The sequence below is a fragment of the Xenopus tropicalis genome, chromosome 8 (assembly GCF_000004195.4).
Source record: "Xenopus tropicalis strain Nigerian chromosome 8, UCB_Xtro_10.0, whole genome shotgun sequence".
NCBI classification, from domain to species: domain Eukaryota; kingdom Metazoa; phylum Chordata; class Amphibia; order Anura; family Pipidae; genus Xenopus; species Xenopus tropicalis.
The window spans coordinates 122,546,079-122,672,435 of NC_030684.2; the positions used below are offsets into that span (position 1 = coordinate 122,546,079).

At 40.5% G+C, this 126,357-nt stretch overlaps 2 protein-coding genes and 2 long non-coding RNA genes across 4 annotated transcripts; all 4 read left to right on the plus strand.

Moving 5' to 3' along the window:
• The first annotated feature begins 6,213 nt into the window (after positions 1-6,213).
• LOC101733357 (deleted in malignant brain tumors 1 protein) lies at positions 6,214-85,497 on the plus strand. The gene is made up of 28 exons (XM_031891743.1): positions 6,214-6,373; positions 10,010-10,324; positions 18,006-18,320; positions 18,625-18,939; positions 22,346-22,666; positions 24,884-25,195; positions 25,556-25,864; positions 30,450-30,518; positions 33,222-33,536; positions 34,242-34,286; positions 35,788-35,937; positions 37,101-37,205; positions 39,442-39,525; positions 40,169-40,258; positions 40,833-40,910; positions 43,597-43,680; positions 43,983-44,038; positions 56,881-57,100; positions 66,137-66,451; positions 67,049-67,363; positions 71,193-71,507; positions 73,437-73,751; positions 76,364-76,678; positions 76,962-77,278; positions 79,167-79,548; positions 82,754-83,071; positions 83,807-84,121; positions 85,160-85,497. Exons 1-28 carry the CDS (start codon positions 6,214-6,216, stop codon positions 85,495-85,497), a joined length of 6,588 nt encoding a protein of 2,195 aa, XP_031747603.1.
• Positions 85,498-86,424: 927 nt separating this feature from the next.
• On the plus strand, positions 86,425-100,909 carry LOC116406822 (antigen WC1.1-like; the record flags this gene model as incomplete). The annotated part of the gene is made up of 7 exons (XM_031891744.1): positions 86,425-86,743; positions 88,102-88,410; positions 96,183-96,251; positions 97,212-97,526; positions 98,260-98,304; positions 100,520-100,669; positions 100,893-100,909. Coding segments are annotated over 7 exons (1,224 nt in total), but the record flags the coding sequence as incomplete, so codon positions are not given.
• A 1,091-nt stretch (positions 100,910-102,000) lies between these two features.
• LOC116406597 lies at positions 102,001-104,901 on the plus strand. The gene is made up of 3 exons (XR_004219601.1): positions 102,001-102,100; positions 103,762-103,845; positions 104,815-104,901. It is a non-coding gene; the product is annotated as an uncharacterized LOC116406597 (long non-coding RNA).
• A 1,881-nt stretch (positions 104,902-106,782) lies between these two features.
• On the plus strand, positions 106,783-110,662 carry LOC116406598. Its single transcript, XR_004219602.1, has 3 exons — positions 106,783-106,863; positions 107,114-107,164; positions 110,579-110,662. It is a non-coding gene; the product is annotated as an uncharacterized LOC116406598 (long non-coding RNA).
• Positions 110,663-126,357: the final 15,695 nt, after the last annotated feature.

The window sequence follows — 126,357 nt, forward strand, 5'->3', positions numbered from 1 at the left end:
GATATCTTGGTGTTGATCACCCCCCTATAATAAATACCAAGGTAACCAACACAAAGGCACTTCAAAGCATTCCCAACTTAATTAACTTAATTAACATCTGACTGACTCATTGTTTAAATCTATACAGATATCTTGTGCACTATGTACATTCATACAATTAAATGATACTAATATCATACACTTGCAGATATGTATGCATAGTCTCCAAACATATTACTACACCTGTGTGTGCTTGATGAGTTAGCATAGGGAGAGAGCTGTGCAGGGGTTTGAGGGACAGTTTAGGTAGCTTTGCTGACTAGTAATCTACTTTCTACTGCTCTGTATGTAGCTGCTGGGGACAGCTGTCCTTCTGATCTCATCTGCTGTAATCCAATAGTCCTTGTAAGGACTGCTTTTATTTTCTGATTACTGATACTCTAGTCTTCTTTTCATTGTGTACTGCAGCTCCATCTGTGAGTGTTGGAGACAGGTGTGCTACTCATAGTAGTGCACTAAGCACCAACCACACATTGAACCTGCTGTAACCTTTACACGACTCGATTGGCATGTAGACGCCGGACGTTTTAAAGCAGTTTATTACACAAGTTTAGACATGTAGTGTGATTTCTGCCCTTTACAGCACAAAACACAACGCTGTGTCAACAACATATTTTTCAGAGAAATTTTTGCCCTTGATCCCCCTCCTGCATGTCACTGTCCAGGTTGTGGCACCCTTTAAACAACTTTAAAATCAGTTTTCTGGCCAGAAATGGCTTTTCTAGGTTTTAAAGTTCGCCTTCCCATAGAAGTCTATGGGGTTCGCAAAGTTCGCACTTTTTGGCGGAAGTTCGCGAACGGGTTCGCAAACTTTTTTTGTGAGGTTCGCTACATCTCTACAATTTGCTTGTAACAGATGGGTTCTGTGCTGAATGCCTATGAAATATAATATTTCTTTCTGTTGGCATTACTTTGTTTGTTCATTGTCTCAGTGCTGTCACATTTGCTTTTTATGAGTTATAAATAAAACAAAGCACTGATGATAAAAGATAATTAAGATATAAATAAAATGGAAATGTGTATAAAAGGAAAGGGGAGGAAGTGGGATAAATGCTATATTAGGCTTTTCATTAAATGGGGTACACCACATAGAGAAAGCTACGCAGTCATATTGGCCATGAACAGACGTCACTGATAGAGGCCCAACCTTCTGTAAGAAAACCAGCTGTGACACTGGTATGAGGCGAGTTCAGTGCTGTTCCTGTGAGAATCAATTGGCCCCCTCTGCTAGATGTAATAACAAAGAAATGGTATGGGAAGGATATTTTTATTTCATTGCCTTATTATTCACATTCACTGATGGCCAAGGTAAGTGACATTTAGCAAAATGCTTGCGCCCGGCTTAAAATTCATGCTCGTCTCCTTCTAAAAGTGTTTTTCCATCATATCCCAAATTCTATAATTTACAGAGGATTTCCCAGTGCAATGAATCTTATATATATAAGTAATATAGATTTCATTAGCATCCACGTCATTACTATCATGTTCCCCATTCACTGTGTTCTCTGCACAGTTTATATAATTATGCATTGGACCATATAAATCCTTATCAAAGTATAGGAATATATTATACACTGATATTTTATTTATTGTTGTCTTCCCTATGTTTAGCAGTATCTAAAATCTAAATTATCTATATATAGTAGGCTATGTCTGTAGCATCTAATGCGCATGGACAATATGTTTCTATTATTGCATTTCCATGCTGTTCCCATTTATGAAACAAAGTACAGGTATAGGACCCATTATCCAGAATGCTCGGGACCAAGGGTATTCCGGATAAGGGGTCTTTCCATAATTTGGAGCTCCATACCTTAAGTCTACTGAGGAGTTCCATGGTCATGGAACTCCTCTGTGACTTATAATATCCCTATATTTTACAATAGGGGGTACTTTATTCACTATATAATTATATTCCTTTGCATAGAAAATAGTCCAAAGGCATCTCACAAACTGAGCTAATAAGGAATATATTTAACTTACATTTTGATTACTCCAAAACAGACTCCTCCACTACAATAGCTACATTCCCTGAGCACATTTCTGCTGCTCCACCGGTCAAGGTTTTATTTGTAAAAGTGAAATTATCCCCCCCATAGCCCTTTGCACTGACAGATGATTTTTCATAAAATATTTACGCAAAAAGTACATTAAACTCCAAATTATGCATTAACAACTTTACTCTATTATTGCCAAATTTTCTTTAAATCCAGATCACAAATGTGACCATGTGTAAGGATTGCTGCAAGAAATCACCTACATGCTCTTGGGTGCAATGACGACATTTTATTTATTTATTTTATTTTTTATTTTATTTGATATCAACTGATATCAGTTCGCAGGCTATAATCTATTTCTGGAAAATTCTAGCATGTAAACACTGAAAATACATTTTTATCACTTACAGCTCCTACTATTTAGGAAACCTCAGTAAACCACATATTTTTGTAGAGATACAAATTCAGAAAGCTATAGTAAAGTTTATAAACTCATTCTGACAAAATAAACTTTCATTCACAATAATTACCCACTCACAAATATTTTCCTTCAAAATAATCTACTAAGCAATACCCATATCAAATTAAAGGGGTTGTTCACCTTTGGGTTAACTTTAAGTATGATGTAGTGAGTAATATTCTGAGCTAATTTGCAATTGGTATTCATTTTGTATTATTGGTAGTTTTTTTTAGTTATTTTGTTTTCAGTTTAGCAGCTCTCCAGTCTGGAGTTTCAGCAGTTATTTGGTTGCTAGGGCCCAAGTTAACTTAGTAACCAGGGAGTGGTTTGGATGAAAGAGTGGTATATGAATAGGAGAGTGACTGAACAGAAAAGAAATTTACACAAAGTAACAATAAAACTGCAGCCTTACAGAGCAATAGATGTTTGGTTGCTGGGGTCAGTGACCCCCATTTAAAAACTGCAAAGAGTTGAAAGAAGGCAAATAATTCAAAACCTATAACAAATAAATAATGAAGACCAACTAAAAAGTTGTTTAGAACTAGCCATTCTATATTTCTCACTCATGAGCCACAGTCACATGTGAAAAGACTTGGGAAGCAACACAAGCACCATAAAAGTTCATGGAGGTGCCAAATAAGGGCTAAGATTGGCTATTAGGCAGCCTCTATGCACACTATCAGCTTACAGGGGAAGGAAATCTTGTTTTTATTCAACCAAAACTTGCCATCAAGTCAGGAATTCAAAAATAACTCCCTGGTTTGGGGGCACTGAGAGCAACATCCAAGGGGTTGGGGAGCAACATGTTGCCCCTGAGCCACTGGTTGGGGATCACTGATCTATAACATACTAAAAGTTAGCTTAAAGGTAAACCACCCCTTTAATAAATTAGTCAACTAGTAGATGGCTAATGATCAAAAGCAAAAGACATAACAATAAATGAGTATATATAAAGTGCAAAATAAAGTGATATTTACAATAGATTGCTAAATACCAAGTAAACCTTCAAATAACAATGAACAATAACAGCAAATAATTAGTGATGAGTGAATCTGTCCTGTTTCGCTTGGCCGAAAAAATCACGCAGCAAACGAAAAAAATCGGCAAAAAATCCATGAAACGCGTTTGTTGCATGACTTTTTCGTGGGGCGCGTCGTTTGGTTGCCCATTTTTTTACGCAACCACACTCATTTTTGACATGCAATGAATTTTTTTGCGCCAAAACAATTCACCAATGCAGAAATTCGCTATGAATCCATGCCTGTCGAAAAAATTCACTCATTACAACAAATAATACTTATAGAGAACTAATAAGGATAACATAAGGATGTTATAAGCTAATGTTATACAGTTGCTACTAATTCCTATATGCAGAATGCCCTAGATTCATATGTAGCCAATATACACATAAAAACGCGAGACTTTGCATTCTCTCGCGTTTTCATGCATATATCGGCTATATGTGCCTGCACCCGAGCGTATCTCATTCATTCGGGTGCAGGCACAAGTTGCAGGCATAGGGCTGAATTTTCACCAAGCGTTTTTACGCTTGCCGAAAATATCAGCCCTACGCCTTGGGGCTGATTTACTAAGACACGATTTCGAATCTGAATTGGAAAAATTCCGATTGGAAACGAACATTTTGCGACTTTTTCGGTAATTTTGCGATTTTTTCGTATTTTTTGCGATTTTTTCGGCGTCTTTACGATTTTTGCGTAAAAACGCGAGTTTTTCGTAGCCATTACGAAAGTTGCACAAAGTCGCGATTTTTTTGTAGCGTTAACACTTAAAAGGCGCAAGTTTTAACGCTACGAAAAAATCGCGACTTTGCGCAACTTTCGTAATGGCTACGAAAAACTCGCGTTTTTACGCAAAAATCGTAAAGACGCCGAAAAAATCGCAAAAGATACGAAAAAATCGCAAAATTACCGATCATTACGAAAAAAACGCAATCGGACGCATTCGGCTCGTTCGTGGGTTAGTAAATGTGCCCCCAAGTGTGGCATCAGCCTTAGGTTCATCTCCTACTCTCTTATGTATAGCGGTGCTGAGTGGGTTAATTCCCCAAGGGAGTCTCACCTGGGGAATAATTATCAGGTTAGATCTGCTAGCAGCGAGAGAGTGAGTGGGTCCCCAGACTGACTAAGACCTGAGAGAGAGGGAAGGTAGAGTTGTACTTTTTGGGTTTAGCTGGAAATCCCAGTAGGGGAACAGTAATAGAGAAAGAGTATCCTGTGTAGTAGTTAGAGCCCAAGTGTGGCAAGGGTTTTGTTTTTTGTTTGTTTATGCTCCCGTTTGGCAAGCGGCTGGAACTGTATGTAATAAATGCAAAAGAACTTTCTGATCTCACTCATCTGGTAGTAGATCTGTTATACTTACTAAAGGAGAACTAAAACTTAGCAAAAATGTAGGTTGAAAATACTGTACATTATGGGGCCTATTTATCATGCTGTGTAAAAAAAAAAAATATCAAAAAAAGTGGCAGTTTTTCTGGCACTAATAATTTTGCCAGTATGATAAATAGGCCCCTATGTTTTAGTGTTCTGTACCAGCCCAGGGCCCCCACAGCCCTTTTCCAGTGAAGTTCTGTGCCCCAAGGATCCCCCAGTAGCTCCCCATCTTCTTTTCTGCTGTACATGCTCTTGGCTGCTTAGGGACTAATTCATAATATAATGTGGGGGTATAAAGTTTGTGCAGCTCGTATTTTTTTCACAAATGTTTGTGCTTGTTTTCACCTAAACTCTTACATTTTGCACAGCTGTGCCCGTCTTTCTTATAGCAATAAAATGTGAATTGCACACAAAATTCGCGAATGAGATTGCAATTCACATAAACCTGCCCTTTGTGCAAGTTTATTATGCGCCAATATAGTGCAGATTTTCTCTTTGCAAATATACATTTGCAATTCATGAAATCAATTCACTGAATATTTTTTCCGCCACTAAAGTTGTGGTGTAACTCGGATGCAGAACGTATGCATAAATATTCACAGTTGGCCAATATGCCTTATTTAAAAAGCTTTAAGAGCATTCGCACATTGAATTCAAATTTCACAATTAGGTTTGCACATTCATTTCACCAGTCTTGTCCAGTTTTATAAATATAAACACAGGCAGGGCAAATATGTTCACTGTGCAAATAATTCTGTGCTGTGTGAATTTTATAAATGACTCACTGTATATCTACAACAGTGGTCCCCAACCAGTGGCTCAGGAGGAACATGTTGCTCGCCAACCCCTTGGATGTTGCTTCCAGTGGCCTCAAAGCAGGTGCTTTCTGGTTGGGAGGCAAGGTTTGATTGCATAAAAACCCAATGTAATTGCCAAAAAGAGCCTTCTGTAGGCTTCCAGTCAACATAGTGGCTACCAAATAGCAAATTACAGCTCTCATTGGCACCTCCAGGAACTATTTTCACGCTTGTGTTGCTTTCTAAAACTTTTTCTATATAAATGTGGCTCATGGGTATAAAAGGCTGGGGATCCTTGATCTACAGCATAAAAGTAACAATAAAAAGTTGATTAATAATTCATTCAGATTTTTAACCCTTTAGCTGCCAACCACGTACAGCATACGTGCTTGCAGAAAAAAGGGTTTATCTGCCAAGCACGTACGCCGTACGTGCTTTGCAGATAAAGGATTCTCTCTGCAGAGGAGGCATGTGCAGAGAGTTCTGAGCGATGACAGCCCCCTGGGCAACGAGCCCAGGGGGCTCTCGGAATGGTCCTGCAATGGGTTAGTCGCAGGACCGACCTACAAGCAGCAGACGCATTGTCCTGCTCCTTCCCCCACCAGCGCCACCCACGCACTTCCTGTGCTGCAAGAACTCTGCAGAGAGGACCCTACGTGCGATCGCTGAGACCTTTTACTACCAGGCCAAGTAAGTGCCCTTTATTTGCACTAGTACACATACTTACAAACTTACACACATTTACACACAATTTAGCAGTTTTTTTTTCATTTTGCACACTTAAACACTGTCACAGAACTTTTAGATGTGTACACACATGTATACACAAACAATTTTTTTTTACTTTTTTTACCCCTTTGTCTTTAGTTTTTTTCTCTAAAAACTATATTTTGAGAGCATGACTACTGCTGTTGTGTGACTTATTTTGTTGTTTCTTTGATTTACACAATTTTTTGGTTTTATTGCATTTTTTTCCCTGTTTTAGTGTTCCTGATCTGTTTTTAGCATAGCTTTGCCATATGGTACTTTGGTGTAGAAAAATAACTTTACCTATTTTGAATTAATCAGAATGTGTACTTTCCAAAAATATATGGTTTTCTGGGGGTCTCTGTATAGTTAGGGGGGTTACTGCACATAATACGCTGACAGGGGGCTCTGTATGCAAAAGCTGAGCTGGCAGGCGAGAAATCCATATGCACTATTTTCATTTTGGGGTCAGTACATACCGCAGACTTTGGTATATCTATGCATATTGGGCATCAAACTGTTCAGTAGGCCACTGGTGTTCCTATTTGGGGTGATTTGCCTTTTTATGCAGGAAATTGTGTGAGATAAATGAGGCAAATTGAAACATTTTTAGGCAATTTTCTGAAATGTCATAGAAACCACCAGCTTTAGCAAAGCTTTGCAGATTGGTACGTTGGTGTAGAAAGGCTTCTTTACCAATGTTGGATTTACCAGAATATGTACTATTCAAAAATATATGGTTATCATGGGGTCACCCTACAGTTCTGCAGTTTCTATCCAACATAACACTGCCGTGTGTTTATGAATTAGGTAAAGGTAAGCCATGAAATTAATGTGAACAAAGTATATTTTGGGGTCTCTAAGTGCAATGTACTTTGATAAACCTATGTATAGTGGGCATCAAACTGTTCAGTAGACCTCTGGGGTTCATATTTAGGGTGTTTTATCTTGGTACCTAATGACCTATAGAAAAAAAGATGCTGCATATTGGAAGTTTTGTGGTGATTTTTGGAAATGTCATAAAAATTGGCAAACTTAGGAAAGCTTTGCGGCTTGGTACTTTGGATATATATGGCTTTCTGGGGTGAGCATACTTTTTACTAGCTTTATCCCACATATAATGATGTGAATGTGTTGGTTTTGCAGGAGCTGGAATGACAGAAATGACAGATCATATGGGGGTATGTTCACATTGGGGCCCCTACATGCCACATACTTAGGTAAACCTATACATATTGGGCATCACACTGTTCAGTGGACCCCTGGGGTTCATATTCAGGGTGGTTTATCTTGGTACCTAATGCTATGTGGGACATAAAATGCTGCCAACTGGAAGCTTTGAGAGGATTTTTGGAAATGTTATCAAAATCGCCATATTTAGGAAAGCTTTGCGGCTTGGTACTTTGGAGTAGAAAGACATGGGTACCCATTTTAGATTCGGGGGAATGTGTACTTTCCAAAAATATGACTTTCTGGGGTGAGTGTACTTTTTACTAGCTTTATCCCCCAGAAAATGATGTAAATGTGCTGATTTTGCATATATTTGGTGTCAAACTGTTCAGTGGACCCCTGGCGTTCAAGTTTAGGGTGTTTTATCTTGGTACCTAATGTTATGTGGGAGATAAGATGCTGCAAAGTGGAAGCTTTAACGGGGTGGGTTGGTAATTTGGGGAAGTAAGACATGGGTACCCATTTTAGATTCGGGGGAATGTGTACTTTCCAAAAATATATGACTTTCTGGGGTGAGCGTACTTTTTACTAGCTTTATCCCACATATAATGATGTAAATGTGTTGATTGTGCAAGAGCTGAAATGACAGAAATGATAGATCATATGGGGGTATGTTCACTTTGGGGCCCCTACATGCTACATACTTAGGTAAACCTATACATATTGGGCATCAAACTGTTCAGTGGACCCCTGGTGTTCATATTTAGGGTGTTTTATCTGGTTACTTTATGACCTGTAGGAGATAAGATACTATAGACTGGAAGCTTTGAAGCGATTTTTTTAAAAAATCACAAATATTCACAAATACACACTTTGGATATTTGGTAGTGTACTGCTGGGAGTTTTTGACCTATACAAGTGAGAAATCTCCATAAAACTATATATATTTGGTATTGGTGCATTTAGGAGACATGGGACTTTTCAAATCAGTTGTGTTTTCGTGCATAAAATAATTATTCTGGTATATGTGTTATATATTATATATATAATGTGTATATTAGTATGATTGAAAATATGATTTTTTTTTTTTCATTTTTTTAGACATTTAGTACAAGTTCTGTTTTGACCAAAACGGCTGGCAGTGAAAGGGTTAAAGAACACACACCAAATTCTACTAATTGCACGCTCCCAGTATTTTTACAGTACTCATCACTTTAACTAAAACGGGGGGGGGGGGGTGGCTGCATTAATAAACACTTTTGCATTAATATAACAAATTAAAAAGTCCAAGTAATTTGTTTGGAAAAGTAAATTGAATATACCTTGGAATGGTTGTCTTCTCTCTCCTCTTAATTTGTCATATTATAAATGTGACACACTGTGCACCTCCGCAAAGTGCAAATGGGAGAAATAGACAGGGAATAGGCAAATAATAGGCAAATGTGTCTGCTCCGCAAATAATTATTCCAACAGACATCTGAGTTTTGAGCCTGCTTGCTTTTCTTTCCACTACAGGAAGTCTGTAATCACTATATACAGTAGGTCTGTAATGGATAGCGGTAAAGAAGTTGTAACAGTTACTGTCTGCTCTGTTTAAAATTCTTAATTAGGGTTCTTATTTTAGCACTAAATAGGTGTATGACATTGAAATATTGTTAGAAGTGTTACTGCCTGACCTACTTTCCACTACACAAAAAAGAAATTGTTCCAGAGTGCTCGGGACCTGCTTCTGGGTTTTTCGAATAAGGGATCTTTTTGTAGTTTAGCTCCCCACACTTATGTCTGCTAAAAACATTTAAACATGAAATAAACCCAACAGTATTGTTTTGCCATCAATAAGGATCCATGCAGCTTACTTACTATAAGCTCCTGCTTTATTATTACAGAGAAAATGGAAAATCATTCAAACTAAAAATGGCTTTCCCATAATTCAGAGCATTCTGTCTGGCTAATGGATTTCTGGATGATGGAGCCCATACCTTTAAAATGAGATAATTGCATAATGTATAGGGTGAGAAAGAGAAGGAGAACATTGGTTAATTTGGTTTTAGTTCCCTCACAGAAACTGAGGCATTAGACAGGTGCCTTAATTAACTCTGAAAAAAATGATGTCCTGTTATCAGATTCTGCAGCTGGGTAGCACTCCCAGGTATAGGATGATGCTAAATTTAAAATATTAAAATATTAATTTGTTTTGATATATATATATCCATTATATATCTGTTATAAACATCTGTCCTTTAATGGAAACAACCATAAGGGTTAATTGTGAGCAGTAACAGCACATGCACATTATAATAAATTATTACAGAAGATTTGTTGGATGTCAAAGACATTCAGAGGAAGAAGCTGTACTGTTTGTCCCATGATATTGTTTTATATCTTGTATATTTTCCCTTGTATTTGCAGGATATAAAAGACTGCGACTACAGAATGGTGCCAGTCCCTGTGAGGGCAGAGTAGAGGTCTATCACCAGGGAGAGTGGGGCACAGTGTGTGATGATGACTGGGATACCAATGATGCTGATGTGGTTTGCAGACAGTTGGGATGTGGCCGTGCCGTCCGTGCTACTACTAACGCCCATCATGGTGCAGGTACTGGGAGGATTTGGTTGGATTATGTACGGTGCAGAGGAACTGAATCCTATCTATGGGAATGTAATTCCCGCCCATGGGGAGAACACAACTGTAATCATGGTGAAGATGCAGGAGTAATCTGCTCAGGTACAGTGTTTTCAACAATATTATAAAACATTTAGCAATTCCCCCATACTGCCAGGATATATACGTGTATCTTGAAGAATGTGTGTTCAAATTCCTTATTCAGCAGAAGCAAATTGATTCACAGAAAAGAAACACATTTTCATAATAATGTAACATTTTATGCTTAAATAAAAAGACAACGTCCCCTTGAAATGAAAGACATAAGAACACTTTCCACATTTAGTACAGTTTGCCTTTAATAAGAATCCCAGCAGTACTGATCTAACTGTTCCATCATGTCCCCCTGCCTCCCTGCAGCCCCCCACTACCAAACTGTGTGGCTCACTGACGCAGCTCCTGCCCCGCTGTCTCAGCAATTTAGCTTGACGTTGGAAGCTAACTCCTGATAGGCTGGGCAAAGTTTACATTTGCTCTAAGCCTGTCAAACCTTGCCCCACCTCCTATGGCCAAGACCAGCTTCCAACAGTGGGGGGCTGAGTGAGGGAATGTGACATTATCTTATTACAGGCAAGGGCCATGATCCTTTAACTTTTCAAGGAGAAGGAAAGTCATTTTGGCATTTTACTGCCAATAGATTTGCCACATTAGTGCCACCTAGAACACTATATTTATTCTGCAGAAACCATTACCAGACCTAAGTAACCAGTTTAGAAGCTTTCTCCATTTGCTTAAGACAGCAGCTGCCATTTTAAGTAGCTTCATGACTGCAGTCTAGCCATTATAGCTGAGATCACACAATCCTAAGGGATGGTGGAGGGAGTTCTTAGCATTCTGGTGGGAGGGGGAGCAGGAGAGGGACTGCACAGACTCTGGCCCCGAGAATTAAGGATGTTTCTGAGAGAGGAAGTCAGACAATGGAACATCATGTTTACAAAAAAAGAGACAAGAAATCCTGTGTTTCTTTTGATAGAGGACTCAGTGCAGCGTTTCTGTAAGTGCTTATGGCTGTATTTACATAGACCTTTCTGATAAAGCTTACTTAGTTTTTACCTTTCCTTCTCCTTTAAGGGGTTGTGTAATATAAGGAGCAACATTTGTTAATAGTCTAGTCAGTAACAGCAACCAACCAGCAGGTAGAGTTTACTTCTCACCTGTGTGAAAGCTAACATCTCTGTGTCACTACACCTGGGCAAAGTTTGTGTTTTTTTTTTTTATTTTATTTTTTTTTTACATAGAGGGGAACACAAAACAAAAAGACACAAATAATCTTACTGTAAGTCATTTTGCAGTTAGTAACCATTTTTAACTGCCAGAGACCTGTACAGCAGCATTAATATTTAATACATGTGGATCAACATTGGCTTGCTAAGAGCATTTTCTGCCCAATATAGTATTGTATACCCAGTTGGAGAGCAGACCCAATAAGCCCACACCTCTGGTGATTGAAACAATGTGGCTATGTGTACCCTTTAACTGTTACAGAGAACAATGGGGGAGCCAAATGGAGGGGCCACTGTAATATTCAAATTATATAGGGTGATCTTTTCCCATTAAAATTACTCTAAAAAAAGATTAACAAGAATAAAATTGTTGCAGTTCCAGGCAGGGCTGGAACTAGGGGTAGGCAGAAGAGGCAGCTGCCTAGGGCGCAACGATTGGGGGGCGCCAGGCAGGAACCCCTCCTGCCTACCCCTAGACTACAATCAGTTGTGCGTTGCGTCGCTATGCATCGCGCATCACCGCCCCACCCCCCCTCGAACTGCGCATGTGCATCAAACAACAGAGGGGGGATGGAGTTCGCGGTGCAGGGGCGAGGTGGCCGACCGGGTTGCCTATGGCGCCCGGTCGGCTCGGCCCGCCCCTGGTTCCAGGAAGCCACACCAGCTGATGCACTGAAGCATAGAGATGAGGAGAAAGAAGACTAGGATCAGTCTCTACTGTATATAGTATATATGTGTATCAGTACAGCTGCCAGGCAGTGGTAACCCATTGGATACTGAGGCAGCTTGCCAGCACATCCTCATCCCTTGGGGTAATTATGTTGGTTTGAAAAACCCACCTACTGTTCTTCCAATTCAGCTTATTCTTCCCAATTTTCCCATTGACTTTGGCAGCAGTTTGAAAATCGTCCCTGTCAATCTTACAACTTTGAAGCTACACCGCCCAAACTTGAATCACTTAGTCATGGGGTCAGCCTGAATGAAAATATGATGATTGTTGGATGCCCAAAAGGGGGCGGAGCTGTGAACAGCCAATCAGATTTTACCTATTGACTTGGCAGAAATCCAACCTGCTGCCATTCTCACAGTAATAACACCGGGGTCCCCAAGTTAGGCACCAGGTAACTGTGGTTCAAGGTTAGAAAAGTGGGTGGAGCCACCAACAGCCAATCAGAAGCAGCCCACTTTAGACGGTGCTGCTACTTGTGCCATCCAATGGCATGCTTTTGCCGCTACAGGAGCCCTGAGTCCCCGCTTACTAGGGGGGAACAGGTACAATATTACAGGCGTGCCTCCACTCAGGTTAGGTACAGGTAGAACTCCCCTCCCTGGGAAATTCTGTACTGTCCTCTTTGGACCGGGACTCCCTGCAACTCCCGGTACCTAGCCCCTCCCTTGGGGTAGCTGCTTACCAGGCAGTTGAGGATCCTCTTTGTAAGAAGAGACAAAACACTGGCTATTATGGTGAACCAGATGAACTTGTTTATTGACTGCAGGCAGAACTTCCCGGATAAGTTACATACACACTTCAGGTTATATTTCTCCTTTACTCTTTTCTTAGAGAACCTCTCTCAAAGGGTTACTCACGGTACTCCCGCCAAGTAATCCTATCTAGGAGCTCCCCCCGGTACTCCCGCTGGGAGACCCTCTCTTAGGGCTCTCCCCGGTACTCTCGCCAGGCTGACCCTCCAAAAGGACTCACCCCGGTACTCTCGCTTGCGTACCCTTTGATTAGGAATCTCCCTGGTGGTCACTTGAACCACCTAACTGGACACTACATCCCCTAAACTCCGGCGATGGATTGCTAGGGGGTTTTAACCCCTCTTACTCCTGGTGGGGCTATCTCTACCTGTTCTTACTCTCCCTGCCTATCACTCCTAGATCTATTACAATATCTCCTATACTAGAGCACGAGCCTGTTGATAACCTCTTTACAGAGGGAGGTCCCAGGACTAAAACCTAGTGAACATGGGAGTCATCCCCTTTTATATCCAAACACACCACCCAGTGGTTGCTGCCTGAACTGCAGGGAAACTCCCTCTTAGAATATAAACCTACAGGACCACCTTAGGTGTCCAAATCCCACAGGATCACCCTCTAGTGCCTGTCTAAATGGGAACCCACCTAAGGGGCCAAATTTGGGGATCCCTACACAGATATTACCTATTGAATTTCAATGGGGAAATTCAACCTGCTGCCACTCTCACAGTATTAACACCAGGGTCCCCATACTCTTCACAGTAGTTCATTAGGGGACTGCAGTTTTAATTTTGAAAAGTGGGCAAAGCCAACAACAGCCAATCAGATTTAACCTATTGAATTTTATTGGATTGATGCCAGGGTTCCCAAACTTTGCACAGTCAGTCACTGGGTGACTACTTACTCAAGGTTAGAAAAAGTGGGTGGGGCTGCCAAAAGCCAATCACATTTCTTTCATTGTTTTCAGTGGGAAAATTTGAACTGCTGCCTGTAATAAAATATTGCTTACCGGCATGGCGGGGACGCCCGCCGTCCTATCTCTGTGCTGGCTTCCTCCTAGTGCGCGCCGTGTGCGCATCACTGTAATTTATAGGCGCATGCGCGCTGGCGTGATGACGCAATGGCGCGAAATTTAAAGTATTTAAAGGGACTTTGTTTACTTTTCATTGCCCGTGATAGGAATTTGTTCCTGGTGCCTTTTCTGAGCTTTGTGCGTTTTGTTCCTGTATCCTGCTTGTGCTTTCCTGCGTTTTTGACCCGGCCTGTTCCTGACTATTCTGATATCCGTAACCTGACCCCGGCTTGTACTTTGACTCCGATTTTGTCTCATCCTGCTTGATTATCTGGTTTGACCCCTGCCTGTCTGACTATCCTTGATTACTGCCTGCCTCGACCCAGCCTGCCTGACTACGAACTTGCCTAATCCTTTTGTACCGTGATCTTCGGCCTAACTGACTCTTTATACAGTCGTGCCCCTTTGCTTGCCAGAACTCCTCGCCTTGTTCCTCTCGTTAAGTCCAGGTGGCATCTGAGTAGGTGAAGCCGAGCCGAGACCAGGGAACTTGGCATCAGTTCTGGTTTAGGGTGCCGACCGTGACACTGCCATTCTCTTAATGTCAGGGTCCCCAAACTTTGCACAGTTTGTCACTGGGTGACTACGCTCCAAGTTTGGAAAAGTGGGCGGGGCCAACAACAACCCCCTTTTTCTAACCTGGAACTGCAGTTACCCAGTGACTAACTCTGCAGAGTTTAGGGACCTTAGGATTAATAGTTACAGAACAGCAGCAGTTTAAATTTAAACAAAGAAAAGTCAATAGGTGAATTGGCCCCAAACTTTGCAAAGTTGGTCACTGGGGGGCTGCAGTTCAAAAATAGGAAAAGTGGGTTGGGCCACTAACAGCCAATCAGATTTCATCCATTGCATTTTATTGGTTTAAATATAAAATGCTGCCATTCTCACACTATTTATGCCAGGGTGCCCACTGTTTGTCACTGAGTGACTTCTACTCAAGGTTAGAAAAAGGGGGCACACCCACCAACCACCAATCACAATTCACCTATTGACTTTTCTTGCTTTAAATTAAAACTGCTGCCATTCTTTAACTATTAATTCTGAGGTCCCTAAACTTTGCAGAGTTAGTCACTGGGTAACTGCAGTTTCAGGTTAGAAAAAGTGGGCGTAACCACCAACAGCCAATCAGATGTCACTCATTGACTTTTAGTGGGGAAATTTAAATTGCTGCCATTCAGACACTATTAAAATCAGGATCCCCAAACTTTGCACAGTGGTTATTACTATATAACTGGGGTCCAAGGTTAGAAAAACTGGGTAGAGCCAACAACAGCCAATCAGATTTAATTCAGTGACTTCACTGTTTTTTTTTTTCTTTAACATTTTGCATTTATGGGGGAGGGATACACAAGGGAGGAAGGGGGGGGAAACATTGCAACTATAAATCTTTACATTGTACAACAATTTTCAGGCAAAAGCTGTCAACAAGTCATTCCTAATTCATCACGTTATAAGTCTAGAGGGAATATACTATGGAGAATATGTCTAATAAACTATCCTGAATAGCTGTCTTTGAAGTGAGAGCTATAATAATTTTATATAGTTTAACGAGGGGGTCCAAACTTTCCAATACAGTGGGCTATTGTTGTGAAGCATACAGGTTATATTTTCCATCTGCCTGATTTCTTCCGTATTGGCTAACGATACGTGACTTTGCAGATTGTCGTAGTGGTAGGGTAAGGGGGTCTGAAATGGTAACGTTTTTGTCCAGATAGATATTAAGTAAAATTGGATCTTCAGTCTTAATGTTGAATTTTGTGATTTGGTTTATAGTATCAATTACACCAGTCCAATATTGACGCTGGGCATGATAGCCAAATATGTATGTGAGTTCCTTTATGGCTATTACATCTCCAGCATGCATCAGAACTGTTGGTATATATTTTATTTAACTTTGCAGGTGTATAGTGCCACCTTGTGGCCAGTTTGTAGGTGGCTTGGACACTCTGGATGTTTTGTGCATAGTGCTGAAAATTCTATCCCATGCTTTATCGGATATATTGATATCAAGTTCCCTTTCCCATGCTAAACAAAATGGTCTGGGTGGTAAAGGTACGGCACTCAGTAAGAATCTTTATGCTTTGGAGAGTGGTTTATCTATCTCTCGTGATTCCGTCAGTGCTCCCACATGTTAGTGGTTTATTCCATTGTTTGAATTTATTGGCTTGGATGAAAATCACTAATTCTAGTCGGTCTGTTGTCCCATAATGCCATCTAGTAAAGGAGCCTTTTTCTGGGCCAGAGGTAAAATTTGGATTTGATGTGAGAGGCTGAAATATGTAGGGAGTGTTGAATTCATGTTTTTCAAACCAACATGAAGTTTGTTCTCTAACTTCCCTTTCTAGTTCACCTATATCATTGATAACAGTGCCCCTACACTAGAAGTACTGTGCACTAATGTATGCTGCTTAAAGAGGTATGTTTACCTGATAAGGAGGGTATATTAATGCTGCTCAATGACTCTGAACCAGCCAAGTAATATCAATTCAGACACGTATAACAACTGCCATATGGTTACAGGGTGGCACTAAAAGACAGCCTGACTAGCAACCCCAATGAGGGAGATGAGCAGTGATAACAAATAAAGATGCGAGGAATGGTGACTAAGCATGTGGCACCCCCACAGTGGATTACAGTCATGCATACGGAAGAGTGACCAGTTCCTACATACAAGCTCCATTAGTTGGCAGAGAGACAGAAAATGCCCAGGTAGCATGGGTCCAGGGTTCTTCTGTGCAAGTACATATTCAATAGAGCTTTTTCACTTTTCTGCACATGCGTCAGCCCCAGGATTTTGAAGGAAGAAAGAGCAGAAGAAGAGGATCACTCCGTGGTGCTTGCACAGATATACCCTGGGCCTGTGAAGTTTTCTGCTAACAGGAGCATTGGCCCAGGGTATCAGGTAAGTGATTGCACTCACTGGGGGTGCCTAAACATTGACAATCAGGAGCCAGAGGATTCAGACACACTACAATATGGATATGGAGCACATTTACTAGGGATGCACCAAATCCAGGTTTCAGTTTGGGATTTGGCCAAGATTCAACTTTTTTCAGCAGGATTTGGATTTCGTCAGATCCATGCCTCTGGAAGTTGAAAGATGTGCTGTTCTCTTTGACCCTTGCTTTTCCTAATTTGCATATGCAAATTACAATTTGGTTTCGATTTGGTATTCGGCCAAATTTTTCACCAAGGATTCTGGGATTTGGGCGAATCCCAAAATAGTGGATTTGATGCATCTACGCAGCTTTTATTTTTCATAATACATATTTTTTAACGCAAAAAAATTGTGGATTTTAATATTTTTTTCTAAACCATAAAATATGTATTTTTTAAACGAATTATTAAATGAAAAAAAAAAGCGTGTGCTTTTAGAAGTCTTTGTGGGGTTTATTTTGTTTGGAAGATCACGAAAATTCTTACAGAAAAGATTTTTTCTTGGACTTTTTGGTTTATGAGAATTTTTTTGGTGGGTTTTTCCATTCATGCTTTTTAAAAATAGCTGATTTAATAAATTAGTTGGCATTTGTCACTTTAGAGAAAATGAGTTTATTCGAGTTTTCAAAAAAACTCTAAAACCACTGAAATGAGAAGTTTAAATAATGGACCTCTACCCTGTTGTAAAACAGCAATCAGGAAGGCAAAGATAGAAATGATGAAAGATGACACCGCCCATGGCTGCCTTGTATGTCCTAAATGATTCTCAAGGGATTTCCTTGGGACACCATTGCGCCCCCCCCATAACTTTTAATGCTGCAAATATAATGTTTCATAATGTTGCACAACTCCTTAAATTCCATTTGGTACACATAAAAGGGTACTGCTGTAGAAGGCAGAAATGACACCCAGTGGTGTAAGGTACAAAGAATATAAACTATGGTAGGTCAAAGAACCTGTTGTTTTGAACTTTTGCAACTTTTCAAAACTATTCTGTAAATTGTATTCTAATAACTTTTTATTTATACAACAGGTCGTATAGCTCACACATGGGTAGAAGGACAAAGCATATGTTCAGGGCATCTAGAGGTGGCTGATAGTACCAGTTCAGGCCCAGTGTGTGAGTTGGATGCTGGGCTGAGAGCAGCCAATGTTATCTGCAGGCAATTGGATTGTGGGACTGCTGTAACACTGCCAGTAATAACAAATTCCTACAAGAGAATAGAGGAATTCTGGACTGGGGAAATTAAGTGTATTGGGAATGAGACCAACATAAAGAACTGTATCTGGATTAACAGTATTAAGAAAAACTGCACTAATCCAAATCCACCAACCATACATTGCATAGGTGAGTAATTTTATTAACTGCCCTTCATTAAAAATGTCTTAGTTGCTTTTACTTAAAAAACATGATCAAGCACAAAGAAGGGTATTAAAAAAGTCTGAGTATTTAAAAGTAAACGAGGCGTGGAAAGCTGCAGGCTTGAAGTCTGAATTGATGACATTCTGGATACTTCTGTTTTGAGAATGTGTGGTGTAAAGTATTTATTTTTCTCTGTAAAGATGTGTCACCATTTGGCTTTTGGATGGGAAATTATATTGCATGAGCATTTTTTACTGACATCTACAGGCTGTACAATTGTATTCTGCAGGTACATACAGTGACTACAGGATAGTGAATGGCAGTCAGAGCTGCTCAGGGAGAGTGGAACTGGAACGTGTAGGACAATGGAAGTCACTGTGCAACTCACACTGGGATTTACATGCTGCCAATGTCTTGTGTCGGCAGCTCAACTGCGGCACCGCTGTCTCAGTCCCACATGGAAACATGTTTGGCACAAGTAAACTTACATGGACTGATAGATTTCACTGCAAGGGCACCGAGTCACAGCTAGCAGAGTGCCCATACACTGCCCTGGGGAACAGTGATTGCCCACATGGTGAGACAGCCGCTGTTATATGTACTGGTAAGTTGTTCTCATAAAAGTGGAACCTTGTACTGTATGTGGGAAAGGCATCTACACTGTTGGGAGAGAACAAGGGGCAGATGGCTAAAAATGTTCTTGTTGCTATTTTCTAAAAACTCCAGAGATAAGGGCAAGGAGTTCCAAAAACAATTAGCCAAACCAATAAATCACAAATGTGACTCTTAATCTTAAAGGACAAGGAAAGGCAAAGTCACTTGGGGGTGCCAAAATGTTAGGCACCCCCAAGTGACTTTAATCGCTTAACTTGTACCCCGGGCTGGTGCCCCTGTTAGGAGAAAACAGCACCAGCCCGGGGTACCTGGAGTGATGCACTTCCTTCTTCCTGCTTCGTTAAGCTGTGACTATGCGGTGGGCACATGCGCAGTAGAGTGAAAAGCCGACTTCTCTGTTAAAGAAGGAAGTGCTGCAGGTACCCCGAGCTGGTGCTGTTCTCTCCGTACAGGGGCACCAGCCCGGTGTAAAATGTAGGCAATTAAAGTCACTTGGGGGTGCCTAACATTTTGGCACCCCCAAGTGGCTTTGCCTTTCCATGTCCTTTAAAGAGTAGGCCCTTCTGTAATGCTGAAGGACTCTAATTCTTAGGTGAAATCAATAAATGTGTGTAAAAAAAAATGCATAGGAGCATCAGGCTGCTCACTAAATAACCTGAACCTAGCTCTGACTCCTAGGGGCACATTTACTTATCCACAAACGTTCCGAGCGTTCGTTTGATTGGTCCAATTGTATTTTCCGTGACTTTTTCGTACCTTACTCAACTTTTTCGGCGATTTCGCAACTTTTTCGGTGCTTACACAACTTTTTCGTATTTTCGGTTTTGCCGCTGTTTACAATCGATTGGTATGAAAATGTTGTGACTTTCGGATCGCCAATACGATATTATTGTGACTAATACAATTTTTCTGTAAGCATTTTTGTGATTTTTGCGATCTTCAGAAATTTTCGTTTCCAATCCGAATTTTTCCCATTGGGGATTCAAACTCGTGTTTTGATAAATCTGCCCCCTAGAGTGATCTATAAAAGAGAATATCCTCACAACTAACTTCCATTACATCTGCCCAGGCTCCAATCTTCTTTCCCCTTCCCGCTCAGGTAGAATTCAAGAATAAAAAGCGTGAGCACTATCGGCTTCTCCATTAAACTCCATAGAACAATAACCCATCTTGGGCATTTATGGAATGGCCAATAGCATACTTTTACATGGGAAACCAGTTTCATTCCTATGTGCAATTTAGCAGTCAAAAAATCTATCAGTTATACAAAATGCAACTATATATGCTATAAAAAATACAGTAATAATATTTGCTGTATATTACGTGTATAGGATGTAGAAAAGCATTCTCAATGCTTGCCATATGGGGCTTATTTGAAAGCAAGACCATGTAGATATCCATCGTAGATGGGTTGCGTCATAGTAATTTTGAATAGATGGAGATCCCAGGCCTCCTTGTAATGAGTTGGCCAGTAAGGCGTAGATACTCTGGGTCTTTTGTTGCCCCAGATGAATTTATGCAATGTCCTTTGCACCTCTTTTAGCATCTTTGAGGGGGGGACATTTTGTTTAAACAAGGTACCATATGAAGGTTAGATGCAGACCCCTAGGTAAGCTAGGCATGCATTGTAACTTTGTTTTAAGCTAATAAGGAACCACCTAAATGTCCAACCACAAAATGGAAACATCTTAAAACATATTAATTGTTCAATAAATAAAAGTTCAAATCAGAATCGTAACAAATTATAGTATTGGAGCACAACAATCACAGATTAAGGAATATTGTTCTGTAATTGGCCAAAAATCCTGGTTCCAATGTTAAAGAAGCCAGAGAGGAAAATGTTTATATAGCTCAGGAATATACTGTGGGTGATCTGTTAACCAATTCACTTTTGAATATTGTTCGATGTAATATGGTTGCGTCATCGCAGTTGTACAGCAGGCACTCACAGATCCCACAGATAAAGTAAAGGAAATGGCAAGCTTTATTTTAAGCAAATATGAGATACATAATAGCCTTATGCATTTTGTGTATACAGTACTTAATCATAGGCTGAATAGACAGGTTAGCATGTACAAAATGTATACCATGTACCTGCCAATCACACTAACACACTCATTGAGATATAAGAGGGGAGGGGTATAACAAGAAAAGCAAGTTAAACCAAATACCAACAGGTATATAAATTACATATATACAAAAGGCTTAGAAAATTATTCTCAATTATAAATATTTTTTGTTTTATAATGGCAAAAAAGTCAAAATATATATTGTGTACACTATAACCTGTCTATTCAGCCTGTGAGTAAGTGCTCTATGGACAAAACACATAAAGCTATTATATATCTCATATTTGCTTAAAATAAAGTGTGGTGCCAAAACTGCCTATTTAAACCCTTTCTCTCTCCCTCTTTGCCCAAGCTGGCTCCTGGTTGTATCAATTCCTGCTCACTAGAGATGTAGCGAACTGTTCGCCGGCTAACTAATTCGCGCGAACATCGGGTGTTCGCGAACGCGCAAGTTCGCGAACTTTCCGCGTATGTTCGCAATTTGGGTTCGCGTGGCGTTTTTCCGCTGCGTTTTTTCTCGGTCTAAAAATGCCGCGCAAGCCATACATGGCGTTTTTCAGCAAATCCAGTTTCCATGGTGGTAATAGTGCGAAATAGCAAAAAACGCAGCGTATTTCCGCTAGGTCTGCCAGCTGCCTTTGCGATTTTACGCAACGATGTGTCAACAAAGTATTTTTCAGCGAAATTTTTGCCCTTGATCCCCCTCCTGCATGCCACTGTCCAGGTCGTGGCACCCTTTAAACAACTTTAAAATCAGTTTTCTGGCCAGAAATGGCTTTTCTAGGTTTTAAAGTTCGCCTTCCCATTGAAGTCTATGGGGTTCGCAAAGTTCGCGAATATTCGCGCTTTTTGGTGTAATTTGATTATCTGTTCTCTGGAGTTTGTAGGGCCCCAGCTAGGACTGCAGCAGAAAGTTCCCCAAAAGGGCATTGGTGAAAACTGGAACTAGCTGGGTGTCTCTGTTTACACAAGAAGTCAGATTTTAACCAGCGGAATCATTCATTGGCTCCTGCCTAACTAGTACGTTACAACATCGTTGGTGATGTTGCCCATAGCAACCAATCAGCACTTAGATTTGAACGGTCACCTACAAGTTAGAAAACAAAAGCAACGATCTGATTGGCTGCTATGGACAACACTGGTGATGTTTGTATATAATGTTAATAAATGCACCCCTAAATGTATTTTATGCTATATAGTAATATGGTTGCTTATCTGAGCTTTTAACCCCTGTGTCAGACACATACAGATACCTAGCTGATCGATTTGTTTGGTCTTCTTGCTCCATATCCATATCCATATAATATCCATCTCTGTCACTAACAGGGATAAAGGAAACCCTGCGCCTGATGGGAGGAGAGAACCACTGTGAAGGGAGAGTGGAAGTACAGAATGGCAGCTGGCACAGAGTTTATGGCAGTGAGTGGGGCATCAACGAGGCTCAGGTTGTATGTAGAGAGTTGCACTGTGGAAAAGCTGTAAGTGCCTTCACCTCTGAGGCACAACTACCTGACAGCAGCCATGGTATATGGGAGAGTATCAAGTGCAATGGAAATGAGAGCCAGTTACAGGATTGTGTTGGGACACTGGCATCCTCTGTAGCACAAGGCTGTGACCCAAAGAAAGAAGTTGGAGTATTCTGTTCAGGTACAGTGACCCCATGAAATTATCTACAACTCACAATCCCAGTACTTAAAAATGTATGTGATATAATGTAAATACGTAGAATAATTTGATTCATAGTCATAAAATAATAAGAGTTCTGCAGGTTCTGTTTGGGTTTAGCTGAATGTTTTTTACGAACTTTTTTGAGTATGTTGTGACAAAGCAACAAGTTAGGGTTAGCACAATGATACATACATTTTCAGGAAACTGCAACCAATTAGATCTTTGCAACAAGACTGCATTCAACTAATATATGCATATTTCTGATTGGTTATTATGGTCTACAGCAGGGGTGGCCAATACCTCGATCACGGTCTACCAGTCGACCCCCCGTGGATTTCTGGTGGACCGCGATGAAGCTGGGGAATGCGGAAGTGCGGCGTGAATGCGTACATACGCTCCACTTCCGCATTCCCCGGTCATCGGTCGTTCGCAAGCGAAAAAAGTCTGCCCACCCCTGGTCTACAGGCACATGACCAAGGCAGTTTGTGTTTATTATTACAGTTTCTTTTCTATTACCCTTAAAGAATATGTAAACATTAAAAAAGAACTTCATATAAAATTGCTTTGGATGCTTTTCTAAGCACCTTTGCAATTAGGTAAATTGTTTATTTTTGTTCAGTTTTAGAGTTATTTAAGTTTTTATTAACTGCCAATATAATGAATTTTGTGTCAATGGCGCCACCTGTGGATCAGTCCCTGTAACTGTATGGTCAAATAGATATATGTTTAGAAGGAAAACAGAGAAGTGTTCTGATGTTGCTCTGTTTAGGAAAGAGATCAGAAGCCTTGGATGCCTTTTCCCAGCCCCTTCTTCAAACACAGAGAAATGCCTGTGTGCACATAAATATTTGCATTTGTTATTATGTGAACAAAAGTCCACATCTACTGCCCTCCACTAACCCCCCTCCCTGCAAAGTCTATTACATTGAAAAATATTTAGTATAAATAAATTTAAAGCAACTGGACTTGTTTGGTAATCATTAAAGACGTTTCATTACTCATCCGAGCAGCTGGTATGGGAAGTCCTCAGCATATATACTCTTCCACTAATCCAATCACAATGGCACTATGTAACTCTTCAGAAAGGTGACATCTGAAACTCGCAGAGGTGTGAATGCTGTGGAGTTACTTTGAAAGGATTACCAAAGTATCATGTAACTCTTCAAACAGGTGTTACTTGTTAGAGTTGCATGAATGGATGTGTGAAGAGTTCTGAAACTGCCGGGGTACAGATGTTAGAACAGCATTGTATGTAGCAGACAGATGGTGTCGAAGTCCCCCACCATCTGTCTGCTACATACAATGCTGTTCTAACATCTGTATAGACATACATTGAAAAATGTTCCTGTTTGTAAACCTGCGGAGTTCACAGACACTATCTTCTGTATCTTTGAATTCTCTTCTATCATTTGGCTGGCAAACAAAGCCCAGTTGGATAAGTTGCAGCTGCACATGCCCCGTAAGGGTCAGCTGGTCAGCAAAGTAACAAAAGAGGTTTAGAAGGCACAGATGATGGTGTCTGTGAACTTACATATCTGTGTCAGGTTTACAAAGCTTTTCCATGTAATGGACTATGAGGGGAGGGAGCAGGGAGGGGTTCAATGGAGGGCACATGGATGGAGGCTTTGCCTGTGGGGGGAGGTTTTTTCTCCTTTACAGAAAATCACAGAGCTAATTTATACAATATAAATAGTAATAATAATTCCATGTATTTGGAGACAATATCACTTGTAATTGAAAAGCCCTATTAAAAATCTGAACTAAAACTGTAGTTGTCGCTAACAAAAAGCAGACTGATGTGACTTATTTACTAAATAGGTGCAATATACAAAGTGCAAAATTTGAATGCAAATCGCCTAAGTCCTAAGTTTGATTCCATCAGGGCACTATCTGAGTTTGTAGGTTTGGCTGTGTTTGCATGGGTTTCCTCTGGGTACTCCCAAAATTTTCTCCCAAACTTTAAAACATACAGGCAGGTTAATTGGTTGCTGAGATAAAACAGACCCCAGTGAGTGAACTTGATAGAATTGTAAGCAATACTGGGGTAGGGAATGGTGTATTATCTCTGTAAAGCATTACAGGATATTTCATTCCTGGTGCCATATAAACAAAAATAAATATTATGCTTGGGGATCATGGATGCTAATTTATTTTTGACCCAGTCCTGTTACTTTTTTATTTTGTATTTTGCTGCAGCTAGCAGGAGAGTACGGCTGGTAGACGGCACAGGTCGATGTGCTGGCAGAGTGGAGGTCTATCACCATGGAGAATGGGGGACAGTTTGTGATGATTCCTGGGATGTAGAAGATGCTAATGTGGTTTGCAGGCAGTTGAGGTGCGGACATGCCATCAGTACAACCAACGCATTTCATGGAAGTGGAACTGGGAAGATTTGGATGGATGATCTGAAGTGTTTAGGAAATGAAACTTCTCTGTGGGATTGTCCTTCCAGCGCTTGGGGCCTGCACAACTGTCAGCATAAGGAGGATGTTGGTGTCATATGTTCAGGTAAAATGACTTCTGGGAAAAGAAAATATCCATCTAAATACCCAGTTTTAGATTGTGTCATTACCATAAATATAGCTAGCAGAGGGTAGCAATCATAATTTAATTCAACATAAATAGACTAACATGCTGCATGAATCCATATTGGTGGCAAAACCATCTTAATGGGTTTATTTCATGTTAAATTCCTTTATTGGACTTAGGGGGCCATTTACTGACCATCAGATTTTTTTTCCCCTCTATTCGGATTTGTAGTGCTAAAAGTTGCAGAAAAGAAAAGTCACAATTTTTTTTAAAAAAAAAAATCACATTAGCAGTGTGACAATTAGAAAAAGTTTCAGTCATGTAATTTTTTCTGTTTAGAATCCACTGATCTCCGTTTGGTTGGAGGAACACATGAATGTGAAGGACGGGTTGAAGTCTATTACAATGGAGGCTGGACATCTGTTTGTGACAATGCAATGGGGGAGAATACTGTTTCTATTATTTGCAAGCAACTAAACTGTGGAGTGAGTGGAACAATTTCTTCTCTACATGAATATGGTGAAGCAGGAGGTCCCTTCCTATTGGACAACATTAAGTGTCGGAAAAATGATATAACTTTGTGGCAGTGTCCTTCAAAACCTTGGACCAGAGACATCTGCAGTAAAAGAGAAGCTGCAAAAATCAAGTGTAAGATATTTTCTTAAGGTCTTCTTCAATCCTTGGTAATTTAAAAATATTTATCATTATGTTGATTATTTTTCTCTAGTCTATGAATCTACTATGACACTTGGGGGCCTGATTTATCAGTGGTCGAGTGTGATTTTTTTTTTGCTCATTTCAAGTTTTTTTGTGCTTAATAAATTTGAATTTGAGTTATGGTTCGAAAAATCAAATGCCTGGTATTTATTAAGTGCAAAAACTCGAATGTAAAAATTTGCCATGTAAAAGCTTGCGAGCTTCTATAGAAGTCAATGGGAGCTGTCACAGGCAAAGTCAAGTCAAATTTTCCAAGTTTTTAAGCTTGTAAACTTGAATGAGATATTCAATTTTTTTTACTAAAACAAGTTTTCCATTCAATACACAACTTTTTTTAATTTACAAAAACAAACTCAAATTTACAAACTGGAAAACTGATAAATAAGCCCTTTGGTTTGTACATGTGAGGGGTCATTTATGATGTGGTAGGGTATGACCCAATTAATCAGGTTTCTGTACTTGGAACCTATATATTCACCACAAATCTCAGAATCACTTTAAGGCTGAGCTATTGGGTGTAACTAGCAAAAGCAAATGATTATTCTCCCCAAGTTTCACCCAAACTGAATTTCAGGCTGAACCCCACTGCTGCACCTCCAAGGAGAGGTAAACCCACTGTTTGGGAACCTAGTGACTTAGTGTAAAATAATCCAGTAGTGTCACCTCTGTATAGTATGTGCTGTAAAAATTAGTTTATCTATACTGGCCTTGTGTAAAGTAATCCAGCAGTGTTACCTCTACATAATATGTGCTGTAAAAATGAGTTAATCTATATGTATGAGTGAGTCTATATAGGTACAGGTATTGTACCCATTATCCAGAATGCTCTGGACATGGGGTTTTCTGGATAAGGGCTCTTTCCGTAATTTGGATCTCCATACCTAAAGTCTACTAAAAGATTATTTAAACATTAAATAAACTCAATAGGATTGTTTTGCCTCCAATAAGGATTAATTATATCTTAGTTGGAATCAAGTACAGGTACTGTTTTATTATTACAGAGAAAAGGGAATCATTTAACCATTAAATAAACCCAATAGGGCTGTTCTGCCCCCAATAAGGGGTAATTATATCTTAGTTGGGATCAAGTACAGGTACTGTTTTATTATTACAGAGAAAAGGGAATCATTTAACCATTAAATAAACCCAATAGGGCTGTTCTGCCCCCAATAAGGGGTAATTATATCTTAGTTGGGATCAAGTACAGGTACTGTTTTATTATTACTGAGAAAAGGGAATCATTTAACCATTAAATAAACCCAATAGGGCTGTTCTGCCCCCAATAAGGGGTAATTATATCTTAGTTGGGATCAAGTACAGGTACTGTTTTATTATTACAGGGAAAAGGGAATCATTTAACCATGAAATAAACCCAATAGGACTGTTCTGCCCCCAATAAGGGGTAATTATAGCTTAGTTGGGATCAAGTACAGGTACTGTTTTATTATTACAGAGAAAAGGGAATCATTTAACCATGAAATAAACCCAATAGGGCTGTTCTGCCCCCAATAAGGGGTAATTATATCTTAGTTGGGATCAAGTACAAGGTACTGTTTTATTATTACAGAGAAAAAGGAAATTTTAAATAATTAGAATTATTTGCTTATAATGGAGTCTATGGGGGACAGCCTTTCCGTAATTCGGAATTTCTGGATAATGGGTTTCCGGATAATGGATCTGATACCTGTACTACTTAAGTATATAATTTTCCATCTTTATTCTCAAAGATAAGTAAACAGTACTGCCACATCATAAATCACATAGGCAATGCAGTGGCTTGAAAGCATCTGAACCAAGTATTTCAGCTTCCACTCAAATGGTCTGGTGCGCTGTCCCATAAAGGTCTGTAAGAACAATTCTAAGCAAATTCAAAAAATATGTCATTGGGGTTAATTAGGATGTATTTTAAACATCTGTGCACCAAATGGCCTATTTCAATAAACCATTAAAGTCAGAAGTCCGTGGTCAGTCATGAGCAGTCAAAATCAAATTAAATATATACCCCCTATTGTAAAATATAGGGAGTTCCATGACCATATAAAAGGACGAGGCCGAAGGCTGAGTGTTTTTATATAGTTCATGGAACACTGAGATGACAACAGGGGGTACATTATTTATTATAATATACAAGTTTTAGTGAGTCATGTGACAGAAATTACATCACTAAGCTCCGATTATAACTGATGACATCACTAAGCACTGTTTATAAGGATATAATTTACAGTTTGGTCCCATGGGGAAATGACCAAACTGTATATTGTATAAAAATAAACCAAACAAAAGCAATCGGAAAAAGAAAGCTTCAAATAATGTAATGTCCTTATTAATCCCTGTGGTTCCTAAAGTTTTAAAGCTGAAATAATCACCAGCACTCTCTTCACAGATGGTGACCCCCATCATTGCTCCAATGAATGTCAAATAAATATTTTAAAATTGCATTTGTACAATGAACTTAACCCGGCCCCGGTTTGACATGTAAAATGATGTGAATTAGTATAAAGGAATAAAATTAGTAGTAGGAATAAAATTTCCTATCACTTTTTTTGACTGATTCCGGAAAGGTAAATAGCGCAGCATGGAATGACTCAGTGGAGGGACCAGTAACGCTAAAATGAAAATCATTCTTTTAAATTAACATAATGTGTTTCTATTGTGTATATGTAAACATCATGCTTTTTATTGCAGTGCATAAACTGTCGGCTCTGTTTTTATCAGCTGGCATCTTTTAACTGTTGTCTAACCATACCGCATACCTCCCAACTGTCCCAATCTTCGCGGGACAGTCCCGATTTTGACAGCTCAGCTCGTAATCCCGTATTCTTACTGTAAAGTCCCTCATTTCCCTTTGATCTCCTGCACTGAATGCTAAAAATGATACAATGTTCCGCAAACTTAATTAGATGAGTAGTTTTTGGCAGAGAGCCCAGAAAAGTTAACAGGCAACCCCTGCACTTAGATACAATTGTAACTAATAAGCTAAACAGGTCTCTTGGGGGAACTGAGACTTGCAGTTTAAAGAGCAATTTCAGCTTTTTTAACAAAACTGTAATAACACATAAAACAACAAAAGACCCCAAAACCCCCCAAAATCTGTTTAAACTTTATATAACCTGCCAAATATAAATGGGAGTGGTATTTAAGGGGTGTGGTCACAAAATGGGCGTGGTCAAAAATTTTCATTTCTTTTTGTCCTTCTTTATATGTTTCAAAAGTTGGGAGGTGTGATGCTGTATTCCTAGCCAGTTTTTTGTTGTTTAAAAGAACTTCAATCAACATAACATATTCAAGAACTGACTGCAAAAGCTCTGTAGGGGATCAGAGAACCCTGTCCCCTGTTTCTCAGTCTGTTTTCTCATCCAGCCTAGCTACAGCCTGGGGAGGGATGCGGTTGGCTGGCTGCCCCAGGACACGTCTGGGAGAGGTGTGCCTAAGTTTTGGAGCCAAAAATCTAGGGGCGGACCCAGCAGTTTATAAAGGGAGCCCCTGGTGTTGTTTGCCAATGTAGAGGGAGAGCCAGAGTGAGCAGTCAGCACAAACTGTGTGAGTTCAGACTTGAAAGGATAAAAGTCTGCTGGACTGCCAGGGAGTATAAAGTCCTCTGCGGAACTCTCAGATTGAGTCCCCTGAGTGAACAAGTATTGCCCAATTACCTGCTACGTGGGAGCAGCCACGATTAAGAGCTCTTGGGGAAGGGACTGAACTGATTAAAGGGTTGGGGGTCTATCCGGATCCAAGTTGGGGCTGGGCAAAGTACAGAGACTGTGCCAGCCATGGATAGCCCACACAAGTTCCTCAGGACAGAATTATCAGTCATCCCTAAAGCTGTTCTACTTTCTGTTTCAAAAGTTATATAAAGTTTAATACTGCTGCAACCCATGTGTGATTAATCCTAGTGGAAATCCCCTAGAGGTGTGTTCCTCAGTGTCCACTAGGTGGAGGCACTGCGCTGTTCCCAGTTCCCAGTATCAATATTACTCTGAGAACACACAGCTCCTGTATATACAGCCCAATATTAAGTTAATGTGCCAAGAAAGGGTTACAGCTCTTTATAACTAAACTACATCTGTTTTTAAAAATATATGAGAATTTATGGAATTCAACTTTAATTTGTCAAGAAGGGAATAGATTCCTTCATTAAAGCATAAATAATGACAGTAGCTCAATAGAGATTTACCCCCCATACCCCAAACTGCATTACTTTAAATAATATTACACATTGATTTCATGGAAATGTAAAACTGTCCATTCATTGTCACAGTGTCCCTCTAAAACAGAGAAATGGCTGAACCTTTACGTAAATGGTAATACTCTCCTCCAGCTCTTGGCCCCTCTTGGCCCCTCTACGCATAGTTGCCCAAATGAAATTAAATGGAAAGTGAATAAAAACTGTTAATAACATTATAAATACTGGATATAGTAAAACACAAAAACCTAGAGTGTTAAAATGGGATATTATAGTATCTTATTTGTGACAAAAACCCATTCCAAAATTACTTTTTTCCTCTGTTCTGTACAGGTTCTGGACATAAACCTTATAAAGCTGTAACAGAGGCCGATAGCTGCCCAACACTTCATAACTGTACAGGTAAGTTAAGATGGGAGAGTTTGTGTCTCTTTTCTATTTTCTAATATACTGTAGTTAAAGGACAAGGAAAGGCTAAGTCACTTGGGGGTGCCCAAATGTTAGGCACCACCAAGTGACTTTAATCACTTACCTTGTACCCCGGGCTGGTTTCCCTGTTAGGAGAAAACAGCACCAGCCCGGGGCAGCTGCAGCGATGTGCTTCCTCCTTCCTGATTTGTTTCGCTAAGACTAACACAATAGGCGCATGCGCAGTAGAGTGAAAAGCCGACTTCTCTGTTAAAGTTCCACTATTCACTCTACTGCGCATGTGCACGTGGCGATACAGGAAGGAGGAAGCGCTGCAGGTACCCCAGGCTGGTGCTGTTTTCTCCTAACAGGGGCACCAGCCTGGGGTAAAAGGTAAGCGATTAAAGTCACTTGGGGGTGCCCAACATTTTGGCACCCCCAAGTGACTTAGCCTTTCCATGTCCTTTAATTAGCCAAAAATGTAATCTATAAAGGCTGGAGTGGGCAGATGTCTAACATAATAGCCAGAACTCTACTTCCTCTTTTACAGCTCTCTAAGCTGTTAGCAGTCCGTAACCAATCAGTGACTTGAGGGGGGGGCACATGGGACATAACTGTTTGGTTAGTTTGCATTTGAATCTGACCTGCGTGCTCACAAACTAACTGAACAGTTATGTCCCCATGTGGCCCCCCCTACAGTCACTGACTAACTAAGAGGTTAGAGAGCTGTAAAGGAGAAAGTAGTGTTCTGGCCATTATGTTATACATCTGCTCACTTCAGCCTTTATAGATAACATTTTTGCCCGATTAACTATATTAGAAATATTTTTCAGTTTGCACAGTCTATCTATTTTACCCAGTTTATTTTTTACACCGAACTGTTCCTTTAAGGACATTTTTTTAAAAGACATGTCAGTGAAAATATAAGTCTCTTTAACTTCCCGACCCCCAGCTCATGGGCAGGTGTTACTGGCTCAGCTTGCATTTTAACCTTGTGTAAGCTGCCATTAATTATTTGGTTGGCTGTCATGTACTTCCTAATCACCTGCCATACAGAGCCATAACTACAACACTCTTCGAAAGAATCTTCAGAGGGGCCCACTACATGCAGCATCCTATACCTGGCCCCCACTGATACCCACCTGTAAGAGACCAAATGGGTATGTGGATTTCTAACAAATATAGAGAAAGCAGTCTGGTTCCTCTATAGTTAAGCCATTGTTGTCATAGCTTCCTAAAGCATTCCTGTAGTGTTATAATTCCCTTACAGGCAGCCCAACTGTTGCATGTACTAGCCTCCAGGGGGCATAGTGTGTCATCACAGGGCCATAATCAGTCCAACTGGGCCATAAGTGCCAAACGCCATTTCGGGAAATATTCATGGGTGTTTCCTTGTTCTAATAATATGATGACATATACATTCTTTGTACACAGCACCATTGTGCAGGGCAAGCTAAGCTTTTACTGGAGTATAGAATCTACTACAACAAATAGAAAAATAGAATTCTGTTTCATAATTCAACCAGGAATAACTCATACTATGACAAAGACTGTGGGAGTTCGGTAGGCAGGAGCAGTGCTGTAGAAATCTTTATCCCCTTTTCTCACAGCAGAGTGAACCCTAATACCTTCACCTAAAAAGATGCTTGATCATAGGCATACAGAATATACTCCCACAAGCCTTAATCACTGATTGATTCATCAGATACACCAAGCAATACAATTTAACAGAGAAAAAGAAAGTGGAATTTATAACTAAAATATATGTTAGCCTGCACAGGTTGTCTTCCATTGTCTATCTTCTGGAAGATTGATTGTTAGCTATAAGTAACTGCCAGGGTCGGACTGGGCCGCCGGGACACCGGGAAAAATCCCGGTGGGCCCCGGCCCTAGTGGGCCCCAGCGGCCCAGTCCGACCTTTGCCGGCGCTCCCCGCTACTGACTGTTCCTCCCCGACGCGTTCAATTTATACGCGCTCGGGGAGGACGTCAGGCGGGGGCCCTTCGGGGGGGGTTAGGGGGGCCCTTGGGGGGGTTAGGGGACGCGGCTGGGGCACCTGCAGGGCCCCTGGGGCGGGAGCCCCGGTGGGCCCTGCACCCCCCAGTCCGACCCTGGTAACTGCCAATAGTCAATTACTCAGAGGTGCTGATTAGTGGGGCAGGATGTGCGACAACCAAACTGTCCTGTTTAAAACTTTGTCTTCACTTGAAGATTCATTGTCAGGTAGTGATGAACGAATCTGTCCCATTTCCCCCCAAAAATTAACAAAACTGTGAAAAAAATAGCAAAACACTGCTTTGCAAATTTTTTTACAAATCTTTTTGACATGAATGACTATTTTGACATGAGACAATTTTTTTGAGCTGCTTGACTTTTTTTTTGCTCAAGCCAATTTTTTCCGTGGCAAGTTTTTCAGCCGGTTTATTTATATATATATTCACTGAAATAACTAATGGAAACATTATACACCTCCAATTAACGTAACATCACAGAAATGCCACTATTTTCCATATTCTTGTTTGCCTCCGTATTTACTTATCAATACCTGTGCTAATAAATATTAATTTGTCTCTCAGAATAACAACATAATCCAAAACAAAATTATTTGGTTATATTGTTACATCACTAATTCATTTTCTGCTCATTGTAAGACTTTTTTTTTTAACAAAACCAATTATTGTTCTGTACCCTCCTTAGATTCCGACAGGGTACGTCTCATTGGGGGGCAGGACAATTGCTCTGGCAGAGTAGAAGTATTTTTCCAGGGAGCCTGGGGAACGGTGTGTGATGACTCCTGGGACAGGAAGGATGCGGAAGTGGTGTGTGCACAGTTGGGCTGTGTCTCAGCTATCAATGCCACCGGGGAGGCCATGTTTGGGAGTGGGACTGGTCCCATCTGGTTAGATGAGGTGTCCTGCAAAGGCCATGAACAGGCGCTGCAAGATTGTTTCTCTGTGCGCTGGAATAGGAGCGACTGTCACCACAAAGAGGATGCTGGGGTCATATGCACTGGTAGGTGACTATTAACCTTCATATGAGTTGAGTAATGGGATAACTATTGTGACATCTTGCTGTGTGAATTCATATACTTATCTGTGTTTGGTGCCTGTAGTGCCGATTACACTATGGTATTCCAACTTACATTATTAATACATTTCTTTATTATCTCTGCACTGGTGAGTAAATAAACTACAGCTGATATATAGGATTTAATCCAAGGGATGTGACTTAGTACCTCTCCAATACAAGGTAAGAGTGGGATTTACATGGATGAGAAGAATGAATACTACATTACAAACTGTAGTCCATGTATCCACCCAATAATATACTTCTATCCACCATAGCAACAGAGAACTTATTTGGAGTCATATTGTCATCTAAACTTGCACTGCTTTAGAATGTTGTATGTACATAGCAGTAAATCATACTACTACTGGGTTACACACTCAAAGCATGCTCTTCTGTAGCACTGTCTGGAACCAATGTAAAGACTGCAGCCCAGTTTTAGGTCAGTCAGATGTGTATCTTTGTTCTCTCTCAATAACTTTATCCTTAGGTCATTAAAGTCTCCAAAATTATGTCCAGCTTTTGTCACTTTAATGGCAGCCACGTTGATAGACTGTGTCAATTGCACTCACAATTTCCTTTTACAATGGAATAAGTGTAATTTGAGCTTGTAAAAAAGGCTTTATTTCATTTCATACATTTTCTTTACAGGAAAAAAAGAAAGTTTGCCCACAACTGCCCTGTCTTTCACTACAGGTGAGTCTAAACCAGAGATTTTTGGTCTTTCTATTTCAACGTTCCTTTGGAGATATATCAATTATTAAGGTTCCGCTTAGCTCATAAGAAATACATATTATAGTATTTGCAATTTATTAGGGATGCACCAAATCCAGGATTCGGTTCAGGATTTGACCAAGATTTTGTCTTTTTCATCAGAATTTAGATTTGGCTAATTCCACATTACAAGCCAAACCGAATCTTTAAAAACACATGACTTTTCATCACATACCTTTTTTTCCCCATGCATAGCATACGGTTCTCTTTGACCCCTTCTTAGCCTAATTTGCACATCCAAAATAGGTTTTTGAATCAGTGCGGTATTCATGTTGTGTACAATTTGTTCATAACATCTCATGTTTCTAATTTTCTTTTTTTGTTTTTGGACTACATTCTGCCTCATTTATTTAGGTTTTTTCTGATAACGCTGCTGCAGTGACAGTATCGGTTATATGTTGCTATCTGGATTGCTACCAATGACAGCCTCCTATTCTTTAATCATATCTTTCACAAAAGACTTTTGCTGATACATAAAGGAAAAATCCTTCTCAGTATTCTGTATATTGTTAGTAACAAATCCACCAACATATCTTATTTTCCAAACTTTGCCCCAAGTTTGTTGGACTCTTTTCTATGATAGAAATGATAAACCCTGCAATGTTTCATCTTCTTCCAGACATTTTTATTCCTAATGTATTTAATATGTCTTGTCAAACAAGAAGCTTCTTGTTTTTCCCAGTAAGCAACCTCTTGCTTCTCTTATTATGGATGGTCAACATGAATTTGAAGTAAAAACATAACTTAATGCCAGTTTTGACATTTTAATTTCATCAACTAGGACTTGGCCCAAAATAATGTTTCTTGGTTCAGCACTTTAGTATCTATGATTCTATGCTTTTCATCTAAAGTTTTCTTATAAACTGGCAGTGTATGTCGTTGGTCCATCTTAAGTGTAGGTCTACTGTGATGCATTACAAAAATAACATCAACCAGATCCTCCTCCTTGTTGGCTTGAGGGATCAATGTGCCAGAAAGTTGTCATGTTGCACACACTGGACACTGGGACATGTATCTCTGGCATCAAATACATTTATATTATTGGACATACATAAAGTAGGTGCCCAGTTATAGATCCCTTCTCCCACTGAGTTGCTGGGTGCTATTACATTTGACTGAATTCTTGATTTCTGTTCCTGACTTTGTGTACTATTGACTATGTTTTTGTGTTTGTTAAGATTCTGAGACTAATCTTACATACACAACCTAGAAAATAAAACATTTTGTTGGATGAGGGCTAGGTTCTTATGCCTGGCTGTTGCCACCGCCCTAGTTTTGCTTAGCTGCTGTTGGAATACAATACAGTACATGAAATGTACCTGAGTGTTTGAACAGAGAAGCAGCTGTATACTACAAATCCATAGTTGTTATTTAGAGATAGATGCTATTATATAACAGTTTTTAAATCTGACTTTTATTTTAGGACCGCCTACCTCAGCAACTTCTCGCATCAGTACTGTGTATGTTTCTAGCAACATCCCCATCATCGCCTGTATTGTTTTGGCAATACTTTTGGGTTTGGGAATAATGGTTGTCTGGGCTCTAGCAAGAAACCTGCACTGGTACAGAATGGGTAAGTTACTTCTTGGTACATCTGTTTTCAAGAAATATTTTAAAAATTGCAGAACTAACAACTTAGACATTGAGGGATATAACTTTAGATAGCCATGATTGCCATGTGGTGCATTACAGAAACTCTGACCACACAACACAAAACTGGTCTCTTTTAGTCTTTAGGTTCTCTATAAGAATGAAGAGAATTGTCAAAGCAGACAAAAAGATATTGATCTATTTTTTTTGCATTCATTTTTGTTGCTTTGGGTGCAGAGTCTTTGGCTGAATGAACCCAGTTATTTAATGTGTTGCTGTAATATGTGAAATATGCTAAAATAGTAGTATTAGCACCCCTTTTAATAAATTTAAATCAACTACCAGATTTTGCATAAAGAAATAATTTGTTTTACATTAATGATCTTACAATATGTTTTACAGTTGATATGCCAGTTGCTGGGATTCTTTTTCTTGCTTTTACTCTTCTGGGCAACAACAGAAAACAAGATACTGGCAGTTTTTTCAGATATCACCTTCCAAATATATCTTGTTCATTATTAAATTACTGTGCCAAACCCACCTCCACCCATGTGCATACAGCAGTGGTCCCCAATCAGTGGTTCGTGAGCAACATGTTGCTCCCCAATCCCTTGGATGTTGCTCCCAGTGGCCTCAAAGCAAGTGCTCATTTTTTTATTTCTGGCTTGGGGGCAATTGTTGATTGCATAAAACCCAATGTAAAGCCAAACAGAGCCTTTTATAGGCTGCCAGTTCACATAGGGGCTACCAAATAGCCTATTATAGCTCTTATTTGCACCCCCAGAAACTTTTTCCATGTTTGTGTTGCTCCCCAACACTTTTTCCATTTGAATGTGGCTCATGGGTATAAAAGGTTGGGGATCCCTGGCATACAAAGTGCCCTGTGCAGCCTCTCTAACTTTTTTGCCCCTCTGCTCTTGCACTTCTGTCCAGGATCAGGGTAAATGACCCCAAATGATTTTGATTACATTACCAGCTGCCTTAAGATTAAATCATTATTTTTCATTCTACTTAATTCCCTTATTGCGTCACACTGCTGAGACGATGCTGTTGACATTCTCACCTATATTTCAAAGAGCATGTACAAATTTCCTTTTGATTTGTGTAGAAATAATTATCAGTATTATTTACATTTTTACATGTCAGTTCTTAAGACCAGAACCGATTCTTTACTGTCTCCTGCCTTCCCCATTTATGAGGAGATTAATTTTGCTATGGAAGGATTCGAGAAGGCTCTCTCTGAGGGATCAGGTATGTCCGTCTGCTATGTATTTTATTTACTATGAGTTTGAAAGAGTCAAATGTTTTAAAGGTTAACTTACCTGTAAAGAGTTGCTATATGATGTGATAAACAATTATAATTACATGTGTCATTCTATTCACTATTAAACATCTGTGTAGTAATGTCTTCATAATGTTACAATGTGACCATTTAACCCCGCCCCTGTTAGATCCTTCTACGGAAATTGTAACTCAGTGGGAGGGGCTATAGGCTGCGCTCTTGCCAATCAAGATCAAGATGATAAAAAGTAGGAGTTGTGAATGATGAGTGAAATATGTTTTCCACTATATACCACAGTCGGGTAAATTGAGACAATTGTGGTTCTTTTCCAGAGATAAAGTCCTTTTTTAAAATTTTCAGGCTCAAAGGCAAGTCTTTCAATATGTGCCCATAGGTTATATTGTATAGCAAAGAGTCTTCAGGAGACTTTTCCATATAGGTGGCCATACACAGGCCAAGTCTAGAGCTTAATGGCCTGTGTATGGGTCTGATATCCATAAGAAAGGTTTGATTCTCCTGTCCAATAAGGATCTTATGGGCTTATTAATGTGGTCCTCATCTGATGGGTAGGGATGTAGCGAACCTCAAAAAAAAAGTTCGCGAACCCGTTCGCGAACTTACGCCAAAAAGCGTGAATATTCGCGAACTTTGCGAACCCCCATAGACTTCAATGGGGAGGCGAACTTTAAAGGAGAAGGAAAGTGAAAAGATGATATCGGTATATTTTTTTAGACCATCAGCCCCCCTCCTGAACCGCCGCATTAAAAACTCACTCGCTGCTTCTGTATCAGCGCACCATCCAGCCGAAGAATGTCCGGTCTTCATACTTTGGCGCCGACATTTTAAAAATGTTTACATCACTTCCGCCCTTGCGTCTGCTTCCAATGCGCATGCGCGGCTTCGTGACCCCGGTGATGTAATCGGTATTGGCATGCTTCTGTCACTGCCCTTACTACCCTTAACGGAGCCATATTTGCTCAGCACGGTTACTATTAGATGTAAGTGGCTTATACAGTTGTTTTTATTATATGATATCTTTAATAAATAATCCTAATTCTGTTTGTTACTGGTTTTGTGTGGGATGGCTTTTGGATGTGGGACTGTGGCTGTGGGATAGTGGGACTGTGGCTGTGGGATGGCTGGGAATGTGGGATAGTGGCACTGTGGGATGGCTGGTGGATGTGGGATAGTGGGACTGTGGCTGTGGGATAGTGGGACTGTGGCAGGACTAGAAAAAACAGGAGCATTCCGATTGGACAATAGAGTGAAGTGGGTGGGGCTAACGGGGTCTAGCATTTCTTCAGGGACTGCAGATCTTCAAAGGAAAAAAAAAAAAAAGCGAGCTCTCTGCTCTGCACTGAGCATGTCTGTGTCCTGGACAATCTGTGTTCAGTGAGACAGGAAGCTGCACAGGCTTAGAGCAGGTACTGCATTTACTGACAAGACTTTTCCATGTCAGAGGCAGATTAAGCAACAGAAAGGTGAGTTCAGGAAATATGTTTATGACTGTAATAAGGCTAAGTTATTGAGCTCATGTTGTTTTTAGACTTTCCTTCTCCTTTAAAACCTAGAAAAGCCATTTCTGGCCAGAAAACTGATTTTAAAGTTGTTTAAAGGGTGCCACGACCTGGACAGTGGCATGCAGGAGGGGGATCAAGGGCAAAAATTTCTCTGAAAAATACTTTGTTGACACAGCGTTGCGTAAAAATGCAAAGGCAGCTGGCAGACCTAGCGGAAATACGCGGCGTTTTTTGCTATTTCGCACTATTAGCACCATGGAAATGGGATTTGCTTACACCAGTACTAGGCTGAAAAACGCCATGTGTGTTTTTAGGGCGAGAAAAAACGCAGCGGAAAAAAAAACGCGGCGAACCCAAATTACGAACATCGCAAAAAGTTTGTGAATTTCCGAACACCCGATGTTCGCGCGAATTAGGCCCCTTGGTATGATATGATCATTGACCCCTGGGCCAGTAATTGAACCAGCTCGATTTGGTCCAGCACATGGGTGGTCAAATCAATCCCAGATCCACTCGTTCTAATGAGAATTTTACATGTTATACAGATTTCTTCTCACTGACTAAACTAGGGAAGAGTTCTGATTGGCTGAGAGCAAGATAATCGAGTATCTAGTGATACTGCACAAAAATCATTTACATCACATTATCACTCTACAGTACGTTACTTACATTATCGTCTTTACAGATTCTCTTGTGGATACCAAAGATCAGAAGTTGGAATATTACACAAGTGCCAGTGAAGACAAAAAAAGTGTAATATCAGTTACAGGTAATCCCATTTAGTGTTTCTTTAATCTGACTTTAAGTTAATGTAGCAATAAGTTCAAGATTAGGCTCAGTTGCAGATCTACTATATGTCTCTAACATACCTGTCAATTTTAGTAGCACTTTTCTTTCGTATTGATAAAGGTCCGCATGCCATACATCATTAGACTCCTTTTTAAATTTCTTATTTTTCCTTTTCTCATTTATAGAAAAGCAAATCACTGCATTTTAGAGGATGAATTGGAAAGTTTAGATGCCCAATAACACCAGGGAGGGAAGTGGATAACATATACCATAACTGCTACTGATAACAACTAAAATTTCTGTAAACACACAGACGGAGTACATTCCTGATTTTCAAATGCTTGCATTAATAAAATGTGTCTCTGAATAACATATAAGTAATGTAAATAAGGAAACTACAGAAATTGTATAGATAAGCATAAACATCTGCAACCTGGTGCAAATTTAAACTCGGATCCTAACTAAGATATAGTTAATCCTTATTGGAGGCAGAATAATCCTGTTGGGCTTAATTAATGTTTAAATGATCTTTTAGTAGTATGGATATCCAATAATTATTGAGTATTAAGAACAGAATTAGGACATTGTCTATTAAATGCATTGATTCCCACATTGTTTAATAGACGCATCAACCAACAAATGTCCATTAAATGACTATGATGATATAGAAGAGACTGAGAAGAACAGAGGGTCATTGGTTCCTCGTAGCCAAGGTGAGGTCGATTCAATTCCCCTTTCTGCAATTTCTTGTGATATTAAAAAAATAAGGGATTTATATTTTTACAAGTTTGTATAGGGGACTGCATTGCAATGGCCACAGTTGCTTAAAAAACTACAACAAAAAATTATTTTTTCGTTTGTGTTTTTTTTTATTGACAGTTTTTTGCATATACAAGGTTGCAAGGTTAACAGTGAAGCTTTACATTATATCTAGATGTATCTCAAATATTGAATGTGTCTGTATGTGTTAAGACATACAGTCACAGGGAGAGAGAGCATAACGAGAGAAGGAAGTAAAGTAGGAAGAAATAAAAGGGAAGAGAACAGGGGAGAGGGAGAGGGGAAGGAAAAAAAAAATTATGGAAAGCAAATAATATACATTATTGGCTATTATTCCTGGATATCAACCTCAGTAAAGTTCTTCCATGAGTCCCATTTCTTATGGTGGTTACGTAGAGAGTTCTTAATCCTTGCATTGTGATATTCAAGCGTTCGTGATAGGTTGATAAAGTTTTTTAGTTCTAGCATTGAGGGAATAAGATCAGTTTTCCATTTTTGGGCTTAAAGAAGCCTTGCTGCTTCTAGTATGTGTACTACAAGGAGTTTGTCGGAGAATTTCAGAAAGTCCAAATCCAGATTTTGAAGGTGAGTGGTTCATCGGTTGCTTAATTACACTGCTTGTTAACTCCAATACTTCTTGCCAATACTTTTGTATTTTAGGGCAGTTCCACCAGGTGTGCACAAGAGTCCCTTCCTGTCCACATTTTCTCCAGCACATTTTAGTGGCTGTTTGTGGGTAAATTTTATAAAACCTTGAGGGTACCAGATACCATCTGAGCATGAGTTTGATACTGGTTTCCATGAACCTGACTGATTTTGAAGTAGCCGATATAATTGCAAAGGCTATATTCCAATCAATTGGAACAATTGTGAGGTTCAAGTCTTTTTGCCAGGCTGAGATATGCGAGTCCATTGGAGAATTGGTGGTGTCATTTAATAATCCATAATAATATGACATTTTTTCACCTTGGAGAGCTGCTCTTGTGAATTTTTGTAGGGATCCTGATAGGCTTTTAGGTTTGGCGTGGAAATTATGTTTGCAGTAGCTTTATAGTTGAAGGTATGATAAGAAAGCCGAGTTGGGTATAATAGATTGTTGTCATGGAACACGTTTTTTTTTTTTTTAAACTTAAAATCAATGTAACAATGGGATTTTCTTGGTGATTGTTATTAATCTACGAATTAATGTGATTAGAGTTTTTTCTGTAAATATGCTAGCAATCAAGGAAAAAAAAATGATTAAGCCTAATTGTGATGTTTTTCCATAAACAAGTTTCCAAAAACACCCTCGGATTTGAATTTTCATTATTGGCCACAAAGCGGCACATGTTAAGGCACACACAAGAGAGAGAAGGTCCCTTCCCCATGGAGCTTATTTATATTAAGCTACTTGTATACATAGTGCTGTACTTTAAAGCAATACATTTAGAGAACGCATAAGGAACAATACAATAACCGAATAACCCATTCCTGAGAAAAACTACAAATGTGGGTGGGCAAGATGCTGTTTGCAATCCTACCAGAATAGGAAAAGGCCATCCTTCCCTTCTTAGTCCTTGCAACTGCCCACTTCCTAGCCTTTATCCTGACCTTAACCTGACCAATCCCAACACGCTGCTCACCATGATTCACTCTGTCCTCATTAACCCCTTCTTAACTGGCATCCCCAGCTAAACATTGCTCATCTTGTCTAGACTGCACCTTCCTAGCTCCAATTAAGGCTCCTGCCGCCTACACTCCACTCCTATGTTGGAGCCTCCTTATGGCAGGGTTTAAAAAATACTGATCAGAACCATAAGACCAAGCAGCATTAATGATTATTTGGACTAATAACTAATTGGAAATTACTTTGGATTATTTAGGAAGGCAAGGGAAAGAAATCAGGAGACTTGGATGAGGCCTTCAAATTATAAACTATGTACAAGTATGGGATCTTCCATTCAACACTCTCAAGGCCTAATGTTTTTGAAAAATGGGTCAACGCTAGAGTAGTATGACTTAAGGCAACTAAGACATTTAACCTTAAAAGTTCCTGCATAAAAAAATAAAAATATGGTCTGAGTGACCTCTGTTTTCATTTGTTTTTTTACCTTTGTACCTTTTAGTGTTTGAAGCTAGACCATAAAACTGCTTTTATTTTTCCTTTTGAAATATGCAATGTTTGTGATTTTTTTTTCCTTTTTTCTTCATCCTTTGAACAATGGGATTCAAGAATATGGATATGATGATGCAGGTATGTGGATTTAGATTGTATTCTCTGAGAAGTATTAACAGTAACAATAGCAAATTATTTTGAAGATGTTATTCAATAAAAATGTATTTTAGACGCTTTTCTTTAAAGCTCAGGTATCACTTTGCCTTAATATGGTGCGAATACCTCATAAAATATTCTGGTAGCAGCCTTTTTCATAATCTTATAGAAATTCTGCTATAGGGGGAATGATAAATCTGACACATAGCTTCTCCATTATATTATCATCATTTATTGTAGAGAGAACTATAACTAGAGGTTGAATATAATTCTTAGAGGTTATTTATGAGCACAAGTGCTGCATGCAAAGTGATATTTCAGAAGCATAGCCATATGTTTTACCCACAATGCTTCACTTTCAGCGTTCAGTGTTGTTAATGCATGATTTTGGCACAAGTCTGCTGCACCTATTAAGACAAGGGTGGTGGTAGCTCCATGGTTCCACATTGTCAATAGGCACACTTGAGCCATTCAGCAGCAAAGGCAGGATGGATGCAATGGGGCTTGGCTCAGTTACAGGGAAGCATAAGGAGTGTGTTTGGATGTATTCAATTTTGAATATTGGAGTACATATGTGGTCCTCTTCCTTTCCTTGTAGTGAACCTGAGCAGAAGTTCTTGATGGCTGCCTCTGCCATCACTCCCAATACTGTTGGTGTTCAGATGGAAAACACTAATAGTGCATATTTTTGAGTTGAGAACCATTAGTACTATTAGTTTCAGGTGGTCCCTAATTATGTCAATGGGAGGCAACAGTAGTACTGTAGTTTGGGGCACTTTTATGGCAGCAGAGAAGATGCACTGTATGTATATATCTAAGCTTAGTCCTAAAGCTCATGGCAAACATGAATTTTTTAACTACTTGTGGCAGTGTTCAAAGCTCCAATACTCTCCTTGATCTCTTACTGTTGATTTGGACGTGCTGCAGAACAGCCGGCACCCACAATAACTATGAAAAACAAATATGGGGTAAAATCTATAAAAGATGACTGGTGCTACTTTGTCAATTCCTCTTTCTCAGGATCATTGAATGACAGGCTTCCATCAGATGACTATGATGACAATGAAGAGCCAGAAAAGGATGGATCTCCTTTCACGTCTGATGGTACAGCACAATTTCTACAGTGATTTTAATTAAAAACAAAATTGCATAGATATTATCCAACTAGATACTGGGTACTTTAATTGTGTCCACTGAGGCTGACTGAGGTTGGTTTGGATTATGATGCAGTGACATCTGCAGTTTGTCACCTTTTATGAAATGTTTTTATGACAGTTTTCACTACACATTCTGATGGTCTTCTCTTCACAGTGAGTGCTGTGATTATATGAAGTTTTGGTGCAATATAAAATCTCACCTTTTTGTTCCTCTTACATTAACATCAGATGACATCTGTTGTGTTACAGCTGGAACCCTCCCACAGAACATGATCTCAGACTATGGATACGATGATGCAGGTACAGTATGGAGTTATTTATTAGTCAACAATGATATTTTATGTTGCCGACCATATGACATTGATAACATTTCAAACCAATTTGCAACAAGGGATCTTCAGAAACCGCACTAGGTATAATGGAATAGGTTCCTTTAGCTAGAAACAAGAGACATGGAATTAACATGTATAAATGCAGGTCTTTCATTGTTCTGACTAGTTAGTAAACCTGTTGGGGAAGGATAGCTTTTTGATGGTCACATACAGGTTGGGTTCTGGTATATATTGGTAAACATTGCATCTTAGCTACAAATATGGATAAAAATTTCAAACCAAGATAAAAGCTAAGATCCCAGGCAGATTGTCCATAGGAGAAAGCATGTGGTACTGTGTGCAGTGTAGTTGTTTCAAATATTCCACAAAGCTGATGCGTTTGGGGACTAAATGCGTTGGTCTGACCAATCAGTCTACAAGCTGATCAGTTCTACATGGAAGTGTGGTGTCATCCTGTTCCACATAATAGGTTCTCCATTTGGGATGGATCAGCCCTTGTGTGGCCACCTTAACCTACCAAAACAATAACTAATAATAAATTAATTTGCACTGAAATACACTGTTGACATGGATGCTAAGTTGGATGGATGTAAGTTATACTGCACCACCTTTTAGAATTTATCTGAATCTATTCCTGAAAAACAGTATTTAAGACTAATGGGTTATTTAATAAAAGGCACAAAGTTTGCTTTAAGTCTAATCCCCAATAGCGAACAATCAGTATATAACTGTAGCACTGTCACCTGTTCAAATGCAAACATTGTATTGGTTGTTATGGTTTACAGCACCTGGGCAAACATTGTGCCTTTTTTGACATATGAGGGATCAAGTGCCAGCATTTTATGATCCTGTCTTCATCACTCAGTAACATGCGGCAGGGCAAAAGCAGTTCCAGAACTATAGCATAAATGGTGTTGATCTTAAATGTACAGATCTGTCACTAAAGACGTACATGCAGTGAGTTTAAAGAGGTAGAACAAAAATATAAAATGCAAATAGATTTTAGAGAATAGCTGATTATAGTAAATAAGCACTACATTTGAGTTACTTGTTTTACTTGTTGGTGAACTAAGCAAACTGGGGTCTGTTTCTGTTTTATGATAGAGACCCAATCTGCAAGCCCACAGAATATGGCAAATGGATTGTCCCACCCTCCTGCAATCTCTATCAGCTGTGATTATGATGACGCAGACTTGGGTGACTAGAAGCCGACCAGCAAGGAGCCAACAACTTTATCATCAATAGAGCATTCCCCTTGGAATAACCAGAACTAGTTTCTCTATCAAATCGCCTTTATTTATTAGATACAGAAGTGCCTGGAACAAGTAAAGGGGGGGCTCTATCAATGTTCTAATTCTTTCAAGGCTACAAGTGTAAAAAAATTATTTTGTGCGCACATTTTAAACTTGTTTGTGCTTTTTTAAAAACTTTTTGCTCAGGTTAGAATAAATACAAAATATCCGGGGAATGTAATTTAGGTTGCTAACGAAGAAATCGTTTCCAGTGGGACTAAAGATTATCATTGCTAACAATTGTGCCTTTGTGTGAATGTAAAACCCCTTTCCCGAGCCCTTTGCCTTTCACACAACAGTAAAATAGTGATTGCAGGGCGCAGTATTGGGGCCTATTTATTATGCTGTGTAAAAAACTGCAACAAAATTCGCCCCACCGTCAGGCTTTGCTGAGTAAATAATTGCATATTTTTTTATGTGTTTTTTCTTCCACCGGAACTTGAGTAAAATAACAGCATAAAATCTGGCGCTCAGACGTGCGAAATTCACCATTAATTTTACACAGCTTTTTAAACCATTTTTTCTACAAATTTTGTTTTGCACAGCATAATAAATAGGCGCCATATTACTAAAGTTATTATTTTTGCGCTAATGAAACTAATGCTAACACGCTAACAATAACGCCATCTTCAGGCACAACTTAAAATTCGCCAAGCAATAAGTCTAATATAAAATATTACATTGCGAAATGCACATTTTTATTCTTATTTGTGCACATTTTTTACTTTATGGATTTTATTATATTCCCCCCCTTAGAGTTTTCACAATTTGTTGTATGTGCTGGCCTTAAAATTTGTTTGCGCCCACACAAGCTCACAGCTTAGAGGGTACATTGGACTCTGTATAATGAAAGAAAATGGAACATAGATGAACATAGATTAAAATGTTTCTATAGTTTATGGGGGTGAAATTAGAGTCCACCATATCAAAATTTCACCGCTCTTTTAGAGGCAAATGCTAGTGTAGGGACCCAGAGGGTTCAGTTCCCTTAGTTGCTGGGCAGAAGGGAATGTATCTAAGTAAGTTCATTAACATGTGTGTGCTATTGGCTAGCAGGTATGGTGACCACTTCCTGCCTCACTTTGGTATAGTGCTGGGAAAGGAGTGGCACTTTGCTTCCACCTGAGGAACAGGGTGGGTGTTGCTGTGAGCCCGGGGCTCGGGCCTAGTTATAGTCGGGGAACAGGGCCCCGTGAATGAGGCAATAGATAGTGGCAGGTGTAGCTCCCTTTATAGTACCACTCTAGGGGTGTAAGGCAGTTAGGGCTGAGATAAAAAGAGCAGTTCCATTATGGGGTGTGGCAGAGGGGAAGTGAGATTCCTGCCAAGTCGGCCCGCAGGGGAGTGTCAGTCTGTATTACACTCTGTATGTGGTGTTGCCTGTACCACTGGCCCCTGAGAAGCTGTATTGTGAGTAACCCTGTGGGTGTTCAATAAACACTTGTTATTTTGCTGTTTGCAAGAACCTCTAGCGTTTTATTTTTCTGTATATAAGCAAGAGCGGTGTAGTTGCACAACACCCTCACCTTCCTCTTCCACTTAGCGAAGGCCCATTCTGGGTGAGAGAGTACAGTGTAACCCAGGTTCTACTGGTACTAGTCTGGGAAGGCAAGCTATTGAGCCGAAGTTACAGTAGTGTTTTCTCTTCAATTTCATCTTCATTTCTGTTTTTTAAATAATATTTTAGTCTGTGTTTCCTTATCCATCTGTTGATTGGGTGGCACATGTTCCCATTAGCACACAGCTTTCCTTTTGAGCAACATTAAAAGCCACAACTCACAGTATGACATTTTGCTAACAGAACCAAATGTGGTTTAGCTGCTGCATCATCATTTTTCCGAATACAGGAAAACCACATACATGGGGTCTGTAAATTTTATTCAACATGTATATATATCATGTATATTAAATATATATACACTAAGGTGCACATACAATATATTTATCTACAGTATATAATCCATCTAGTCTATACTAAAGGGCTAATTTACTAAAAAAAAAATCGAAATGGTATTTTTGGGTAAAATGGCCTTTTTTTGCATGTGTGAATATTTTTCCTACATATTATAAAGTCAAGCTCCGCATATTATATACTTTTGAGCACAATAAACTAATAATTAGTGGGGCTTATTAATAAAGTTTGAGCAGCGCAGAATTTGCACACTGAACATATTTGCCCTGCCCGTGTTTATATTTATAAAGCTGGACAAGATCGGTGCATTTAATGTGCAGACACAATTGCTCATTTTTATTTGCAGCGCAAATGTCCTTATGAGTTTTTTTAAATATGGCATAACAGCCATTTGCAAATATTTATGCACACAGTCTGCATCCAAATCAAACCAAAAAATATTTGCTAAACAGATTTAGCAAATTGCAAATTAATATTTGGAAAGTGGCCATGGTCACGCAAACTTTAATTTTATTTGCGAGCCATTTGCACATTTTTCTGCACAATGGATATTTTAAGTGATTCTCAAGAAAGGAAAGACATGCACAGCAAAATTTAACCGTTTAGGGGAAAACATGTGCAAAACAACCAAAAAATATGCGCTGGATGAACTGTTCACATTGGAAATTAATTCTACCATTTAAAATGTTATTCTTGAACCAATAAATGTATTTTAGCTGTAATATTGGTGTGTAGGCGCCATCTCAGTGCATTGTGCCTGAGTCTGAGCTTTCAGAAGGAGCCAGCGCTACACATTAGAACTGCTTTCAGGTAACCTATTGTTTCTCCTACTCCCATGTAACTGGAGGAGACATGACTTTGCTGAGACAGAAGGAAGGATTAATGAAAAATAAGAGATAAGATTTGCATAATCACAAAGCATTGGACTTAAACAGCAAGTGGGGGAAGAATATTTAAGTCACATTTGAGGATAAATTTATTTAAAAAAAAAAAAAAAAGGATTTGGCGGGAATAAAGAAAGTTTAAGATGATGATTATAATGAATAACAACTCATATGATGTGAAGGACATCTGGTTTGGCACCTGAGAAGATGGAAGGTCATATCTACAGTTTCTCAGGTCTAGAATTGGCATAAAAGAATCCTCACTGATTTACTCTGGCTAGGGTGGGGAAGATCCAGAGAGTTATATTTGTGGTTTTAAGAGGCTCTAAGCAGCCCAGCCAGGTTGCTTAGGGGCTCTAAGAGTTTTCTAAAAACTAACCAAGCTTTGGTGAATCTCCATAATAACTTTGTTGTATCCAGCCAACCTAAAATCTTCTTACTCTCAGGGACCAGAATGTTCAATGATCCCAAAGAGGCGCCTACCTTTATAGATTATCTGGGAAAACAGGAAGCAATTTAAACCTCTTCAGTTGACAACAGCGATAAAAAAGCAACTCTCACCCTAAAGGTCAGGGGGGCAAAAAACAAGAATGACCCCTTCAACCTAAAAGTTATAAAGGTCTTAATTTGTCTAGATCAAGATCTAGAGCTTCCCAACCTCCAAGGAAGACAAATCTTTCCCAATCCACTGAAGTTTTCTACTAAATATGTTGAACTGTTACAATGCAAATCACTTATATTGCAATCATTCTCCCAGCATGTAATAGTACATTATTACATGTATCAAAGTTTCCCATTTTTGGGGCTCATTGTTTACTGTACCATGACTATGAGTAAAAATGACATCAACATTTGCCTTGCTGTATTCTTTGTTTTTTACTTTCCTCCATTTTGGAGTGTTTTTTTTCTTATAGCTCTTGATTCAATAGACTCCTGTGTTGCTAATGAACCAAGCCACAGCATACAGTATAACGTTTTGCTAACAGTAATAAATGTAGCTTATCTGATACATCATAGCTTTTCAGAATACAGGAAAACCACCTACCCTTGGTCTATCTGTAAAATCTGATCCAACATTTAACAACAACATAACCTGCTGACAAAAAAATATAATCTATAATAACAGTAAAAATCTGAAAAACGTTATAAAGTATTGGAATGATTTGATTTGAATGAATGATTTTCTTTATAGAAGTGTAAAGGACACTTAAAAAAAATATAAAAAAATATCCTGCCCCCTTATCCTGACATTGGCTGTGGACTGTATAGTAACAATCTTTATTAGAGAGATCCAGTTAATAGAGATTTGCTCTACTGTGGGTGTAACAATGAATAATTGTATTTTAAAGATATTTCCTAGGTCATAGTACAAATATGAGGCATATGGTCTCATATAAGGTGTGAAGGGATTGTTATAATCAGATAGTATCTAAGGATGCCATTTTGGGATTGGGAAGCTCAGTTCAGTATTATCTTGAACCCATAGTTGATGTGAACACAGTTGGGAAATATACCCCTATATTTATATAAGCAAACTATATAAGGCTTTTGTTGAAAAATGCATTTTGCTTACTATTTTAGTTAAAAAAAACCCTGTTTTTTTATCATAAAGCAATTTGGCCAAAATTGTATTGTTTTACCCCTATAACCTCTCACCAGTATCAGGAGAGTTAATTTATAGAGACATAATATCTCAGTATAAACACGCCTCTCTTTTACCTCAACTAAGTTGTAGAGGAAAAGGAGGGACTTGTTGTCAGGCTTAAAGAAAAGGAGGGGTTTGTTAGACAGGAAGTTTAAGGGCTATGTTACAGACTCAAGTCTCCCCTGTTTGAATGGGGAAAAGCTTTACACTGTAACCAGCAATGGTTATGAAGACATTTTGAAAAATATAAATTAAGGGGAACTCTTGAACTACTGCCGCCTTCCCTGCTGGTAATTCCAGGGATCACTACATATGTTTTACAGAAGAGCATATGGTTCCAGCATACGCTACAGTACCCCGTATTTCCATTCGTGGGGACTTTAACCAACACCATATTGTGAGAGTGATAATGATTCCTAATGAGACCTTATTTTACCATGAAGTGGAAATTAAGTTTAACAAAATCCAGGATGGGATTATTATCACTCTCATGACATAGGGTTGGCCGACATCTCTGCATTCATAAAAGCTGTCACTAGAAACAGATTTATTTTTAGGACTGTTGGCAACCTGTACTGATCCCCTGCATCCTTTGGAACAGAAAGATACTGGAAACAGGGACTGCTTTGGTACTTTTCTAAATGGTAAAGCCCAGCCCAAGCAGCCTGCGTCTGTTGTACAATGGTACGGTCAGGAAACCCCACAAAACCCAAAGCAAAATTCCCAAAGTTTCAATCCCTACAACATGGTGCACATAACATTAAATCCCCTCATTTCCCCCAACCAAAACTTATGAAACAGCCCCACACAATACAGAAACCCCCAATATACCTATCACTGTAATCTGTTCCTTTAAAAATTATGAATAAATACCATCCAGCTGCAAAACAGTTCTTCTCTTTCTGCATCATTTGAAAGTTGTCTGTAAATTCGCTACTGCGGGTATGTGTTAACACTGGGCAAATATATGGTACCAGATATTACAATTAATGGCAATTATCTATGGAACACCATTGTGGTGAATGAGCCACAACAGCTACAGTATATTCATTATGGCCAGCATCTTTCTTAGTTCAGCTGAAGTTTCTATTTCCACGTTTCCTACCTTTTGATCACTCCCCAGTTGCTCGACATGCATGTGAGATTACAATTGTGCATACAGCAGATGGTAATCCAGACAATGGGCACAAAAAATGAACAACATATGAACAAATATGTCCCCCACCAACACATCAGTCTACTGGCTTATTCCTTTACCAGTTTCTGCCCTTTTTTACCAACAACTCCACCAGAGTGAACGGGCCACCCGCCATGCTGGCCACCAAGCATAGCCACTCTCTGATGGGCAAGTAAAAACTGGTAAGCCTCACTCCACACAGCTACCCCTTGGGAACACTACCCAGAGGGGGCTGAATTGTACTGTACAATCTGGGGCAACACAAGCCCCTTCCCACCTGGCTAGCATTCCCTCCCACACTCCTTCCCATAGCTGTGACAAACATCCCCATTACACCTAATTAGGGCGGTGTGTGCCAAACGGTAGAGGCTGTGCCAGTCCCAGACCCCATACTTATACTCTCTCCGTCTGCTGCCCTTTACTCCTCCCCTCTTTCCCAGCACCCAACCCAGCTCTTGTCCTCCCCACCCTTCTGACCTGGTCAAGGCTACCCTTTCTTAAGCTCCTTGTGTTCCAGAGGGGTTCAATCCATGAACTGTGTTTTTCTTAAAAAAGAGAGGTAGCCACCAGATACCTAGTAAGTCTTTTTTGCAAAAAATTTATGGTTGAAAAAAAATGGGAAAGAATGAATGAAATAAGATAAGAAACATATTAGCCCAAACTAATTCCTGATCATTAAAAAAAAATAGCCCTAATGTTTCCTATTTTTCCGTAGACTATAATGAAGTAATTATTTATTTTAATTTATATCAAGTAAAAAATCATAAGCATATGGCCCATTCTGCTGACTTTGCGCCATTTAGAAAATAAACAAACGGCACTGATTTTGCATCCCTTTATAAATGAGCCCCTTATGTCTTTATATTTATATGTAAATTAGTCTTTACTCTTGATCATTTACATTGCTGGTCACTGATTAAAAAGAAGTCAAGAGCACACAATGTTGCTGAGGCAGAGCCAACAGAATACTGACAATATCAAATGACCTTCAATATCAAATACCTAACTACAAGAAATAAGTCATTTTTACAGCTTCCAAGAATGTTTTAACTGAAAAAAAGCATTAAATTGTCTCAGGTGAAAGTGAATCTTTCAAAACGATCTTTATTTAAGCAGATTAAACAAGCAGGATAGCCATTTACATCTCTAACCAATAATCTGCTGGGCCTCTTATGTGAAGATGTAGTATAAACCCTGGCAGAACTTTTTCTCCTCAGTTGGTTAACGTATATATATATATACAGCAACAAAGAGATCCACACTCACAGGACTTATAGAATAAATATGGTGTTTAATGAGACGACTAGCGATTCTGTTATATCACTATCCTTTTTTAAAGTGAAAAGGCTAGTGATATAGCCAAAGCATTAGTTCTCTCATTAAACACCATATTAATTCTAGAAGTACAGAAAAGCCCTGGAGCTATAAGTACAGGGGCTGCATGACAAGGAATCCGAATAACCAGCAGCCAGATTACACTGGTGTAACCCTTTCTTGGCTGTAACCAAGCCAATAGCACGACTAGATAGGTCTAGAGCATGGGGTACACGTGACTCAGTCCTTCAGGATGGGCCTTCGCTATGTGGAAGTAACCAAACGGAGCTAGGGTGTAGTGCAACTACAACTCACTGTAGCTGTGTGCAGTGCAGAATAACAAATGGGCACCAGAAGGTTCTTGCAGTTGAACAGTAGAACTGGTTTATTTTCAGCAACAAGCAACTTGCAGGGTTATGCAATATACTCACACATTAGTTAGCATAGCAGTCTCTGAGGACAGCACAGAGAGGGTGCACACCCGCTCCTCCCATCTCCCCTTGAGCCAGGCAGGATCAGTGCCACCGGATCAGTTGCTCACTCTGTGGAACAGGCAGCTGGATACCACTCTCCTCAGGCCCCACGGCAACTTTGGATCAGGGTTCAATCTACCTGCCTCCTAGGTCTAAACCGTGGCCCTACACTAAGGCAACAGTGCCTGTCTGGAAGGTACTCCCACAGCTACTTTCCTCTGAGCCAAACTGCTCGTGCTCTCTTCCCTCACTATCTCACTTTCCTAGAAAGTGCTCCACAAAACTTGCTCTCTAACTGCTCCTCATTCACGGGGTCCCTGTCCCCGACTTCACCAGAGTGACTGACAACACTCTGGGGCACATGGCTTTACTGGGGGCCTAGTACTTCTGCCTCCAGCACAGTGCTGCTTCCCCTGTGAACACAGGCAGCCAAAGAGACAGACCCACCCCCCTGCTAAACACTATATCAGAGTGCCAAGGGAGGGGTCTCCCTATTAACCAATAATCACACATATGAACTCAAAACTGATACAGGGGTCTTTGCCCAGTAACAGCACAAAACCAGGAAGCTGCAGGGTTTAAAGCCATAGGGACTAGTTAACCCTATGGATCCCTACACTGGTTTATGTTTAGAGATTGGCAGAATCAGGTACAACTGTGATTGGGTGAGAAGGAAAGAGTTAAGGCAGGAGAAGGCTGGGCTGGGGGCGGAGTAAGAGAGGGAAGTGATGTCAGAAGCACTCACTTCCTTATCTTCTGAGCTGGTAGAAACATGAGGCAGAGCTCTCTCTGTAATATAATGTTATTAGTTGCAGTATATACACACACTAACTCCTCACTATACTGCTGGCTTTGGGGGTAGAACTATTTGGGCAGCTGCTTGTAGTCTCTTGCTGTATATTAACAGTTTTACAGCATTGAATCCCTCTGTAGTCACTCAGGCAGCATGGAAATCAGCCTGGGCCCAAAAGTGTATCCTCTGTATTATATAGAAACCCAGGCTGTGACACTGAGCTGCTGCTACTGCAACTCATTACAGTATACAGAGAACTGTAATTAGAGTATACAGAGAGAATTATAGTTGGAGTATACAGAGAGAGTTATAGTTGGAGTATACAGAGAGATATATAGATGGAGTATACAGAGAGAGTTATAGTTGGAGTATACAGAGAGAGTTATAGATGGAGTATACAGAGAGAGTTATAGTTGAAGTATACAGAGAGAGTTATAGTTGGAGTATACAGAGAGAGTTATAGTTGGAGTATACAGAGAGAGTTATAGTTGGAGTATACAGAGAGTTATAGTTGGAGTATACAGAGAGAGCTGTGAGACTCAGTCAGGAATAGGTGCAAAGCTTAAAGGAGAATGCAAGTCAAAATTTAAAAAGCATACTGCCCAATAGTCCTCCTGTTGTTTAGTAAAAACGCCACACTTTTGGCTCACCTAATCACATATTTACTCAGTCACACTTACTTCACATTTTCTAGAACAGGCAGCCATCTCTAAAAAGGTATTCTCCCTTCCTTTCCCTCCTTGCTTCATACTGCACATGTGTTTCATTCCCTCCCCCCCTCCCCTCTGCCAGATCCGCTTCTGATTGGCTGGTGGGCATGTGTAGCTCAGAACAGGAGACAGGATCAAGTTACACACATGCTCAGAGAATAGGAAGGCTGCCGCTGGCACCTACAGGAAGGGGAGAGAGATTTCAGAGATGTCACTGTAGGCTTCACACTGCTGTAGGCTGCCAGCACCATATCTCAGAGAAGCAAGCAGGGATCTGGGAATTTAGATATGCAGGAAGTACTTAAAAAGAATGCCTTTAGACTTACTTTTAATTTATATTAACCTTTCATTGTCCTTTAAAGGAGAAGGAAAGGCTAAGTCACTTGGGGGTGCCAAAATGTTAGGCACCCCCAAGTGACATTAATCGCTTACCTCGTACCCCGGGCTAGTGCCCCTGTTAGGAGAAAACAGCACCAGCCCGGGGTACCTGCAGCGATGCACTTCCTCCTTCCTGCTTCATTTCACTGCGACTAAATGACAGGCGCATGCGCAGTAGAGTGAAAAGCCGACTCCTCTGTTAAAGTTCAGTTTTTTCACTCTACTACGCACGCACACGAAGCAGGAAGCGCTGCAGCTACCCCGGGCTGGTGCTGTTCTCTCCTAACAGGGGCACCAGTCACTTGGGGGTGCATAACATTTTGGCACCCCTAAGTGACTTTGCCTTTCCATCTCCTTTAAATACAGTAACTGGCCTGGCCTTTGCTTTATTATGCCGCCTATTGCATAGTATATCCATAGATAGAATTGCTTGGTCAAGCAGCGCGATTCTGACCTCACATTTTACTGGGTTTATTAAGTCCCTAAATTAATCTGTATAGAGGAATTTGTCCATGCAGAGCTTCTAGGCTAGCTATATATGTATTGGGACATCAATCCTGCTGCCCCTGTTATATCCTATAGAGGCTGCAGACTCCTTTTCATTTGTTCAGTGTGCCTAGGGCAGAAGTAGTTTTACTGTGTTTATATATAGGTATATAGAGGGATTACAGTACAGCTGCCCCTGTTATATCCTATAGAAGCTACAGACGCCTTTTCATTTGTTCAGTGTACCTAGGGCAGAAGTAGTTTTACTGTGTTTATATATAGGTATATAGAGGGATTACAGTACAGCTGCCCCTGTTATATCCTATAGAAGCTACAGACGCCTTTTCATTTGTTCAGTGTACCTAGGGCAGAAGTAGTTTTACTGTGTTTATATATAGGTATATAGAGGGATTACAGTACAGCTGCTCCTGTGAGTGTATCAGGGAGAGCCTGCACACAGTAGCTTCAACTTTATCAGCAGTTGACTTGGTTCATATTCTATTTGGGGCAAATATAGCTTTCTCATTAAAAACAATATTAATTCTATAATATATATATATATATATATATATATATATAAAGCAAGACAGTGAGCCGCACACACAGGGACTTAGTTAGAAGACAAAAAAAATTTTTTATTAATGAAAAAAATCCAATATATACTGTATATATATATATGCATCAGGAGAGAGCCGGCACTCACATCAATCGGGTCACTATAGCCTGGGTGCAGGTCCAAGTGAAGAATTAGATACAGCAGCAAAGAGATCCGCACTCACAGGACTTACAGAATTAATCTGGTGTTTATTGAACACCAGATTAATTCTATAAGTCCTGTGAGTGCGGATCTCTTCGCTGCTGTATATATATACTGTATGTATATATATATATATATATATATAAAGGGGCAGTTCAAGTTAACTTTTGTAAGTTGTATAATTCCTATTCCTAGCAATTTTGCAACTGGTTTTCATTATTTTTCATTATAGTTTTTCAATTATTTGCCTTCCTCTTTCCAGTGGGGATTGATGACCCCGCCTCCAACAGTTTTGCTTGGTAAGGCTACAATATTATTATTACATTTAATTACTTATCTTTCTATTCAGTTATCTCCTATTCACAATCCCATCTCTTGTTCAAACTATTGCCTGGTTGCTAGGGTAAATAAGACCCTAGAACTAGATAGCTGTTGAAATACCAAACTGGAGAGCTGCTGAACAATACACTAAATAACTACAAAAAAACAACAACAAATTGTCTCAGAATAACAATGTCTACACTATACTGAAAGTTAATTCAAAGCTGAACTACTCCTTTAAAGCGGAACCAGATGTCCCTCTGGAAAATACAATTGTTTTCTTACATAATAACATAGAAGAGGAGGTTAAATAAATCAATCAAGTTCACCCTCTTAGCCAAAGTGAAAGCTGCCTAACTGCCAGTTAATCCAGAGGAAGGGAAAATCCTATCTCAAACTTCTCAGTTGGCTCAGGGAGGGGAAAAGTCCTACCTGCCTCCAAAGAGGCCAGTTATACCAGTCCCTGGTTCAGCTTTTCTTCTGTTATTATATTTGTTTGTTGTCTCAGTGCTGCAGAATGCCATTTGCTTTTTATGAGTTATAAATAAAACAAAGCACTGATGATAAAAGATAATTAAGATATAAATACAATGGAAATGTGTATAAAAGGAAAGGGGAGGAAGTGGGATAAATGCTATATTAGGCTTTTCATTAAATGGGGTACACCACATAGAGAAAGCTACGCAGTCATATTGGCCATGAACAGACGTCACTGATAGAGGCCCAACCTTCTGTAAGAAAACCAGCTGTCTCTTTTGTAGAAGGAGACTTAGGTTCTGTCACTGTGAGGATCTCAAACACTTGGCCCCTGCTGCTAGGTGCAAGCATAGAAATGACATGGGGAGGATTATTTTATTTCTCTGCTTCATTAATCCTACTCACTGATGGCCAAGGTAAGTCCCATTTAGCACAGTTCTTGCCTTCATAAAAAGTGTTTTGCATTGTATCCAACTTCTAGACTTTACAGAGGATTCTATAGTACAAAGAACTGTTATATAATATTGACTCATGGGTAAAATCAGCATGTTAAGGTCTTTATAACAACAAGTTAATGGATTACATTAGCATCAATTAGCATGCCCCCCCACTAACTGTGTTACCTGTACAGTTTATATAATAATGCAGTGCTGTGTTAATCCTTCCATAAGGATAAATGTATTATACATTGAATATCTTATTATTTTTGTCTTTATTTTTTTAGTAGTACAGTATGTAAAATTAATATTAAGACCATATATTAGGATATTTCTGTAGCAATGAGATATTAAATTCTCATCAGAAATATCTTTACATTATTGTATGCCTATGCTGATTTAATCTTCATTGATGAATCAAAGAATTTTCAATTTTAAAATCTTAATCTGTAATTCAAATTACATTTACACTTAATTGAATTTGAATGAATTCAATGAATTAAGACACATGCAAAATTTTACATTTACATTTGTAAATTTCACAAAGTGCATATTTATTGGCATATGGTTGTTTTCCCCTAAATGTTTAAAAATTCAACTGTTATATCCGTCTTTCCTCTTTTGTGAATTTCTCTGCATTGCGCTAAAATATTCGCAGATGGCTCGCTAATGAAACAAGCATTGGTGCAAGCATGGTCACTGTGCCCAATCAGTAACATTGCGAATATAAATTCAGAATTTGCAAAAACTGTTTAGCAAATAAATTTTTTCCACCATCAAATTTGCGGCGTAACTTGAACACACAGCATAAGAATAAATATTCTCAATTTGTGATTATGCCATATTATTAAAAACGTACAGTATTTAAAAACTATTTTAATAGGACAATTACAGTGCAAATAAAAGTTTACAATTATGTTTGTCCATTAAATAAACCAATCTTTTACAGCTTTAAATATAAACATGAGCAGCTCAAATATTTTTCACTATGTAAATCATTCTGCGATGCGCAAAGTTTATAAATCACCCCCACTCATTGCAATTTTGGGAACGCATAGTTAGGGTCATTTTACACAATGCATTTTTATTCACATATGTTGTTTTGTGCATGGTTTCCCCTTATTGCTCTGACCATATTTTTTACTAATATATATATATATATATATATATATATATAAACAGAGAGCCGCACACACAAGGACTTAACGATAAAGTGAAAAAATTGTATTAAAAAAAAATCCAACGTACTCTTCCTCAGGGACAAAACAGGTTTGTCCCTGAGGAAGATTACAGTTAGTACTCGAAACGTTGGATTTTTTTTTAATACAATTTTTTCACTTTATCGTTAAGTCCTTGTGTGTGCGGCTCTCTGTTCATATATTGCCTCATTTTAGCCAGCACCCAGGGCATTTGAACTTTTATAGGGTGTGCTCCACTCTTCCTTGTATATATGTGTATACACACACACACTCTCTAGAGGATCTTCAATCATGTTTTATACAAAGAGGCTACAACTCACGGATGTTGGAAGCTTACAAAGAGGAAACCTCCACTCTTTCCCAAACCCTAGTTCTTAAAGCAAGAGACAGATCACAACAGAGAACGGTGGATGAGAGACTTACCTTCACTCCAGACCAGAGACCTCTATTTGATGCTATTTTCTACTACTGGTCGGTCCTTGAGAAGGATTGTACCCTTCCACCTATCTTCAGACATCCCCCACGTATTGCATTCAAAAGAGGGAACAATTTAAGAGATCTATTGTGAAGACTGACCCCAGTCGTTGTTAAATCTTTGACATCTAGTACTTGGCTCCCGTCCACGAGGTTAGGAGATAAATGCCCTAACTGCACTACCTGCAATACACTGATTACCAGACCCTTATTTAACCATCCTCACCAGTACACAGGGGGTTCCAGCTGAGTTCTGGTGTGAGATTATTTAACACAGCAGGCATGACAGAAAATAAATGTTCATACAGCTGATATCCCAAATACAACCAAAAAAATAGCAGTCTTGCTGAACTGAAACTGTCCTTCCCAGGGGACACGCACTGCCACACTTGGGCAGAATAAGCCAATATAGGTAAATGCTAGTGATGAGCGATTTTTTTCGCCAGCCATGGATTCCCAGCTAATTTCCGCATTTCGGCACTGGCAAATTGTTTCATGAAACTTCCGCAAAAATTTGCCGTGGCAAAATTTGTTGATCCAAATTTTTTTGTCAGCAAAAATGTTGCAGTGACAAAAAATATTGCGCAACAAATGCGTTTCACAAATTTTTCGCCGTTTCGCAAATTTTCTTGCCGTTTTGCAAATATTATGGCAAAGCGAAACGGGACAGATTCACTCATTACTAGTAAATGCAAGTTACACTCAGTCTCTTGTAGGATTCCTGTGCTTTCTCAGAAGCAGTTGCACTTCTGTAGCTGGTCCTTACTACTAGGCCATCCTCCTCTGTGGATAAATATTCCTCCGGCTCTCAGAGGTAACTGTACAGTTCCCAACAGGTCCCAAACAGGATAAGTTCCACACTGCAGCTCCAGTGTCTCACCTCTCTCCCAGAACAGAGCAGACACTATCCTTGGAGCCACCTTTTAACTCCAGGTGAGGCTAATCAGCCCTCATAGCTGCACAGACCCTTAATTTCACAGCCTTCTGTGCTGCTTCATAGAGCATTCTGGGAGGGATATACTTTCTTTCTATGATTTTCCCAATCATGCTACAACAGGAAATATCAGTTATCTCTGCTACATGTTGCTATACGTGTCGTTCTCAGTAAAACTTTGTATCTAATAACTTATAATTCGCTAAAATGAGTTAGCGCTCTCAATTCCCACTTTAGCTCAGGGTTCTCAAAACGGGAGGTTGCTGATAATTCATTAGAGGTACAAATCAAAGAGGGGACATCCCCATAAAGGTTCAGATTATTAGGATGATTCTATAAATCCGTTCCATAAAACTTCAGCTTTCAAGCGTGTTCACTCTGAATTCCTAATCAGCTTCAATAGCGGTGCCTGCTTGTGCCACTTCTAGCGTCAACTTGTTTCACACACATGCGCTTCTTCAAAGACAATTCCCCAGAGGGCTCTACTCCCTTTTTATAGCATCCCTGGGGATAGTGGACAATAACCACTACCATTCCTATATGTTGATAATTGGGTGTGTTCCCTCTAATGCTTTAGAATATCTTACCTCTTAACTTAATTAATTACATAGCGTAGCATTAAATAGGTTAAATAAGATTCATCAAATATTAATATTGATTTTAATATATTAAAAAAAAAAGGGAAACGGGGGAAATCACATGGAGAAAGAAGGATTGGGTTTACCAATGTCTTAATGATTTTTATCCCATGGTATCTGTATCTGATCTCTTGATATTTATCTTTCCCATAAGTCCTAAGGAGGTTAATGGGAGTTGTTAATATACAGGCAAAAGGAAAACTCTATTGTTAATTAAAGAAGCATAGACTATACAGAGGGAAAACAGACTGGAGAAATTACATTAATGAATTTACCATGCCATAATCTTACATGTTAATATGAGTTATAAATATAGAGGCAGAGATTACATGAGGGGAAGACAGTGTGGGGAAATTACATTCTCGTATTTGTCGTACCAAAAACTAACACATAGGCGCTAAAACTATAAACTAAAACTAATGAGGATTATTAGTACAGAGGATGGATTCTACTAATCTAATAACTTAAACAGTGTAACCTCTATCTACTTTGTCAATACCAAGTTTTCTACTTAACACGTTCTTAGTGTGTGCTGAGATATGCTATATTTTTGCTATTTTTGTTATTTCTTATTTCCCCCTCGTTGTTTTCCTTTTTCACCTGCTTTACTACTCTTACTCTAACAACGGAAATTTTTCCGCTTTCTTCGTTATTCTGTTACATCCTGTGCTGCAGGCAATGACCTGACTAAAGTATATTTGACCCAGAGCCTACAATTGGAGTAATTTATTTTACATGATAACCTTCTATTTCCCCCCAATGGCCAACTATAAGCACATCCCAGAGCGCTCCCATGACTATATCTTTTCTGTTCGGTTTACAGTAGAGTAATAATGCGAGTCACAGAGATAAACAGTGATCTCACATTAACTCTTGTGGACCCACTATATCCTTAACCCCGTATTTGAGGTGTAGCTGTTTCTACAGCGCTGCCAGTTCTTTTGGGGGGCAGGATAAATACGGAAACTTCTGCTCTCCGGCTTTTAAGAAAATGTATAGCCAATCCAGTACACGGTGACCTGATTGTGATCACTCCTTAAAGGGTGGTCGGGACTCTGAATGCCGTGTCCCCACTGCTCCGGCGACCCCACCAACCAACGCTTCGATGTGAGGTGGTGACTATGGGCACAATACTGTTATGTGGGAATGGTGTCTCTAAGTGGATGGACTTGGCTTTGACACGATCACCCTCCTTGTCCTAATGTATACTTTCCCCCATATCCTGGCTTGCTTGGTAAGGCATGGGAGTTGCAGTTCACCCATACAGGTCGTCTCTGTTTCTCTATTTTACACTTTCTCTTTTTCTTTCAGACTTTTAGCTTTTACTTCATTGTTATTAGTGATCACTTTTCGTTTCTTTGTGGTGTTGTTTAATTTTTATTCATTTGTATATATGTAGACGTTTGGAGGAGTTAACTGGCCACTGACATAGTGACGTCATTAGCCTACTTTTGGTGCCAGATTGGGTTTATCAGGGGATCTTTGTGTGTGTTTATTCACTTTGACAAAGGCTGTGAACCCAGCAGAAACGTTAGATAGACTTTGAAATAAAAAGCTCAATTTTTTTCCCACTAAGTCCCTTGAGTGCGGTATTTCTTTCATGATTCTCTCTCTCTCTCTCTCTCTCTCTCTCTCTCTCTCTCTCTCTCTCTCTCTCTCTCTCTCTCTCTCTCTCTCTCTCTCTCTCTCTCTCTCTCTCTATATATATATATATATATTTATAAATTCTAAATGTATTTAATCTATGCACAAAAAAAGCTGTTGGCCATGGCGGCGTGATTTAAGTGGAAATGTGATTCCTCCCCAGCCACCATCACCAAATCTACAGGGTGTAAACTGCTAAAAGGATACGGTCTGATAAAGCTGTGTATAACTGAGGCTGCAAAGTGATAAATGTCTCACAAAATACTGTCTATTTTGCTACAAATAGTTTAGAAAAGTTTAAAATGTGATTTAATGCAATAAGATGCCGCTCTAGTTTATTCTAAGCCTTCATAACTGAATTTGTTCAGCCGTTTTATAACCCAATTTAAAAGTATAATGCCAAGTGCTGTCCTATGAAATATGGAGAAAGAGAAAGAAAAAACTGGCAAGGGAAACTTGTTATCCAGAAATCTCTGAATTACGGGAAACCCATCACCCATATTTTAAGCAAAATTCTTTTTCCTTTAGCTATTTCCTTTTTTCTCTGTAATAATAAAACAGAACTTTGTACTTGATGATAACTAAGCTGCATATATCCACATTGGTGGCAAAGCAATCCTATTGGCAGGGTCAAACTGGCCCCCTGGGATATAAGGAAAAATCCCAGTGGCCCCCTGACCACTGCACACAGGCAGTCTCACTTCTTGGAATGCACAGCCCATATTTAATTTTTTACAGGAGACAGAGCGAGTCAAGGAAATGGAAGAAATGTTGGAATTCTGTTTGTGCAAGAGTGGATAATGCTTTGAATCTTAATTTTGTGCAGTGATCTTACTGGCATGTCTGGGGTTAATTTATTGTCCATTTTCTGCATCTTACTGGCATATCCATATCTGGGATTAATATGCTCATTACTGATATGTCTGAGGTTAATATGCCCATTGTCCATTTCTTACTAGCATTTGTGGGATTAATATGCTCATTGGCAATTTGCTGAGACAGCCCTGTACGTAGTGGGGTGTGTGGGGCAGCGTTAGCTGTGAGGGGTGTTGGCGGATGTTCTCTTTTTGTGTTTGGTGGACTCCTGGGGTGAGAGTCTCTGGTGGACCCCAAGTGCCCCAGTCTGACACTACCTATTGGTAGCCACTCCAAACAACATAAATATACCTTATTTAGGGTGTAGCAGAGTAAAGGCTAAAGGCTGACCAGCTGGGTGTGATTAGCCTCAGGTAGGTAATCATTTGCCCTTAAACCCTGCCTGGTCAGTCTCATATGGGGGCTCTAAGAGAGAGAGACAGGGGGATTATGAGGGATATAGAGGGGTGAGGGGTATAGAAGCCTATGAAGCTATACACACATTGTTACCTGACAAGGGGTCTGTAAACCTCCTGTATTTTGTGTTCTTGCTGCTGAGATCTATTTTTGTTGTTTTTGACTTGTTTATGAAAGAAGACTGCCTTTGTTTTTCTACCTGCTGCTGCCAGCTGAATAAAATCCATTTTTCTTTTAAAGGACAATGAAAGGTTAATATAAATTAAACGTAAGTCTAAAGGCATTCTTTTTAAGTACTTACTGCATATCTAAATTCCCAGATCCCTGCTTGCTTCTCTGAGATATGGTGCTGGCAGCCTACAGCAGTGTGAAGCCTACAGTGACATCACTGAAATCTCTCTCCCCTTCCTGTAGGTGCCAGCGGCAGCCTTCCTATTCTCTGAGCATGTGTGTAACTTGATCCTGTCTCCTGTTCTGAGCTACACATGCCCACCAGCCAATCAGAAGCGGATCTGGCAGAGGGGAGGGGGGGAGGGAATGAAACACATTATGTGTTGAAGCAAGGAGGGAAAGGAAGGGAGAATACCTTTTTAGAGATGGCTGCCTGTTCTAGAAAATGTGAGTAAGTGTGACTGAGTAAATATTTGATTAGGTGAGCCAAAAGTGTGGTGTTTTTACTAAACAATAGGAGGACTGTTGGGCAGTATGCTTTTTACATTTTGACTTGCATTCTCCTTTAACTTTTTCTTTAATCTGTGGGAACCTGCCATTAGGGATTGTAAGGCAACAAGTATTGCTATAAAATGTCTTATATATGAAGTTAAGAGTTTAGAGATTTTTTAAAATGCAAAATATTACTTTTAATTTTAACATCTAAAGATGAGAGGTCATTTATGACCACAAGATCAGTTGCTTAAAAAATCCCATATCTTGGATCAACATGCTCTCCTTGCATGCTTGTTTTCTATATAGTTGAGCTCGTCGCCGCTGCCTTCCTCCTGCCTCCGTTCTGAACCCAGCGGTAGCTTTAGGCCCAACAGCAGCCTGCACCAATGCGCTAAGAGAATGAGATGCACGTATCACTCTCACACCAGTTGAATTAAAACATTTTCAGAGGAAGCCTTTGTACCAGAACAAAAAACCATCTCATTTCAAGAATGTATAGATAAATATAAAATACCAAGCACACAACTCTTCCAATACCTACAAATAAAACATTTTGATAAAACACAGACAAACCAACCCTTTACCTACTTCAAAAACATTTGCTACAAACAAGCCCAAACAACACATCTAATTTCACTACTATACAACCGCGTAGCGGCAGACACAACAGCCACAAAACAAACATACATGTCTAAATGGGAGGAAGATCTAGCAATCACAATCTCAGAACAAACCTGGTCAAACATATGGACCACAGCTAGCAAAACTTCAATTTGTGCAGTTTCCAGTGAAAGAGCTTACAAAATAATTTTCAGATGGTACTAAACCCCATCCCGCATTAGCAGACTTAGCAATATCCCAGACCTAGCAGCCTGTTTCAGAGGACGTGGAGAACAAGGGTCATTCATACACACATAATGGGCATGCAAAGTAGCCCAGGAATTCTGGCAGAAAGTAGCAACACTGCTCCTCGAGGTGCTTCACTGCACAATAGAACCAACTCCGCAATCATTTCTGCTGGGAATGAAAATGAAAAATGTACAATCCAAACAATCACGCAAACTAGCCACACACATCCTAACAGCAGCAAGATCATTACTGGCAACCAACCGGAAGCAAGCCCACATACCAGGGCTACTAACACTAACCACAAAAATAAATTGGATCAGAGCCATGGAATCAATCAGAGACAGACTTCTGGACAGAAGCTACAAGGGGAACTGGAGTGGTATGCGTGGGCCCAGTACTTGAAGAGCCAACAGACCAAAAACAATGTAAACACTGGATACACCCAATAAAAGTAATCAAGGAGATGACCAACATCACCTATCTTTCCACCTTTACTCCATCTAATATACAAATTCTGGCTGAGAGACAGAGTTCAACAGAAATAAGTAACAATTGCAAAAACAATTGAATGTATACAAAGTTACAGATTCATTATGTATTAAGCCCACATTTTAGGGCTCTGGCACACAGGGAGACACACACTGCGCAGGCGATTTCGGCAAATCGCAGAAAATGCCTCGCGAGGCAACTTACATTTTCGCAATCCGGGGAGATTAGTCGCCCGTGACAAGGGAGATTTGTCGCGGGTAACTAATCTCCCCATGTGCCAGAGCCCTTACTTAAGATGAAAAATAGCTACTCTGAATACTGTTGATATGTTGACTGTCTTTTTCCTTTCTATAAAATCAATAAAATTTAAACGACAAAAACAAACATTTTTAGGGCAGTTGTGTCTGCTCTGCATTGAAGTGAACATAACTATTTAAAATTTGCTCTGCTTTTATTTCCACTGCAGAAATAATGATTGGTAGAACAAACCTCCATTTGTAATAAAAGGCACTAATGGCAACCAATAAGATGCTTGCTCCTGGGCAAACATAGTGCCTTTTACTACATAACCCCATATATGCCTAATCTATAGGTAAGGGGGGTGTTGGCTGCCTTGTTTTAGAAAAATACCTAAAATATGGTTCAGAAAAATGCTTTTCTGTTATCATTATATATGATATATAGGATGAGACTTATTTTACATTTTTATTTTGTTTTAACTTTTGAATCTTTAAGGATTATAACTGTCTATCCTGTAATTGAAGGGTCTAATGTGAAAAAACATGTTAAATAGTAAGACAATAGCAAAAAAAAAACATTTGTAAAAATAATTACATTTTCACTTTCGCAGGAAATGAGACACTGCGACTACAGAATGGTGCCAGTCCCTGTGAGGGCAGAGTAGAGGTCTATCTCCGGGGAGAGTGGGGCACAGTGTGTGATGATTACTGGGATACCGATGCTGCTGATGTGGTTTGCAGACAGTTGGAATGTGGCCGTGCCGTCAGTGCTACTACTGGGGCCCATCATGGTGCAGGTACTGGGAGGATTTGGTTGGATGATGTACGGTGCCGAGGAACTGAATCCTATCTATGGGAATGTGATTCCCCCCCATGGGGAGAACACGACTGTGGTCATGATGAAGATGCAGGAGTAATCTGCTCAGGTACAGTGTTTTCAACAATATTATGAAACATCAGTTTTCTCATTGAGTTAGATCTGCCAGTAAATATGTGTGTCTTAAAGATTGGAGGGATCATTAACGAGTGCTGATACAGTGTAACTTTTTGGAAGTCGCCCAGTCTCTTGTCCACAACACAGCATTTTTCCTTTCATTCCAGTGTAACTGAGGCTGTGAAATTCATGCAGTTGCTCTTGCACTTAGACACAAACCAGATGCAATATGTAAAAATTATCAGTCCCTCAGCCCTGAACATGAGCAGTGAATCAGCAGAAGAGTATATGGGGAATTACTGAGGCACAGATCTTCCCGGCTAAAGGGCTGTGGTTGCCTTGGGCTGGTACAGAAGCACAAACCATAATCTGTAGCATTTCTACCCTACTTCTTTGTTAAGCTCTGGTTCCCCATTAAGACAACGGCAAAACAAAACATCTGTAAAAGTTTTAGTAAAAATGATGACAGGAATAGGATTTATTAAATGCAAGAACCAGGAGCCAGAAAAAGGGGATGCACTTAATTTGTCCAACTGTATTATTAGTATATGCCATTATTATTATTATTAATTTCCCCTTGTCTTTGCAGGATATAACAGGCTGCAACTATGGAATGGCACACGTCCATGTGAAGGCAGAGTAGAGGTCTATCACCAGGAAGAGTGGGGCACAGTGTGCAGCAATAACTGGGATACCAATGATGCTGATGTGGTTTGCAGACAGTTGGGATGTGGCCGTGCCGTCAGTGCTACTACTAACGCCCATCATGGTGCAGGTACTGGGAGGATTTGGTTGGATGATGTACGGTGCAGAGGAAATGAATCCTATCTATGGGAATGTAATTCCCGCCCATGGGGAGAACACAACTGTAATCATGAATGGGATGCAGGAGTAATCTGCTCAGGTACAATATTTTCAAGAACATTATAAAAGATTCAGTATTGTTTCTCCTTGTGAGTTAGAGCTACCAGCAATTATGTGTACTTTAAAGACTGAGGGCCTCATTTACAAGTGGTGATACAGACTGAAAAGTGCAAATTTCAGATGCACCTGCCTTTTTTTTATGCAGCATTTTTCCTATACTTCCAGCATGGCTAATTGATGCTTCCAATGACATTGCGGCCAATGCATCAAAATTCATGCAGTTACTCTTGCACTCAGACACAAATCAGGTGCAATATTGCTAAAGATGTTTAGATTTCAGATTTCCTTTATGGACGGCATCACTTCTAGTGCTCACCATCAAAATAACATCTTAGCCTCAGGTTGCCACATGGCCAAAGTTTACCGATCTGGTCAGTAAAATACCTGTCAGGGCCGGTATTACAAATTTACTGGCAATTTAGTTACCGGAAAATTTGTAATACCCTTAAGATTGGCCGCTGCCCCTTCCCCGATCCACCCCACTCTACCTAGAATGTACCTTATTCCTTTCTGGATGCACTAAATAACCTCCGGCCTTCGCCATATGTTATCACCCCACCCATTTGACATCATCATCCTGCCCCTTTGGGGCCCGCCCCCAGCTGCAGGTACAATATCATCAGAAAGGTCACAACCCTATCTTAGCACAATTCTTTAGATACAAGTATACTGCACCTATAGACGAATGCCACTCTGGGAACCCTGGACCTACCAGCACCTCCGAAGGTGGCCCCTGCATCAGCTGATGCACACAACTCATAAGAGTGTCAGAAAGGACAGAGCAGTAACTATGGGGAGTGTATAGAGTACCTTTTCATGCAAATACCTTTAATGAATAGGAATTTTCCCTCAACTGACTGCAGCACACTTGCACAACCATAACTGCACTAAGCGGTTGTAAATGTTCCCTTGTGTGTCTTTAAATGCTTTATGTATACACCATCCCTTATGCCTAGCACCATATTCAGCCAAATGTAACTAACACACAGCTAATAAATGTAACAGAAAGAGGCAACAATAAAACACGTTTAATAATAGTGTAACTTTTTATGAGATAGTGACATTTTCTACATTTGGTAGGAAAGTATCTATATGCATCTAATAACCAACCTGGTGCTTACATTTATATGATGCCTCCCTGCAGCCTTCTGTTCTTCAGCTGAATCTACTGCACAACTGCACCTGAGAGTACTGTTTCTATTTTTGCTGATGACACAAAATTGTGCAAAACTATAAGTTCCATGCAGGATGCTGCCGCTTTGCAGAGCGATTTGACAAAATTGGGAAACTGGGCAGCAAACTGGAAAATGAGGTTCAATGTTGATAAGTGCAAAGTTATGCATTTTGGTAGAAATAATATAAACGCGAACTATCTACTGAATGGTAGTGTGTTGGGGGTATCCTTAATGGAGAAGGATCTAGGGGTTTTTGTAGATAACAAGTTGTCTAATTCCAGGCAGTGTCATTCTGTGGCTACTAAAGCAAATAAAGTGCTGTCTTGTATAAAAAAGGGCATTGAATTAAGGGACTAAAACAATTTCTTTTGGGCTCCAGTCCTTAAAGGACAAGGAAAGTCAAAATCTATTAAGCACACTATTAAGTAGTACTACTATTGCTGTGTAAAAACGCTATATTCCTTGCTTGCCTAATGAAAGATTTACAGAGATACACCTGCTATATTCTACATACTTGTTTCAGTGAATGGCGCCGCCATCTTTAATAAGGCATGCAGACTCCCTCACTGTCCTTACTGCGCATGCGCCCCCCAACATCCTCCCTGCGCCCCCCCGCATGCTTCTGTGTCTTCCCACCAGCAGCTGCGTCCTTATGTGTATTGAGATATCTGTATCCATAACATACACGCTTGCATCCTCGTCTGCACAACCCGCCGCCCCTCTCTTGTCACACACCACCCGCTCCGGTCCACTCACTTCGTTTTGTCAGTACCCCACCCCCCACTCGCTCGTTCACTCTGTCCGGTCCGCTCCCCCCTTGCCTCTCCCACCACCATCACCCCCCGGCCCTCCCGCCACCGCTGCTCGCTTGCTACGTCCTCTCGGAACTCTCCCCCCATGCCATTCCCCCACCGGCTCAGAGGGTGCTGAATGGAGAGCACGCCTGCTTGTGCGCGCCCACTGCTTATCCACATTGCGCCACCTCTGTTCACAAGTCATCAAGTCTGCGAAGGAGAGAGGCATCATGGGAACTTTATTCACACAGCTCAGTGTTTTTTTGTCCGGTTTGGCTTCAGAACCTGTAAACCATATATATGAGGAGACTTAAGCGCACCTTTGAGACAATGGATGGTAAGCCTGCATCTTGAGATTAACTCTTTTGTAGCCTTTCCTTCTCCTTTAAGAAGGATATTAATGAGCTGGAGAGAGTGCAGAGACTGCAACTAAACTGGTAAAGGGGATGGAAGATTTAAACTATGAGGTGAGACTGTCAGGGTTGGGGTTGTTTTCTCTGGAAAAGAGATGCTTACGAGGGGACATGATTACTGTGTACAAGTACATTAGAGGGGATTATAGGCAGTTGGGGGATGTTCTTTTTTCCCATAAAAACAATCAACACACCAGAGGCCCCCCCTTTAGATCAGAGGAAAGGAGTTTCCATTTGAAGCAGCGTAGGGGGTTCCTCACGGTGAGGGCAGTGAGGTTGGGGAATGCCCTTCCTAGTGATGTGGTAATGGCAGATTCTGTTAATGCCTATAAGAGGGGCCTGGATGAGTTCTTGCACAAGCATAGTATCCAAGGCTATTGTGATACTAATATCTACAGTTAGTACTAGTGGTTGTATATATAGTTTATGTATGTGAGTGTATAGATTGGTAAGTATAGGTTGTTCGTGCTGGGTTTACTTGGAAGGGTTAAACTTGGTGGACTCTGGTCTTTTTTCAACCTTATTTAACTATGTAACTGAAAGCAGTGTCAGACTGGCCCTCTGGGATACCAGGAAAGTGGACCCTTCTGCTTATAACCATTTGGTTAGTCCCTATATCTGTATGGTAAAAAAGAGGCTTCATACATGAAATAATAGATTATAGTGGGAAAAGGAAAGACACTAGAATAACTAGAAAGGTAAGTTTGAGAACAAACTTCGTGTTGGTTTGAAAATGTGAAGTCACTGAATGAAATCTGATCGACAGTTGTTGGTTCCATCCAGTTTTTCTAACCTTGGGCCACAGTTATATAGTAAAAACCACTGTGCAAAGTTTGGGGACCCTGATTTTAATATTGTCTGAATGGCAGCAATTTAAATTTTCCCACTGAAAGTCAATGAGTGACATCTGACACCTTGAATATATAGTCACTCAGTGAATGACTGTGCAAAGTTTGGGAACCCTGGCATTAATAGTGTGAGAATGGCAGCAGCTTATATATAAACCAATGGGCGAGATTGCTTAGAAAAGCACAAGCAACCTGCTTCGCTATAGGGCGAAGAAGTGTGGAGAGTCTGGGAGTTGTACCCCTAAAGCTGTAGGAGGAGTAGCGTTGGGGTGGTGCTAAGAAGAAGAAGAAAAAGCAGAGGAATAAGCTGAAGTGTTAGAACAGTAGGTGGTTTTTCAACCCAACATTATAAATCAAAAATAATTTGAACAATGTTCCATTATCAGTCTCTGTGGGGGTATCACTCATGTTATGTAACTCTTGAGTCTTTCAAGATTTATAAATGTCTGTCCTATAATGGAAACAGCCATAAGGGTTAAATGTGAGCAGTAACAGCACAGGCACGTTATGATAAATTATGACAGAAGTAAGAAAAAAGCCTCTGTTTGTATCTGTTATAGTTTCCCTTGTCTTTCATAGGAAATAAAGAACTGCGACTACAGAATGGCACCAGTCCCTGTGAGGGCAGAGTAGAGGTCTATCTCCGGGGAGAGTGGGGCACAGTGTGCAGCAATAACTGGGATACCAATGATGCTGATGTGGTTTGCAGACAGTTGGGATGTGGCCGTGCCGTCAGTGCTACTACTAACGCCCATCATGGTGCAGGTACTGGGAGGATTTGGTTGGATGATGTACTGTGCCGAGGAACTGAATCCTATCTATGGGAATGTGATTCCCGCCCATGGGGAGAACACGACTGTCTTCATGAATTGGATGCAGGAGTAATCTGCTCAGGTACAGTGTTATGAAACATAAATTTTCCTAAAGATTGGAGGGCTCATTTACAAGTGCTGATACAGTGTGCAAAGTGCAAATATAGGATGAAGTCGCCCAGTCTCTTGTCCACAATACAGCATTTTCCCTTTAATGCTAGTGTAACTGAGGCTGTGAAAGGGCGATACATACAATGCCAATGCATCAAAATTCCTGCAGTTGCTCTTGCACTTACACACAAATCAGATGCAATATGCTAAAAATGTTCATATTTTTTCTGGACGGTGTCACTTCCAGTGATCTGAGCCGATGTTTTAGATGCAAGTGCACTTCAAAGACTGACTAATGATGCGCTGGGAACTCTGGAGCCGCCTTTGGAGGCACTGAGTGTAACTATGGGGAGTGCATAGAGCACCTCTTTCCCTCAACTCACTGCAACTGCACTAAGCGGCTGTAACTGAGCCCTTTGTGTCTTTAAATGCTTTATGTATACACTGTGCCCTATGTCAAGCACCCTCTTCAGCAGAAGCAAACTAATATAAAGAAATAAAACTAATACAGGTATGGGATCCATTATCCAGAAAGCTCTGAATTACAGAAAGCCCATCTCCCATAGACTCCATTTTAATCAAATAATTCTGGGTTTTAAAATTGATTTCCTTTTTCTCTGTAATAATAAAACAGTACCTGTATTTGATTCCAACTAAGATATAATTACCCCTTATTGGAGGCAGAACAGCCCTATTGGGTTTATTTAATGGTTAAATGATTCCCTTTTCTCTGTAATAATAAAACAGTACCTGTACTTGATCCCAACTAAGATATAATTACCCCTTATTGGGGGCAGAACAGCCCTATTGGGTTTATTTCATGGTTAAATGATTCCCTTTTCTCTGTAATAATAAAACAGTACCTGTACTTGATCCCAACTAAGATATAATTACCCCTTATTGGGGGCAGAACAGCCCTATTGGGTTTATTTAATGGTTAAATGATTCCCTTTTCTCTGTAATAATAAAACAGTACCTGTATTTGATTCCAACTAAGATATAATTACCCTTATTGGATTAATTCTATTGTGTTTAATTAATATTTTATTGATTAGTAGCTTTTTAGTAGTAGTAGTATTTTAGTAGTCTTAAGGTATTGAGATCCAAATTACAGAAAGATCCCTTATCCAGAAAACCATTGGTCCTGAGCATTCTGGATAATGGGTCCTATACCTGTACTGATAATTGTAACAGAAAGAGGTAAAAATAAAACACATTTTTATAATATTATAACTCTTTATGCAGAGAAAATGAGTTAAGACATTTTACCTTTAAATTAAAGTGATTTTCTACATTTGGTAGGAAAGTGACTCTATGCCTCTAATACCCAACCTGGTGCTTACATTTATATGCTGCCCTCCTGCTTTCCTGCAGCCTTCTGTTCTTCAGCAGAATCTACTGCACAACTGAAAGATTTCAGGAGATGTGCCCATAAGGGCGCTTCCTTCCATATGTTTTAGCAGCCTGAGCCCATTCAAAGGAGGGAGATATTGCACTTTATAAATAAGTTACCACATCCCGCTACACCTAGCCATAACCTACTGGCATTGCAGAGGAACGTTACTGACCTGTATTGCTCACCAACACAGCTCCTGCCCCAGCTGTCTCAGCAACTCACATGCAGCTTGGCAGTGTCAGACTGGCCCACTGGGATCCCAGCAAAACTCCTAGTGAAGTGTCAATGGGTCCTTCTGCTTCTAACCATTTGGCCTATTTTATGGCAGCCCCTATTTTAGTCCCAGGGGGGTCACTATCTTAGATTTTGTTAGGAGTGTCAGTGACACTGCACATGGGATTTATTAAATGCAAGAACCAGGGACCAGAAAAGGGAGATGCACTTAATTTGTCCAACTGTATTATTTTTATATGCTATTATTATTATTTTCCCTTTTCTTTGCAGGATATAACAGACTGCGACTACGGAATGGCACAAGCCCATGTGAAGGCAGAGTAGAGGTCTATCACCAGGAAGAGTGGGGCACAGTGTGCAGCAATAACTGGGATACCAATGATGCTGATGTGGTTTGCAGACAGTTGGGATGTGGCCGTGCCGTCAGTGCTACTACTAAGGCCCATCATGGTGCAGGTACTGGGAGGATTTGGTTGGATGATGTACGGTGCCGAGGAAATGAATCCTATCTATGGGAATGTGATTCCCGCCCATGGGGAGTACACAACTGTAATCATGTTGAACATGCAGGAGTAATCTGCTCAGGTACAGTATTTTGAAGAATAATGTAAAAAAAAAAAAACAGTATTTTTTCTCCTTGTGAGTTAGATCTACCAGCAAATATATGTATTTTAAAGACTGAGGGCCTTATTTACAAGTGCTGATACAGAGTGAAAAGTGCAAATTTCAGATGCAATTGCCTTGTTTTTTATCCAAATTTGATGCAAATACCTTTAATGAATGGGAATTTTCCCTCAACTGCATTATCTTGTCTTTGTTGGGGGGTATCACTAATTTTATTAAGCATGGCATGATGCTTATTTTAAAATTGTGTTTTTTGTAGGCATGCACTTAACCCAGTTTTTTGAGTTCAGCCAAACCAATCCTGATGGATTCGGCCGAATACCGAGCCGAATCTGAATCCTAATGCACAGTGTGCAACGAATTGTTTTTCCTCTAACAGTTAACCCCTCTGAGTACTAATTAGCATATGCAAATTTATGCTAATTAGGATTCGGTTCGTCCAGGACCGTGGATTCGGCCGAAACCGAACTCTGCCAAAAAAGGCAGAATCTTGGCCGAATACCGAACCGAATCCTGGATTCGGTGCATCCCTAGTTTTTTGTATTGTTTGAGTCTTTTAAGAGATATAAATGTCTGTCCTATAATGGAAACAGCCATAAGGGATAAACGTGAGCAGTAACAGCACAGGCTAAATTATTTTTTAATTATGTGAATAGTAAAAAAATGAAGCAAGAAGGGGTGGGAACTTTATTATCACGGGGGGTAAGTTGGTTGATGAGAATGGGGAAAAAGCTGAAATTTTGAACATCTGTCTATACATCTAAGGAGCCAGATAATGAAGGCTTCCCTTTTAATATGCCCAGTTCTAGTAATTTAGCTACTGGTGCATGGGTCACTCGGGAGGAAATTCAAAAGAGACTTGAACATGTAAAGGTAAACAAAGGTCCAGGACCGGATGGGATTCATCCCAGGGTATTAAATGAGCTGAGCGCTGTGATTGCCAAACCTCTTCACTTAATTTTTCAGGATTCATTGAGGTCTGGCATGGTGCCGAGAGACTGGCGGATTGCTAATATGGTGCCGTTATTTAAAAAGGGATCCCGTTCTCAGCCTGAAAAATATAGGCCTGTTAGTCTGACATCAGTAGTAGGAAAGCTTCTGGAAGGGGTAATAAGGGATAGGGTACTTGAATACATTGCAGTTCACAATACTATTAGATTGTGCCAGCATGGTTTTATGCGTAACAGATCTTGCCAGACTAATTTAGTCGCCTTTTATGAGGAGGTGAGCAGGAACCTCGATGCTGGAATGGCAGTTGATGTCATCTACTTGGACTTTGCTAAAGCGTTTGATACAGTACCTCACAGAAGGTTAATGATCAAATTAAGGAATATTGGCCTAGAACATAATATTTGTAATTGGATAGAGAACTGGCTGAAGGATAGAGTACAAAGAGTGGTGGTAAATGGAACATTTTCTAATTGGGCCAGTGTGGTTAGTGGAGTACCGCAGGGGTCAGTCCTTGGGCCTTTGCTTTTTAACTTGTTTATTAATGACCTGGAGGTGGGCATAGACAGTACTGTTTCTATTTTTGCTGATGACACAAAATTGTGCAAAACTATAAGTTCCATGCAGGATGCTGCCGCTTTGCAGAGCGATTTGACAAAATTAGATAACTGGGCAGCAAACTGGAAAATGAAGTTCAATGTTGATAAGTGCAAAGTTATGCACTTTGGTAGAAATAATATAAACGCAAGCTATCTACTGAATGGTAGTGTGTTGGGGGTTTCCTTAATGGAGAAGGATAACAAGTTGTCTAATTCCAGGCAGTGTCATTCTGTGGCTACTAAAGCAAATAAAGTGCTGTCTTGTATAAAAAAGGGCATTGACTCAAGGGATGAGAACATAATTTTGCCCCTTTATAGGTCCCTGGTAAGGCCTCACCTTGAGTATGCGGTGCAGTTTTGGGCTCCAGTCCTTAAGAGGGATATTAATGAGCTGGAGAGAGTGCAGAGACTGCAACTAAACTGGTTAAGGGGATGGAAGGGTTAAACTATGAGGTGAGACTGTCGAGGTTGAGGTTGTTTTCTCTGGAAAAGAGGCGCTTGCGAGGGGACATGATTACTCTGTACAAGTACATTAGAGGGGATTATAAGCAGATGGGGGATGTTCTTTTTTCCCCATAAAAACAATCAACGCACCAGAGGCCCCCCCTTTAGATTAGAGGAACGGAGCTTCCATTTGAAGCAGCGTAGGTGGTTTTTCATGGTGAGGGCAGTGAGGTTGGGGAATGCCCTTCCTAGTGATGCTGTAATGGCAGATTCTGTTAATGCCTTTAAGAGGGGCCTGGCTGAGTTCTTGATCAATCAGAATATCCAAGGCTATTGTGATACTAATATCTACAGTTAGTACTAGTGGTTGTATTTATAGTTTATGTATGTGAGTGTATAGATTGGTAGGTGTGGGTTAGGTGTGCTGGGTTTACTTGGATGGGTTGAACTTGATGGACACTGGTCTTTTTTCAACCCTATGTAACTATGTAACTATGTAACAGGCACGTTATGATAAATTATGACAGAAGTAAGAAAAAAGCCTCTGTTTGTATCTGTTATAGTTTCCCTTGTCTTTCACAGGAAATAAAGAACTGCGACTACAGAATGGCGCCAGTCCCTGTGAGGGCAGAGTAGAGGTCTATCTCCGGGGAGAGTGGGGCACAGTGTGCAGTGATGACTGGGGTACCCGTGATGCTGATGTGGTTTGCAGACAGTTGGGATGTGGCCGTGCCGTCAGTGCTACTACTAACGCCCATCATGGTGCAGGTACTGGGAGGATTTGGTTGGATGATGTACGGTGCCGAGGAACTGAATCCTATCTATGGGAATGTGATTCCCGCCCATGGGGAGAACACGACTGTAATCATGGATGGGATGCAGGAGTAATCTGCTCAGGTACAGTGTTTTCAACAATATTATGAAACATCAGTTTTCTCCTTCAGTTAGATCTGATTTGTGTACAGTATCTTAAAGATTGGAGGGCTCACTTATGAGTGCTGATACAGTGTGCAAAGTGCAAATTTAGGATGAAGTATAAAATATATAAAAATTATGACAGAAAGAGGATTTCTTAAATACAAGAACCAGGGACCAGAAAAAGGAGATGCACTTAATGTGTCCAACTGTATTATTATTATATGCTATTATTATTATTATTATTTTCCCTTATCTTTTGCAGCATATAACAGACTGCGACTACGGAATGGCACAAGTCCCTGTGAGGGCAAAGTAGAGGTCTCTCACCAGGGAGAGTGGGGCACAGTGTGTGGGAATAACTGGGATACCAATGATGCTGATGTGGTTTGCAGACAGTTGGGATGTGGCCGTGCCGTCCGTGCTACTAACGCCCATCATGGTGCAGGTACTGGGAGGATTTGGTTGGATAATGTACGGTGCCGAGGAAATGAATCCTATCTATGGGAATGTGATTCCCGCCCATGGGGAGAACACAACTGTAATCATGTTGAACATGCAGGAGTAATCTGCTCAGGTACAGTATTTTGAAGAATAGTGTAAAAAAAACCAGCATTGTTTCTCCTTGTGAGTTAGATCTACCAGCAAATATGTTTCTTAAAGACTGAGGGCCCCTGGCATCTCAGTCCGACACTGCTTATAAGATTGGACAAACTCTATCCCACATACAGTATATTTTATAAGGTGTGTGCCTAACGATATTTCCTTCCGAATGTTTTGCCCATTTGAAGCCAACACAGCTTCTGCTCCAGGAATTTACTTTAAGCTTGGTGGGCTATATGCTGATAGGTGGGTGCAATATGACATGGGTATTAAGCATATTATTCCCAAGAGAGTGTGAGATTAGCACTAGGTAGCTTATTAACCTTATAGTTACATGGTCCTTCTAAATGATAGAGTGTTGGGGGTTTCCTTAATGGAGAAGGATCTGGGATTTGTAGATAACAAGTTGTCTAATTCCAGGCAGTGTCATTCTGTGGCTACTAAAGCAAATAAAGTGCTGTCTTGTATAAAAAAGGGCATTGACTCAAGGGATGAGAACATAATTTTGCCCCTTTATAGGTCCCTGGTAAGGCCTCACCTTGAGTATGGGGTGCAGTTTTGGGCTCCAGTCCTTAAGAAGGATATTAATGAGCTGGAGAGAGTGCAGAGACTGCAACTAAACTGGTTAAGGGGATGGAAGAATTAAACTATGAGGTTAGACTGTTGGGGTTGTTTTCTCTGGAAAAAAGGTGAGCCTGGTGAGGTCAAAGGTATAACAGTGGTGAGGAGGAAGTTAGGTGGTCTTATAAGTAAAGACTAATTTTGATTGGCTTTGGTATAGGTCCTACCTCCTGGCAGGGAGGGACAATACTGCCCATGTGTACTGACATGTCGGGACTAGAAGAAATGAAATTTACAATATGAAGGTACAGTAAGTCAAATTCTCCTTATCTACCTCAGTAGGAAAGAAAAAAGTTTTCAAAATTTTTTTTTCAACTTTTCCTGCAATCAATTTAAGCCCATCACCCTCTTGACCTTCAAACCAGGACATCACAGCTGCCTTGAAATCTTTATCACTTGAAAACCGCTTTCCATGGAGAGATTTTCTTCAAAACTCAGGACAGGAAATAATCCGAAGGGAGCCAGGTCAGGACTGTAGGGTGGATGGTTCAGCTGCTGGAGCCCACATGTTTTGATGTGACATGTGAACTGGCCATTGCTGTGAAGAAGCAGCATGCCTGCTGTGAGTTTTCCTCGTTTTTTCTCCTTGATTGACTCCCGCAAAGCAATTGGAGTAACTCTCCCTGGTTATGGTTGTCTTGTGTGGCATGAACTCTAGAAGTAAAAGTCCTTCAACATCCCAGAAGACAGTTGCCATGACTTTGATGGAAGATTTTTTAGGGTGGGGGATAACTTGTGATTCCACTGCATTGAATCCATTTTGGACCATTTTGGATCTTTGTTATAGATACAAGTCTCATCTCCAGCCACCAAACAATGAAAAATATACACTTGGTCTTCACGGACTTGCACATATTAAATCCTCAACTTGCCCCATAAGTTAATTAAAAAAAAATGAATTAAAAAAAAATATATATATATTTTTTTAAATCCCCCTGAGCATTACCCCCAACCAGAAGATGGGGCCAGCCACCAGGAGCCCGCAAACCTCTGATAATACCAGCAGGTCCACAGAGGCACCTCAGCAAACCTTTTCCAGAGGCCGCCACAGGTTACCTCAGTCATAACTGTCTATCCTGTAACTGAAGTTTAGCTAATATGAAAAAAGCACATGGACTGGTTTTTATGGAAAATTTTAAGACATCTGTGAAAACAAAATACCTGTAAAGGTGTTAGCAGAAATTCTGACAGAAACCGAATTTCTTAAATACAAGAGCCAGGAACAAGAGAAAGGAGATGTACTTAGTTTGCCATGTGCTATTATTGTTCTTATATGCTATTATTATTGTTATATTTTCCCCTGTCTTTTGCAGGATACAAGACACTGCAACTACAGAATGGCACTAGTCCCTGTGAGGGCAGAGTAGAGGTCTATCTCCGGGGAGAGTGGGGCACAGTGTGCAGTGCTGGCTGGGATACCGATGATGCTGATGTGGTTTGCAGACAGTTGGGATGTGGCCGTGCCGTCAGTGCTACTACTAACGCCCATCATGGTGCAGGTACTGGGAGGATTTGGTTGGCTAATGTACTGTGCCGAGGAAATGAATCCTATCTATGGGAATGTGATTCCCGCCCATGGGGAGAACACAACTGTAATCATGGATGGGATGCAGGAGTAATCTGCTCAGGTACAATATTTTATTATGAAACATTTATCTGTCTAACTACTGGTGAGATCTACCAGTGAATAAGTGTGTCTTTGGAGGCCTCAAGTGCTGATAGAGTGTGAAAAGTGCAAATTTCAAATGCAATTGCCTTGTTTTTAACCTGTAATTCTAGCATGACTGAGGCCATGAAGAGGTGATGTTTCAGATGCCATTGCAGCCAATATATCAAAATTCATGCAGTTGATCTGACACAAAATAGATGCAATTGCACTAAATGTTTTCAGATTTCAAAAGGTTGCCCCTGCACTAGTTGCTCACCAACACAGGTCTCCTCCTCAATTGTTGGGAACTAAATCCTGATAGGTGGTGCACTGTTTATATGTGTATTTAACAAATCTTTCCCAAGAGAGTGTGAAATTAGCACTAGGTAGCTTATTAAAGGTATAGTGATATGATCCTTCTAAATGTGGAGGCATCAATATCCTTTATGTGTACAGCTTTATTGTAAGGATAGTTGCCGTTTGTATGACCACTTTTCATAGCAGCACAAGTTCTGGTGAAAAAATATGGGAAAACAAAACTGTACAGCAGTCTAAAAAGCCTTATACATAGGGAACAGGGTCCTCTGTACTGTTGTTTATGCCAGCAGTGTCTCCATGTTCAGGTTAATGGAACATTAACACACACAATAGTAAAATAAAAGGCAGACAATAGCTGTTGCGTCCTGCCTGCCAGTTCTCCATATACTGTACTGTACTTTATTTACAATTGTACCATTGTATGTTGTTGTTCAGTTGTTTTTCAAACAATACATTATGAGAAAATACAAGAGGGAAAATATAACGTAGAAAACTGAAATATAAACATTTATGTTCAAAATTAAATTTTCTTACAGTGCATTCTTAGGGCCTAAACTGTTATAGAGAAGAGAGGGAACAAGGATGAGCCAGACTGAGATGCCACATGTTAGTAGTTAGGCTTGGATAGGAACCCAGCTGGGTCACATTTCCTACAGATCAAAGTTGCAGCACCAGGAAGCCACACCACATGGTTCATTGCAGCATTTATATACTTGAAACTAACGGAGGGGGAGAAAGACCTTATAAAAAATACATTTTTAAATAATGTATAAGTAAAGCCTTTTCAAAATGCTTCCTGATTTTCTGCCTGTAAACCTTTCTTGGGAAATTTAGGAGAGACTGGGAAACTGGGATTGCACAGCGCGGTGCCTCCACAATGGGCACTGAAGGATATCCCTCAGGGGTCCCACTAGGGAATAGCTCAGCATAAAACTTTCTGTTTTCCTGGACAATATTTTCCTCCCATGCTGAGAATTGCAGCAGGGATCCTTTATAGCCTCTGCGGCCCCATCCTGTAGCTTGGGTGCCAAAACTAGGCTTTTCTTGGGTCCTTCCTCATTCCCACATGTACCCTGGGGCTCACAGCAATCCCTCAGGCCCTTGCCTCCCTCCTCCTAGCCAATTTAATCATTTAGAACCAGAACTGGAAGACGATTTTCCCCTTAGACAAACAAGCAATGTCCTCATTTGCCTTATGAACAGTAAAAAGTTGAGGGTGCCAGATGTCCCAACAACCACCTGCATGCCAGCAGAGTTCTCCAAACAAATCTTTTCTTTACTCAACACTCCATCTTCTTCAGGGATGTCAGTCTCACATACTGAAGCTCATAGTAGCACTGAACTTTTAGTCCTACAATTCTGGGCCCATTGGTTCACCACTTGGCACTTGTAACATCTTCTGTAGAATTTTTGCCACCTTACACAGTGCATACTTGGTTTAAACCTTATCAGTAACAAGACAGTCCAGATGTATGTGGCCACTCTTACCACACTGGTAGCATCAGGAACTTTCTTAGGCTCAACTGTGATTCTGGCTCATTCTGACTCTGTGCAAAGCTTCTTATTCACTTCCAACAGCTTAGCATCAGCAGGGGACTTCTTTATATACCCTATGGTGGTATATAAGAAATTAATGGAAAACAATAATTGTTTGTGGTGTACTGTGTTGCTTACAGTAGGTCAACATCACCAGAGTTGCATTGGTCAACTAGAGATGGAGTTAAGCAAGACTAGGGACACCAGACAGGAGTTTACAGTAAGTTTCTCCTGACTCTTTATTATCAGCAGAACAATATCTTCCTTTATACAGAAAAAGTCTAAAGGTGTTTCTCCACCTGACACAAAACAGGGCACAGTACCTTACTGTTTTGGGACTGTCCTGTTTCAGCACTCTTTTAACAAAAAGAGCAGTGAGGTGCAAGTGGGCACTCCTGGTACCTTCCAACCAGTAACATATGCCAACAAATCAAAAGAGAGATCACGTGCAAAACAATAACTGATAGTGTGTTAATTTCATGTGTTTTAGACAGACACCACAAACACTGGCACAACGTTTTTGTTTCAGCACTGCACACACAGACTCACCTCATTTTAATCCTTAAAGTTCCACTCGCTTGATTGTCCAATTATTTAGGCTTTTATTACTCCTTACCATTTTTCTCTGTATGAGGATCCTCTATCTATGATAAGGGGCTGATGAATATTTGTATGTAGTATTTGGGGCTTCTCAGTCCTCCAATTACGAAACAAAAAATTGCATAAACCCCACTTTAATGATAAACACATTTAATTACCTCAAGCGACCATAAGAGAGACAGATATATTTATTTTTGCAAACGATCACAACTAAACATTTTTTTTCTGACAATTTCCATTATTAATCTGCTGAACCTACCTGGAATGTGCCTGGTCAGTGCCTTATTGCAAAACAAGGTTGTTAATACAAGGCTGCTCCTTCCGTTGCTGATATAACAGCCTCTACTCTTCTTGGAATGCTGCCGCACAGAGAGGTATATATTGCTGTTCGGTACAGGGTTCCATTCTACCTTACATTGCTTGTTAGGTTGCTTTGTATATCCTCAATGATATTCAAGGTAGGGGGGTGCCTCTGAACACCAGTGTCCCACCCTGTGCCACCCTTATAGTAAGTGGAACCTTAGATGCACCCAGTGCTTCATGCATAATTGTGCACAACTCTTCATATCCCATTCTGCAAACCCAAAAATCTGCCACTTTGGAACTTTTCCCAGAGATGTAGGGTGCAAAAACTGTGCTAGGCCATATAACCTGTTTGTGTGGAGTTAGAATGGAATTATATCTGTCTGAATACAGTTTAATTTCTTTACTTATTTTTATTCTTACTGCAGATCACAAAGCAGCCAAATTGGTGGAAGGACACACAACATGTTCAGGGCATCTAGCGGTGGAACATGGTACCAGTTTGGCCTCAGTGTGTGAGTTGGATGCTGAGCTGAGAGCAGCCAATGTTATCTGCAGGCAACTGAACTGTGGGAGTGCTGTAACACCTCCAGTGATAACAAATTCCTACGAAAGGAGAACAGAGAAAATTTGGACTGAGGAAATTAGGTGTATTGGGAATGAAACCAATGTATTGGACTGTTTCTGGATTAACAGTGCTGAAAAAAACTGCAGTAACCCAAATCTACCAACCGTACATTGCACAGGTGAGTACATTTTAATGGTGTCTGGCATAAGCATAATTATAAACAAATAACCTGCCCATTATTTGAACCTGTTGAGTATGATCAAGCATGAAGAAAGGTGGAGATGGGAAGAAAACCTTTGAGCAATGAAATGTAGGTGAGGCATGGAAAGCTGCAGCAGACACTTAAACATTTATGAGGAGAAATGGTGGGGGTGAAAATTGTCTGAGTGATGAAAACTTGAAGGATATAGTTTATTATGAAGAGGTGAAAACCATGAAGTTAGAGGACTGGGAGGGGATAAAAAGGATAGGATTTAAGGATATGTGGGTATTTAAAGCAGCCGAGGAAGATAAATATGCACCTTAGTCCACTAGGAGGGGAATGGTTTTAGCCAGTGAAATGTTATGAGGTTTCTAGCTAGTATTAGTCTAGTGGGTTGGCCTACTCTAAAGCTGGCCAACAAGGCAGTATCAGAGGAGATCATATCATTTTTGTTTTTAGTACTTGATATTTCCATAGGTTGACCTCATATGTGCACTATGCATCAGAATAACAACATTCTGAGCACCAGCATTTTGAAGTAGGCAGGATTTTTTAATATGTGTGGTATAAGGTATACATCTGTAGGATGTAGGGAAGTTGCATTGTGTTTGTGGGTCTCACAAACAATTAGTTGTGAATAATTCTCTCAGTGGTTTTATGTGTGCATCATGTTTTCTCTGGCAAACTTAGCTGTACGATTGTATTCTGCAGGTACATACAGTGACTACAGGATAGTGAATGGCACTCAGAGCTGCTCAGGGAGAGTGGAACTGGGACGTGTAGGACAATGGGGGTCTCTGTGCAACTCACACTGGGATTTACATGCTGCCAATGTCTTGTGTCGGCAGCTCTACTGCGGCACCGCTGTCTCAGTCCCACATGGAAACATGTTTGGCACAAGTAATCTTACATGGACTGATAGATTTCACTGCAAGGGCACCGAGTCACAGCTAGCAGAGTGCCCATACACTGCCCTGGGGAACAGTGATTGCCCACATGGTGAGACAGCCGCTGTTATATGTACTGGTGAGTTGCTCAAGAATTGCTTTTTATCATTTCAAATCAAGTAATGTAAAGCATTAACAAAAACAATAATATTTTACTTATATTATTATATACGTATTACTATTGGAAGTAGTAATAGTGTCTATGAAGATTCTCATTCATCCAGGTCATGATATACAGTATCTAGTAGAATTAAATCTAAAACATCTGGACTTTTCTGAGTTTTTCTTGAAAACGTTTCACCACTCATCTGAAGAACTGAAGAAGTCACTCGGAGGAGTGTTGAAACGTTTTCAAGAAAACTCAGAAAAGTCCAGTTGTTTTAGACTTAATTCTACTAGATAGCAGTAATAGTTATTAACCACGCTCTAAGATTTTTCTGTAAATTCTATAACTTTGCTATAAGCTAAGAAAAAAAAATGTCCAACCACAGCAGGAGGAAAATCTCCGATATAAGGTCATGTTAAATGTATAATAATTCAGATCAAAATTATGCTGAGGAAGCTGGATTTTCTAATATAGTACAGGGTCACTGTTTTGCCTAGCATTCCTCATGTTGTTTCACCATCAAGAAATACTATATTTTGCCAAACATTCCTGATTCCTTCATAATAAAAATGCAAAATAAATATATTTGAATCAGATAGCTCAGGAATATCAGTGAACATTTTAACCACTTTATTTTAATGTTTGATATAATGTAGTTGCATTCAGCCCTGTCACAGGTAGGGCCGGTCTAGTCATGGGGAAAGGTTACCTTTCCTCTGGCAGCAATGTGTGGTACAAATCAATTTCTGTAAAGTTTAAGTGCAGAATTCCCTGTTTTAAAATGTAAATTTGGGTCTTTTGGTCAGCATTGGGGCTGCAACCTCAAACAGTAGCAGCCTCTATAGAGTAATAATGTGTGTTTGTGTGTACGGTTGATATTACTTGACTTAAGGCAGATGTTTTTATGACACATTCCTTAATGCACATGACATACAGATCTCTGGACTTTCCAGGTGATTTGTTTGGTCTTCTTGCTTCATATCCACCCCTGTTTGTCTCTGTCACTAACAGGGAGAAAGGAAACCCTGCGCCTGATGGGAGGAGAGAGTCACTGTGAAGGGAGAGTGGAAGTACAGAATGGCAGCTGGCACAGAGTGTATGGCAGTGAGTGGGGCATCGAAGAGGCTCAGGTTGTATGTAGAGAGTTGCACTGTGGAGAAGCTGTAAGTGCCTTCACCTCTGAGGCACAACTACCTGACAGCAGCCATGGTATATGGGAGAGTATCAAGTGCAATGGAAATGAGAGCCAGTTACAGGATTGTGTTGGGACACAGGCATCCTCTGTAGCACAAGGCTGTGACCCAAAGAAAGACGTTGGAGTCATTTGTTCAGGTACAGTGACCCCATGAAACTATCTACAACTCTTTTAAAAAATAATACGTTTCATAGTTGGAGTATTATGCCTTCCAACTATACCATTTTCTGTGGGACAGTTTTTTTTCTAAGGCCGCTTTTAAAGGGGATCATAGGCTGGTAGAAATGTTTCCAAATATTTTTCACTGCTTAAGAAATACATGGGTAGTGGTTGCTGCTGGCAAGGGATTTATTTTCAGGACAAAGATAAAAAAAAAAACTGAAATGCGTTGGAAATGGGTGTCAGGAAAATCTGCCACCACACTGTGCCATTAAATGGTGAGGCCCAAAATGTACCATGAAATGCTTGTGCCGCACTGGATCTGAAGGGGGGGGGGACTCTCACTGTGGCATGAAATACAGGTATCGCAGTATGTCATGAAGTGCTTAGGGCCACAATATTCTTACAATGGTGGGGGCTGTGTGTCTGGTGCTGCCTTTCCAACCAGGGAAAAGGGTGTGTTTTTATGAAATGGGCATGGGATTTGGGGGCATGGCCACAAAGTGGGCATTTAAAAAAATAGGTAAAAATAGGGTCTTTTTGTTATTTATGAATGTTTAAGGTATGGCGGTTTATCTTGTTCCTGAAAAGCTTTGAGTATCTTTAAGTGTTGGATGTTACCGATGATAATAATACGTAACCCTATGTCCAACTGTCTTCTTCACATCATTGTGGCACAATGGTTAGCCTTGCTACCATGCAGCCCTGTGCTTCTAAGTCTACAAGTAGACTACGTAGAATGTAAACTACTATGTAGGTCTGCATTCTACTCCTGCTTTTATGGTTTTCCTCTGGGTAATCCTGATTTCTCTCAAATATATTGGCACTATATACAAACTTACATATCATAATTATGTTTGATGTTCATGGCTGCTTATTTTTTTAGGACATAATCCTAATATTTTTTTAATTGTTGTTACATACTGCAGCTAGCAGGAGAGTACGGCTGGTAGACGGCCGAGGTCGATGTGCTGGCAGAGTGGAGGTCTATCACCATGGAGAATGGGGGACAGTTTGTGATGATTCCTGGGATGTAGAAGATGCTAATGTGGTTTGCAGGCAGTTGAGGTGCGGACATGCCATCAGTACAACCAACGCATTTCATGGAAGTGGAACTGGGAAGATTTGGATGGATGATCTGAAGTGTTTAGGAAATGAAACTTCTCTGTGGGATTGTCCTTCCAGCCCTTGGGGCCTGCACAACTGTCAGCATAAGGAGGATGTTGGTGTCATATGTTCAGGTAAAATGACTTCTGGTTTTAGATTGTGCCATTACCATAACTATTGTTAGCTAAGGTAAGTTATCATGAATAAATAAAAAATAAACAGGAATATACAGCACAAAAACATCCACCAGCATTACATATTACTATATAATCTGACCAGATTCTGTATATTCAGTAAGTTTGGATATATATATATATATATATGCAGACATATAATGGTAGAATTAATCAGTGATGTAATTAATTGTCAGAGAGATAACAGATGATGAAATCTATTGCTCAGCTCTTTGAGCCCTAAAGCTGTGTGAGGCATGTAGCACCACTGCGTACAATTTTTATTAATTAACTTTCATCTATTTTTATTTTTTCTTTGCATTGCATGGTCACCATCAGTAAGCAGGAACATCATTATAGTGAGAAAAGGGGTTGTGAACTAAGGTTAAGGTGCATTGTAATTCTGTGATTAAAAACAAAACAATTTTTTATCAGTACCTTAAAAGCAATGAAGAATTGCCATGTAAAACATCACTTTGGATATATAAATTACAACTTCATTTAATTTCTCTAAATAGTGCACACATTCTCTTGAATTTCACAGTAAACTTTATTGATTCTTTCAAAATGCTCAGAAAACTGTTTATGTCAATAAAAGGTGGAACACAAGGAGAATATTTTGCCTTTAGCTATGTCTTTTAGCAGCCTTCTGGGTAGTGACAGGGCAAGTCTATTCCTTCTTGCTTTAGTTCCTTTTGAATATATCAGTGGTCAATTATAATCAGTACTTAGTGATGTTTTTTCTGTCACATGACTCACTAAAACTTGTGTATTATAATAAATAAAGTAACCCCTGTTGAAAAATATAAGGATATTACAAGTCACCTTGGAGTTCCATGACTTGTAAAAAAGCACTCGGCCTTTGGCCTTGTGCTTTTATATGCAAGAAGCAAGGTTCACTGTAGCACACATTGGCTCCAATAAAGCACTTGTGAAGCATCTTCATCCAATGTTGTGATGTGCTACAGTGAACCTTGCTTTTTGGATATACTATACGACCACTGGCAGGGTTGGTCTACTCACTGGCACCTTATATATCTTGAGTGGTTGTGCTTTTATATGGTCATGGAACTCCTCAGTGACTTATAATATTCTTATATTTTACAAAAGGGATAACTTTATTTACTATATAACATTTAGAGAGATGTGGTGCAGCATTAATGTACTGTACCTCAGAATTACACAGTAAGGACGGACTTTGGCACCGAGAGTGAAAAAAAAAATACAATATATCAGTATATGTTTTGATGTGAAACATTGTATGTGAACATTAAAACTCTAGCAATTACATCACTAATATGTCATTGTTCCATGTTTAGAATTTACTGATCTCCGTTTGGTTGGAGGAACACATGAATGTGAAGGACGGGTTGAAGTCTATTACAATGGAAGTTGGACATCTGTCTGCAACAATGCAATGGAAGAGACTACTGCTTCTCTCATTTGCAACCAACTAAACTGTGGAGTGAGTAATGAATCCGTTTCTCTATATGAATATGGTGTAGCACAAGGCCCCTTCCTACTGGACAATATTAAGTGCCGGAAAAATGATGCAGCTCTGTGGCAGTGTTCTTCAAAACCTTGGACCAGAAACATCTGCGATAAAGCACAGGTGGCAAATATCAAATGTAAGATATTACCATAAGGTCATCTGCAATACCTAGTAATATAATATATATAATACAGAATATTTATCATGTTGTGTATTAATCTCTAATCTATGAATCTTTGGTTTGCATACATGGTCTGTATAAGTCTCTACTGCTCAAGTAGTGACCTTTTGTATACCTTAGAGCTGGTTTAAATACCTTGATGACTTAACCCAAGTCACGGACAGGAATGACCATTCTTCCAAACTAATAAAATATTTTAGTAAGTGGCTGGCACACACCTAAATGTGCATACTCATTAGATGTATGTACTGTATTTGTTTGGAGTGATGCAATTTACAATTTGGAGAGTAGTATTCAGCACCAAGCCTTGTGATTAGTTAGAAGTAGTGCAGGTTCCCCAATGGCCACTTTCCATCGGCACATCCTGGTACAGAAGAACAGGAACAGCACCTCTTGTCTTTGTAGATTAAAATGCCTTTATTGCAAAGTTTTCTGGGGCAAATAACAACAACAGCAGCAACGTTTCAGGTCGCATAAGACCTTTTATCAAGATTTGATGTAGCTGAGATTATTTGTGTACAGCCCTACAACGGTATTTGTTAAGCTGCCAGTTCTGCTGTTTTCAGACATCTTTTATCAGTTGTTGAAACATAACTCCGCCCACATTATTCTGAGGGTTTCTAGTAGAAGATAATAGCAAGATCAGATTTTTTGCTATTGGTAACTGCAGTGGTGTAATTTAGCACCTTTGTTTGTTAATCAGCCCCAGTTTCATGAGCTATGCTCTAGGACTGATGCCTGTCTGGCACAGCGGCCACACAAGCTCATTGGTGTGACTCCACAAAGTTTGGTTCATCTCTATCTGTTAGGGAATCAGTTACAGAGATACAGCTTACTCTTCTGTCTACCTTAAGGGGTGCACAATCTCAAGCAAAGACATCCTTTGACTTAAAGAGGAAACAAGCACCACCCTTTTCAGTTGGGAAATTGGTGTGGTTTTCTACAAAACATTAGATTAAGTGGTTCCTTCTGCTAAACTGGGTGTCAAGTTTATTTTGGCTTTTTTCTATTTCAGATAAAATTAACTATGTAACCCTTCAGCTAAAGTTAGTAGTTCCTATGAAGATCCACCATGCATTTTTTAAACTATTTATTCTGAATCATTTTTCTATTGTGGATCCTTCTTCTGCCTGTTCTGGTGGATGGTGAGGAGAAATTTGAGTTTGAAGCTATTCTTGACTTATTTACCAATTTTTGTTTATTATACAAAATAGATATAGTAGGATGGAGCACGCCAGGACAACTATGTTAGTAAAAATAAAATAAACTTTTATTTCCAGCTTCCATTAAAAACATATAGCAAAAATAGAAGAACTGAAACCCCCCAGCTTGACGCGTTTCATGGCTCAAGGCCACTTCATCAGGGTAGCTTCTGATGAAGTGGCCTTGAGCCATGAAACGCGTCAAGCTGGGGGGTTTCAGTTCTTCTATCCGGTGAGTGCTCCCTGTTTTTGTGCTTATGTTTATTATAGCAAGTTAGTTTATGCAGCTGCACTTTTTGATATTTATATTTTTGATAATTATGTCATAAAGACTTTTGTTAAAGAAGAACAATGACTTAAATGGGTGAAATAATTTATTGTGTAGGTCATAGATCAACATTGAAAACAATGTTACAGAATGTCTGCAATAGATAAAGCATTATATTCTGTACCTGAGAAAAACCAAGTTAATTGGCGGTTGATATTTTAAAATAAAATAAATAGTTTTATAATATATTCAACATAGCTGGCTGGATTTACTAATTTGCAAAGTTTAAAGCTATCCACTATGGATTTGTTTTGTACAATACAGTGTTCTTCCCAGAATTCTCTTGTGTAGTTGTTCTGATGTATAGTGCTACAAACATAATTAGTGCTATATAAGTATAAATATATATGCATACAGATGCAGCCAGCAAGTTTTATATTTTGTCTCACCATGTCCAGACACCATTTTTGAGTTCTAAATCCTGCCTTTAGATGGTGCTAGAGTGCAAAGACTTGCCACAAAACACAATAGAAAACCCAATAGACCATGGTATTTTTTTCCCCCTGTGTTAACTGGAAGAGACATAATGCAACAACATGGTAGATGGAATTGGCTACATCTGTACATCCAAAATCTTGCATTCCTCTTTCATTTCAGGGGGACACAGGCACTGATGGGTTAACTCCACCTTCCGGGAGGAAAGGACACTAAAAGAACTGTGACAGCCCTCCCAGGGGGCCAGGCAGCCTCTCTCAGCAGGCTACACCCCCCTGCGGGGCCTGGAACTTCCCAGTTCTTTTAGTGTCCTTATGGGAGGAGGACACAACTCCCTTTGGGAGTTCCTTTTTTTTTTATTCACTTATTTTATTTTTACTTATTATTTTCATTTTATCCTTACTTTCACAGGTACCTGGGGCAGGAGCTACGGCTCAGTCCCCAGATGCGTTGGAGTTTTTGGCAAGGGCAGGAGCTGCGGCTCAGCCCCTTGCGCTCCTACCCCCCTGCCATTCTCCCCCTGCGTTTCTCCCTTAGAGGGAGAGGGATACAGGGGACGCTTAGCCCCTTGGCAGCCGGCGGTCTTTTGAACCCTGCGGCAGCAGACCGCAGCACAGACCTCTGTGCCTGCACCTGCGGAGCTGCGGCGCCAGCACCTCAGAGAAGGAATGCCTGGCTTCCCACATGGTGGCGCGCAGTGCCGCTCCGTCTCCATGAAGAGCGCCATGGTTCTCAGAGGGTGCGACAGCTCTCCTCAACGTCGCATCCTCTGAGCACGCTCTCCCCTTACCAGGAAGTGATGCGCTGTAGCGCCGCCCCATTTTTCTTCGCGCCTTCTGACCGCGCTCTCTCTCTGCACGCCTCCTTCCTCCTCAGCGTTCTGAACCACAGACCAGGCTCCAGCCCCTCTCTCCAGGCTACACTGCTCCAGTTCTCTCTGGCACAGCAAACCAGGTCAGTAACTGCTCCTTGGCAACTACATCCCCTGTCACACACTTACTACAGCAGGTGCTCTCTCACCTCATTGCAGCATACCCTGCCACCCAATAACATGGCGGATCCTTCAAAGGAGGGCCCCAGGTTGCGCTCTGCACAGGCTTCCTCCAAGAACCCAGTTGCAGCGCGGGTTACTTTTCTTGCTTGCGCCCGTTGTTGCGCCAGACTCCCCACTGGACATTCTGAGCCTTTATGTGCTTCATGCACACAGCCTGCTCCTCCAGTACCTTCTGCCTCACCTTCTGCCTCAGGACCCTCAGCCTCTATGGCTGAACCTCCTTGGGCCCGCGAATTAGCCAATTCGCTCGCCTCCCTGCAGAGCCTTGCCAGACTGCCAGACTCTCTGGACAAACTGGTCAACCAATTAGTCTCCCAGCCTTCCTCAGGCTCCTTGGGCAAGCGCAGGGCTCTAACCATCCCTTCAATTCCGGACTCTGACGAAGCTTTCAGAGGGCTCGTCCGACGAGGACACCCCTCAAACCAACACTGAATTGCCTGTCCCATCCGACATTGACGGCTTAATCGAGGCTGTTCTAACAACTCTCAACGTATCCGCTCCTACTTCTGCAGATCCATCCAAGGATTTCTTTAAAAGACAAAAGAAGACCTCCAAAGTCTTCCCTTCACACGACCAACTCTTCTCGGTTGTCAAGGATGAATGGGCCTTTCCAGATCGCAAGACCAACACCTCCCGGCGCTTTTCCCTCCTTTACCCCTTTTCTAAGGAGGACATGGAGCTGTGGTCCCTTTCACCTACAGTGGACCCTCCTATTTCCAGACTATCCAAGTCTACCACCATTCCTGTCCCTGACGCCGCGGGATTTAAAGATCCCATAGACAAAAGGCTGGAAGGATTCTGCAAATACATTTTCTTCCCCTCCGGCTCTGCCCTAAGACCCACCTTCGCTACAGCTTGGGTCAGTCGCGCCTGCGAGGTTTGGGCAGACCAGCTTAGCCAAGCAGTCCTCGACGGCTCTGACCAATCCTTGATCCTACAACTCCCTGCACAGATCAAGGAGGCTTCTCAATTCCTCTGTCAGGCCTCCCTTGATTCGGCCAAGATGATTGCCAGAGCCTCTTCTACCTCCATTGCCGCCAGACGGTTTCTCTGGCTCAAACACTGGTCGGCTGACCTTACCTCCAAAAAATCTCTGGTCTCCATCCCCTTCCTGGGGAAGATTCTCTTTGGATCTGAGCTGGACAAGATCATCAGCCAAGCCACGGGAGGCAAGAGCACCCTTCTCCCTCAGAAAAAGACAAAACCTCAGAACACCAATCAGCGCTTCTCCCGCTTTCGCTCCTTTCGTCCCAAACAGACCAAGCAGTCTTCTTCAGACAAACCTTCCTCCTTCAGGGGCAGGGGCAAGAGTTCTGCCTGGTCCTCAGAAAAGCAGGGCCAAAAGCCCTCCTCAGACAAGCCCACATCTGCCTGAAGGTGTATCCACCCCCGGAACGATGGGCATAGGCGCCCGTCTTCTTCTGTTCCGGGAGGTGTGGGACCATCCATTCACAGATTCCTGGGTGAGGGAGATTCTTTCTCAGGGCTACGCCATAGAGTTCTTCCGGCCGCCCCCCTCAAGATTCCTACCATCTCCCCTCCCCACCAATCCCACTCACCGAGCAGCCGTCTGGAGGGCCATCCTATCGCTCCAAGAAGCGGGAGTCATAGCTCCCGTTCCCAGGGAGGAAGATCGCCAGGGATTCTATTCCATTCTTTTTTGCGTCCCCAGAAAGGACGGCGGCGTCCGACCCATTCTGGACCTCAAGAAGCTCAATCGATGTGTCAGGAGATTCACCTTCTGGATGGAGTCCATCTGCTCGGTCATTGCAGCAATGGAACCCGGGGAGTTTCTTTCCTCCATAGATATCAAGGACGCCTACCTACATGTTCCCATTCACAAGGCCCATCATCGGTTCATCAGGTGATCCAGACCCTGCAGTCCCACGGATGGGTCATCAACCTCAAGAAGTCATCTCTTACACCATCGCAGGAAATGACCTTCCTGGGCACGGTTTTCAACACCCAACGATGCCTCACCCTTCTCCCGCCAGACAAAGTCCAGGCCCTTCTCCTTCGAACACAATCTCTCATCTCTTCTCCCAGGGTCTCCCTCAGGACCTGCATGCAGGTCCTGGGATCTATGGTCTCAGCCATAGACACGGTCCCATTTGCCCAGTTCCACACCCGACCCCTCCAGCGGGCCATCCTCAGCCAGTGGGATCCCGATCACCCCGACCTGGACTCCCAGATAGTCCTCCCTCCCTCAGCGAGGAAATCCTTATCCTGGTGAACCCAGCCAGCTCGTCTCTCGCAGGGGAAGCCCTTCCCCTCGCACAACTGGACAATCCTCACCACGGATGCCAGTCTTCGGGGCTGGGGGGCGGTCTGCCAGGAACAAGTATCCCAGGGCAGGTGGCTCCCACAGGAATCATCTCTTCCTATAAATATCCTGGAGCTACGAGCCATCCGCCTGGCTCTACTTCATTGGACAACTCTCCTCAGAGGCAAGCCCATCCGAATCCAGACCGACAATGCCACCGCGGTGGCATATGTCAATCATCAGGGGGGCACTCGCAGCAAGGGGGCAATGCAAGAGGCTGCCCACATCCTTGCCTGGGCAGAGGAGAATGTCCCAGCCATCTCTGCTATCCACATTCCTGGTGTGGACAACTGGACAGCGGACTTCCTCAGCAGAGAGACCCTAGACCAGGGGGAGTGGGCACTCCACCCACAGGTCTTCCAGAATCTGATCTCAGTTTGGGGGACCCCAGAGATCGATCTCATGGCATCCCGTCACAACTCCAAGCTCCCTCACTTCATATCTCGGTCCAGGGACCCAGTCGCCGCAGGAGTAGACGCAATCACAGCCCCCTGGCCCTACCAATTCGTTTACATCTTCCCTCTTCTTCCACTTCTCCCCAAGATCCTCAAAAGGGTCAAGAGGGAGAGGGTCAAGACCATCCTCATCGCACCACACTGGCCCCGGAGAGCCTGGTTCGCGGACCTAGTCAATCTCTCCGAGGCGCTCCCATTCGTCTGCCAGACCGGCCAGACCTCCTAAGCCAGGGTCCAGTGTTCCACCAGAATTCTCAGCTCTTGAAACCCTAGTACTGCTTCAACAAGGGTTTGGGGACAGCGTTATCACCACCATGATCGCGGCCAGGAAACCATCCTCCTCAAGGTTCTACTATCGTACCTGGCGAACCTACATCTCCTGGTGCTCGGTCCAGGATCTCCCTCCCCATCGCTTCAACATATCCCACATCCTGGGCTTCCTCCAACTGGGTCTCAACAAGGGCCTCCACCTGGCGTCCCTAAAGACCCAAATTTCGGCCCTTTCTGTACTATTCCAACGCCAGATCGCATTAAACACCCACTTCAGGACCTTCCTTCAGGGCGTGGCTCACTTAGCCCCCCCCCATCCGCACACCCACTTCAGGGTGGGACCTCAATCTGGTCCTCTCTGTCCTCCAGGGGCCCCCCTTTGAGCCCCTTGCCACGGCATCCGAGACTCTTCTTACATGGAAGACCACCTTCCTTCTTGCTCTCGGCTCTGTCCTGCCAATCCCCGTTCCTCGTATTTCACCAGGACAAGGCCGTCCTCAGGCCCACTCCCGCGTTCCTGCCTAAGGTCATCTCGGCCTTCCATCTAAACCAGGACATTGTGGTCCCGTCCTTCTGCCCACAAGCCAAAAATCCCAAAGAGACAGCGCTTCATTCCCTGGATGTAGTCAGGGCTCTCAAATTCTACATCCAAAGATCAGCAGCCTTCAGGAGGTCAGATGCCCTCCTAATCATCCCCGTAGGCCCCCGCAAGGGCTTACGGGCCACCAAAACCACCCTTGCTAGGTGGATCAGAGGCACCATCACCAGAGCCTACCAGGTCGCAGGCAAGCCCTCTCCTCTCAGGCTCACAGCCCACTCGACCAGATCCCTGGCCGCCTCTTGGGCAGCAAAGAACCATGCCACTGTGGATCAGATCTGCAAGGCCGCCACCTGGTCCTCTATCCACACCTTCACACGTTTTTACCAGGTGCATATAGCATCCTCAGCCGAGGCCGCATTTGGCAGAAAGGTACTGCAGGCGACCGGTGTCTCAGTCTTCCTCGGCCCTCCTGGGAAGGAGTCCCCCATTCACCTACTCCAAGAAATCTCATCCCACAGGGCTTGGTGTACATAGTTGCCAAGACACAGTTTATGGACCTTGGCCTGTCGTTATAGTTTTTCTGTTCCTTCTTCTAATTTTCTACTACTTCTGGGAAGTTCCAGCCCCCGCAGGGGGGTGTAGCCTGCTGAGAGAGGCTGCCTGGCCCCCTGGGAGGGCTGTCACAGTTCTTTTAGTGTCCTTTCCTCCCGGAAGGTGGAGTTAACCCATCAGTGCCTGTGTCCCCCTTTCAATGAAGAGAGAAAAGGATTTTACAGGTAAGACAAAAATCCCTCTTTTCTTGTGGGACACTCGCTCTCACTCTGAGTATATCGAGATCCCAATTTTTTCCTCTCAATCACAACGGCAAGGGCAACGTTTTTCTTCAATCGTTTTTTTTTTTTTTTGGAAAAAAATGAAAATCTTGGTACCTAAAACCAGATGTGATGCGAGTTTAGGAAACCCAAAACGCAGCAAATCACAGCAGAAAAATAAATAATTGACTAATAGTATCCCATTAGCACAGAAACCCCTAGCCATAATTGGAAATCTAATGTCTAAATTTTAATATGAAACCCATATTTTATCATTTTTGGCTTTGGTTTTCTCTGTTCTGTACAGGTTCTAAACATAGACCTTATAGAGCTGTAATGGAGTCTGAGAGCTGCCCAACATCTCAAAACTGTACAGGTGAGTTAAATTAGGAGAGTTTATTTCTGTCTTGTAGTTGTTCCTACTAAAGATAATTTAGAGTAGCCCAGTCCTTTCTGCCTTAAGGCGTTAAGGACAGGGCTCCTATTTGGACAGTGCCTCCTGCCATTCCTTAGCTTGTGCATCACTCAGATGGGTAGGAAGTAGTTGGTGGGTCCTAAACTTAATCCAAATGAATACCTGCGGGATGACTACAATGCATGCTACAAACCTTGCCTTGTCACCCAACATTACTGTAAATATAAAATTCTGAGGGGAAAATCGGTATGTGACTGGCCTCCTCCACCGCCAGTATATGGATCCAAATTGCTGTGGTCTGTTCCCAATTTTTTATTGTGGTGCTTAAGACACAAATAGGAGGATCAAACATTTTGGGACAATATTATGCACTTTCTCAAGCCACAAAGGTATTGTTGCTTTATTCTTATTTGGACCCAACATCACTGGCCAACCTTACTAAAGCTATGGCTGAATGGAAGCAAGTCCAACCAACATTGTTCCAGCATCTTGTAAAAGCCTTCCCAGAAGAGCAGAGTGTTGTGGTAATGTTCTATTCTGCATTGGCAATGTAACCTCACCCAGTGAGTGAACATTATGTTTGTGTGTCAATGCTTAGATGAACACATGGATTTAGAGACAAATGTAAACTTTAACAAGTAGGGCTTCTGAGATTTGTATGCATATGTGTGATATCTGTTAATAAATGTCATGTTCTTCATGATAATCTATTCTGTGTAGTGCAGGTCATTTTATGCATAATTACAGATGATAAAAAATATTATTATTTATATACATTTTAATACAGAAATATCTAATGCCACACCCTGTTAACATAATATCATTGTAAAGCCCCCATTTGCCATATATATTCACCAACATGTTTCTGCTTTTTGTAAGACCCTTTTAAAAACCACGTTGTTTTTTATTCTGTCTCCTTAGATTCTGAAAGGATACGTCTCATTGGGGGGCAGGACAAATGCTCTGGCAGAGTAGAAGTATTTTACCAGGGAGCCTGGGGAACGGTGTGTGATGACTCCTGGGACAGGAAGGATGCGGAAGTGGTGTGTGCACAGTTGGGCTGTGGCTCAGCTATCAATGCCACCGGGGAGGCCATGTTTGGGAGTGGGACTGGTCCCATCTGGTTAGATGAGGTGTCCTGCAAAGGCCATGAACAGGCGCTGCAAGATTGTTTCTCTGTGCGCTGGAATAGGAGCGACTGTCACCACAAAGAGGATGCTGGGGTCATATGCACTGGTAGGTGACTATCTGCACATATAGAGATGATTAATGGTATTCATGAGTTCATATATTTAGGGATAAGTAATATCCCAATTTTACTGGGTGTATTATTAAAACTATCTGGGCATGGGGTTATCTCTACAACACTTATTGCATTTTGCTGTTCAAACTTATATTATTAAAAAGTATTACTATCGGTTATATGCAATAGTAAATGAACACACCACAACTGATATACAGAGTTTAACCCAGGGAATAGGAATTAGTACTCCTGTAACCTAACCCCATCACATGGTAACAGTGGGACTCACATGTAAGGAAAACACGAGGAATATCTTGCACACATTGCAGTACCATGATTCTACCTAACAGCATGTGCCTAACCACCACAGCAACAAACAGCCATGTTGTCATATAAAGTTACACTGCTTTAGAATGTTGTATGTTCACACTACTGCTGGTTAGCACACACAGAGCATGCTTTCCCGGTGTACTGCCTAAAACCAACATAACCATAGCAGTTTAGTTTCAGGTCAGTAAGACGTAGGCCTTTATTCTCTCTCTCATTAACCTTTTTCCTTGGAATAAGTCCTCAGCATCATGCTCAAAGTCTATATCTTTAATGACAACCACACTGATAGACTATAAAGTACCAACTGGCACTCACAATTTTCATATACAAAGGAAAACTTTGCTGTGAGCTTGTGAAAAAGTTTTCTTTAATTTCAAATATTTTGTCTCTTTATAGGAGAAAAAAAAAGTTTGCCCACAGCAGCACTGCCTTCCACAACTGGTAAGTCTAAACCAGAGATTTTCTGTATTTTGTCTTTCAAGGCTCCTTTGGAGATCTGTCAGTTATTTAGGTTCACCTTAGCGCATAACAAATAATTTAGGTTTAGGTACCTCCTTCCCTGTATTGGTGTAAAGAGCTGTAGTAGCACACTGCATGCAGTACCATTTGTGCTTCTCTGCACTGCATCTTTATTTTCCCGAGGTGGATGATTCTTCTAGAGAAAAATTGCACCAGACTGGAGAAAAACAATGCCGCTCCACTATTTTACCCTGTTCCCAGGCATTCTCTGCTTGTGCTTGCACATGAACAGTAGAGTAAATATACTGATTTTATTCTACTGCATATTTGCATATGTAAATAAGTGCTAGAAATGCCTGAGAAAGGTGATTAGGTTATATCCCAGTCCCTAGGATCTCTCCTGGTGTAGGCTACACATCCCTCACAATAGTTATTCTTCATATCCTACTTCCACTATTCACCCTTCATCATGAGTAGAGCCCAAAGTGACCTAACATGGCTTCCTCAGGGTCAGAAACAGAACAGTGCTCATAGATGGCAGAAGAACCTGCTACCAGCAAGGACAGCAATGTGAAATGGCAGTGCCTTTGGCATCAGTGGGCCTTTAAATCTTGAGTTTCATAGGAAAGTACAGCACACAGATGCAAATAAACTAGCCCAGACCAGTTCTGGCTTCGAGGTGCAATTACGCTGGCATTAATGGGCTTGTGCAGCTCACTGATGTTATGTGCCACATTGACTGGTTCAATCTCATATTATATAGACTGATTTAACTATCAGATATCCTGAAGGAGCTCCACCTGTTTGCACCTCTATTGTACAACTTGACTTAGACCTAATACTACTGACTTGCAGTCAACTAATATTCTGCCTGCTTATAAGATTTTTCAGGGCATCTTTTGCAAAACCTCAGCTGAAACTTCAAGCCTCTCCCTGGCTCCATGCCTACTCGTGAATTGAATATACAGTTGGGGAAATACTGCCTAGATGATCTAGGCTAATGCAACTAAGGTTCACCCCAATCTTTAAGAGAGCTCTTTTTATACCAGACTAAAAAATGTGTTTTTGAAAATGCAAAAATCCCTTTCCTTGGGTAACTCTTATCTGCCCTCAATATGCCCAACTACTCTCAAACAAGCGTTTATTTAATTCTGCATCAAACCGGACATCTCTCAAAGTGGTAGTTAAGCTATTCTTTCTCAAATAAACCTGTAGTCATGGAGGGGTTTTTTTCATTCCGAACAGAAATACAGTGTTGGAAATCAGCTTGATAAGAAACTGGCTTTCTCAGTCTGTTGCTTCCTTCATTCTAGACCTTTTATCTAAGTTTCACTCTTCATCATTCCTCTTGCTGTTTTTGAGCTTCCTTTGCAAGTGTCTAAGGAACAAACTTCAGTTCTTTTCTGCATATCATCCATAATCTTATAAAGGTATACAATGTGCCAGCTATTCCCTTGAACAACTTCTCTGATATCACATTTTATCAATTCAAACTGACTGAAATTATCTACTCCCCAGAGTACATTTGTTCAAACATCTTATGTATGTTTCTATGTTCACTTCCTTTATTTTTGTTTATGGGCTACATCCTGTCTCATTTAATAAGGTTTTTTTTTGCTTATCTTGTTTATTCTTGCTTATCTGTCGCTAACTGGATTTCTACCAGTGATAGCATCCTAATCTTAAAATCCTCTCTTTCACAAAATACTTTTACTGACATAAAATGGAAAAATCCTCCTCAATATTCTGTATATTCTGCAGGTGACAGTGTGGTTATCAACTAAAAATATCCACCTTGCATGTCATTCCCTTTGCCCCGGGAAATTATAAACTCTGCAGCTCGCCATCTTCTTGCAGACATTCCCACAACGTTGCTGGGTGCTATAACATTTGACTGAATTCCTGGTTTCTGTTTCTAAACTTGTGCACTATTGACTGTGTTTTGGTGTCTGTTATGCTCCTCAAACCAATTTTACATACACAACCCCACAAAATAAAACAAGTTGTTGGATGAGGGCTATGATCTTATCCCTAATTGCTGCCATCTCTCTATTTTTTTTATTTTGCCTTTTAAATATTACATGTACCTGTGTAATTGAATTAAGAAGCAGCTATTGACCAAAAAAATCCAAATGTTTTATTTAGTGAAAGATAGATGCTATTATATAACAACTCTTAAATCTGAATTTTATTTTAGGACCGCCTACCTCAGTAAGCTCTCGCATCAGTACTGTGTATGTTTCTAGCAACATCCCCATCATCGTCTGTATTGTTTTGGCAATACTTTTGGCTTTGGGAATAATGGTTGTCTGGGCTCTAGCAAGAAACCTGCACTGGTACAAAAAGGGTAAGTTATTCCTTGATACTACTGTTTTCACAAAATATTGCCAAATCAGAAATTGAGCTATATTCAATAAGGTTACATATCCATAACTGCCTGGAGATGCGATTGCCATGTGGTGCATTACAGAAACCCTGACCACACAACAAAACTGTCAACTGTCAAAGCAGACAAAATAATTTTGAATCTTTTTTTTCTGAATTCTTCTCTGTTGCTTTGGTACATACAGAGCCTTTGGTTGAATAAATCCAATTAGTTAATGTGTTGCTGTGTGCTTGCAATGTGTGGAATATACTACAGCATTGCACATGGCACAATCCAGTGTATTTATTTTCTAGAAATAGTTACCTATTCCTTGAATTGGAAAGCAGATTCAGAGAGAGAAGTAAAAGCAGGGTAAAAAGCACAAAAGTTGGGGAAAGATATTAAAGGACGATGGACTGGTGTGAGGTGCAGGGCAAAGTGTATGGAAACTGGGGGGGGGGGGGCAGTCGAGGAAAATAGTAAAGAGATAAGGGGGAGTGGAGAGTAGGAATGGGGAAAGGGCAGAGAGATTAGTGAGTAGAACAGCCATGGTAAATAAATTTTGGCCATGAAGAACAGTGAGGGATTGCAGAACAGAGATCAGAGAAGCTGAAGGGAAGGACTGTGCATGGAGACCGGGAAAGGAAAGAGGAAAGGGCAAGGGATTGGGCCGGAAAAAAAGTCAAAGGCAAATAAGGTGTTGGTTCTGCCCAGGTCATCTCACATACCAACAGAATTACACACATCATACCTGGGTAATATTTTGACTTTAACACAATGTTGCTGGTATGTGTAACAGCCTTGGTGGGTTAATTAATTACAGTTAATATCCTAGTTGCTGATACTCATCATTACTCTTCTGGGCGACAACATAGTACACAATATAGGATATGACACTGGCATTTTCTAGATATCACATTCCAGATATATATATACTGTATATTGTGTATTGTTAAATGACTGTGCCAGATCTACCCCCCCCCCCCCACATCCATACAGAGAGCCCTGTGTACTCACATTTTAACTTTTTGCCCGTTAGTGCTCTTGTACTTCTGCCTGGGGTCAGAATAAATTATCTTTACTGATATTGATCACATTAACAGCTGCCTTAAAGTTAGATCATCCCACTTAATTCACTTAAACATGCTTTATAACTTTGAAGTTAATTCCATACTTTTTTACTTTATTTTGCATCACACTGCTGAGCAGATACAGTAGACAACATCCTAACCGTGACATTTTTCAAAGCGCAAATTTCCTTTTTGCCTTCTGTAGAAATCATTATGATTTTTATTATTTACATGTCAGTTCTTGAGGCCAGAACCGATTCTTTACTGTCTCCTGCCTTCCCCATTTATGAGGAGATTAATTTTGCTATGGAAGAATTCGAGAAGGCTCTCTCTGAAGGATCAGGTATGTCAGTCATTAAGATAAAAATTTATTTTATTTACTGTGTTTAAAGGATTAAATGCTTTAAAGGGGAACTTTTTCATGAAGATTTGCTATGTGATTAATGTGATAACTACATATTAATGATAACTGAAATTGAACTCACTATTATACATCTATGTGGTAATGTTTAAATAACATTACAACATGACGACTTGGCTTCGCCCCTGCTTGATCCTTCTATGGAAACTGTTACTCAGTGGGAAGGGTTATAGCTTGCCAAAAGATCCAGATAATACAAAAGGGTAGTAGTTGTGAATCACGAGTGAAATATGAATTCCACTATCGGGAAGGTTTGATTCTGACGATGACTGCATCAGTTTGTTGCACCCATTGACCCTGTAGGCCCCTCTATATGATGCAATCTCTATTACTTTGGCCAACAATATTTCTTCGTTATACAGCTTCTTCTCACTGGTCAAACTCGGGAGGAGTTCTGTTTGGCTGAGAACAAGATAATCTTGTTGTTTTAGTCACTCAATAATTACCCTTAGATGTTGTTTCACTATAACCGTTTCTTCTGAAATGCTAAAGACCCTCTCTAGATTGCACTTTTAGTGGGTTTTAGATAATCTTCATATCAACATATTAGTTAAGGGTAACAAAAACTAGAATAGCCATCCCAAATGTTTGTCAAAGCATTCCAGAGGAAAATAAAATGTCAAAGGCTAAAAATCCATGGAGCGGTGGTTCAGTTGCCCATGATTAATCTCTGCTTCTGGGGGCGACTAACCACTCCGAAATGGCTTTCCACCTGCAACAATAGGAGTCGGAGGTGGAAATCCCTTTACATCACTTTGGTATTCCAAAGTCGTATGAAGTTTCCCCCAGCAGGTGACTTCGGAAACCCAAAGTGATGCAAAGGGCTTTCCACTGGTGACTCCTATTGTTGCCGGTGGAAAGCCATTTTGGAGCAGTTAGTCTCCCGTGATAGCAGAGATCTACCGACTGAACTGCTCCGTGGATCCTTAGCCATAAGCTGGCCACACATGTGTCAATTATCATCAGTCGCACAAAAGATCATTCCAACGAGGTAGGATTTCTACCTCCTTCTGCTGATTCAACACTGAACATAGATTTTGCTCGGGCGCCTTCAATGCCGCCCGATCAAAATTTTATAACTCGCCCGATCGTCCAGGTCGACCGATATCAGCAGCCTCCTGCGATATCGGTCACCTCACCAACTTGCCATACACACACCCAATATTGGACGAAACAAGGCTTTGTACCATATTATCGGTGCGTGTATGGCCAGCTTCACATTTGAATGAAATGAAGACAAAGGTGTCTAACTACTGTTAGAAGAACAAAGTCTTAAGCACTTTGAGCCTTCATGCAGTCTTATATTAAATTATTACAATTAAATTAATACACTAGTACTACAGTAAGGTATATCAATTGAACCCTGATGATTCTATCCTACATACTACAGCATATTTTCTTAATTGACCCTTGCACAAATACAAGATGACAGTAACCACTATGAGTTAATAAACCAATCAGGTGCTTGTTAATAAAACATTCTAGTGATACTGCACAAAAATGATTTACCACTTCCAGCACATTAGTCACTCTGTAACACTGCATTGTTTAGACATGTTACTTTCCTGTTACCTACTTTGCAGACTCCATTGTGGACACCACTGATCGGAAGTTGGAATATTACACAAGTGCCAGTGAAGACAAAAACAGTGTGATATCTGTTACAGGTGATATTATATAATATTTCTTTAATTCAGATCAGTTCTACTATATGACTCTACTGTACCATTATCTGCAATTGATCTGATTAAAATTTCTGTAAAGACGCACACCCCACTGTTCAGAGCACATCCCTTATGTTTTACCAGTGATTCATTCTTTTCAAAAACTTGCATTAATACAATATTTCAAGGTAAAACCATATGGTGCACTATTGTTTAATAAAGGCATGGAAAAAAGACCAAATAAAATTCCAAAATAAGTAGATTTCAGTTCTTAACATTTCTGAATTTTTTAAATTAGAAGGATCCCCCCAACACCCTACCATTTAGTGTATAAAGTGGCAACATCCTGCATGGAACTTATAGTTTTGCACAATTTCGTATCATCAGTAAAGACAGAAACAGTACTGTCTATGCCCCCCTCCAGGTCATTAATAAACAAGTTAAAAAGCAAAGGACCAAGGACTGACCCCTGCGGTACTCCACTAACCACACTGGCCCAATTAGAAAATGTTCCATTTACCCCAAATCTTTGTAATTTATCCTTCAGCCAGTTCTCTATTCAAGTACAATACAGTATACTGATAGTAATTCAAATTATCTTACAGTCTTTGGCTGCGGTTTTGGCTTTGGAGGTAATAAAAGATGCAAAAAATTAACCCATAGCAACTATTGTTTAGTTTCAATAAAGTGTCTAGTAAATGATACCTGCTGATTTGTTGCTATGGCTAACTTGCCTTAGGTTACCATTGCATTGAACTATTATTTTTAATCTTTGATTAGCACATAAGGTTAAAGAAACTATAGAAGTCATATGGATACACATAAATTGCTACAACACTGCAAATGGGAATTCAAAAACGAAAGTGCAATATTTATATATAAAAAAAATTATATATATTGAGCATTGAGTAAAGATTTGAGACATTGCCTGTTATATAAATTGATTGATTCACTCATTGTCTTTTTTCCCAGAAGCATCTACTGACAAATATCCATTAAATAACTATGAGGACATAGAAGAGCCTGATAAGGACAAAGGGGCATTACTTTCTGGAAGCCAAGGTGACCTTTTCTGAAGTTTCTCCAGACTGAAATTGTATGCATGTGTATCTTTATTTATATACAGGGGCAAACTGGGGTGTGCAAGGATCATTGAGGCTGCTACCCCAGGGGCCCCCATACCCCCCCTGGGGTGCCTTCCGCCCGCTCAACCACTGCCAGCCCACCTCCCACATGCGCACCTTATACTTACTTTTGGGGGAGGGAGGGCAGTGGGGGAGCGACGGGGGAGGGAGACAGGGATCAAGTCTGGGTCCATACCCACCAGTGTCCCATCAGCCCAGTTCAACCCTATTTATATACTATACTATTTATATACTGTGCATGCAGTGCTTTACATCACAATGGGTGCAGTGGGGAAAAATCACAACAAAAAATTGCTTTATTTATTATTGAAATGTTAAACATCAATGGAAAATGGGATTTTCTTTTTTTGTATCTGAAAAAATGCTAGTAATTAAAAAAAAAATGGTCAAGCTAAAAAACCAAAAAAACCTTCAGTGTGCCCTCAAAGTAGCACATGTTTAGACACACAAGAGAGATGGCCCTGCCCCAAGAAGCTTGTTTATATACATTTGTAACCTCTATTTGGCTTTAAAAACAGGCAGCGCCAGCTAGAATGGCGTTAGAGCATGGGGTACATAGGACTCAGATGGGCTGTCGCTATGTGGAAATATGCTTGGGGTGTAGTGTGACTACAACTCACTTATGCTGTGTGCAAAGGAATTGGAAAGAATGGGCGCCAAAAGGTTCTTTGCAATGAAACAAACAATAACCGATTTATTTGTCCAAGGCAATTAGCTCACAGGGTTATAGATAGTACTCACATCAAGGAAATAGCAGTACCACACTCTGAGGACAACAAGAGAGGATGCCCACTGGTTTATCCCACCTCTACTGAGTCTGGGCAGGGTAAAGCACCTGTCAGCTCTGCACCACTATGGAGGGCAGTCTGGAAAGATACCTCAGTCCTCAGGATGAATACCTCACCTGTATTAGGATCCCAACAGCCGACTATGGATCAGGGGTTTAGGTACTTGCCTGATTCCTATGTCTTAAGTGTGGCCCTGTACTAAGGCAACAATGCCTTACAATGCCAACAATACAACATACCAAACAAATATGTGGATACATAGGTGCATAATTGCAACCCAAAACACATATGTTGGCAAAAAACTATATGGCAGTGAGGGCCCTGAGGTTCTGGTAGCAGCTGGAATGGCTTAGTGCAGATTGTAGTCCCTTAGCTTAACAGCTAACCCTACATTGCAGGAGAAAATAGAATCTGGTGCACGTCTTTTACAGCATGGACTACAAAATGGTTTCTGAGCTCCTACAAGTCACTGGGCTGGGTCATGTGTTAGAGCTATGGTTGGCAAAGGGGTTAAATGTGACACTGGAAAAGGTATTGTGCAAATACCTCAAATCAAATACAGAAAAAGGCCAGAAAAGGAAGCGCCACAAAAAGAAGTAAAGAAATCTCAAATATTTATGTTGGAGGCCTATGCTGGAGACAGGACAGTGACAGCAACAGAGGCAGGGTGGATGCAATGGTTCTTGGTTCAAATATAAGGAAGTGCAAGGAGTGTGTTTAGATGCCAGAGCCTTTAACGAATAGTCACTAAGTGCATTTACTTTAGGCTAATGGCACAGAAAGAGATTGGTCACCTGCAGGCGTTCCGGGCTACACGTACATGTAGGATTGCCACTTGTAAAACACATTACAAAACTCCACTACTCTCCCCTATCGACAACTATTGCACTGGAAGTGCTGCAAAAAAAAGACACCATCCACAAAAACTGTCATTAGCTGAAATGTGGTAACGTTCATAAAAGATTACTAATGCTGGTTTGTCTTTTTCTCTTTATTTTTCTTAGGATCATTGAATGACAAGCTTCAGTCTGAGGACTACGATGACACTGAAGGACCAGAAAAGGATGAAATTGATTTCATATTTGATGGTACAGCAAAATCCCCACACCAATTTTAATTAGAGACAAATTTATGTAAATATAACCCACCAAATAGATCCTGGATACTTTAATTGTGTCCACTGAGGTTGGCACAGGTCATGGTGCAGCGATATCTGCAGTTTGGCAGGTTCCTGAAACACATTCTGATGGTCAGTTCTAGTGAAGTTTTGGTGCAATATAAAATCTCACCTTTTTGTTCCTCTTACATTAACATCAGATGACATGTGTTGTGTTACAGCTCGAACCCTCCCACAGAACATGATCTCAGACTATGGATACGATGATGCAGGTACAGTATGGAGTTATTTATTATGATATTATAAACACAAGGGACAGCTGACCTAGGTAGATGGTTCTTTCTATGGGAGTGGTTCTGTTTCTCTGCACTTTTTGACACTGCTGAGAAGAGTCTTGGGGTCAGTGATCTGTAAATACTCCCCATGGCCTGATTTTGTATGTTGCCAACCACATGACATTGATAACATTTCAAATGAGTTAAATGACAAGGAAAGACACACACTTGATCAAGGCACACCATATAGGAAGTTAAAATAAACCTTTATTTATATGACTTCTAAAAGATTAGTTTAAAAAACATGTACAGGGGACAGGAAAGGTTAAAAGGAAAAGCAGCCCTATGTTTGTTGAAATTAGAACAGTTTCACTTTCTATGTTGCAACACTGTAACCATATCGCAGAGAAGGAGAATTTGGTTCTGCTGGAATTGCTACTAAGAGACAGTAAGTATTGGGACTCAACGAACCAAGCATGGATAGACCACACTGTATCAATTGTTAGATACTTACATATATTTGTAAGGTAAGTATAGGTTTCACCCCAGTGATATCTTATGAGTCCTAAATACTCCTTGTGTCATTCACACCCAACTGAAAATGTGTGGGAGTTATAGTTAACAATCCATACCCGAGTCAGGGTCAAACTATGTTGCCACGACCTTAAGGGGGAAAAGTAGGTGTTTCAATAAATCAGTTTGGACTCTATTACAGAGTTACGCCAAAATAGCTAAGTTATCACTCGCCAGTGAGTCACATTAATCGCTGCGTTATATACAGAGCTACAGCTAACCTTTATTTCGTCGTTATAATTAAGTGCTTAAAATTAAGCCATTCATTAGAACACAATTATTCTTTATTTCTAACGGCGCAGGATAGCTCTTTGTAATATCTGGGAATTGTTCAACAATAGCTGGGTACAATTCAAGTTCTCAACTCAGCTAATATCTTGGCCAGAAATTGAATATCATATGCGCAGGCTTGCTGTACAGTATACCCAACCATTTAGCACGGGGAACTCGTTGTCCGCACTTCAGGTTGACAATTGCGTCCTGACAGGTGAGTTACCCGGCACCAAATACATTTCACTCCCGACTAAACATAGTGGTTCTCTATACTATCGGGTAACTGTGTGGTAGAAGCGAGACCGACTTCCAACTAGAAAGAACAGTTAGGTAAGTATCTCGTCGGTCCAATTGGTATGCAGCACATAAATCCGTTTGGCGCTAAGAACTAATTGCCGATACTATAAACTAACAAATGCGCCCTTATTAGAATTACTTAATACTATTTGTGTTGCTCGTACACCTACACGGCCAGAGGTAGTGAACTACTTTCAGCGACGAGAATCCCCAAGGTGGCCGCGGATTACTGTCTAAGTGCTCAGTACCACATATGTTGGTCGGTAAGCTGCCTATTATGTGCAGTATCTTCACCCGCCTCAGTGTTTAGAATTCTGAGTGCAGGTGCTTCAATCAGATATAATTATCCTACGAAAATGTCGAGCGGGCTTTCTCCCCTTAATAGAATTCTGGCCGAATTATAACTCCCATTAATGTTGGAAATCCAAAAGGAAAAACAACTATTCATGTCCCTTGGCATCCATAAACTGGTGCCGTCAACATTAACTGGAGTATTTAGGACTCATAAGATATCACTGGGGTGAAACCTATACTTACCTTACAAATATATGTAAGTATCTAACAATTGATACAGTGTGGTCTATCCATGCTTGGTTCATGGAGTCCCAATACTTACTGTCTCTTAGTAGCAATTCCAGCAGAACCAAATTCTCCTTCTCTGCGATATGGTTACAATGTTGCAACATAGAAAGTGAAACTGTTCTAATTTCAACAAACATAGGGCTGCTTTTTCTTTTTAACCTTTCCTGTCCCCCGTACATGGTTTTTGAACTAATCTTTTAGAAGTCATATAAATAAAGGTTTATTTTAACTTCCTATATGGTGTGCCTTGATCAAGTGTGTGTCTTTCCTTGTCATTTAACCCAGTTCTTTACTACATTCAAGTGCACCCAAAAAATAGCTATAGTGCGTGGTTTAATCTCAAATTTAGGAACATTTCAAATGAGACATGGAGATCTTTAAGACCTTCAGGGATCTTTAGGCACAGCACAAGGTATAATGGAACAGGTTAGACCATAACAGAAAAAATTGAGCATGCACTCAAAAACATCCAATGTGAGAACCAGCCTAATATTGAGTGCCTTGTAACATGAAACATATGGACTTATAGGCACTCAGAGGATCAAGAAGTGTAATAAAAAATGTCTTTATTCAAAGCTACATTAAAATTAACATCTTGCCTTTTGGTCTAATCCACTCCAGAGTTCAATAGAATACTCCAAACGTAGACTTGAGGTCTTGTGAGTAAAAGAAGAAAAAATAATATATAGTGTAATACATTTAGTTCCTTTGCAATGTGCACTCTCATGTGCTTTTTAACACCAGTTATAACTTTTACTTGTGTCACCCTTTTGTGCTCACTTGCGTTATCTCTAATCCGCTCCACGTAATATGCGGAACAAGAAAAACACGTAAAAAAATTTACAATAATTTTACACCATTTTTTACACGACACATGGCAATGTGTGGTGAATTTTGTCACTCTTTTTTACACTACAAATTAAATCTGCCCTATAGTGTATATTAAAGGAAAAATAAAGTCAAAGTCACTTGGGGGTGCCAAAATGTTAGGCACCCCCAAGTGACTTTGACCGCCTACCTTTTACCCCGGGCTGGTGCCCCTGTGAGGAAGGAACAGCACCAGCCCGGGGTAGCTGCCGGCGCTTCCTTTTCCTGATTCGCTGCGCGCGCATGCGCAGTAGAGTGAAAAGCCGAACTTTAAATGTTAAAGTCGGCTTTTCACTCTACTGCGCATGCGCCCACCGCTGGCACTCAGGAAAAGGAAGCGAGGAAGACGGAAGCGCTGCGCTCCAGGTGCCCCGGGCTGGTGCTGTTTTCTCCTAACAGGGGCACCAGCCCGGGGTACGAGGTAATCGGTTAAAGTCACTTGGGGTGCCTAACATTTTGGCACCCCCAAGTGACTTTGACTTTCGTTTCCCTTTAAGGAATCACTAGTACTTTCAGGTGGTCCCCATTTATGGCAATGGGAGGCAACAGTAGTACTGTAGTTTGGGGCACTTTTATGGCAGCAGAGAAGATGCACTGTATGCATATATCTAAGCATAGTCCTAAAGCTTATGGCAAACATGACTGTTTGATGAGTTCTACTTGTGGCAGTGTTAAAAGCTCCAGTACTCTCCTTGATCTCTTACTGTTCAATTGGAAGCACTGCAGAACAGATGGCACCCACAATAACTGTCAAAAAATAAAATGTGGTACATTCTATAATGGATGACTGATGCTACACTGTTCTTTCCATTTTCTCAGGATCATTGAATGACAGGTTTCCATCAGATGACTATGATGACAATGAAGAGCCAGAAAAAGATGAAATTCCTTTCATGTCTGATGGTACAGCACAATTTCTACAGTGATATTTATTAGAGACAAATTTATGTATATATTACCCTTACTTTATTATCAATAAAAACAATTTGCTGATTGTTTTCTGCAACACATTTTGGGGGTCAGTGCTTCACAGTGGGTGCTGTGATTATGTGAATTTTATTGCAATATAAAATCTCACCTTTTTGTTAAGATGTCATCTGTTGTGTTACAGCTGGAACCCTCCCAGAGAACATGATCTCAGACTATGAATATGATGATGCAGGTACAGTATGGAGTTATTTATTAGTAGAGATATTATAAACACTAGGGACAGCTGACCTAGGTGGATGGTTCTTTCTATGAGAGTGGCTCTGTTTCTCTGCACATTTCATCACTGTTGAGCAGTGTCTTGGGGTTATTTTTTGAATTTTGTGCTCTATGTACAGTCTGTGATCTGCAAATACTCCCTACGGCCTTCAAAAATAATTTTGTATGTTGCCAACCACGTGACACTGATAACAGTTTAAGCATTTAATTACCACAGGGGCAGGGCATCATAGTCCTATTTGTGCATCATGAAGACCTTCCCTTGCAACAAGGATCTTCCTACACAGGACTAGGTATAATTGAATGGGTTACTTTATTTATCAATCCAGGAAAAATAAGAGTCAAGGTATACAGTAAATACATACATATACTGTATAAAGGCAGGTCTTTAGTTATTCTGCCTGGTTAGTAAACTTGTTGTAGAAGAATAGTTTTGAGATGGTCACACACAGGTTGGGTTCTGGTATATCAGCACACCAAATGGTTAAATGTAGATGAGACATTCAAACCAAGATTGAAGCTAAGATCCTAGGTACAAGGTTAGTAGGTGGAAAGTAGTACGGGCAGTGTAGTTGTTTCAAACACTGTATGAAGCTGATGTATTTGGGGACTAATTGCGTTGGTCTGACCAATCAGTCTACAAGCTGATCAGTTCTACATGGAAGTGTGGTGTCATCCTGTTCCACATAATAGGTTCTCCATCTTGGATGGATCAGCCCTTGTGTAACCTACCAAAACATTATCAGTGAATCTGCACTGAAATACATGTTTACATGAATGATTTATTCAAAGATAGACCACATGGGAGAGGTATGCGGTACTATGAGATATATTACCAATCATAAAATAACCACAACATACACATTAAATTTTTTGGTGGATAAAATGGCCGCAGCTGTTTATTGAGGTTTTTCCATTCAACAAAGCCACATTTTTTATTTCAAACGAAGAACAATGTTGTATTTAAACTTCCTAGCCAGCCCAGGGAAATTAAATTATCCTGGCCGCCTAATTATTTAAAGGACAAGAATACTTAGCCCCGCCTTACCTTACCAGCCGAGGAAGTATCGTCAATCCGAACTTAAATTTAAGCATAAACTCCCTCCACGCCAATACCACTTTACCCACTAACTGTGGTATTGGCACACCTCCACTTAATCATTGCTTTTTCAATAGCATTTTGAATGCCTACATTAAAAATGTCATGCCCTATATCTGACAAATGAACCCCATCACCATGCTGCAGGCCATCTCCACCCAATTCCAATTCCGTATGACGGTATGACAACATCTTTAAAGACTCCAGAAACTTAGACATATTATGGTTAATTTTCTTTCTACAACGTTCCAAAGGCTTTAAGCGAACATCTATTAACCAGGGCTGTCTGGAAATGATCTCAGACCATATGATAATGGTATCCGGTAGGGCAAAATGAAGTTGGGCTAAGTCTCTGCGCATGCATCCAATTAGTTCAATTGATTTCACACGACCAATGTCGTTCCCTCCCAGATGAATAAAAATTATATCTGGCTTTCCCCATTTTGAATGTAATCTCGCAATAATGGCGTTCAGGTCATCCCACCTGGCACCCCGCAAACCAAACCACACAATATTTGCTTCCCTTGTTGAAAAACCTAAATTGAGGCCATAATTCCTCTGTTGTGCTCTTCTTCGTGCTCGAAAAACAAAAGAGTGTCCCACTATCCATATTGAAAATTGCTTTATGCCTGAAATAAATTACAACAAATCTACTAAGTTTGGTCTCACATAGGACAAATAACGATTTGATTCCCAACGTCCAAGCCTTTTTATGAAATTCTCTCCCAACCCTAGCAAGGAAGCTTGTGTGGCAGCGCCAATTCTAAAAGAATGAGTTTTATACTGATCTGTTGGTAAACCCGCTTTTGATATGCCAGCTTGGAGCACACGCTGCATTTGAAATTTTGATACAGGAGTACCATCATTATGAATGAAAAAAGGACCTGGAATCTCAGGTCTGATTTTTGAAAATTCCAAAAAGGCTTTTACTGGGCACAAATTGGGCTGATGAAAAGGTCCTATCCAGAGGGTAGAACCTTTTCCAGAAACATCGGTTTTAGAATTCCTTATTACTATGCGAAGTCTCCCTTTTATAACAACAACATCCGTTACCCATAAGCCGCTTGGCCTAGCTTTTGCTGGAGAAACAGCCTCACTTACTCTGAGTGCAGCAAAAAACATAAGAATGAACAGGCATTTAAACAGAATAGTTTCATAAGCATTGCTGCAAATTAACTCCAAACAGCTAACTAGCCTATGTAAAATTGAAAAAGTTATAGGTTTTCTCCGGTCCCTCTGACCTAGTCTTCGTGCGAACCCTTTCTGAACTTGCTTAACAACTGCCAATTTTGTAATATCAGGCAGCCGAAACAATTTTAAGAAAAAGGATATCCCTGCTAACTGTTTCTTTATATAAGTTGGAGAATATTTTGCTTCAATATGTTGAAACATGAATAATAACAAAACATCAATGTCACTTCCTGTAACACCTTTTCTGAATTTCAACCATGATCTCCATATTTTAACATATGCAGACCACGTCTTTTGTTTAACAGAATGCATTAACCATTCCCTCAATTTCAAAGCGGAATACTCCATAGATAATCGGGGCAAACGTCTCCTTCCAGATTTGCATTTTCTGCTAGGCACCTGAAATGACTGAGCTGAAAACGAGACAAAGCATCAGCTAAAACATTTTGACAACCCGGTATGTGCTTTGCCCTGAGCCAAATATTATATCTTAATGCCAAGAAAACTAAATGCCTCATCACCCTAACCACTGGAAGGGACTTAGCTGAAAGGTTATTAATCACTTGTACCACCCCCATATTATCACAAAAAAGCAAAATACGCCTATTAGCCAATAATGGCCCCCAAATATCCAGGGCTACAAGCACCGGGAAAATTTCTAATAACACTAAATTTCCCGTAAGTTCCTGCTCCCTCCACTCAGTCGGCCAAGCTGCGCAGCACCAACGGCCAGACAAATAAGCGCCAAAACCAGTTGATCCAACAGCAACTGTGAACAACTGAATAGCTGAATTTTCCAAGAATTCCTCCTGCCAACATGTTCTACCATTATATCCAGACAAAAACTGTTGCCAAATACGCAAATCTTCTTTTACTGAATTTGGAATACGAATGTGCCAATTAGGATTGCTCATACCCACAGTTAAGGAAATAAGCCGCCTATTGAAGACACGGCCCATAGGTATTACCCTGGTGGCAAAATTTAAATGCCCTATTAACGATTGAATTTGTTTTAATTTCAGTTTTTTAGACACTAAAGCGTTTGCAATCAAACTTTTTAGCTTTGCTATCTTACCCTCAGGTAGTCTAAATTCCATAAAAATTGTATTGATTTCAATACCTAGATACTGTAAGCAAGTCGTTGGGGCAACAGTTTTTTCCTTTGCAATGGGAACACCAAATCTATGAGAATAATATAAGAAAGTGTTAAGAAGAATGCTACAAGTGTTCGACTCCCTTGGGCCTAAAAATAAAAAATCATCAAGATAATGCGTCAAAAAATTTGAACCGGCCTCAAACCCTACGACCCATTCCAGGAAGCTGGCGAAAATCTCAAAATATTTGCAAGAAATGGAGCAACCCATGGGGAGACACTTATCATAAAAATAAGCTCCTTGAAAATGAAAACCTAACAGGTAATATGAATTGGGATGAATTGGCAAAAGACGAAAAGCAGATTCAATATCTGTTTTAGCCAATAAAGAACCCTGGCCACATGAACGCACTAATTCAATTGCCCTATCGAAGGAAGCATACTCCACTGAACAGAGCTCCGAAGAAATTCCGTCATTTACTGACAGGCCCTTAGGATAGGATAAATGATGAATAAGGCGGAAAGCACCCACTTCTCTTTTTGGAACTACCCCTAAAGGCGAAATCCGCATATTCTGTATGGGTATATCAGAGAATGGACCTGCAATCCTATTTTTTGACAATTCCTTTTTTAATTTGTTTAAAACTACAACTGGGTACAAATTAGCTGATTTTAAATTGTTAACTAACACCGGGGACCATCTAAAATCATCAGCAGGAATTTGAAAACCAAAAGAAAAACCAAATTCAATTATTTCCGCTGTCCGTTTGTCTGGGTAAGTTTTTAGGTAGGGTAACATTTCGCTGATTTTCACTGGCGTTATCAACTCTAAATCCCGGTTCCTTTGTATTTGTCTTACTGGTAACATTGACAAATCTTTTTGCACAGCGAAAGGCAGGATGCGCCCCGCTGCAATTGGAACATTCATGTTTGTAGCGACAGCTATTCTGCCATTTACAAAAATTTTCATTAAAAGCCCAACAGGCGTTAGACTTGCCCGTAGCATTCTTGTTAACAGGATTAACTGTTTGAGGCCTAGGAGTAAGCATACCCATCCACAGATCTATATCCTTGGATCCCCAAGACATAGAACTATGAACAGACATTTTCTGACGGAATCTATCCTCATATATGAACCAAGCCACTCCCCCATAGCTTCTATAAGCCTCTAATATGATGTCCAGATGTTTAAACAAGCCTAGACCAAAGTTTGGATGTTTTTCACAAAGTATATTTGCATAAATACAAAAGGCTTGTAGCCAGTTTGAGAAGGTTCTAGCCACAGGGCGTCTTCTATCCTCCTCTTTTTCACCTTTTTTCTCTATTTTTAAAAACTCTTTTGCTGAGGGCAAAAGAGAGAGAAGATCAACATACTCACATTTGATAATTTTTTCCCTTACAGCCTTAGATAAATGTAGGCCAAGAGGAGTGGCTGGGCAAGTAAAAGAGTCTTTGAAACTTAACTCATTAACTCCCGTGCTTATATGCGTTGCCGCCGCACCAGGAGGGACAATAGGAGCAGAATTTAGGAGAGGGTTAAAGGCAGGTAACGCCTGAAGCAGTTTACCTAACTCCTGCAGCAGGATAGAGTTCTGCTCCGTCTGTCCGGTCCCTGGCCCCGCATCCTGATTGCGGACCTGAAAGAGAACAGGAGAGCAGGGAGGGGGAGTAGCTGCAGCAGCAGCTAAAGTGTTAACAGCTCCGGAAGGAGCGGCAGCTAAAGTGTTAGCTCTTGACGGAGCGGCAGCACTTGCATCAGCGTGCCGCTCTTCTCTCCGGCTCTCTCCAACGCTGTCCATCGCTGCCTCGGGCTCTTCATCCGGTGGGGGAGAAGTTGTGGGCCACTGGCGACTATCTGATGCAGCAGCGGAGGTCCCCGGAGCTGTCTGACTCCTCTTCTTGGCTGGCGTCCTTCTTCTGACTGAACTTCCCTGTGCCGGTGCTTTCATTCTTCTCTTCCGGGTAGGCCGCTTTCCGATTGGCTGACTTCTTGGACTGGAAACCTCTTCCGATTGGCAGGCGACGTTGTCATCCGAATCCACAGCGAGCTCCTCCTGGCATCGCGAGATGATCCGACGCAGCTCTTCCTTCTCCGCCCTGGAACGTAACCACGAAAGGACGTCCTCCGCTCGAAGATCCGGCGCCTCCAAAGACGACCGTCCCGCCGCTGAAGCCGATCTGGACATCCTTCCAACGATGCAGCCACCAAGCCAGCTCGCGAAGTCTGAGGAATAAGTAAGCCGCAAAGCCTTTATATAGTCTGCCGGTGCCCCCATGTGACCCTGAACCACCAATGAAAAACGCCCATTGTAAAAACTGCCCTCTGACCTAAAAGCCCTGCCAACAAAGCCCACCAATAGGAGCCTGCCTGAACAAACACCACAGAACATGGTAAGAACCCCATATTAACCCTTTTAAGCCCGCAACCCTCCCATGCATTCTCCAAAAACTTAGCGATTTTGATAATAACAATATTTTGAGCTATGGACTATTTTACCTACACATGGATCCAGGTTTATTTAGGATTCCACTACAGAACATTTTCAGAACAAAAACACAACTATGGTGCCTCAGTTTTTTATCTGTTGTTTATTGGGAAGTTGATTTAAAATATAATTGTTCTTTGTGGGTGCCACATGATCCATCTGTAAGTTATACTGCACACCTTTTTGGAATTGATCTAAATCTATACCTGAAAAATGCTATTTAAGACTATTTTGGTTATGTAATAAAAGGTGCAAAGTTTGCTGCAAGTCTAACCCTTATAGCCACCAATCAGCATATATTTGTAACATTTACTAGTCACCCATTTAAATACAAACATTATATTGGTGCTTCTGGGTTACTGTGCCTGGGAAAACAATGTGCCAAAATACTATGATTCTGCCCTCATCACTCTTTTAACATTTGGCGTGACAAAGAGATGAAATAGAGAGCCAGAAACACAAGATCTATCGCTGTTTTCTCTTCATTTATGTTTTGTATTAGAAACCCAACCTTCAAGCACTCAGGATAAAGCAAATGGATTGTCCCACCCTCCTGCAATCTCTATCAGCTGTGATTATGATGACGCAGACTTGGGTGACTAGAAGCCGACCAGCAAGGAGCCAACAACTGTATCATTAATAGATCTGGTTATTCCAAGGGGATTGTTCTACATACTATAGTTTCTCTATCAAATCTTCTGAATTAGATGGAAGTGCCTGGAGCAATTAAAGGGGGACTCAACCACATTTTGTTATTGTATAATGAAATATGAATATACGGAACATTAATTAACATTCTATAGTTTTAAAGTTATTAGTAAATATAATTGCATTTAAAAAAGCATTATTTGTGTCCGACAGTAAAATATCCCTTGTGTTTGTCTACTTTATGCTGGAAAGTAGAGAATTCCATGCCAATGAAGAAGTCCTAAAGGGGTGGTTCACCTTTATAATAAAATTTGTACATGGCTTTCTCTCCCCTAAGCAAGCACTGCCTATGATTAAAGGGATACTATTGTGATTTTACTTTTTATTTCTAAAGGTGGCCACACACGTGGTAATTTGCGATCTTTTACGCGACCATCGCTCGCACGAAAGATCGTCAAATCCGCCACTAACCTTCAGGGCTGAAACAGCAGATAAGGAAGTAGAAACAATAGGATTTCTACCTCCTTCTGCCGATTCAGCCCTGACGGCAGATTTTGCTCAGGCGCCTTCTATGGCGCCCGATCAAAATCTTTAAACCGGCCCAATCGGTGAGTCGACCGATATCAGCAGCTTCCTGCTATATCGGTCGACTCGCCGACTTGCCATACACGCACCAAATATCGTACGAAATGATGTTTCGTACTATATTATCGGTGCGTGTATGGCCAGCTTAAAATGCACTGTTTACATAGAAAATAATTCACTCTACTATTTGAAATGTTATTTTTGAACCAACAAATGTATTGTTTTTTTTAGCTGTAATATTGGTGTGTAGGCGCCATCTCAGTGCATTGTGCCTGAGTCTGAGCTTTCAGAAGGAGCCAGCGCTACACATTAGAACTGCTTTCAGCTAACCTATTGTTTCTCCTACTCCCATGTAACTGGAGGAGTCCCAAGCTGGACTTGGATTTCTTAATATTGAGTGCTATCCTACTCCCATGTAACTGGAGGAGTCCCAAGTGGGACTTGGATTTCTTACTATTGAGTGCTATTCGGATACCTACTGGGAGCAGCTATCTTGCTCCCTTCCCATTGTTCTGCTGATTGGCTGCTGGGAGGGGGGGGGAATCACTCCAACTTGCAGCACAGCAGTAAAGTGTGACTGGAGTTTATCAGAGCACAAGTCACAGGGCTGTGGCACCCTGGGAAATGAAGAATATGGCTAGCTCCATGTGAGGTTTAACAATTAAATATAAAAAAATCTGTGTTTTTGAAAAACGTATTTCAACGCAGGATTCTGCTGGAGAAGCTCTATTCACTGATGGGTTTTGAAAAAAACTTTCTTTAAGTACTAGAGGGTATGGAATACCACAGCATCTGTACAGTATGTACATTTTCTTTTCAACATCAAGCTTTGAATAAACTTGTATTTTTATGAAAGTAGTGAGTTTGGGATACCCTATAAAGTGTGTTTGCCATTTGCCATTCTGGTTTTCTCCCCCAGTGTATTTAAACCTGTGAAGAAGTGCTTGAAACTGCCCCTGCTGCCACCCATTGACTTCACTTGAAGCCATCTGACACTGCCAGTACTGGAGGTTTTTAGCCCGGGGACACTCTAGTGTACATTTATGGGTAAAGACCAATAAGTACAAGTGGTTTCAGGAAGTTTCCATTTCTGCTTTGCTGCTTTTCACTATGGGAAAAAGCGCAATTTTGAATTCTAATACATTTTCCCTGTACACATCCATAAATGCTGCATAATAAAAAAATATTTCTTTATTGCTTAACAAAACCATGGGTCCTGAGCTGGTCTGCTTGGGTTTTTTTGAGATTAATAATTTATCAATAAATACTGTGAATTCACTCCCACAAAGACTGGTGATCTTACCGAATATTAGGCAACTGCCAATTTTTTCTATATTAATTCAATATGGCAAAGAAACAACGTGAACATTAAAAAATAAACTTATTGCGCTACTTTAAAAAAATTCAAATGTGCCTGGCTTGTTTTGTGCCACACTACTATATATCTAGCAAACCTTGAAAGTGGGCTAAACCGAGAGGAAATCTAAGGGCCCCCCCCCATCAAGCCATATTAGGTAGTATGGTAGTCAGGGGTTGCCTTGAAACCTCTATAACTGAAGGGCTTTTTGTTTCCCTACAAGGCACCCTCTAGTTTCTTGTTATCAGGTGATAATAAAATATATGGATGACTGGGGCCTCTAGTAAGAACCACTATGTCTGGGGTGTCGGTCGGTGAAGTTTAAGTATTTATTTTCAAATAAATGAAACTTCAAAGTACAAAGATTGCTATTTTCTCCTCAACTGCCTATCTTTTTTTACTTCAACATTCTTAATTTAGCAGTTTTTTCCTTATCCACCTGTTGATTGGGTCGCACATGTTCCCATTAGCACAGCTTTCCTTTTCAGCAACATTAAAAGCCACAACACACAGTATGATATTTTGCTAACAGAACCAAATATGGTTTAGCTGCTGCATCATCATTTTTCCGAATACAGGAAACCACATACATGGGGTCTATCTGTAAATCTAATGCAATATTTAGCAACAAAATAAGCTACTGACAGTAGGGAGTTAACCAAAATCTTATATATAAATACACACTATAATAATAATCCTCTTTCTTCTTCCTACTTTCTTCTTCTTCTTTCCTTCCTTTCTTCTTTCCTTTTCTTCTCAATAATAATACATTACTTTTATTATTATTATTATTAATAGTAGTATTATTATTATTAATAATAATAATAATAATAATAAAGTAAATTACTGGTATTATGAGATATACTGTATATGTACACTAATAATATGTTTGTCATTCTTGAAAAATAGTAATATATATATATTTTTAAATGTGAAGTGATAGAGCTATATGTGGGTAGCAGTTTACTGTTGTAGTGTAAAGGACACAAACATAATAACTGCTTTTTAGTTACCACTGAACTAAAGCTTCTGAATATATTCTCTGCATTATACTCATTATATTCAGGGTGTGGGAGTGAGGGTAAGAGTGCCATAGAACAATATCATGCACCAACTATCAATGTTTCTGTAGAAGAGTGCTTTTACCTTTCTACCCTGACTATTCAAGATCTGATCTCGGTCATCATCTTTGACTTTCTAATACATTTTTCCTTGCAAATTCTTGGTATATTTGAATAAAGACAAAAGAGGAGGGTTAGCACCACTCAGCTGGGCATAAACATGCTTTATCAATAACTTCTTCATCTTCATCTACTATGTAAAATGGAATATATCACCGAATACAATTGTGCATTTAGGAAGAATGTTGTATCTACCTCAGACTGTGTTTATGGGCACTGAAATATACAGTATGTAGTACCAGTCACACACTCCTACAGGCACAACAATTCTAGGATAATTTACCAATCAATTCTCCTGTAAAACATTTCCATCATTTTTTGTTTTCTTTTGTTACCCCGTGGGTAAAATTTTAGGTTGCTACGGGTGGGAGGGAAGCGTGTCTTCAGGAGTAGATTGCAGTAGACATTCCACTTCCAAGTAACAGGTAGGCTGGGCAGAGTCCTTGGCCATAGATAAAAGTTGTAAAGTTATGGCTAACACTGGAATCGGCAGAGCGGGATGGCACGGCATGAAGATTACTGGAGAAAGTCAATGTACAGAGATTAGCATTAGTGTAGTTTTAAGGCATATTGCGTAAAGGATAGTTATAGATAGATTTTAGGCATGTTTCCTAGGTGACAACAAAATATTTATATTAAAGGGGACCTATCACCCTAAGATATCATTCCAAATTCTTTTCTATTGTGTTTGTCAGGCAAAATAAACTTCACTTATACTATATAAATCTTGTTTTCTTCAGTCCTGGAATAACACAATCACAGCAAGTAGGTGGGCGCCATTTTGTGGGCACTGTTATTAAGGCAAACTTTGTATCACCCCAAAATCTTGTTCCTGTGTCAGAATGGGGGCCAGATGGCCATGCCCATGCACTGACTACACAGTTAGATGGTGAGGAGCGAGGGAAAAGTGCTAAATGGAAAGTGAAGAAAATTGTCTGTAGGGGTAGAGGCGGGACAGGCAATAAATGATTGACAGCTGGGATTTTTAAATGCCTTTACAACGGCTTTGGATGTGTTCATAAATAGAGGAATTTGGGTTTCATGTTTAATTTGAAAAGGACTTTTATTATACAGTTTTTTAAGTCTAGGTGACAGGTCCCGTTTAAGGCTGATGTCCCACGGAGGCGACTAACCACTCCGAATTGCCTCTCCACCAATAGGAGTTGCTGGTGGCAAGCCCTTCCCAACATTTCAGTATTCCTGAAGTTGTGCAAAGTCGTCTTATTGTTGCCGGTGGAAAGGCATTTAGAAATGGTTAGTTTCCCCTACGATAGCAGAGACCTATCAACTAAACCGCTCCGTGGGACACCAGCCTAAGGCGGGCTGAGATGAGTCAGAGAGTGGAGATAATCAGATAACACCTTATCCTCAATTGGGTAAGAATGTCCCATTGACGTTGCTGATAGTACAAGAGATTCCTGGAACTGTATGACCATGAGGGGAAATATAATCATTTCTGCCATTAAAAAACAGAACTGAAGTGATAACAGAGAGGCGTAACTAAACCTGGGGGTTAGATTTGGCCAAAGCCAATTTTATCTATTTCAATAATGATGACATTGAACACAGTATGATCTAAAGTGGAAATATACATTTATTTATTTCCTGACATGACATTCACACACACTTCAGTCAACTTAGTCAGAAGTCATTTAACTTGCTTGTATGTTTTTGGAGTGGGAGGAAACTCACACAGACAGAACATACAAACGCATGGCAAGTAGTGCTCTGGCTGTGATTGAACTCAGGACCCTAGAGCCAGGTTCAGACTGGGCCACCGGGACACCGGGAAAAATCCCGGTGGGCCCTGGTGGCCCAGACCTGACTCCCTGCCAGACCGCTCCTCCCCTGACGCGTTAAATTATACGCAGTCAAGGTATGACGTCGGGTGGGGGGCCCTGCGAGGGGTGTTAGGGGGGCCCCTGTGGGGGGGGTTTGGAGACACCTTCAGGGCCCCTGTGGCAGGAGCCCCGGTGGGCCCATCACCCCCCAGTCCGACCCTGCCTAGAGCTGCAAGGCAGAAGTGCTACTCACTTAGCCATCCATCCATTAACTTTCAGGAATTCAACCTGCTGCTGTTCTCACAGTATTAACACCTGGGTGCCCAACCTTTTTACAGTTGGTCACTAGAGGACTGCACTTAAATCAGGGGTCCCCAACCTCATGAGCCACAGTCAAATGTAAAAAGACTTGGAGAGCAACACAAGCACCATAAAAGTTCATGGAGGAGCCAAATAAGGGCTGTGATTGGCTATTAGGGGCCTCTATGCACACTATCAGCTTACAGGGGGCTTTATTTGGTAGGAAATCTTGTTTTTATTCAACCAAAACTTGCCCCCAAGTCAGGAATTCAAAAATAACTCCATGGTTTGGGGGCACTGAGAGCAACATCCAAGGGGTTGGGGAGCAACATGTTGCCCCTGAGCCACTGGTTGGGGATCACTGACTTAAAGTAACAAAAGCAAAATGTTTAACCTGCACAGATTTCCCCCCTCTTTCAGTGGAAGAAAAGAAAAAAGGATATTTATTTTTATATATTTCAATGATATGGACACTATCATATAAGACCAATCTATTTAAAGGGGACCTGTCACCTTAAGAAATAATTCCAGATTGTTTTCTATTGTGTTTGTCAAGCAAAATAAACTTCATTTACACTATATAAATTAGTGCAACAAGCAGGAAGGCACCATTTTGTGGACACTGTTATTAAGGCAAATTTTGCATGCTGCTAAAATCTTGTTTCTGTGCCAGTATGGGGGGGGGGCCTGATACCCATGTCGCACTGGTTCTGAAATTAGATGGTGAGGAGGGAGGGGGAATGTGAGGAGAGCAGCAACATCTAAAAAGTTCTGAATTGAAAGTGCCTAAGGCATAGAGGCGGGGCAGGCAATATATGATTGACAGCTGGGATTTTTAAATGCTTATATAATGGGTATGGATGTGGTAATAAAAAAATGAGTTTGGGTTTCCTTTTTAATTTAAAATGGGCTTTTATTATACCGTTTTTTATGCCTGGGAAACAGGTCCGCTTTAAAGTAATTCATAAAAAATGAGTAATGTCCCATCTGGAATTTAGGCCCAATGGAATACAAGTATTTAATTCAAAATTCCAAAAAGCACAATTTAACATTTATCTTAGCATTCCATTGCATATTATGTGAGCAGCAACAGGAGTGCAATTTACCAATGCAGGGGTGCTGTTGCAATGAGGTGAGTTGAGAAGCTCGGCTCAGTCGTCAGCACCTAGCAAGTTTCCTAGTGACTTAAGGAGCCGAAATTCTGATTTTTAAATCTGAATTTTGGCTCTTCTAATGCAGAGAGTGCTATTTGCCCCGCCCCCCCTCGCTTCCCTCTGAAGTGAAAAAGCTAAACACAGGGGGAGCGAGGGGGGCATCAACTTGGCTGCCAGGACCCCTGATTTGACGCTGTACCAATGGTAAATTGCACAGGACTTGTAAAACCATTTTACTAAGTCATCATGTGTGTAAATAATGCGAGTTTCTGTGCACCGGTGCATGCTCAGAAACAGTTAGGGTGCAATTCATTTGGTGCAATTGCAATTTTAGGTGCAATAAGGTAAGAGAGTCTAGGAAGGCAGATTCAGATACTTTGCACCTTGCAATTCATCAAAGCCCGCTGACCCAGTGGATTGGCATTAGGTGTAAGTTTCAAGAAGTGGGTATTGGCACAAGTGCCTTTGGGAATAGTGTACTCACAATTTGGTGCACAATTTTTACATTTTCATTAATTTCATTTTTTTTTTAATTTTTAAAGAAAGCTAAATTACAATGTATTATTAGACGATGGAGAGGTAGTTGCATGTATAAGTGATCATACTAAATAGATTAATACCAAGACTCAGTTTTCCTTTTATTGGATGATATTGAATGATATTAAACCACCAAATGTCTTTGCCCCATTATAACCAAAATAGTATACGCCCAGATGCCAGCCACCGCAACTGCAAAGGGCATGTAAAGTACAATCTCTTACATCCATACCCAAAAGGGCTAGGACCAAATTCAAACAATACCCACCCGCAGCTGTGGCAATGTAAACAGTATCTATAAACAGATAGTATAAAAACAAGATAATTGTGCAAGAAACAATATATATGTGCTTTTTATCCAGAAACACAAAGGAATAAATGGGGTTGGTGGGATGATCAGTGGGGTCCTTACTGCTCCCAGCGCCTCCCCACAGTCCAAGGCACACTTCGTTAACAACTGGTGTACGAAATTAATAGAAGAAAAATGGTTAATGTAACAGTGTAAACACACTCTAACCAAATTTTAATATAAATAAATATATATAAGATCAGAGCGCCCTCTTCAGTCAATCTTCAGATCTCAATGAGTCAAAAAGAGTCTCAATGGCAAATAGAAAACAAAAGAGCAAAGAAAGAAGGAAAAAACACACAAAACAAAATATAATGTAGTCATTTCTTTTAAAAGCACATCAAACAACACACAAAGATCTAATAGAGTACTGATCTATATAACAAAATGCCCTACATCTCAAATAAAAATTATTCACCAAGATGTTCCAGAAAGGTCCACAAATATGAGTTGCACATAAAGGAGCTGGGTTTTTCTGGATAAGGGATCTTTCCGTAATTGGATCTCCATAACTTAAGTCTGTTAAAAATCATTTAAATATTGAATAAACCCAATAGGATTGTTTTACGGATTAATTATATCTTAGTTGGGATCAAGTACAGGTACTGTTTTATTATTACAGAGAAAAGGGAATCATTTAACCATTAAATAAACCCAATAGGGCTGTTCTGCCCCCAATAAGGGGTAATTATATCTTAGTTGGGATCAAGTACAGGTACTGTTTTATTATTACAGAGAAAAGGGAATCATTTAACCATTAAATAAACCCAATAGGGCTGTTTTGCCCCCAATAAGGGGTAATTATATCTTAGTTGGGATCAAGTACAGGTACTGTTTTATTATTACAGAGAAAAGGGAATCATTTAACCATGAAATAAACCCAATAGGACTGTTCTGCCCCCAATAAGGGGTAATTATATCTTAGTTGGGATCAAGTACAGGTACTGTTTTATTATTACAGAGAAAAGGGAATCATTTAACCATTAAATAAACCCAATAGGGCTGTTCTGCCCCCAATAAGGGGTAATTATATCTTAGTTGGGATCAAGTACAGGTACGGTTTTATTATTACAGAGAAAATGAAAATCATTTTTAAAAATTAGAATTATTTGCTTATAATGGAGACTATGGGAGATGGCCTTTCCGTAATTCGGAACTTTCGGGATAATGGATTTCCGGATTAGGGATACTATACCTGTATTCGGTAGAGTCAGTGAAGAAACACACACTAATCACAGACAGGTCAGGGCACACAGTGGCTGCTTCTACCCCAGGCAGATCCCCAATGTGATTATAGTCACAGACATGCAGTGAAAGCCAGCGTATAGACTATAGTGTTTATTACAGCTTCCAAATAAATTAAAAACTCACACAGTGTTTTCCACTAAAATAAATGTCTTGCTGTGTGCCCAACATCTACACTGATATATTTCAGCTGACAAAGATACACTTGAACCTACTACCTCCCACTGACTTCACCGCAAATTGCCTGACACTGCCAGTATGTTTTCAGCCTGAAAATGATCTAGTGTATGTTTTTTGAGCCAAGAACCACCAGTACCAGTCAGCTACCAGTGAGGACAACTGTTAGGGGCACATATACTAAGCTATTTTGAGAAAATTTAGGGTTT

Bases quoted from the DNA above. Each gene is read 5' to 3' on its own strand.
- LOC101733357 (XM_031891743.1), top strand. From the start codon at position 6,214: ATGGTCCTGCAATGGGTTAGTCGCAGGACCGACCTACAAGCAGCAGAC. The intron at 25,865-30,449 runs GTAAGATATTTT...TGTTCTGTACAG, and splicing joins AGAAGCTGCAAAAATCAAGT to GTTCTGGACATAAACCTTAT. The intron at 67,364-71,192 runs GTACAATATTTT...TGTCTTTCATAG, and splicing joins TGCAGGAGTAATCTGCTCAG to GAAATAAAGAACTGCGACTA.